Genomic DNA, 109079 nt, shown 5'->3' with positions numbered 1-109079 from the left:
CTCTACTTTCAAGGGCCGGGCCATCACCCATTGTGCCCCAACACTGAGCCCATCCTGCATCTTCCTTCAGGGCCATGCCATTCCCTGCTGTGCCCCACTGCTTCCTTAATTGCAGTCCTTGATTCGTCTGGACAATGATGATGATGATGGATTCTGGAGATTGTCCTTTGCTGGCTGTCCTTGGGGGTCAAGCGTTACAGCTGTTGTAACTGTGCCCTGAAAAATCAAAAAGCTAAGTGCTGTAGCCAAGGATAAAAGGTATCAAGTGTAGTTAGGGTATAGAGGTAAAATATAAGAATTAATGTTTTAACACAGGGCCTACAGGGCTCAGGCTTGTAAAATATTTACCATAGCCAAATTAGCATTTCCGATAAATTAGCTTTATTGCAAAGATAAATTAACATAAGTAAGTTAATAATTAAACCTGCTGAGCTGGTGTCTATGTCCGTGATATGCTGATGTTTTGAAAATATCAGCTAAGTTTGGATAATAATGTCTATTAGAGATCAGTAGACACCACAACATGACTAGCTGGGGTGAACTGTCAGAGACTCTCTTATCTGTTACTGTGGTGATAAGGTGACATAATCGTTAATGAGTAGAAGAGAAATAGCAAGTTAGCCTATGAAAAATGGGGCACCCAAAAAGGAGTGAGGTGTGGAGGTTCAAATAAGGAAAAGAAATTAAAACTTCATAAATATGGATGAGCCCCAGCTAGTGTCAGTGTAACACATTATAAAAGCTGTATCATGGCCTGCATGCCTTGGTGGGGGAGACACCATGATGATGACCACTGGCGGTGCTGACCATGGTGAGGATAATGATGAACACATCAGGTTTTTCCACAAGGCATGCAGTAAATAATGCAAACACAGGGGAACTCGGTTTATCTCATGCAACTGGGACCAGGGCCAGATTGGATAATCAAAAATTCAGATAATCAGCAGAATGGGCAGAGAGGTTATTTTAAGTTGTGGAGTTGCTTTGAAACTAGCTGACCCTCCCAGGCAGCAGGGCTCGGGCTGCAGCTTGTAACTTCGCTTCACGGCTCCCTGTGGCTTGGGGTCCTGGGCAATTGCAACAAAAAGGATGAGAAACACTGTTCCTGTTTGTGCACTGGTGGTTCGGTTACTACAGAGAGCCGAATAACGGAGGCTCGGATAAGCGGGGTTCTACTGTACTAAAATAAAAGGGATAACTGGTGCAAACACACAGGTGGGGCTACAATTACACATCACAGATGAAATCATAATTACACTTTCACCTCAAATTTCAAGTAAGGGCATGGAAAAGGGGTCTTTTCCCTTCTCCTCTCCAAATATACATTATGGGCTAAATTTTGTCTTGGCCTCCATCAATAAAGAGAAGAAAGTTGCTCCAGAATTAGCACATCTCCAGAAACATGGGCCAGTGGAGACTCGTTTCTATTTACAATAGTATAGGACACAGCTGAAGCCCATCTGCACCTGTTCTTCACCAGTGCTGAGCAGCAGAGAGAGAAAGGGAAAGCCCTGGCAAAAATATATATATTACCCCTACCAGGCTCCTTCAGCACAAACCCTGCACAACTTAATCCATCTAGAAGGTCGAATATGTCAGTCCAGAAAACCAAAGCTGCTTCTTTTCCTCTCCATCCTCCCTGCCAACTTGTAAGATCCTGGCTAATTTGGAGCAGTTTATTGGACTAAGCATCCCATCGTACCGATAGGGGCTGATCCAGCTCTTCTTGAAGTCAATGGAAAGACCTGGATCTTACCTTCAAATTGTGTTACAAGAATGTGAAGCACTTCCAGGAATTAACATTATACCTTAAAACTTAATGGTATTTCTGCTGTATTTGTATGAGAGAGGATTTTCAAATGTTCACTGGTCTGTCACCGCAGTACTATTTTTCTTAAAATGTACCAGAACAGATACTGCACGTTAAGTACTAGTCACATGCCAAATTCCATGTTTCAAGATTCAGTTGTTTTGAGAAAAGGAGGACTTGTGGCACCTTAGAGACTAACCCATTTATCTGAGCATGAGCTTTCGTGAGCTACAGCTCACTTCATCGGATGCATTCAGTTGTTTGGAGTGATTCCAAACATATACAAGTCACAATAATGAACAGGAAATGTATTTTCTCCTTTTCATAACTAAAAGGTCAAAATGTCTTTTTGCTCAAACTTTCCAAAATATTCACCTCTGTACAAAGATCAAATATCGAAAATGGATGCCCCAAAGGTAAATATTTTAGTAAGTTATGGCCTTTGAAAATGCTGTGTTAGCAAGGAAATGATTTGCAACCTTAACTATGACATTTACTTGCTTTTGTTTTTAAAAAAGTAATATGCACCCCAGTTCTTAGGAACACTCATACCTGTATCTGTTTAGGGATGGGCCTGGGCCACAAAGTTTAGATCTGGATCTGAACTTGTTTGGGTTGTTCCAATTCAGGATTTTGGGTCAGTATCCATCTCTAATTTCAGTATGTGAATGAGTCTGTTCTCTTTCAGGAAGTGATGCCATTTTGATGATACTGCAAAGAAAGGATTCTATGTAACTGAAAGTAAAGTAGGATTGAGATACCACAGCGCCATTAGAAAGTAATTTAAATCAATTCTAAATCATTTGTTTAAGTTAGCATTTGATTTAATCATTATCAAATCATCCATTTTCCCTTCCATTATAGATCTTCACTTATAACTCTGAAGCTTCCTAATGTCCAGTGTCTTCACAGTTTTCTTTACATTTGTATATTTATACTGTTTGCAAGGTAGCATGACAAGCATCAGACAGGACATAACATTTTCAAAAGTTGAAGCCAATTCTTTCAATTCAACTGTGTAGGAAACAGACACCTTCCAAACTGATTGGTAATGATTCATTTTTATTTTATTTGGACACCTTTAAAAGCATTTTTCATGATTTACTCTTCTCTGTAGTTAGACACAGAAATTAGGAACCTGTTTCTGCTGCTATTGCCTTCAATGGGAGCAGGATGTGGATCCTAGAATATTTTTGATATTACACTAGAGATTTCATTTATTCTGAAATTGTTAGTTATCATGGAGGTAACTTCCTTTCTTTCTGCTTTACTATTACTAGTTAGGTATTTTAACATTCTTACAAAAGGACTCATCCCTTGCAAACTGGTGGAAACAGTAAGACTCAGGTAACCTGAGAAAGCTCTTAATGGGAAATCTGAGAAGGTGCATAGCCACAGTTCATCAGGAAGTTGCCACCACACTGAGTGGTCCATCTCACCTTTATGATCCTAAAAACAAATCAAAGCAACATGCAATTACAAGGAATGCTTACCAAATACAATGCAGTCTCTAGTGGACAGCTAATTCCTGTCCATGCCAAACAGTAAAATAAATAAATCAGATTCAGGTAAGAACATTTTTTTTTGTTTGTTTCACTGGCAGGCAAATTGAGACGAGACTTTAATGCAAGGGGACAGTCTATTTCTCCTCTTCTATTTCTAATATGAGAAATCAGAATCAGGTATTTCTTAATTTTAACCACCTAGATTTTGGGTTAGTTAGCCACAAGATCTGGGGCTTAGCCTGCTGGTCAGAAGGAATGATGATCTAGCATTCTGATCAGCCACACCCTTACTAGTCGGCCTCACTTTATCCAGTCCAACTCTCAGAATAACAATAACAATAATAATAATTCCAGATCTGAAATATTTTGATTCTACTGAGCTCTCCAAGATGGAAGCACAGCCCTGAACACACTGAAGCCACTTTTGGGACACATGAAGAAAGTGACCAACTACCCCTAATTTTTTTAAGTGCTTCCTATGGTTTGCAGACATAAGACTAGATTGTCCTCTACACTGGAAAAGTACAGGAGACAGGAAAACTCAGAGAATGAAATCTTATGACATTTGCACAGCTTTGCCCTGTATGGGAAGAAATTTGGCTCCACACACCTACAAATCCCCTGCACAACAATGCTTTCTGGTATCACAGCCTTATGAATGACACAGTGCCCGAAGAACAAGTTTTTCCCTTAGAAATATGCTAGACTTCACTGTGTTACTTATATTTTATAAAGCTTCCTCAGAGTTGTCATTCAAGATATCCATAGATAGGCCTCATTCCCTGTTTCTTCCACAAATTTCTGTCTAAAGACTAATAAGAATAAGTTCTTTTGTGGGCATAGAGTGTTTTTTCATTACCTATCAACTTAATTTTTAAAATAATCTCATAAGAGCTCTCTGTGACGTTGTACTTCATATGATTTATGAAAATATGCTAATAAGTGTGAATATAATGTAACTGGAATATGCTTCATGCAAAAGGCCTCTTGTAAGGTATCATTACAAAGCTTATAATCTACTGAGTGTGTTCATCCTATTTGTATGAATGTATCATTCTTGTATCTGAAACTAGAAATATGAAATATAACTCTGAGGTCCTATTGTAATTATGCAAAGTGTGGGCTATTAATGGTGGTTTGGAATCTTGATGGCTCCGATTAACCAGGACAATTAACTGTAGATGGCTCTGTTTACTTGCAAGCCTTCTTGTGCGTCAGGCCAGGAAGAATGGAGGCTTGGGATCTCACAAGACATGTCACCTGGTACTGAAATCCATTTTAAACCTGGTGCTTTTCCATTTAGAAGGAGGGGTGGGGACCCAGAGAGACAAAGGATTCCTGCCTTGTGCCAAAGCTATAAAAGGGGGTGGAACAGAACAAAGGGGCTGCAGCCATAAGACTATCCTAGTTACCACCTGAGTTGGAACAAGGACTTTAACAGGGGAAAGGACTGGGCCCAGACTAGAAAGGAGTCTAGTCTGTGAAAGAAGTTTAGTGGAACATCTCTGAGGGTGAGATTTTATCTGTATTCAGTTTCTTAATGTATTAGGCTTACACTTATGTGTTTTTGTTTTATTTTGCTTGGTAACTTACTTTGTTCTGTCTGTTATTACTTGGAACCACTTAAATCCTACTTTTTATATTTAATAAAATCACTTTTGCTTATTATTGAACCCAGAGTTAGTGACTAATACCTGGGGGAGCAAACAGCTGTGCATCTCTCTCTACCAGTGTTATAGAGGGCGAACAATTTATGAGTTCGCCCTGTATAAGCTTTATACAAAGTAAAACAGATTTATATGGGATTTGGATCCCACTGGGAACTGGGTATTTGGGTGCTGGAGACAGGAATACCTGCTAAGTGGTTTTCAGTTAAAGCATTAAGTTTTGGGGGAAGTGGTTCAGACCTGAATCTGTGTTGGCAGCAGGCTAGCGTGTCTGGCTCAACAAGGCAGGGTTCTGGAGTCCCAAGCTGGCAGGGAAAACAGGCTCAGAGGTAGTCTCAGCATATCAGGTGACAGTCCCAAGGGGGTTTCTGTGACCCAACCCATCACACTCCCCAGGTCTCTCTCTTCATAGAAATTTTTCATAAAAATATAGATATGAAAGTATCGTTTTGCTATTCATATGGCAGATACATCAATAGAAAATTTTTTCAAATTAGAAAATAGAGATTCAAATGACCAGATTGAAGTACTACAAACTTTACTAAAAAAGTAAATAAAAACATAGAGCAATTATTGCCTTGATGAATTTGATTAAATATTTTGCGCTGACAAGATCCTTTATTTATAAAGACTGGATCTGTGGTCAGTATAAAAAGAGATTTCAAATTTCTGCAACACCAGCATATTTAATATGCAGCTAAGTAGCTGATGCAGTCACTTACCCAATTTACTGTTTCCTCAAAACCTTGTGTTGTTGGAGTCAAACTCTGAGTGAGAGAGAGATTATTCTGGAATGCCAGAGCTACATAAAAGTCTGTTTGTTTGGTAGTAGAGAGAAATATATGAGGAAAAAAATGAAGCAACATTTCCATTTGGCCAAACTATTAATAATCAGAATTACAGAAATTAGAGACGACGAAGAGCTGTTAATGTGTTTAGTTTACCTCTGGCCAGGGCAGGATTCTTCCCAATTGCCTTTAACGTAAAACAAACACACACAAGCAGCAGTAGCATACAGAAAAATGTATTTGGGGGTTCTAGGTATCAGTATCTTGTGATAGTGCCAGATTTGCAAAAGCTGGTCTCCCTTTTTATGATGGCAAATATGGGGGCACTGTGTTGCAGACCTAATTTGTACCATAATTGTGTGTGTGCGCGTGCGTGTAATTATTTGGGCACAATCATTGTCCCATGGATGGCTGGCTACCTGACCTGCAGGAGCAATTAGATATTTACACCTGCATTTACGTTAGCTGGATGTCTAAATAACTATGCCGACAATTTTACAGGTAAAAAAAAAAAAAGAGAGGCTGGTAAAAGCCAGGAAGAAAATGCTGGTGCTTACTCTTTAAAACTAATTTAAATGCAGCACTAGAAAATAATAGCCCCATATTAGTAGGAGGATAGATTACATGGCTTTAACAGGTCTTTTCCATCTCTAATATATCAGACACTCCAGCTGCACAGCATCATTGTGGCAAATACTCATTCAAATTGTATTCTGTCTTGGTCAGGGGTGCAATTATTAGTTGAATTATATTCCTTTTTTTCTGTCACTACAGCTGCTAACAGACCAACTGAATTATACTTACTGTACATTTAAAAAAAAATAATCAAACATTTGTCAGTCCAAAGGCCACACACGAGAAAGCCTTTAAAACTCTGAAATGTCAGACACCATCCTAAATACATTGTCAGTTCTTTTGGAAAATGAAAAATGCCAAATTTCTAATGCCACTGCTGGAACAGACACACATTTATCTTTGTACATGGAAGACAATATCGTCAGATAGAGATTCAGATGGACCATAATTTCAAGTACTCATTACAGGAGAATATTAAGAGTGCAAGTGTCCACTATATTTCCATTATAGACACAACTTATGTAAGCAGTTATGTAATCAACCAACATATAAATAGCAGTGTGTCCTAGCTCCTAGGGAGCACCTTAATTCAAGGCACTGATGCTCAATCGTGAGTTGCAAGACAGAGCTGTATTGATCACATCTACACTAATTGAGCATGCACATGACACTGAATACATTCCCAAACTCTTGTCCCATCATTCACTGGGCTCAATGTAACTCCTGGAATAGATTTTTCTGAGGGCAGACTCTTCTTTGGCTGGTCAGGAACTGGAAGGAGCTACCCCCAAGGCATTATGAGTAGACAAAACAGATTTGATTTATTCAGATGTTCTCATCTGGCTGAAAATCAAACTAAAATACTTCACTAAAACCAGTCCTTATAATCATCTGCACCAATTATTGCTGTTTGGTAAATAATGCTCACAGCAGAAAGAACAGTCACCAAAACATGCCATTTTCTCTGCTACTTTGGATGAGCACAGGAAACTCTTACTTTCAATTTTTCAATCAGAATCTGTGGAACCAGAAATATCCCCAGCATATTTCTGTTAAGTTTGCATGTAACTTACCCTTGTATAGTTTTATGGATCTCTTGACTGACCTATTTACATTTCACTGGCCTTCAATTGAGGTCCACAGAAAAACATTTTAATATTTATTCTAATGGTTTTTTTAAAGAAACATTTTAAAAGATGTTTATTAAAGCCACTGTCTTGGAATAGGTCTCTGAAGAGTGACCACTTATTTTTAAAGAAAGGTGACCTGTTTCTCCACAGCAAGACATTGATTTCTACCTTGAATTTCAAAAATTGTTTTGTTCATTTAGGATTGATCTTGTTAGATCTTACATGGTAGAGTCAGGGCTATCAATATTTATTGGAGGCCTCCAAGGAAAGCCAAAGTTGTTGCAGGACATGGTAATGGCAATTTAGAAAGTGTCATTCCCCTTCTAAATCAGGACTGTCCCAATGTCCAAGCACACTATAAAGAAGCATTGTGATGCTAGAAGTGATGTCTTGCAAATGAGATGCAAACCCACAGTCCTGACTATTTCTGGTCTTTAAAGAGTTTAGCATTTTCATGAGAGGGCCTACAATGAGAATCAAGGGCTCCCAGCACCTCTCTAAAGTTGTTTGGTACCTTCCAGAATCAGTCCTCACACTAGATTTTATCAGAGAAAATACCCATATTACATAAGACAAACGAAAACTGAGGAAGTAATGGGCTTAGAAATAACATTTGATTTTATTTTTAAGTTTGTTTTTATCTTTCTGTTCTTCCCTACTGTTGTCTGAATTTATATTATCTTCAGATTCTCTAATCTGTATTGTTATAGTTTATTGATACTTCAGGCTACTGTTTCTTTTTAACTCTCAGGTCAGCATCTGTTGATTATCACTCAATTTTAGTTCCCAGGACAGAGAAAGCACATGGAAAATGCAAAAAAGATAGGTAGGTAAATGGGAAGGAAGCTCAAGTGATTAATAGGAACATACTGAGTAAGTGAAAATAAAAATACACAAAAAAGTGTACATGATTCCTATTGCATATCCTAATAAAAACGCTATGGACTATTAATATGCTTAACACATGTGCGCACAGATTTTTACATACAAGCATTAGTGGTTTTCACAAAAGCTACTGATGTGGCTTGATAATTAGGTGGCTTCTGCTGAGCTTTTGCAGATGTGGTAGGTTTGGGGTGAGGATGTGCTTTCATCTGTCTGGAATTGATACAGCCGACAGAAAGAAGGAAGTTTTGATAATATTATGGAAGTTAGAGGTATAAATTAACTATTAGATCATCAAATCCACCATCTTACAGCTGATGCTACAGCTACAGGGCAAAATTCTCTAGTGGAACTCCCTGCGATAGATATGGCAATTTCCTGCAATATCCTTGAAAAACCTTATTGAATTAAGTTTAAGTATCTTTGGAGTCTATTGTATTAAATGCAAAGGTTATGTGTTAGTGTGGTACTGGATCAAAGGACTATACTGTACAATGTGGTATAAAAGATCTTTTGGGACAATACATGTAAAGTGGATTTCCCGGGAAAAATCTAGGAGGTGGTGAATGCAAATTCTCCACCCCAGGTTATGCAAAAACCCAGCCTTTTAAAGCTATGCTCTGAGGAGTGGGCCTTTGTCTGCTGATGACCTGTCACATGAGGTCAAGATCAAAGGCTCAAACTGCATAAAGAAAAGACTGATCTATTAATGTGTGTGTGTGCTTGTTCTCAGCTAAGACTGTATGAATGGGTAACCACAGAAAAAACCCCTATATGAGGTTTGAAGGACTGACTCCCACCAGAGCCTTTGTGATCTCTGGTAAGTTGTAGGTTCTTTATTGTTTCAACGTTTTTGCTGTAATGCTTTCACCTTAAGAATAAATGTGCTTGCTTTTAACAAGCCGTGTGGTAACTCAACCATTGGCAACTACATTGTTTGTAGCCTTCTGAAGAGAAAGCAAAGTGAAGACCTGGCCTGTTTAGGCAGTCTGACTTGCTGAGAATATCACAGTACAGGCAGGGATCTGTGCAGAAGGGAAAGAGACATGGGTCTCTGCCCAAGAGAGATGACAGCTGAGGAGCTGGGAACCTTGGGGGGAAAACAGTTGCAGTTGTCCTGAACTGTGACACTCCCTACCACCAGAAATGAGGATGAGCCCATGCCTCAATTCCCTTAGACCAGGGGTTCTGATACTTCATTGCACCGTGATCCCCTTCTGACAAAAATTACTACACAACCCCAGGAGTGAGGACCAAAGCCCGAGTCTGCCCGAGCCCTGCTGCCCTAGGTGCGGGGACCAAAACCCAAGCCGAAGAGCTTCGGCCCCGGGTGGGGGGCCTGTAACCTGAGCCCCATCAGTCACAGCTGAAGCCCTTGGGCTTTGGCCCTGGATAGTTGGACTTAGGTTCTGGATTTGGCTTCAGCCCCAGGCCTCAGCAAGTATAATGCCAGCCCTGGCCACCCCATTAAAACAGGGTTGCAACCCACTTTGCGACCCACAGTTTGAGAACCATTATGTTGGACCTTAATTAAGCAAGGTACTTAAACACATGCCTAATTTTAAGGAAACAAGTAGTCCTACTGAATTGAACCACACTGACTAAAGACCTTATATCACAATGCAAAGCGCACCTCTTTACACAGACCATCCCCCATTAAAATAGCCTCAACGTGGCCAGAGAACTTTCTTCACCCAAAGATCCCTTCCCCTAAAGCATTCAAAAAGATGCAAACTAATGGAAGGAGCGGAGACAAATAATCAGCTATGCTTTCTCTCCCCAACTAGGTTCTCAGTTGTACCCATCCTCATAGTGTCTGAGTGCCTGACTAGAGAGTAACTGTCTCTAGTCTTTGCTCACATACTTCAGCAGGTTAAAAATATCTAGGTGATAGGCACAGTAGAAATACATAGCTAGACAGCTACTAAAAATAGGATGTGGGGAAATGGCAAACAAATATGAGACCTTTGGATCCCAAACTTGTCAACTTACTCGTCTTTCACCTTAACTAAATGAGAGAGTTATTAATACATTGTACATTTTAGGATTAGGATTTGCTAGGAAAGGAAGAAGCCAAATTTAAAGATCAGCCGCAAGAAATATATGTTAAGAATAGCACCACATGAAACCATATACTACAGCCAAAAACAACATCGAGGAACTAGGAGAAATACAGTGAAATGTTAGGTCTCAGAAAATCTGTAAGTTCCTTACAGAAAGGAACACTGCTGTAGTTCTTTATGAAACTGCTATTACTGAATCACTCTATGATGAGCTAAATAAGGCAAGATTGCAACTGATTGCATTTCTTGAGCATTCATCCTGTAATGACCCTGCAACATTTCTACTAGGGATATATTCAGAGTAAACACAGAGGTCTATTGAGAAATGGGCTGGGTGAGCAATTTTAGCATATCGCTAGCATATTTGCATTGTTAATGTGGGATGGATTTCTGGCACCATACCAGGTTATGTACTTATCTAAAGTGAAAGTCTAATTTGTGCGCTCATCATTAGGCTATGCACTCTGTGTCCGAAAGCAAACTTTATGCAGGTATCTACTGATAGGAACATGTCTATCATAATCAGCTTTCTTGCAGACCAAAAGCCAAGCAAGCAGAACAACAGGAAAGAAGTTTAACATGTAAATCCGGACATTATTATCTTAGTGAAGTCTTTCACTGAGTTATTGAGAAAACAAGAATTGATAGAAGGCTCGTGACTGGAGGAATGCTAATGTGCCAATATTTAAAAAGGGAAAATGAGCTGACCTGGGTTATAGGCCTGTCATTCTGACATCAATCTGGGCAAGATAATAGAACAGCTGATACAGGACTCGATAATTGATTAATGCCAATCAACATGGGTTGATGGAAACCAGATCCTGTCAAACTAACGATATCTTTTTTTTGATGGGAGTACAAGTTTGTGCGATAAAGGGAATTTTGTTGATGTAATATATTTAGACTTCTGTAAAGCATTTGACTTGGTACTGCATTACACTTTGATTAAAAAAAACTAGAAAGATATAAAATTAACATTGCACATTAACTGGATTAAAAGCTGGCTAACTGATAGGCCACAAACTGTAATTGTAAACAAGGACTCCTCATCTATCAGATTTGTTTCCAATGGGGTCCTGCAAGGATCAGTTCTTGACCCTAACATTTTTATTAATGATCTGGAAGAAACCATAAAAAAAATTATGGCTAAAGGTTGCAGATGACTCAATAACTGGGGAAGTGATAAATCATGAAAGGGACAGGTCACCTATAAAAGTGATCTGGAATGCTTGGTACGCTGAGTGCAAACAAACAAACAATATGCATTTTAATAGGGCTAAATGTAAACGTATACATCTAGGAAGAAAGAACATAGGCCATACTTACAGGATGGGGGACTCTATTCTGGGAAGCAAGATCTCTGAAAAAGATTTGGAGGTGTGGTAGATAATCAGCTGAGCATGAGCTCCCAGTACGATTCTGTGGCCAAAAGGGCTAATGTGACCTTTGGATGCATTAGCAGGCGAACCTTGAATAGGAGAGAGGTTATTTTACCTCTGTACTTGGCACTGGTGCAACAACCGCTGGAATACTATGTCTAGTTCTGGTGTCCACAATTCAAGAAGGATATTGATAAATTGGAAAGGATTCAGAGAACACCACCACAAAGACTAAATGATTAGAAAACATGCCTTATAGTGACAAACTCAGGGAGCTCAATCTATTTAGCTTAATAAAGAGAAGGTTAGGGAGTTAACTTCATTACAGTTTATAAGTACCTACACGGGGAACAAACGTTTAATAACGGGCTATTCAATCTAGCAGAGAAACATGTAACAGTCAAATGGCTGGCCATTGAAGCTAGACAAATTCAGATTGGAAATAAGGTGTACATTTTTAAAAGAGAGAGTAATTAACTATTAGAACAATTTACCAGGGGTAGTGATGGATTCTCCATCACTGACCATTTTTAGATAAAGATCGGATATTTTTTTGAAAAGATCTGCTTTAGGAATTATCGTGGGTAAGTTCTATCGCCTATATTGTACAGGCGATCAGACTAGATGATCACAATAGTCCCTCTTCTGGCCTTGCGATATATGAACCTAAGAAAGAGCAGGAAGCAGCTGGAAGAAGTTGGGGGAGAGGAGCACTGTCTTGCTGACCAGAAGGGGGGGTATTAATACCCCATCCAGCCCCAAAAAACCCTCTCTTACCTTGACTGGGCTTGCACCTGTCAAATATAAAGGGAAGGGTAACAACCTTCCTGTACACAGTACTATAAAATCCCTCCTGGCCAGAGGCACAATATCCTTTTACCTGTAAAGGGTTAAGAAGCTCAGGTAACCTGGCTGGCACCTGACCAAAAGGACCAATAAGGGGACAAGATACTTTCAAATCTAGTGGGGGGGCGGAGAAAGGGTTTTGTCTGTCTGTTCTGTGTTCTTGCCGGAGAGAGATCAAGAAAGCAAGCAATCCAACTCCATTAGAATTATTAAGTACTAGCAAGGAAATGCATTAGTTTACTTTTGTTTCGGCTTGTGATTTTCTCTGTGCTGAGAGGAAGGTGTATTCCAGGTTTTCTTTTTGTAACTTTAAAGTTTTTGCCCAGAGGGAAATCCTCTGTGTTTTAAATCTGATTGCCCTGTGAGATTAGCTTCCCTTTCTTTTACCATTTTTCTTTCTAAAAAAGTTCTGTTTCTTTTAAGAGCCTGACTGATTTCTCTATTGTCCTAAGACCCAGGGGTTTGGGACTGTGATTGCTTTGTAACCAATTGGTTAGGATATTATTCTCAAGCCTCCCCAGGAAAGGGGGTGTAAGGGCTTGGGGGGATATTTTGGGGGAATAGGAACTCCAAGCAGTCCTTTCCCTAATTCTTTGTTAAATCACTTGGTGATGGCAGCGTACCCTCCAAGGGCAAAGAGTTTGTGCCTTGGGGAAGTTTTACCCTAGGCTGGCAGAAATAAGTTTAGGGGGTCTTTCATGCAGGTCCCCACATCTGTACCCTAGAGTTCAGAATGGGGAGGGAACTCTGTCAGCACTCATGAAATTTTCAAAAGGACCAGTTTTCCTCATGACCCACTGTGGGCATTACCCTAGTCACCCTTTTTTCCTGAGGGTCCAGTAAGGATATTTTCCCCTTACAGTCAGATTGGTGGAGGCCAGTGTGGATAGGAAGGTTCACTTTCCCCACAGAACATCTGGGACTCAGGAGTTAGGTTCTAACATTGTAACTTAGTATTTAAAACCCATGGCAGATGTCCAGTACAGGTACTCCTTACGGAAGGGATTCAGTTATCAGAGAAAATGGATCAAAAGAAGATTTGAATGAAAGCATCTTTTACGGGAGCTGAGGGCCCTACATCTGGTACAGTGGAAAGCTGACTGCCTCCTTTTAGAGCCCCCTTTTAGCTCAGACAAAGGAAGGGCAGCGGAGCACCAGCATTGGGATGGCTGGGACCAGGTTGCAGATTATGTAGAAATGATTAAGGAATGATGATGCCCTGCACTGTTAAATTCATTGCCAGGTTCTTCCAGATATTTTAAGAGAATAAACTTGCAGCCTAATTAAACCACATCCATCGCCTACTCTCTTTCTTCCAGAGTGGTCAGACAAGGCTCTAGTTTTTCTTCTTTGTTCATTTGTGCTCGTCTCAGTGATGCACAGGGATAAAATCCTTGTGCTGAGTGATCTCGCTGAAATAGAGATAAGAATAATAATTTTGTTATGTGAAATCTACAAACCAAAAAGCATAAACAAATCATAGCTCATTCATGATAGGGCCTTTAGCAAGATAATATGGTATATACCAATGCAGGTGTCTCCAAGAAGATGGACGAGGTGCGGAAGGGGGGAGAATGAATGCATAGATGACACACAAGGTAGTAAATAAGTTATCCATATTTTTAATTGCCTCCAAAATTTTCTTCTAAGGTAAAACTCCCCACATCTAGTGTGGGGCCATGGAAAGCCCTGTGTGAGTGATCCCAAAAGAAAAAATAAGCAGTTGGGTTCTACATATGGTCATGGATATATCAAAACTGCTCAAAATATCCAGAATCTGCAAGCCCCCTGCATACCATGGAGCCAAGCTCCGTGGTGGCTCACCCTATAGACATGTAGAGGGTAAATTATTGTAGGGCAATTGGGTAAGTGGTAGGGGTCAGTGGATCCATTAACTCTGCAGACCCACTGACCACAAATCCTGCACAGTGCGTGTGTAGAAAGCTATGTCTGCTACTAGACCACAGGATATAGTAATGGACACAGGCTGGCTAGGCAAGTGCTTCAAGTCCAGCCTCTGGGTGGGAGAAAGGAGGATTCCATCTTTCTCAGTCCCAATATTTGTCCTCCCTGTGCAAAGCCTGTTTACCTGGGCTTTGGGGAGAGTCGTGGTGGGTACCAGAATTTCAGCCCTATTGACTATTATCCATCTAACACATCACTTTTCTCACAAGGAAGAGGAGAAGATGACAAAGAAAAAGGAAATGGCAGGGGAGCTCATTAAATCCCCATAATAGCAGCCCATTTCTCCTTTTATTAAAGTCACACTTTTCATCTCTGTTTTAATTAAAATATACAAAATTCGAAATAGATTTGATCCCTTAGAATAGTTACATAGGCTATTTCAGAAGAAAGTTCAGATTCTGGAGTCTAGCTAAACTTCGCCTCCCATTCCACTATCAAAAGTTACATGCTATACATGCATCAAACTGATAGTACATATTTTCATGATATTTAAAATATTTATTTACTTGGCATATCGTAGATCTATCTTCCCTGTAGAATCTGCAGTACATTTAGTCTGAGAGATACAGTCATTTTCTTTATTGGTTATTGATTCATACCTGAAGCTGAATATTTTGAGATATCTAGACCATCTTCTTGCCCACATCAGCTGAGATTGGTCTTTGTACACAGTGTGATCTAGATCAGGCAAACAAAAATTGTTGGAATAGTATATTTCTTTATTTCCACTTACCCGTACTCAGAGGCTAATAATATGTGTTTTAATACTATGGACTGACAAATGTAGTGCACAGGTTTGTCGTTGCAGCACCCGGTAAATGGAAGACAAACATGTAACCGAAATCATACCAATGTTTTATTAAACTTTTTAGACATTTATTTAAATATATAATGTACTATATATTTGGAGACAATAGACATTCGATGAGCTGCAGAGCCATATCAAAGAACATTGAACCATGGTGATAGCCCTGTGATAACTGTTATGAACCAATTAAAAAGTTTGCAAAGCCTATTACATATATACAAGGAAGATTCTAAAACATTCTTTCAGTTAGCTTCTCTGGGTTTAGAAATTTTGTAGTGGCTTTTAAAAAGAACTGTACACAGATTCCTCCCACTAAAGTATTATTAGAGAATATCTGAATTCTGTCATGTGTGGAATCATCCCTTTCATTATCAGACATTTACATTGCAAATTATTAGTCAGATAACTTCCAACAACACCACTTTCCTTTGGGTAATTTGGCAAATGAAGGCAGACAGCTTGATTCCGATGTTCACACCTCCTGTGTGTGCACGTAAACTCAGATAACAGCCTTATTTCAAGAGGAGACTATTATTTCTCATTACATTACTGTAGAGCAAATTAACACATATACATGGAATTATACTACAAGTGTTTATTGAATCTTTATTCCTTCAATGTTAGTATAAATTATTACTGCTTGTCCCTGTTAATGAACTGGGGAAAAATACAGAGAGCCACACTATATAAATAGATTTGTTTTAAAGCATCAATATTCATTTAGAAGTCAATTAGGAAATTGAAACACACACATTAAAATGCAGATTTTAATAAAGCATTTGATATACTCTCTCATGAGAGGTTATACACAAAGTTCATTCAAATTTGGGATTAGAGAACAGTTACATGGAATGAAAAGAGACTGAAGGAACAAAAACAAAGGGTAAAGATAAACACCAAACTATTGAATGGAGGAATGCATCAAGTGGGATACAGCAGGGATGCAGTACTTTGTCCTGTCATATTTAAAATGTTCTCTGATGATCCAGAAAGGGGAGTAAACTGACATTAGTAAAATTCGTAGGTAAGATTACATTTGGAGACATTGGCAACATCAGTTAGGACAGAGGAATAATACCTAGTTCTCATGAAGGTTTAAAATGTGCCAAAAAATAATAATAAATAAATACAAAAAGATTCAACTTAGAAGGATTCGTATCATTTTACCCAGTATATTAATTTGTAACATATGTTGAATGGGAGAGAGCAATATCAAAGAAAGTAATGCGCAGTAATATAGGATTTAGAATTTTTTTGTTTTAAGTCTTGTGACAAGATGGCCTATGCACGTATGGTGGGTGCTGAGCTTTTCTTGGGGGGGGGGGGAGAAGGGGAGAGGGAGGTAAGACATCACCCCTTACCCCTGCTCTTGAGTGCCAAGAGCCCCGCTAGTGGCCCGGGAAGGTGGTGGAGGGAAATGGGGAGGGGGTCTAGGTTTGCTCCTTGCTCTGAATCCCAGTCCCTCTCAACCCTTGCGGGTTTCTTACCCTCGGTCCTTAAACGCTGGGGGAGGGAGTCTCCATGCCCTGCCGGGGCAGGATCTCTGTTACTTCGGTTCTCTGGTCTTTCAAATCTCACAACACACCTCCAAGCTCCAGTCCTCTCTCCCTCCTCCTACCCTGACTGCCTGAAGCAGGGGGATTTATTAGGTTCCTGACAGGGCTTTAATTGACTACAGATGCTCCAATTAACCTGTAGCAACCCTCCCTAGTCTACAGGGAACCACGCCTTAATTATGCTAGGGCTTATATATTTCCCCTCTATCGCTGCTCCCTTACCCTCCTGTATCACAGTCTGCAATATGACATGGCAGCACAAAAAGATCAAGGCAATTTTGAGCTGCCTACACAGAGGCAGAGTATGAAAACAGAACCAACTCTCTCTCAGTATTATTCTGGCAAGACCACACCTGGAGCACACACTTGGTATCACGATACCAGAAAGATATAGAATTCAAAGACTGCATGGTAGGAAATTCAGAAAAGATTAACCAGAATTAATAGGGGCCAGGAGGTGCTGATTTATAAGTAAGGCTGGATTTTAAACGTCACTATCAACCAAACAATCCTTTATAAGGTACTAGACATATTTTCATTGCACACTTGAAGAGACAAAGAACTTCTACTCACAATATTAGCTTGTAGGAACTTTACTTTGAACTATTTCAAAAGGCTATGTATAATTTGTGAATAACTTGCTCTTATTAAAATTGGTTGTATTTTGGAACCAGTTAAATGTTCTGGAATGGCTTCTTCAGGGAAGTTTTTGTTCACTTGGAAGTTCATTCAGTTCTAGCAATCTTCATAGACACAAATTGCCTGGTTTTACATTCCTGCAGTTATCATTTAGCAATACAGAACAACATGAGAAGAATATTCTTGCACTATGGACTACCTATGCATAGACACACTTATATGCAATACATTTCCAATCTGGACAATATTGAGCAAGAACCTGAGAAAATAATGTTTCTCTTTTCACTGAGTCCAGCTGAGCCATTTCTTGAATTTCTTGCATATAGATTCTAAGGTATGCTTTCCACTGGACACTGTCCTGAAAGGTTGACATACTAGAAAAGATCTGATCCTCCAACTCTAAGTATATGCAGCCTGGGCAGGGTTAAAATCTCACTGCTTCAAATAACTTTGCAGTTGGCAGATAAAAACAACCATTCTGCTCCTGACCAAAGCTTCTGGGCACAAATTACAAGGGTATTTTCTGGCTCTCTACTTAGAATCCTTCCCTGCGATGGTTAGTAAAGCAGCAAAACTCAGTATCCTGTCATTCACAAGCTGAGCTTTACCTTGGTTTTCCTCATACTTCAGATGTACACTGTGCTAACTTATTAATGATGTTTGATGTTTTATGAAAGGAACAATGTCACGTTGTTAGATGCAGGTCTCTTGGCAAGAGATGTAGTCAACATTGGGGGTACGGAGAAACGTTCGGAGGGGTGCAGTGGGGCCCAAGCCAGCCCCCACTGGGGCAGGAAGCACCGGCCAGCCTGACTCTTCCCCCAGCCACAGTGCCGGCCCCAGATCCCAGCCCCAGCTGTGCTCCCTCTTCCCGCTGCAGCTCTGCTCTCAGCCCAGGCTTCGGCCCCGGCTCCTGACCACGTCTCCGCTCCCAGCTGCCGACCCTGGCTCCTAGGGGGGCATGAACAGATTCCATTAAGGGAAAGGAGAGACCAGACTGCAGCTGGAAGCTGAGCCATGGCTGGGAGCAGAGCCGGGCCCGGAAGCAGAGCCGGGGCAGAGCTGGGAGCATAGCAGGACTGGGTGATGCTCCTTCTCTGCCACCTGTGGGGGCTGCCCTGGGCCCTGTCACGCCCTCCCCCCACCCCCCGGATGTTCCTCTGCACTCCCTGTGGGGGGCGCACCCCCAGTTTGGGTTCCACTCATCTACAATAAAGGACAACCCAGAGAAAACAGAATGTGGCCTTGGCTGTGAGTCAGAATAGCAGCAGGAGAAAGTCCAGATGAATCTCCATGCTGGAGCTCTTTCACAGGCTGCGATTCAGAACAAATGTACATAATGAAAAGGCTTTGGTCACTGAGGCAGTGGGAGTCGGTGGCACATACTGACCACTGAGGGAGAGAAGACTTGCCATTTGGCTACCACTACTACTGCTATAGAACTTTAATAAAAATAATGAACAGCTAAGGACCGGAAAGCAGGAGACTAGAACAAAAATCCTGAGTCTAACTAGGCCTTCGTTGAAAGGGCCTTTGTTCCCCAATGAAGTAGTAAATACTGAAGTTTGGCTGAGGCTATGTATGACAAATGCACAAAACCAAAATGTATCCAAAAGCTTGGGTGACATCCATAATAGAAAGTTTCTTACCTATGAAAGAATCAGAAACAAGCTTCACATTTGTGATGTGTTCCATGCAAATTTTATTCTGATTCTTAGCAATTCCAATCCATAAGGCAATTCATTCAGTAAAAATCTGTGGAGAACACACATTTTAAAGTTAATACAAAAACCTCAATCTCCCGTCCTCTCCCACCCCCCCTTAGCTATCTCATCCAAATACTTACATGGAAATTTTCATCCAGGCACCTAAGAGGACACCTGTCCATTTTTAAATGTCATTCCTTTAATTTGTGATCTTAGTCTATAAAGTATTATAATATACTGCATTTTAAGGGGAAAGATCTATCCTAAAATTGAACCAATATAACCTAAAAGGATCAAGTGTGTGTAGATTATTGATCGAGAGTTATAACATGTTGAATAATTCTTTTAATGTGACATGAATATGCTGCACATGGAAAAAAACAATGTAAAAATAGATTTTCCAATAATTAAAGAGAATAGCTATATATATCTGCATCAAAAACCCTGCAGTTTTTATTTGTATTGCATTGATTCAGTAGACTGGCAAGTCAGCCTCCTCTAGCTGATAGTGGTAGGCATGAAAAATGGACATAATCAAAGGCAAAAAATGTTTAAGTATAGAGACTACAAAAACCAAAGAACCAACTAGGAATAAGAAGTGATGAGGTCAGTGGAAATAAACCCTAAATTGTCACAAGGCAATCCCCAAATATGTCGTATAATTGTTAACTCAATGCTGAAAGAAACACTAAAGGCCTGGTTCAAAGCCTGAGACCCCCATTGACTTCAGTGGGCTTTAGATCAGGCCCTAAAATTGAAACAAACAAACAAACAAACAAAGTAACAGAGAAACCAGGCCACCATTTGCTAATGCGAAGCAGTTATTGTGTTTTTTGTGCAGCACTCCTTTGCACCTTTCTCAAGAGTGGCTTTGAAAGTGCCATTTAGGATCATTCTTTTATAAGAACGGATCATAAAAACGGCCATATTGGGTCAGACCAATGGTCTAACTAGCCCAGTATCTTGTCTTTAGACAGTGCAAACTGCCAGATGCTTCAAAGGGATTGCGCAAAACAGGGCAATTTTCAAGTGATCCATCCTCTCTCTCTGTCCAGCCCCAGCATCTGGCAATCAGAGGCTCAGGGGCACCCAGATCATGGGGTTACCTCCCTGACCATCTTAGGTAACAGCCTTTGATGGACCTATCCTCCATGAACTTAACTTGGATTCAAAAGGATTAGAGACAGTTTTAGCAGCCTTCACAACATCCCCTGGTAACGAGTTCAACTCGTTGTCTGTGCATTTTGTGAAGTATACTTCCTGCTGTTTGTTTTAAGTTTATTAAATTCATTGGGTGATGCCTGGTTCTTGTGCTATGAGAAGGAGTAAATAACACTTCCTTATTCACTTTTTCCACACCAGTCATGATTTTGTAGACCTCTGTCATATCCTCCCTTAGTTGTCTCTTTTCCAAGCTGAATTGTACCAGTCTTTTTAATCTCTCCTCATATGGAAGCTGTTCCATACCCCCTTCTCTGTACCTTTTACATTTCTTATATATATATATATATATATATAATTTTGAGATGGGGTAACCAACATGGCAGACAGTAATCAAGGTGTGGGCGTACCATAGCTTTATATTGTGACATTAGATATCTTCTGTCTTATTATCTCTTTCCTAATGGTTCATAACATTTTGTTAGCTTTTTTGACTGACACTGCACACAGAGAGCACATTTTCAGAGAACTATCCACAATGACTCCAAAATCTTTCTTGAGTGGTAATAGCTAATTTAGACCCCCTCATTTTGTATGTATAGTTGAGATGATGTTTTTCAATGTGCATTACTTTGCATTTATCAACACTGAATTTCATCTGCCATTTTGTTGCCCAGTCATCTAGTTTTTTGAGATCTGTTTGCAACTCTTCACAGTCTGCTTTGGATTTAACTACCTTCAGTAATTCTATTTCATTTGCAAACTTATGATTCAGAAGTGATGCAGCATGTACTCCTTTAAGGCACTACAGAGGTGAGTATTCAGATCCACATGAAACTTGACATTTTCAAACACAATAAAGCACATAATGGATTTTCTTCAAAATTTTATTTCAATTTAAATTATGGGGCCAGCCAGATTTTCTGGTAAGAAATGCATTTTTTCCTCAGGAGAAATGAAATACTTTCATGGAAGTAGAATTACAACTGTATACATCAATATTTAAAAAAAACAACAACCTCACATTAAATAACTTTTAGTAATATCTTTAAGCCTTCACGCAGATGAGAAGAAATTACTTCCAGTACAGTAGAATTTAATATGAATAGCATGTCAAAATGATCTTAAATTTAAATACAACTTTTTCTTGAACGCCAACATTCAAATGCTTTCATATGTTAAAAAACTTATCATATCCACTGTTCCCCAGTCAGAGAGAGAAAAACCAATACCCCAATCCAAATTTCTTCACTTCTTTACATATATAAATTTTAGCATTTCTATATTTTTCTAAAGTGGAAGCCTTGTGTGTTATGGAGAATAATTTGGCAAATAATGTTTTCTTCCACTCAACTACGATAAACCAAAATATAAGACTGTTAGTGCTGAACTATACCACCATCTAATGGCCAATTTTGCCTGCCTACAGAAATGATTTTAAAAATAGAGATCTCTCATTTTCAGTAAGATTAATTTGCTATTTTCCAAGAGACAATATGAATCAGTTTTCTATGGACAGATTAAGAACCTTAAATAGATCAATGACAATGTTAAGAGCTATTTTATATTACGAGAGTGAAAACACCCAATTTTCTGGAGCTATTATCTGATTTCCCTCACAATGGCTTCAAAATTAGCTAAAATGTCAATCAGGGTTTTCATCTTGCTAATTGAAAATAATTGTAATTAGTAAGAGGAAAGGAAGCAATGAGAAGTTTTATGGCATTCTCAATCAGGTTCAGCCATGCAGAATTTGAACATTCAAACTCCAACTCATACGTTGGTTGTGATTTTAGCATAATTATAAGATGAATAGATATAATTTTAATAACATTGTTTAGATATATTTAGTAGATGTTTTTTGTTATGGTCACAGTAACGAAAGACAACATGGTGCAAAATCAGTTTGTTTGTTTTTTTATAAATACTGACAGTTTGCAGCATTAAAGAACAGGATTTGACAAAATTAAATCATTTTGTTACAAGTAGGCCACCTATGAAATTATTTTTCTTGAAGTCAAGGGGAAATTATTCACTTTCACAACTACTGTACTGAGATATCTACTCCAAGAAAGGAAAGGTGGTCTCTATAGACTCCCCAGAAGAAAAAGGAATCAATATTAGTTTATCATAATCTTGACCATTTGCAGAACACAGCGCTAATTTAAGTGAATAAGGCCAATATTAACCAGTAAGAATACAGATTAAAGGATTCCAGTTCTATATTTTAGCCTAACCTAATTGATGGCACCCCATTAGATAAGTGAATACAAATAAATTGTTTTTTTCCTTTTGATGCTGCAGTATTTAAGAAATGTTAAATCAGCATTCTCAGATGATCTGAAGTATTCAGCTACATATGAGCATTCATTTTGCAGAACTCAATATTAAGTAATAGTTACAGACTAATACAATAACATTCCTCTGCTGTACAAATTAAATCATATTTTTAAAGAAATGAGCAGCCTAGGAGTTATATACAAAAGAAACCAGCAAGCATTGTTGAAATGAAATGCGAAGTGTCACTGCTAGCTCTACTGTTTGAAATATCTTCAAAGTAAAATTAACAAAACCCTTAGAACATATTTCCAAGTTTACAACTCAATTCTCAGAAAATCATGTCAAAAAAAAAATCTATAAAGCAGTGAAAGGCATATTATATACATTTTCCTTATGAACCTTAAGATTTCACTCTTTTAAAAGTTGCTAAGTTGAGTTTATTTGCAAGACAACTGTTTATCCCAATAAGCTCACATCTTAGATACATTTCCCCTTTGATTACAAGTAAAGCACTGCACTTTTTTTTTTTTTTTTAATCAAGGCATACAATTTTATACTATGGTGCCATGTATGCACAGGTCACATTGTGCTCATATCTCAAACAAGGTAAGTGCAAACATACGATTTAATCAGATTTGCAAGCATGCAACCTGTTGCTTAACTACATTAATACCTTCTTTCCTAAACCAAACTATCATCTATGTTTGCTTTCATGAATCTAGTATCTCTTTCTCTAGGACTCCTAAACCAAGCAGTGTCTTTGAATTCTGAAATGACACAAATATCAAGGAAGTCCACATTGTGCAAGAAAGCAGCAGCTATGTTTTTCAACTTGGACTAAAAAAGGAGAGAAAAAACAAAAACCGTTCACTGAACAGCAGATTAGCAGTAATGTTCCTCATGAATTGATAAGAGTGCCTGATGCTGAATATCTAACCGCAAATGCTGAATTTGGGTTTAATATTTTAGGGGTTTGTTGGAGATTAAGCTTCTTGCTGTGCTGGTCTCTTCAAATCCCTGATCTGTTTAACTAAATAGGTCTTCTCATCATTAAATTGTTCATCCTCGGTCCTGTCATTCTGAAACTTGCTGAGGAACTCAATAAGTTTGGTCTGGTTCTTTAAGAGGATATCTAATATAGGCTGTGTCTTGTTAGGATTGGCTACAAACACCTGCAACAAAAGAAGAGGGATTTTAGCATAGGTACAGGAAACAGAAGGCTCAGTTAAAATTACACTTAGCTAATAAAAAGTGAGATGATAATGGTTTAAAATAGGGCTGTCAAACGACTAAAAAACTAATTGCAATTAGTCACGAGATTAAAAAATAGTCACAATCACAGTTTTAATCTCACTGTTAAACAATAATAGAATACCAATTTAAATTTATTATAAATATTTTTGAATATTTTTCTACATTTTCAAATATATTGATTTCAATTACAACACAAAATACAAAGTGTACAGCACTCACTTTATATTATTTTTATTACAAATATTTGTACTGTAAAAAGATAGTTATTTTTGAATTTACCTCAGACAAGTACTGTAGTACAATCTTTATTGTGAAGGTGCAACTTACAAATGTAAAATTATTATTGTTTACATAATAATACATAATATAATTATATAATAATTAATATAATAATAATATAATATTATTGTTTACATAACTGCACTCAAAAACAAAACTATGTAAAACTTTAGACCCTACAAGTCAAAGCATGAAGGAGCGTGTGAATGTTTAGCATATCTGGAACATAAATGCCTTGCAATGCCAGCTACAACAATGCCATGCAAACGGCTGTTTTCACTTTCAGGTGACATTGTAAATAAGTAGGCAGCAGTATCTCCCATAAACAAACAAACTTGTTTGTCTTAGCGATTGGCTGAACAAGAAGTAGGACTGAGTGGACTTGTAGGCTGTAAAGCTTTATATAGTTTTATTTTTTAATGCAATTATGTAAAAAAAAGTCTACATTTTTAAGTTGCACCTTCATGATAAAACAATTGTACTACAGTACTTATACGAGTTGAACTGAAAAATACTAGACTTTGTTCACCTTTTTTACAGTGCAAATGTAATAAAAACAAAGGGAGCACAGTTCACTTTGTATTTGTGTTGTAATTGAAATCAATATGTTTAAAATGTAGAACATCCAAAAATATTTATAATAAATTTAAATTGTTATTCTATTATTGTTTAACAGTGCGATTAAAACTGATTGTGACTTTTTAAAATCTAGTTAATTTGTTTTGCACTAATCACTTGAGTTAACTGCGATTAATTGACAGCCCAAGTTTAAAATTATGAATGTTTTCTCTCCTAAATATCTGCACATGAAAAAACAAATGGAATATTTGAGAAGATTAATCTGAAATGAAAACCAGTTTTATATGTTACTGAGGTAGACTCTGAGGGCCCAATTCTGATGTCAATGGGAGCTGCCTGGACATCCTGCTGCAGGCACTCAGTACCTCATAGGATTGAGTTCTGTAGCAAGTGCATGATTTTATATATCTAGCATCATAGTTAGAGAGACTAGAGATGGTTTAAAACCTTTCTGCAGGGTTACTCCTGAATGGAGCTAACTCCTCAACCCATTACTAATCATTAGTTTATGTCTACTATTAATCAAAAAGGCAACTTGTTTTAACAGACAACCCGTGATTTAGATTTTTCAAAACTGATTAGTTGATTAGAAATACTACATGTACCCTCCATAGTATCATGTAGCAGGACACAGACCTGTTTAAAATCCTCAGAATGATTCTGAGTTATGCTCACAAATCATAGCATGCATTCATCCCCTTCATCATGCTCAATTCATACAGAATTTAAGAGGAAGGTTATGCTAACAATAACCATACAAAACCATTTAGCATTTCCTGAATAAGTACTTTTCAGCAAAAGAAACAATCGAGTAATTTTTCAGAGCAGACAGATCTGAGGTTTGCCATCATTATTGACTAACCTTACTACCTGTGTAAATGAGGCATACTACAGAAGCTATTCAATGAGTTTTATGATTTTTGATACCATACCTTAAAGACATGAAAGGCCTCAAACTGAATGTTGCGACTCTTGTCTCGTAGAAGATTCATCATTAGTTTCAGATTTTCAGGTTTACTGATGTATTTTGTCATAATTGTAAAGTTGTGTCTGTCCAATAGCAATTCACCAAGCAACTAAGGGTGGAAAAATGTGACAGAACAATGAAGTATTACTGAAATCTTATGAGTTCAAATACAATTTTTTCATAGGAGTTGTGAAGAACATTGAGTAATTGACGTCTGTCAAAAAAAGAGGTGTAACCAACTCTTGGGTCTCCTGATTCCCAGTCCAGTGTATTTTGATGTGGTGTTTTTTCCATTCTCTCTCTCTCAGCATGGCTGAAAAACTGCCTACTTTTCTGTCTCCCCTTAGCCTGTGACTACACTACCACTTTTGTCGGTAAAACCTTTGTAGGTCAGAGGAATGAAAAAACACACCCTCTGGCCGGCATAAATTTCACTGACAATTGCTGATGTGGACATTGCTATGTCAGCAGAAGGGGCTCTCAGTACCCCTGTAACGAATGTCATTGCTAGGTGATAACTAGCTACTGTACCATATCTATGCTCAGCAGTCTGGTATCTGAAATGGATAATTCGATGTCATAAGTCAGCTATCCACAGTCAAGGTGGCATCCTTCCTCCCAATTTTATAGATGAGGTAAAAGAGGATCTGAGAGGTTGCACAAGATCATTTCTACCAGAGCTGGTAATAAAAGCTCGGTCTCTACTATAACTATAGTTATAGTAACGATCTCTACTATAACAGCTATAAAGAAGAGTCATCCATGTAGCCATGCTGCTTTGCATAAAGATCAGGCCAAATCTGTGTTCCTGGCTCTGGCATCTGTAAAACAGGATTATCCTTACATGGCCATCTCTACAAAGCACTGACACAGACATAACAGTCTTTAATTATAAAATCTGATACAGTACAACACGGTTTTGTGGTTAAGGTACTGAGACTGGTATATAGGAGGAACCAGGCTCTATCCATGGCTCTACCATTCCTGCATGATGTTGGGTAGGTACTTTTCAGGTGGTGGTCACTAATGATTACAGTCTTTGCTTATTTTTGCATCATCTTAATTTAAAAAGTTACATTTTCTTTTTAAAAAAGCAAACTTTAACCTAAAATAAAAAGAAAATTAAACAATATAAACAGTAATTAGCACTATGACAATTATATTAGTTTGTGGTTAAATGGACCAACTCCGCTTTTTAGTCCTTTGTTGCACTTTTGAGGTTCCCAATGAATACTTAATCTTCGGAAATTGATCTTTTCTACTACATCTGTTTTTTTTACCACTCTGAAAAATGTTAAAAATTGTCTAGTAAATGATTACAAAATGAAAACACTGATTTGACCTTCTACACATGTTCCAAGTCTGAAATTACCACCCAACCATGCAAACATACATAACATTATTGTGGGGGAAAAGGAACCTGTCTCTTATAATCTACTAACACCATACACAGTTAAAAAATAACAAAAGAAAAGAAAATTCCAAAAGAGAAAAAATAAACAGTTATGGTTGCTTAACAGGAAACCACCCTAATCACAGTGGTACTGGAACACATAATAGTTGGGGTGCTGAAAGAAGTTTTTACTTTTTACCTCATGCCCCCACTTATCCCTGTCCATGACGCCCCACCCTCCAGAATTGAGGCTGGGAGCAGGGACGTGTCTCCAGGAACAGGGGACCTGGGCAGGACTAAAGGGCCAAGGCTGGGGCCACCAGGGAGCAGCCGGGACCCTGCGTCCGGGACCAGAAGCGGAGCCCTGGGCACGGGCTGGCAGCTGGGGCCCCAAGACCAGAGCCCAAACCACAGGGCCGGGAGCAGGAGCCTGGGAGTGGAGCCACCAGATGGGGCCCCAGGAACAGAGACAGGGATTCCAGCCCCGGGTGCAGGACCCCAGGAGGGTGGCCAGGGAGTAAAGTCCCGGGTGCAGGGCCAGCAGCTGGGGCCCCACATAAAACTTGCAGCACACCCGGCACTCCTAGTTCCTGCGCCTATGCTGACTCAAACACTTAGAAGCAAGCACGTGTGTCCAGTTAATGTGTCTTTCTTTAACATATCAATGCCCACACACTGCACTCGCCCATCTATAAATAAGTCCCATACACCTTCAACATGCACTGTAACTGATTCCTGACAACTGTGCAATACCTTCACTCCAACCTCATACTTCCCTATGGAAGATTAACATATCACACAGCTGACCAGCACGGATGTTCAATAGATATCTATGCTGATGTTGCTGTGGTTAGTGATTATATCTATTTAAGTGTATTTTTGCAGAAATAAGTCTAAAACTAATCAGTGCTTATGCTGGTAAATCTATTCTCTCACAGAAAAGGGGATAAACTGTACCAGTATAAGGAACGTTCACATCAGTGTAATGGCATCACATTGCTTTACTTGTACTACTTTATCTATATCTTATAAAATCACATCCCTGATGATATATATTATACCAGAGTAAAAACTGTGTACAGACCAGTCTAAATCATTCCTTGGACAGTTCCACCCAAAAGCCTGACTGTAAGCTCTTTGGTGAATGTGCTGTCTTCATGTGTGTTTGTACAGTGTTTTATCACAATGGGCCCTCATCTCATTTAGGCCTGTGGGAGTTTCTACAATATAAGAAGATTGAATAATAGCCAGGCTTCATAAAAAACAATGAAAGATCTCTCTTGCATCCTCAAACTGGAGAACTGTGGTTGAAGACACCTGGCTGACAGTCAACATCAAGTAGTCTCTAGCTACAAAATTTTCAGTCAAGAAATATCACTCACACAGATACATTCATCCCTATTTGTGGGGTAAGTACTGGGGGAGCCCTGCTGCTATCAAATCTGTGCCTCTGGGATAGGTAAGGGAGCCCCAACTGACACATCTGTGGGGAAATGGGGGCCCCTACCGCTGCTCCAGAGTCTTTGGTTCTGCCTGCTGTCCATGCTTCCCTTGGGCTCCACCCCTGCAGCCCTAACCCTGCCGCCATCACTCCAAGTGGAAGATAGGGCTATGCTGCAAGGATGTGGCCACAGGGGCCCCTGTGTTGTTGTGCACCTCAGATTGCTTTGATTCAACCATGCTAACAAGTGATGAAAATAAACTCTTTGGCAAGTCCACAAATAAAATCTTATTAAAACAGCTATTTAAATCAACTATTTTTACTCTTTTAAATTGGGATTCAAACCAGTTATTTAAGCCATTGTGATTTAAATCGATTCACCATGAAACTGAAGTAATTGTCCTGGGGAAAAAAAAGGGCACTCAAAGTAAAACTACCTTACCTTAAGTGACTGCCTTTTTGTCACATAATTTTCTGAATGAAGTAACTTCTCATACTCACTGAAGAACTAAATGGAGAGAAAAATCAGGAACTTTACAAGTGGCACAAGCTCTGCTTCTGAATGAATTTATTAAACTGGGGGGATCCCTAATAGGTATGTAAATAAAAACTTAGAATTCTACTGAAACCAGGTTTGCAATATTACATTACAGGTGTTTAAAATTCTAACAAGCTTTTTTGAAGCTTAATTTCTTTGCTATTTTGGGAACTTTAAACATTTGGACTACCATATAATGAAGGTATAATAAATTGCTTCTTTAAGCAATACAATTTTGTAGACTATGAAACGATTTAAGCTTTTATTAATATCAGAATTGGCCAGCAGATGGAGCAAAACTATCACATACCTTTGTGAAAAAAGCTTTCATACAGACAACAGAGAAAATGGGAAAGGGCTCCCTCTAGTGGAAAACACAGTTTCACAAAGCGAGATCTACTCAAAATCTGAGTTTAAGTTTTTGATGTTGAAATGCTGAGAATTTTAAAACAAATTTCTATTTTAAAAACACTATGGCACAAAAAAATGCAAACCGAATTTGATGAATGCAATATGTAAAAACTGTCATTGGTAATTCTTAACTAAGAACCCAAGCAATACGACACAAAAAATGAAAAAAAGTATCAACTTTTTCAGTCAAATTAAAATTATTCTGTATCAAACATCAAAAAGTTATGAGGAATTAAATATATGTACTCACCCTATCATAATGCTGTTCCAAAAATTCTGCACTCAGCAACTTGTGTCTCGTAAGTAAATCCTGAAAAAGTATGTTATGTTTAAGCAATATTTTTGGATTTTAAAAGAAATATTTATTCAAATAATAAATATTCATTCTGGATGCCTCTGAAGAGTTTGTCTAATTAATCCAATGAAGGATTTTGATATACTATGGAAATAAAGAAAAAAAGTTGGAATATAGGTGTAGATCCTTGGTTGGGTTGTGAAAACTCATAGCACAACTTAGAAAGGGGTCGGCTATATGCTGTTCTGGTTCTCATAGAGAAATCAGAGCAACTTGAAGGCTCTTAACTTGTGCTGGCTTCCAACAGCTCCAAGGGCTGATACAGCTGCTTGGATCACTGGGGCACAGGGAAACCCAGGCCTACTCCTGCAACAGGGATGACACATAAGCCACTATACTACCAGAGGAGCTCTACAACACCAAAGGGTCCACTTATGCTATTCATTATTTGTATAGTGTTAGCACCTAGAGGTCCCAAATCATGCAAGGACCCTATACAATAAGACAGTCCCTCTCCGCCCTGAAGAGTTTACAATCTAAGTAAAATTATTAAATTTTAATTCTGGAATAAATGTTACCCTGAACATTGCACATGTATCTGAAGCAATATCTTATCGCCATGTGCTTAGAAGGAAGAAATGTTCAATTGATCCAGCCCCTTTACAGAGAATGTCACAAACTTTGTTCTCTCTCTCCATATGTGACTTATACCTGACATTTGGGATTATATATTTGAGATGCTGGAGAAATGTATGCTATTGTAACTATTTAGATATGGTATGCAAGTTACCTTGAACGTGGCGAACGCATCTGAAGCAATGTCAAACGTTGACATTTCCACATATCTGAAGAAATCATAGAATTGTTCTGACCACAAGATTATTTTAGCAAGTGGTTCATGTCTAATGCATTCTCTTAACATTATTCCACAATTTAGAGCAATTTCTGGAGATTCGTACCTGCAAAATGAGAAGTCTATATAAATACCTTTAAAATGTGGTATTGTAGTACTGCAACTTTATATATAATTAACAATATGCTATATGATGTTATCAAGTCAACTTAAACATTTCAATATTAAATTCCACTTTCAGATGTTCTACAAAACACTACCAAAATCAGATGATCAATCCATTGCTCGTATGAATCACTTGTATAAAATGGGACAGCATAACAAACATAACTTTATGTTCAGACTCAAAATCAACACCCTCGTCTCATAACTGCAGGTGGAACTTGACTCATAGCAGGCTTTTCTAAATGTGCAGTAGGTGCTCTGTAGGTTGGGACAGCAGAAGTTTGCCCTCTAGTGGTATGGACAATTCACAACTCCCAGTATACTGCCAAACTTCATTTTATATGGAATACCAAGTATGACTTTTTAAGAGGTGAACTTCATAAGTGAACAAACAGACCGTTCCACGTGGTCAAAAGAATAAGCATTTGCACTGCAAGTACAATCTGTCAAAATTTGAAAGTAAAGTCACCTGAAATCTATGGGTCTCTTGTACCTCCACATATTTAAATCAACAGGATTCTGGCAGATCATATACCTTTCACACTTTTCAAAGCCTAGTTCCTTCTGCTAATGGTTGGTTCACATTCATCATAATATCTTAAAATTATGTAAATGTGGCTATACCAGATGCATCATATGTAAGACTTACAAGAGATCAGTAAGTACCTCTATAAATCATAAACACCTGTTTCAAACATTTTTACTCATGCACACATAAAAATGTTTCATGGTTGCGGTTCTAGGTTATGCTGTCCTAAAAATCAGCAGTGTGGTCCACTGAACACGATTCTGGACTTGAAGTTAGGAGAAGATTCTGCAACTGAACAGTCTGACAGTTTGGGCAAGTCATTTCACCTCTCTGTGCCTCAGTTTCTATGCCTTCCTTTGTAAAGCACTTTGAGAAAGCATGTATAAGAATTTAATATAATTAATTTGTTCTTACTATTATACTACAGTTAATAATACTAATCTTGCCCTTTGATTCTTTAAGATATCTTGGGTTCTGTCAAAAGGAGACTGAAGCATAGGAAAAGTTAAAAGTTCACTGTGGAACACTGGATTTCTTTACAATTGCAAAGATACAAAAGCACACATTTTGTTGCTCCTCTAAACTGTTAGGGGGTTCTTAGTGTTCATAAGGAAGACAGGGATTAAAATGTGCAAAGTTCCTGCTCTCGTTGTAAAACAATGATTTTGTATGTATTTTGTACTCTGCTGGCTCAGACAAGTAGCACAGATAAAGAGAATGAAGAGACAATGTGACATAAACATGACATCACACATTTCGTAGGTTTCAGACTTGGCAGCATCTCTAATTACTATGTAATGCAAAAACTTTAAGGAAAAACTAAAGAGCAGATTTTTTGTTTAAACATCCAGAAAACAAAACCTGTTATTTTAACATCTCATTGCTGTCAACATGATGTGGCAAACTACTATTCCAAGGGATTAACTATTTAATCTAATTCTTTATCTTTTCTATAGATTCTTATACCATGCCAATCACTGTAGTATTTGAGTACAGCTACAGTATACCCCCATTTACCCAAACCTCCATGTTATCCAAATCCCTTTCTTGTCCCCCGAGCATGCTGGGGGACAAGGAAGGGATCCAGATAACGTGGAGGTTTGTAAAATAGAGCAGTACTGTGAAGAGCAAGACAAGCCCCCAGTTGTGGAGGAGCTCCCAGTTGTAGGGGAGGGCACCCCACTGCTCAATGGCTGAATGGGTCCTGCTCTCCTGATTATCCGAACTCACAATTATCCAAATAAAATCAGTGTCCCTCAGTCTATCTGGATAATCAGGAGTATACTGTACATCATGATGTACGAGAGCTTACTTGAACAATATCCATCAGTATACATGCTACAGCTACCAATACAAAATTAGTGTTTGAAATGTTAACATTTTAAAAATGGTTTTATTTAAGTCATTAGTGAACTTTCCTACCCCAAAATGATAAAATGGGATTGCAACCTCTAATATTTTCTGTTATTCATGCCACAGAATAACAGAAATGTAAATAGTCCATTTTGAGGTGGGGGGGGGGGGATGTTTGTTCCCTAATTTAAGAAACAAGGCTTTTACTTAAATTTCTGTTTTCAAGAGCACCTCTATTTTGGTATGCAGCTGCAGACTTGCTAGAGCATAGCTGATGTGGCACGATTCTATGATGTAACAATGCAGGTAATACAAGAATAGAGGTGGAAACAGCAATCTGGCATATAGTAATCTAGACAAGTTGGAGCTGGTTGATATCTCTGTAGTTGTATTACCCAATAGCTATGAAGCAGGAGCCACACAGTAACTCAGAGGATGGGACAGCAAGTTCATTTAGCCAGAGGTTAGAACAATCATTCAAACAATTGGTAAATAACTAAGATCAGGAATAACAGCTTAAACTTTGGACAATGAAGTAATTTCAGTGAAGAGGAACAGATTTTATTGTTACATTACCCCAACAAGAATGTTTTTAGCGCAGTTTTAGTTCTCAATTCTCACCCTGCCACCCTTCACATTAAAGGATTCATATTTTGATATTCTATTGCTTAAATTAGCCATTTAACTTAAGTTACTTCAAGGGAAGTTACAGGCCCTGTGGCAAAATTATTTAAATAAATTGCAAAGGAAGAAGGGACATTTCACCACTCACTATCCTACTTTTACCTGAAAAAAACACTCCAATACTTCGTATAAAACTATTTACACCAAATACTGTACATACCCTTTTAATAACATGAACAATATATTTTGCTGAGTGCAGATGTATTCCACTGTGGGAGTTCTTGTACCAATTTGCCTTCTGAGAATGTTGTTGAAAATTTGAGCAACATCTTTTTTTCCCTGTCAAAAAAGTAACCAATTAAGCATATAACATTTAGTACAAGAATGTATCGCAAGAGTTAATACATACATTAATATACATAAACATAAACATGACCATTTAACAAAAAAGTTCCCCAAATTCTTCGTTTTTCTACACCTATTTCAAATGTGTCACAGCATTCAGTACATCATTGTATCAACTTACATTCGGATAGCTTGAATAACCTACTGATAATATTTAAAACAATAAAAACCCTTTTATATTTCATCTGATATTCCTTGAGTTTTTCTGGATTCATTTTGTACCAAAATTTTGTGAATACTATGGCCATTTTTAACAATGCCATAGCCCTGAGTAAGATGGAATTCTTCCATGTTCCACTCTGTCACCTCTGATTTTCAATGTGTATGTGTGCAGGTCCTTCTACTAGGGAAGACTGAGACACATCTTGGGCTGCAATACCAACAACATGCAGACTGCACTACAATGTACAATTTTTTATTGTGTGTTTTCATTTTATGATGGAAAACAATAACAATTATAATTAAAGTCAAAGGTAAGCATAACATAAAGGCATATTCCTCATATCGTACGATCTAGGATATCACAGGGTTCCCCCACCCCCCACAGTTTTCTCAATACTTGATAAACGTTTGGATATGGGTAAGAGCAAAATGCTCAAATTCAACCTAGATTAGATTAAATGAAGCTGGTTGGTAGCAGCAAGCACTGGAAAGAATGACAGGAGCTCTGCATGCAACCTATATTGGATCCACATATCAACCATTTGCCAGTATTGTTTGTATCTTTGGAATCATATTCAGTTCATCGTTACTTTGGGCCAGTTAGCAGGAGTGCCTAACAGTGTGTGTAAACACTACTTCGAATTACCCTTGAAGAGGACTTGGAGTTATTTGTTTCTATATGCCGCTCAAGGAGCTGGTTACCATCTTGGGCAGAACAGGATCTAGCTACAGGTCCTGACCGGGCAGTAAAGATCTGTTAAGTAACTCTTAATCATGGTTACTTGAATTTTATAATCTGAGACCAGAAGCAAACCATTATTGATGATCTTTGTTTGCAGAATGAACTTATCCTGGCAACATCTGAATCAGTGTGTAGCAAGCTTTAAGCTAAAGAAACACACCTTACACTTTATGGAGGCTTCCAACAGATATGACAGAACTATAGCTTATTATTTTAGATTTGTTTTAATTATAGTATTGGACTCCTGATGCTGTGGCCATGGATGCTCCATGAGTAGAAAATAAATCCATTTTTTAGAAAAACCCAGGAAGATCACAGTCTTTAAAAAATGACATTTTTGTTTGTTAATTAGCATGGAGAGTTTGCTGCAGTATTGTTGTCAGGATATAAGTGTTAGTTTGTTTTGTAAATGCTTGTTTTCGGATTTATAATTCTATTGAAAGCCTGCCCAAAGCAGCATCAGAACCCTTTGTTCTGGTAATGAGTAGAGCAGTGTTTTGAGAAATATAGCCATCAAGTCTCATCCACTAACACTGACAATTTTGCCCAGAATCTCATTATTCCCCCTATTTACCACCAGCAACAGCTCCCCCTCTTTATTCATATAATTGAGCTGGTGACGGTACACAGTAAATCTAAATTGAGTTATTGTTAGAAGCATCTATTACGTCCAAGTGATGTAAGGGTCTATTTAACAAGGACACATACGAATTCTCATGCCAACAGTCATGATTCCCAGAGGTGAAGAGTAAAAGTGTGCCAGGACTGTTGGATTCTATCTCCCTGATGCCAACAGGTTTTGTTTTGTTTTTCTGTCTTTTTAAAAAAACTTTTCAAAGGATGCAATTACTCCCACCGACAGATACTTTAATACAAGTCAGCAGGAAACTGACTGACATATTATTGCTCTTTGAACAGTTTTGTTGATTGCCTTACGTGAAAAAACATTTCTACATATAGACATAATTCCAAACAAATGTTAATATTAGCATAAGGATTGGATGTTTCAGGGGAATTTCTTAATGAGGACCTAAAATAATTTTATTTACGTTATGGGTCCCACCACCGTGGTATTTAGAGTCAAATACAATGTAGACAGAGCGCAACAGTCAAAAAAAAATCCCTCTCTATCATCCCAATTTATAAAGGTAACTCCCCCAGGAACAAGCCACAGTCAAACAAATACTTAGTCAAAAATGTGCACTAATGCATGCACAAACGACTTCAGGTTCTGTCATACCACCAGAAGGAGCAAAGAAACATCAGCAAAAAATTTCTCATCTGTTTTCAGCTCTGGATATAGTTGTCTCAAAAAATAGTAAGGTCCAAGCCGCGCACAGCTTAAGAGACTAAAACCAAGATCTTGAATTGTGCTCAGTAATTGATGGAAAGTTAGTGCAGGTGGTGAAGCACAGGTGTGCTGACATCAGCCCACAACATTAGGTAAGCATATTGCCACATTCTGCATTAAAGAGCATTGCTATAGTCCAGGGATTCTCAAACTGGGGGTCAGGACCTCTCAGGGGGTCTCAAGGTTATTACATGGGGGGTTGTGAGCTGTCAGCCTCCACCCCAAACTCCACTTTGCCTCCTGCATTTATAATGGTGTTAAATATATTTTAAAGTGTTTTAATTGAAAGGGAGGTCACACTCAGGGGTTTGCTATGTGGAAGGGGTCACCAATACAAAAGTTTGAGAACCACAGCTGTAGTCCAACATGAGTGGCTCTTAACATGACCTGAAAAAGAGCTCTGGAAAGCTTGTGTCTCTCTCACCAACAAAAGTTGGTCCAATAAAAAAATATCACTTCACCCACCTTGTCTCTCTAATATTTATCTCAGCAAGGAAAAGCTACATCCTTCTCAAGTAACAGAACAGTTGGGAGTCCAAAAATAGGAGGCTATTACCAACAATCAGCAGCCCCCGCAGACTGAAACATATAGCTACCTCTAATACAGAACAATCCTACGCAATCCCATGCCATTACAGATCTAATAAAAACAATTTGTACACAACCATTGTCCATCACCAGAAGACTGCTTTCCGAATTACCAGAACGACCAAAAACTGGACTGGTAAAGATCTTAAAAGTCAGCAGAATCTAGATGGGATTTCTCAAGATCTTTCCCTCAATAACCAGGGACCACCTCAATTGCTTTCACTCTGAATTTCCTTGGGTTTTTGTTATCTAGAGACATGTATGGATGAATCTACTCTGGAATGTACTTTATAGGAAATTCAGCGTATGTCAGATTTAAAGGACCAAACGGTAACAGAATCAAACAATATTCTGGGGTTTGGGGAAGAAAGTAAACTTAATTCTGGAATGTAACACTACAACATCGCTTTAGACTGTTGTGTTTGCTTCCTGGCCAACTTTTTTTCTGAACAGTACAATTTTATAGCAATTTTAATGAGCAGGATAGCCTAGTCAAGACACTAGAGTTCTGGGCTCTGTTGCTAGCTCTGCCATAGACGTCTTAATCAACTTGTAGGAAAGTTACTATGAGCTTGTCTACATAGCAGAGGGGTGTCGGTGTGTCGCCAGAATGGTCTACACGGAGCAGTCAGAGCACAACAAATTAGTGCACTCTACAATTCAGATCCCATAGTCCACACTGCGCTACCACATAGACAAGCCCTAAATTGGACTGTGCCTCAGTTCCCCAGCCATAAAATGAGGATGATGATACTACTTCCACACCTCAGAGTGGTGTTGTGAAGGGACATTAATTATTGTGTATGAAGTGCTCAAATATATAGTGCTGAGCAACAAATAAAAACTTACAGAAAGATAAAATTAATGTTTATATTTTGGAGTGATCAATAAAATCTGACTTTCCTGTCTCAACAGAAAAATGATTAGGGAGAATGTAAAAAAATATGCTTTGGTTTCCTATAGGGAGAGGAGTATTAAAGATTTTAAAAATGGCTAATTAGTGACAGCATTAATGGAAACTTTTTAATGAAAGGATAAAGAAGAATAGTCATGTGACTCGGTATTATACTGTAATAACTCAAAAGAGATTTAAATAAGACTATGGGCATTATGGCATTAATACTATCTAGGATTTTAATCTCTCTCTCACACAGCAATTAAATTACATTAAAGATTAAGAAACACCTCTATTAGAGTTTTGAGATAAAGATTTGAGCTATTCATCTACTTTTCATTTTTATGTGATCTATCCTTCCAAACTCATAGAAAGTTAATCTCATGCATCTGGTTAATTTACCAGATTAACATAGCAATGTTTCCTAATTAAATCTTAAAATACAATTGCGATCATTAACAGCATTGAAAAAATAAAATTGCGTAGATAGGAAGTGAACCTCTTACTCAAATTAAATAGGAATTCCGATGGTCAGAATGCAACTTACCATGTGTGTGGCTCATGAAGTTTTGTAACTATTTTCTTACCTCAAAATCAATGAGTTGTAAGTCAGCTACTAGGGTGCTAAGAAGACCACTGTTGTACAGTTCTTGAGCAAGCTGTGCCACAGCTTCTGTTTGTGGCTCTTTTTCATTTGTGCCATATAATATTTCCTTCATGGCAACCAGATTTTTCGAAACCTCTTCAGTGGCCTGAAGAAACAAAATAAAGAGTAGATACAGTGACTTTCAAAGCTAAAAGAATTCTGCTTGTCTTTGTAAACCTCACAGTGTTTTGTTCTGATCAACTGCAAACTTTCATTTAAAAGAAAAAAATCACAACATCACCTGTAAAAAATCCTGAGACTCTGGGGATTAAAACTATTATTTGGTACACATATAACTAATCTGACCTAGAGGCAAGATGCAAGAGACTCAGTTGACAATACAGTAAATTATGAAAACATCTTCCCTTTTCTCATCCTCTCAATCTTGCACTTACAGAAACCATTTCAGTAATAATAAAGAGAAGATAAAGAGCCGGCAAATTGTTCCCAATCTGTAAAATGGATTCGTGCATGTGATCAACCCAGAAAACATTACCTGGAAACACTCTCATCACTAACAAATTGCTCAGGTAAATATATTTCTACAAACTGTGTGCCTATCGAGTCTCTTTTATGCTGTTAGGCTTCCATATCAGTCAATATGAAAAGAACTTTTCCATTTCAGTTGATACAAGTCTGAAGAAGCAGAGTGTGCTTTCCTTCCAGTAGATTTCTTGCACTAGCAAATCTCATCACTAATATTCAGGTAACAGAGATGTCTTCAATTGCCGGGACATATGTCAGCTTGTGTCTTTGTAGTGCAACATGCCAGATTACATCTCCAAGGTCTACAGGGATGGTTTTGAATGGTTTACAAACCAAGCAAAAGTAGGATAGGCAGGTTACTGTCTGTTCTACAGTGGGTTATACAGTCACTCAAGTGGTGGACGGACCTGACCAAAATGCATCAGGTATTGTTCAAGAAGGGTTCTCGACCCCAATCCCTAGAAGTTGCTTTTCTCATCTCCTGGATGAAGGGTCTTTTGTATGTGTATCCACTGACACCATTACTGTTAAAGGTTCTCAACAAGATCAAACAAGAGTTGGACAGAGTACTATTGATTGCACCAACATGGCCAAGACGAGTTTGGTATCCCTATCTAATCAGATTCTCTTCTTGCCCTCTGTGGTGTCTTCTGATCAGTCCTCTTTTACTGATTCAAGATGCCAGTCGAACAGGTCACCCCAACCTACATACTCTAAGGCTCCAAGCGTGGTTCCTCAACAGTTGTCAGGACTATAGATATCTTGTTTGTCAGAGGTACAACACATTTTATGAAATAATAGAAAAGAATCTACAAGAAATATCTCCAGAAATGGAAACAATATTATCTTTGGTGTAGCAGTCATCAGATTTCGCTGACTCACTCTCCTCTTCCTATGGTATTGGATTACTTGTTGGAATTGAAAACATTGGGTCTTTCTACGAATTTCATTAGGGTTCACTTAGTGGCCATAACAGCTCTTCACACACCCATACGAGGTTTTTCCACTCTTCCCTCACACAACTATGGCAAGATTCCGAAGAGGTTTGTCAAATCGCTTCCCACAGATCAGAGATCCTACTCCTAGCTGGGACATGAACCTAGTCCTTAATTGCCTTATGATACTTCCTTTTGAGCCACTAGCTACATGGCCTTTAATAGATTTATCAGTGCAGACAGCCTTCTGGATAGGTATCACTTCTACCCAAAGGGTTTGAGAATTGGAGGCTAGAAGTGGAGAACTGGGGACTTTAATGTCAGACCCCTGCATTTGTAGTATTCACCACAGAGTAAGTGTGGCTGTGGGCCTATCCAAGATTTTTAGCTAAGGTGTCCTGAGAATTTCATGTAAATCAAACCATTCATCTCTTCTTTGCCACCCTCTCCAAAAAACCACAATGTACTAGTCAAGAAGCCATATTCCATTTCCTAGGTGTCAAGAGGGCATTAGCCTTTTGCCTAGATCGGAACAACCAATTTAGAAGCTCTCCTACACTATTTGTATCCATTGCAGACAGAAACAAGGGTTCAGTAATTTTGAAACAAAAATTAGAGGACATCGCCAGTTGTATTTAGATCTGTTACAACGGAACTCAGGGTTTGAGAGTAACAGCATTCTACAATAGCACTGTCTGCATCTATAACCTTACTTAAGGGTATATCAATAGCACACATCTGTAGAGTGCCAATTTGGTTCTCTGTTCATGCTTTTGCTAGTTATGTATTGGTAGCTGTGGCAAGATCAGATGCTGCTGCAAGTAATGCAGTTCTCTCTTCCATATTGAACGCTGCTCCGAATCTTCCGCCTCCTGAGGTGGGTACTTTTCAGGAGTCACCTAATGTGAAGCACCCACAGTGACACTACTCAAAGGAGTGGTTACTCACCTCTGCAGTAACTTGACTTCTTTGATATTCATGTCTTTGTAGGTGCTCCACTGCCTGCCCTCCTGCTGTGCTTCAATGTGTCCCTTATGGGACTTTGCAGTGGAGAAGGAGCTGAGGCCAGTTCACCTGCGCAGCCCTATATAGCCTTGGTGCAGTGCATAAAGATGTGTGGAGCACATGTGTGGGCCGAACAGACGCTGCTACCAAAAATCTCTGATCAAAGGTGCAGGCGCATCTGAAGTGGAGCATGCACAGGGGGACACATCTTGAACTCCAGTTACTGCACAAGGTAAGTTACCTCTTCATCAATGTACTACAGTCAACTGCAGTTCTCAGTGTTCGAAGGAGAGCCTTCTCTAGGTTACAGCATATTTAATGATGATCTTGAGTCAAACAGTCAGACCAACAAATTCCAGACCTTGCTGCTCACCAGTCAGAGGGAAAACACGATTGCATTTGCTTGCAGACTGGAGCTGTTTTAGGGAGTGAGGGAAAATTCGGGACAGTCTTACACACAGCTCTTGTATCACCAGAATTATATCTATAGAGAAATAGACATATTTAAAGCAGTACAACTCTCTAGTAAACTGATCTTTTCAGACACAGGAAATGCAGTAGATATAATCTACCTGGATTTCAATAAGGCATCTGATACAGATCCACATGGGAAATTATTAGTTAAATTGGAGAAGATGGGGATTAATATAAGAACTGAAAGGTGCATAAAAAAGTGGTTAGAAGGGTGTCATAAATATAAAGGGAAGGGTAAACCCCTTTAAAATCCCTCCTGGCCAGAGGAAAAATCCTCTCACCTGTAAAGGGTTAAGAAGCTAAAGGTAACCTCACTGGCACCTGACCAAAATGACCAATGAGGAGACAAGATACTTTCAAAAGCTGGGAGGAGGGAGAGAAACAAAGGGTCTGTGTCTGTCGGTATGCTGCTTTTGCTGGGGATAGACCAGGAATGGAGTCTTAGAACTTTTAGTAAGTAATCTAGCTAGGTATGCGTTAGATTATGATTTCTTTAAATGGCTGAGAAAGGAACTGTGCTGAATAGAATGACTATTCCTGTCTGTGTGTCTTTTTTGTAACTTAAGGTTCTGCCTAGAGGGATTCTCTACATTTTTAATCTAATTACCCTGTAAGGTATCTACCATCCTGATTTTACAGAGGGGATTTCTTTACTTCTATTTAAAAAGTCTTCTTGTAAGAAAACTGAATGCTTTTTCATTGTTCTCAGATCCAAGGGTTTGGGTCTGTGGTCACCTATGCAAATTGGTGAGGATTTTTACCAAACCTTTCGCAGGAAGTGAGGTGCAAGGGTTGGGAGGATTTTGGGGGGAAAGACGTGTCCAAACAACATTTCCCAGTAAACCCAGTTAGAGTTTGGTGGTGGCAGTGGAGATCCAGGGACAAAGGATAAAATTAATTTGTACCTTGGGGAAGTTTTAACGTAAGCTGGTGAAAGTAAGCTTAGGAGGTTTTCATGCACGTCCCCACATCTGTACCCTAAAGTTCAGAGTGGGGGAGGAACCTTGACAAGGGGAGACTACAACAGGTCATACTGAGAGGTGAACTGTAGGCTGCAGGGCGGTTACTAGTGGAGTTACTCAGGGATCAGTCTTGAGACCAATCTTATTTAACGTTTTTATTACTGAACTTGGCACAAAATTTGGGAGCATGCTAATAAAATTTGTGGATGACACAAAGTTGGGAAGTATTCCCAATATGGAGGAGGACTAGAATATCATACAAGATGATCTGCAAGACCTTCTAAACTGGAGTAATAGAAATGGGATGAAATTTAATAGTCTCTACCCTGCATGACCTTTCTATTTTCACTAATAAGAATTTCTGCTATAAGCTTGGGACTCGTCCGCTGGAAGTGACAGTGCACGTGAAAGACCTGGGTATATTGGTGTTCATCACAGGATGACTGAATTGCCATGTGATGTGGCTATGAAAAAGGCTAATGCAGTCCGAGGATGCATTAGGGGAGGTATTTCCAGTAGAGACAGAAAAGTGTTAGTACCATTATACAAGGCACTGGTGAGACCCCATCTAGAATACAGTGAGCAGTTCTGGTCTCCCACGTTTAAGAAAGATGAACTCAAACTGGAACAGGTGCAGAGAAGGGCTACTAGGAAAAACCTACCTTATGGGAGACGACTTCGAGCTTGTCTTGTTCTAACTAACTAAAGTTCTAACTAAAAGAAGGCTGAGGGAGATATGATTGCTCTCTATAAATACATCAGAGGGATAAATACCAGGGAGGGAGAGGAGTTATTTAAGTTAAGTGCCAATTTGGACACAAGAACAAATGATGGCCAGTTTATATCCAACAAGTTTTGGCTTGAAATTAGGTGAAGGTTTCTAACCATCAAATGAGTGAAGTTCTGGAACAGCTTTCCAAAGGGAACAGTGAGGGCAAAAAACCTAACTGGCTTCAAGACTGAGCTTGATAAATTTATGAAGGGGATGGTATGATGAGACTGCCTACAATGGCATGTAGTCAATCTGTGACTGCTAGCAGTGTGTATCTCGAATGGCTGGTGATGGGACACTAGATGGGGAAGTCTCTAAGTTACTACAGAGAATTTTTGCATAGGTGTGTGGCTGGTGGGACTTGACCACATGCTCAGGGTCACTCTAACTGATCTCTATATTTGCGGTCAAGAAGGAATTTCCCCCGGATCAGATTGGCAGAGATCCTGGGTGTTTTTCACCTTCCTTTGCTGCATGGGGCACAAGTCACTTGTAGGTTTAAACTAGTGTAAATGGTGGATTCTCTGTAACTTGAAGCATTTAAACCGTGATTTGAGGACTTCAGTAACTCAGCCAGAGGTTAGGGGTCTATTACAGGAGTGGATAGGTGAAGTTCTGTGGCCTGCAATTTGCAGGTGGTCCGACTAGATCAGTGGTTCCCAAACTGTGGGTCAGGACCCCAGAGTGGGTCACGACTCTGTTGTAATAAGGTCGCCAGGGCTGGCATTAGACTTGCTGGGACCCGGGGCTAAAGCTGAAGCCCAAGCCCCACCACCTGGGGCTGAAGCCTAAGGACTTCAGCTCTGGGTTGTGTAGCTCAGGTTACAGGACCAGCCCACCCACCTGCTGCCTGGGGCTGAAGCCCTTGGGCTTCAGCTTTGGCCTCCTCGCCTAGGGCAGCAGGGCTTGGGCAAGCTCAGGCTTCGGTCCCCCCTCCTGGGGTTGTGTAATAATTTTTATTGTCAGAAGAGGGTCACACAGTGCAATGATGTTTGAGAGCCCCTAGACTAGATGATCATGATGGTCCCTTCTGACCTTAAAGTCTATTTAGACTAATGTGGATGCAGTTATGCTGGTATAAAGGTGATTATATTGATATACCTTATTTTGCTAAGGGTAATTAACGTTTCTAAACTAGAGCTGCTAGTATGGTTGTACCAAAACTGTGCAGTGTAGACAAGCCCTTAAAAGTTGATGTCTTTACTCTGTCTATGGGATGTCTAAAAGTTGTAGTGGAGTCAAATAGACTTTTCAAGATTGATATGAAGGCCCAAGTTGTGAAACAGACCACACACCACCATTACTGACATCAACACTTCCTGATACGATCTACCCCAATCAACCAATTATACAGATATGGGAAACTGATTATATCCAAAAGACCTAGGAGGGCAGCAACTACCGCCAGAATCGATGAGAATACCCTCGGGCAGAATGATAGTGTTCATCGTTCATTAGAAAACTAAGAAACCTCTTGAGTGAAGGGTGAATAGTGACATAAAAATATGCATCTTGTAGCTTGAGGGTCACACACCAACCTCCTAATTCTAAAGAGGAAATTATCGCTGCATGGGTCACCATCCTGAATTTCCTCTATTTTACATATCTGTTTAGTGACTTGAGGTCCAAAATTGTCCTCCACCCTCTATTCTTTCTGAGGGAGAATGGGCAGAAGGGACAGATTTGAAATAGACAGCATAACCAGATGTTATGCCTTCCCAAACCTATTTGTCCAATGTTATGTTCTTCCATGCAGCCTAAAAATAAGAGAGGTGGCATCCAAAAGGTGGAAGGGAGGTAAGGTAAGGTGTTGCAGCTGTAAAATCTTATTGACTGGATGATTGAGACTCTTTACCAAGCCATCAAAACTGTGGCTTGGAGGACACAGATGGCTGAGAAGATGTAGATGTAGCTGAAGGGTTTTTTTGTTTTGAGTATTTTGTGCCATTTGTGTTAGGGCTCCTATGTTAATCTATCTGCCTGCTGCAGACACAAACCTTTAGCATAGTCTATCATAAGGCCAAGACATAGCAACTCAAGTTTGATACAGCTTGCTCAGGATCATATCAGTATGCACTATTGGTGTTTGTGACAAATTAGCAAAACAGAAACTGAAGACTGGGACTGACTAAAGTCTGGATAAAGGATACTAAAGGATCCCTGAATAGAAGCTGTCACGCTGTCTGGAGTGGCTCACTACTATGAGTGCCTATCTCAGGGCTGACTGTCAGAAAAAAAAAGAATAGACACCATAAACTGATGGTATGTTCTGTAATTAAATTTCACCAAGCCAGTAACCAATGTGAACTCCTAAATCACTATACCACTCAAAGTCACAGACAGTCCTCCAGTCCCTTTTGCCACCCAGACAAACTGAACTTTGTGATAAAAGGTTATTAAAACAAAAAAAGCACACCACATCAGATTTCTCCCAGTCCCAAGGGATTAGTCATTTATCCCAGATCTTACACCAAAGACAATGCTGGCAACCAAATCTATAATAGACTAATTTAAAATTTATTAGCAAAGAAAAGAGAGTTAACGAGAGGTTAAAGCAGCTAAAATATAACAGATAAATCACAGTTTGTAACTCCATATGATGGCGCAGATGTAAAACTGCCACCCAGAATAATTCTGGGAATCTCCATCTTCTCGTTCCGTTATTCGGCCCTGTTAGAATCCAAACAGTCCAGATACAAAGGATCTTTCTTTGAATCCATATTTACAGTATCTTCACACAGAAAGCAAACTGACAGTGTCTCTACCCACATGGGCTTTTCTTTGATGAGTGTGGAATGCACTTTGAGTCTTTGACCTCAGGTCCCCACCACAATGCCCACTTATTCTGAAATTTGCACCTTTTCTGATAAAGTCCTTCATTAGCGTTCCCCAATGCTTCTTTGATGTCTATTGATGACTTATTTAGTTACAGGGGTATTTACAATATAAATGTTTGCTATTACATTATGACAAGAACAGATAAGTGAAAACAATGCAAAGAATGTTCCAATAGTTTTCATTAAGTTTAAACACCCAAACTTTTTGCACTGGCGACCCACTTCACACAGCAAGCCTCTGAGTTCAATCACCCTCCCAACCCTCAGTTTGAAAACCCCTGCCCAATACACTCTTATAATCTAACCATTACTTTGATCTACACAAGTGAATTGACCTGAATATACTTTAGCATGACCTGGTCAGCCAGCGTCACAGAAGCTACAACCAACAACACTGTGTCAATCAGAATCATTAGATAGCTCCTTTGCTGACTGTGAACAGAAAATAATTAGCTGGAATGTTCTAGTACCCGAGGCTGGCACATGCTTAATAAGACAGTCTTTGAATCAAGGTACAAATGCCACAAAAATCACTACACTCAGAGACACAATGGACACTCCTGCTTTCCAGGCGACCTCTGAAGATGGCAGTTGCAGAGTGGATTTGTTTTCATTCATCATTATCTTTTCAGGATATGCTTGCTCTCCAGAGTATTATGCTGGTAATAGCTCATCTTAAGTGATCACTCTCCTTACAATGTATATTTTTTCATGGTCTGTGTGTATATATAAAATCTCCTCACTGTACTTTCCACTTCATGCATCCGATGAAGTGAGCTGTAGCTCACAAAAGCGTATGCTCAAATAAATTGGTTAGTCTCTAAGGTGCCACAAGTCCTCCTTTTCTTTTTGCGAATACAGACTAACATGGCTGCTACTCTGAAACTTGACTACTAAGAGACTCTTACCTCTCCATAAGTTCCTCTTGATCTAACTCTATAGACAATAGAACCAGAAGGCAAGCTCATTCTAGAATCCAGCTCTGTCCCCCTACATATCATATGCTAGAGGAATTGATCATTCACGATTATCAGTGCCACTTTTAGATGGATTATGGTCAGAGTGAAACCTAGGCAAAACACTATCTGGAGAAAAAAAAAAAAAGACATAAGCAACTTTCAGCCTAAAGCGACTACGTTCCCACACATAGTAAGTACAATTTTGCTTCACCTTTACTAGAAAGCAGTAAGATCGTCTTAACCTTAACTATACTCGCGCTACTATCTAACTAATTTTTGCAGGTAATTTGTGTGGTCATTGAAGATCAGTTTCATTGTATTTAAAGCCAATACTAAGTAAGACTGATTCAACTACAGGGATCAAGGAAGAGCTCTATTATAGTATTGTCGAATTTCTCTTAATAGACATTAAGACAGGTTTATAGTGTAAGCTAAATATCTACACTAGGGTGCTAAGTGAAAATAAAATTAACTAAGATATTAGTACAAAGAAAAGGAATTGCCACCTACAGAAGTACTGACAAGATTTTCCTATGTAACAGAAAGGGCTATACAAATGTTCAACATTCATGGCTCCATCCTTTGGGTAAGGAGTCCCTAGTGTAAATTGAAAGATACAAAGCAACTGATCTGAAAATTGAAGAAAGTCAAGTGAGAGGTAAGGTTAACATTCAGCCATCAGAAAATTTGTCATTTTTCTCAGAATAAGCCAGGTAAACTTTTCTAACTAAATGCTGGCAAAGAGTGAGCACAGAGCATTGTTTGACAAAAAAAAAGTTGGGAAAAACTGACCAAATTTGGGAATCAGTGGAGTAAATGTCCGAAACTAAAATATAAATAAAGGAAAAGAGGTTTAAGAAACAAATAACATGTTCACTTCAGTAAACTAGGGCATCAATTAAAATACAAGGTATGAAATCATTTATTATACCAGAACAGGTTGTATGTCTTTCAATATCCACAAACATCCCTATGGTTTACTCTCAAAATAGCAGTGGAGACACATGAGCCTATTTTACATAGACACATGCAGCCCTTCAGGTTTCCCCCACAGTTAAGCCATGCAAATCCCAAATATTTTGTTTAGAGGGTTCATATAGCTACAGTTCTTGAACTGCAAAATCTTTCATGAAGAAAGAGGGCTTAGAAGCACCATCTTAATAGAAATGATAGAAAAAAGTTAAGGGTGAAAATTCATATGTTAAATATCTAAGCTAAGGACAGAATACATTGTCTTTGCACTTTTATGCTATAAAATCATCACAAATGCTAACGAGCTATAGCTCTGCATCTGCATTTACTATATGTTATCTCAAAAGAGAGAATTCTACAGAGCAGCAACTGGTGGAAAATACTGAGGTTACTGAATATTTTATTTTAGGTTCTTATTATAGTATTATAAACGTGTGTTTTGGAAATACCACTAAAATGTATGCATTTCTGCACAATCTCTCATTACGACCACCAATTTGGATCAGCATTATTAATCTATACTTTAAGGTAAAAATTACACCAATTTTTCAGTAGAGACCCATTTGTAAAGGCAACATTAAAGAACCGGATTCCTTAGTGTAGGTGCATACTCTCTAACTTATTACTTCTGACAACTTGTATAACTGACTTCTCCCTCTGATCAACAGCTCCATGAAACATACAAGGCAGAGAACCAGTTAAGATGTTAATCTTTAACTTTTCCTTCAGCTGTGAACAGACTTTATATATCTGCATTTCACAGTGACTCAGTGTAAAGTAAGACGTTAGCTCACTGAATGAAACTAGGATAAAAGCTTTATTTATGACTTGTAGTCAATATGACATTATATTTCACTTTGAAAATTAGGATCCGATACAACAGCATCCTGTATTGTACATATATACAGTACTGGCCATTTTAAGGAGTCATTACCTAAAGAAGAAGGGAAGGTTTTGATTTCAAGGTCTTAGATAGGAAGTTACAGAAGAGGGAGGGGGAATGCGATATGGACTACATATGCAGTGTTGTAGCGGTGTTGGTTCCAGGATATTGGAGACAGAAGGTGGGTGAGGTAATACCTTTTATTGGACCAACTTCGGTTGGTGGGGGAAACAAGCTTTCGAACTCTGAATCAGAAGAGCTCTGTGTAAGACGGAAAGCTTGTCTCTCTCACCAACAGAAGTTGGTAAAATAAAATATATTACCTCACCTATCTTGATCAACAATCTAGACAAACAGTTCCCAAATGACGAGTCAAGGTAAGGGGGCGGACCAAGACTGGAGCCATAGAGTAGATTGATACAAAGTCAGAAAGTAGGGAAGAGCAAGTCTAACAAGTTTATTACATGCATAAATATTTACCTTCACAACAGCAATCACGTGCGTCACAAACCAAATAAATTGGCAGTATAAAAATAAATGCTGAGGCAAACCAAAGAGGGGGAAAAGATGAAAATAAAATACATATTAATGTTCTAGTTCAGAGCTAAGTCCAATTTATATTAAAGGAAATGTTTGAACACGGAACCAAACATATGGAAAAAGTTCTCTCCTCATCCAAACGGTAACAAAAGTAAAATCCTCTGTCACTGTTCTGAACATACATGGTCAAGGGGAAACTATTAATAGCACATTGAGATGTACAAGGATTAGTCTAAAGTTTATAGTCATGAGTTAACAATTTTCTATCTTCTGAAGAGACTCTTCCTCCCTGCTCTTCTCACCCCCTCCAATAACTATCTACGTCAGCAGGCTGCTCCCTCTGACTGAAAGAAGTGAATGGATTGCATTTCAGCAAAGTGGCACAAGCATATGTAATCAGAGTAGATGAAAACCAAAGAAAGTGTCAAGAGAGGTAGTGTCAGCTTCCTTTTCAAAAGATTTAGTGTCTAATTAGCCAATTTTGAGTCTTCTAGTATGTACTGCAAATCTATAAAACATTCAGAAATAAATTGTGGAGAATAAATTGTTACCCTAAAAAAAAAAATCCGTGAACTCTGAGCTATAATGAAACACATTGTGTTCAGATACTAGGAAGACTACTCTTGTATTGAAAAAGATGTGACACTATCTCTAATGTCTCATGTATTTGTATCTCTCACAATTTCTTCCATGCTGATCATGTAGCACATGCTTTGTGTGAACGTGTGCATACACTGTCCAGCATCTTATAATCGGCCTCTTTCTATCTTCTGAGAATGAAAGAAAGGCAAAATGTGTAATAAAGATAAATCATCCTCCTAATGGAATGTCAGGGTTATCATTTAAAGTTGAAAAAACTTCTATTCAAATTTTCTCTTTACAATCCTACATTCCAAGAGCATCAATTTATAAAATGGTGTATCAGAATAGTAACAGGACTATATGATGTCATAGTAACAGTAATATTTCCTGCTACTGCTCCATGGGAAATATTATAAGCTACATATTAAATACAAAAACTATGCTAATGCAGTGCAATAGCAGAAATATTCAAACTTTGTGTTTGGAGTCTCAGCCATAAGAGCTGAAGAGAATAAGTACATTTACAGTGGAATTCTTTTGTACTGCAAAAACTTTTCTTGCACAGAATTTCCCTATAAACATAGGTTCGTTTTAACCAGAAGTGAAATTTTCATATTGCAATCCATTAAAAAGGCAGGGCTTCCCTTTGTCTTCACTATAAACCAGTTCTATTGTACTGCATTGTGTAATCTTTAGATCACATATTTTAAATTTCACATGGCCAAGTGTAGGGAAAATATGAAATTGCATGTATTTGTTTACCTGTCTTAAAATTAAGTGAAGAAAAAGTAAGTATTAAAAAAAAACAAAAATTCACTTATCCTAGAGGGATAAGGATATCCTTTACACCACAGGTAATCAACACTAATACAATGGACATACACCTGTGTTCATTATGGCTATTTGGCAGGTCCCTGAAAGGAGCAAGAAGAGTGAAAAGTGGAGCAGAAGAAGAGATAAAGACAGAGAAAGAGGGTAAAAGTAGTACTAGCTTGGAAATCTGGGAGAGAGATGTGATTTTGCTACCCCTTTGGTAGCACAGAATTATGAGCTATGATATGGTGAACTACCTTCCAGAAATAACTAAGGGGGGAAAAATAAGCCTTTTTTTCCTCTTGATAGGCCAATCTTCCATGATACATGTTGAGATAACCAGCTTCCATTCATCTTGAGGTAAGGGTGTTGATCTTTTAAAAGAGTAACTGGAAGATTATATTGCAGAGAGGATGAAAACTGCAGTCTAGGCCTTAAAAATGAAGATGAATAAGTATTAAGATGTAGATGTGCACAAACATTTTTTTCAATATGGGCTGACTTAGGCCAACACAAAAAATAAGCATATTGTCCATATGTAGGGCTGGGTCAAAAGTTTTCCATCAAAACTGGTGGTCTACGGAAAACAGGGGTTTTCCACCAAACGATTTTTTTTCTACAAAAAGTAACTGCTTTCTCAAAAAAAATTCAATTTTTCATTGAAAACCAAAATATTTCCATTTGGAAATGCTGCTGTGGTGCCTCATGTCCCCAGTTCTCAATAAGCACGATTCCCTAGCCAGATTACATCTCTTATGATGCATCATTGGAGTCCTTGGCCATGGTACACTCCAGGAGGACAGAGGAAACAGCTCTACAACTGTTTCCTATTTGGGGATACAATTATTTGGGTAGTATAATCTAACAAAACACAAATCCACAGGGATCTGACTCTTCAGATTTTCAAATGTCCTGTTTTCAAACCAAGCATGATTAGTCTCAGATTCAGAGGCAAGAGAGTGGGCTTTCAAGATCATCAGCCTGTATGTTTGTCCCAGGTGGGCCCACAGGATAAAGCTAGCCTATTCTGAGAAGTCTCTTGGTGAATGCTCTTGTCCCAGACATTTCAGATAGTAAATGCACATTCATCAACTTTTTCCCACTGGGCAGCAGGCATAATGCTTGATTACATAGGCATCTACAAGAAATCAACCGAACAGTGATGTTTGGGTTGTGCAACAAAATACCGATATGTTTATATGACAGGAAAAAAAATCTGATAATTTGGAACTATCAGCTTGTGCAACAACTCACCTATGTAACTTTAAAATATGCCCTCTGCAGTTTCCTCCTATGTTTGTTACCTGCCTTGTCTTACCTCATTTCAAATTAGATAGGAAGGTCTTTGAGTTTCAGTTGTGATCCACAATGTTTCAGATCCATAAGCTAAACCATGATGATACTCAGGTAAACTACACAGTTACACTAAGCAGATTGCCAATAAAATATTTTTGTTAAAAATAGTAAAACTAAATCATTAAAAAATTAAGCTAAAACTACCAACAGGGAAAAGGAATAGTAATGAGAGAATAAGGAAAGGAATTAAGTGTGCTTGTGGCCTTGAGCCCTTTTATATCCTCACTTTGAGTATTTAGATGTGAGTGACCTCAAGAACTATAGCAATATGTTGCAGGAGATAAGTGTCTCTTGGTGTCACTGAGTCCAGAGAAGGAGTTTTGCAGAGGAAGGACAATTATCATTTTAGTATAGCGTGGATTTGAAAGTCAGTATTTTATATCCTGAAACACATACCAAGTTTAAAATAATCTGAGTGATGAATACCCCTTTGGTTTGTATCCGCAGATAACATGTACAGCTTATTTTTCAAACAATTTTTTCCCCTACAAATTCAGTGCACTACACATTCTATGTTCAGGATACAGTATGTACGCATCAAGGCTTCGATTCTGTGAGCATTTAATGCAGCATATACATAATTTCAAACATAAATATCTTTACATAGTCTCATTGAAGAGGCCTCAAATTTAGTTTCACATCCAAACAATTTGTTGTTTCTACCTGAAAACGTTTACACTCTGGCTACAGAAAATTTAAATAAGCCCAGAGTACTAATCACTGAAGTAAATTGTAATCACTTTCTTTTCTTTAGGTTACCGTTGATCTATTTTCAGAAATTACCCTACATCCATTATACAAGTTTAAAGGCTCTCTATGAATCATTCTAATGAAAGATCAGTCACCATTTATCTCTACTATGTGCTTGAGGGACTTCCCCTACCCGGAATACTATTTGTACAGAGAACAAATTTACTTTTTTTTTATTATTATTATTTATTAAAAGATCTGGAGTTTGAAAGTATATTCTGAGATCTCCTAATCAAAAAAGAATATCCAATCACTACATCCTCTGTGTAAAAATTTCCAGATTTACTTCACACTTCCCATCAATAATGGGCAACAATATCCCATATTAGCCAAGATAACAGATGTTTATTTTGATGTACAGAGCAATAAAAATTGCATGCTGATTTACAACTTTGCTTGCAAGCTGGCTTGCAGAACATTTTAAATTTCATCTTTAGTTATGGCTTTGGGATTTGTGAGTTTTATTGTTTTTAAATACTGGTTCCCTTTGTAGAATATTACCCACTCACTTACTGCCTCTTTCAAGTTAAGGTCTTTCCAGATGAACTTCTTGCACCAGCATTGTACAGGGAAGGCCAAATGGTTCTTGTACCTTACTTGAGAGTACTTCCTTAAGCAGTTATTTAGGTGGCTGATGGCTTGTTCGTATTTTCCTAGATAGCCTTGTCCTTTGGCAGTTGTTTTGGAAAAAAGAAAATTATCTAACAATGCAGGTTGAACACTAATTAGGAAAACACACTAATCCTTCTCTTACACGATAATGAAATTTTTAATTAACACTTAATTCCATCCACTATTGATCTGTATGTGCCTCCCATGCTATTCATCTCACCAGGAGACCTTCAGATACTTTTTACCGTTGTTTATTAACAACTTATTGGCACTGAAGTAGCACCCCAAAGGCTCCAAAAATAAGGGTTAGAAACCCACTGTGTTTGGTGTTGTACAAACACATGGTTCCTGTACCAAAATGTTCACAATATAATCTGAAACAAGATGTAATAGGTAATAAGAGAAACAGGGAAAGAGGACAAGAGTAATGATTAAGATCAGGTTGCTACATGGGTCAGAGTTAGTCCGTAACTTCATCAGTCATGACAGTTCCAAATCATAACAAACTTTATTTGAAACAAATAAAATACATTACTTCAGACACTGATACACAACATAACCATTACTTATTAGCTGATTTCTTGTAGGAGACAGGGGTCTTAGGGAGGACCTTCCACAGGTGTCATTTAATAAAGAAGATGCAGTGTGACTTGTCTTATGTCATCAGCTCAAACAACTGACAACAACTGGTTGCTTAACAAAGGCGATCTTCTTATACAATTGTAGAATTGTATTGCATATGTTGGGGGCTATTTTGGAACAGTTTCTTAACACAGAAGGTTGCCTAACAAAGATTCTCATGTAGAGGTATTGGTGTACTTTTAGACTAAACATTCACAACTTCAACTGAAGTTTTCTTTAATATCCAGGCCATTATTATTTGTATTCTGGTACCATATGTGTATTCCTCGCGTGGCTTCAGGGTAATGGTCGTTGCTCAATGTCAGCGGGCGTGAGGTCACTAATATGGAATTTTCCCCTTATGTGCAAGGGTTGCTATTGATAGTCAACAACTGTATATCTTTTTTCCATTAAAATTAGATCCATAGAGAATTAACTCCTTCTAAGTTGGTTGCTTAGAGAGAAGTTAATTCTAAACGTATCAGTGGCCAAAGACAGAAGGATCCAAGGTCAACAAAGATCGAAGTACCAGTTTAACAAAATACACAACTTTTCTTCATCTTTAGTGTGTGAAGGGAAATCAAAATATTTCTATTTAGTTCACATATGTTAATTTATAAATCTTGTAAATTCTGTTTTCCCTCCCCCAATTAAAGTTTAATATTTCACTAGCAAAAGATTAAACCCCATAAAAAGTACCAGAAATATACCTTTTCTGCCTTTTTGTCAGAGATATCTTGCTTTTCTAGAACTGCCATACTCTCCTTCAGATTCTTCACTATGTCTGCAGGAGACTTGTGGGACTTGCCAAAGGGGAATGGCATTATTGCAAACTGTACAGGTCTTCCTTCTGCAGCTCCTACTTCACCTGGAAACAGAAAACAAAAGGACTATCAAAGGTGGAAACAGTGGGTCAACAGTGATAGCATATATGAAGAGCCAGAAAGCATTATAAAGGCGTCAGTATAGTCTGCAGTGTAATTCGGTTAAACTAGAACACAAAACCATCACTAAATTGTACACTATTTGAGTTTCTAATTTTTTAGAAAATGGAACAAAGAATCCAAGAGATCAAACCAAAATTACTATCCAGTGTTTCAGACAGATATTAAGAATTATATTCAGGACCACGGGACTGTACAAATAGCACAGTTCAAAGTCACATGCTAGCAAGATAAAAATATACAGGTTATTCCAAATTATGCTGGCAAGAAAAATCAAATCACTAACAACAGGATTTGTCCTAGCTTATTATTGCTAGGTACTGAAACTTATTTTCAAGTGAATGCATAGGTGGCTGCTGGCAACAGAATTTTATTACCAGTACCAAGGATTAAACAAAGCATTTAGGGTCATACTCTGTCATACTGAAGATCACATTAACATAGACAGTTCTTTCAAAGATGAGGAATGCCCTCTGCCCTAAGTTACCAGACTTTTCCAAGGGATAGTTAGCACTTGCATTAAATATATTCATACCTTTGTATAAATTAAATAGGAAGCAGAAAGATTTTCTAGTGCAAAAGTAAACAACTTTTCAGAGAATAAATGCTCCAATACCAGAGCTTTAGTTCCTAAACTTGTTTATCTTCATTCACACCACAATAGCTTCCCCTGAAATGATTTCACAAATTGTACTTCCAGAACTCTAGACCAGCTACAAGTGAACAGAAAATCCCACACTGAAAAATGCTGATGGGTTACTTCTATAGAAGACAAAAGACATTTGAAGCTGACAAAGCAGAGGTTACAATGTCATTACAAAAAAAGGATGTCACCCTGAACATCAGTTATTTTCTATCTCCACCTGCCAATGAGAACGATAACCAGCCAGCATGGATCAGTATAAAAAAACAACTAGCATCTAATTTACAACAAAGCTTCTCATCTAATATAATACAAACACTTGTTACATGTCACTTAAATAAAAGTTCCTCCCATAGGCCATAGAGCTAGAATACTGAAATTTGGTACATTCACTCATTACGGACTCCATATGTTTTAGTTTAATCTTTCCATCACAGGTCACTAAAAGCTTTTCAGTTGTAAGATTTTAACCATTCAAGTACCTTTACTTGTAAATTAGAAGTATAAATTTGCAAAAGTTTAGTTTTTTACATGAGCCAGTTATGTCAGGTATGAGGCCAACCATTTGAAGAACTGAATGTCATAGGATACCAGATCTATTTAAGATTTTAGCCAAGAAAATTCCCATAAATATGTAAACTAGGTATGTGATTATAAAACTTACTATAACAGTTGCATGCTGCTGGGTAAGAAATACAGCTGCTCATGAGGAGATGCATTCCTGCAGTAAGTAGTATTTAAATCAGTCTACTCTTGAAGAGAAAGTAGCAAAACATCAGTATAATGGAAGTGATCAGATCTCACACACTTCCAAATACAGTATTTTCACTTTTTTAACTTATGCAAGCAATATGGCCAATATTTAGATGTGGTGAAATTACTCTTTCCACCATATCTCAAAACATCTTAATCAGCACCGATAAAAGGCTGAAAAATTGAGTATCTATGAATAGAGAATTGATAACTTAAGAGATAATAGCATCCCCGTTATTGATGAAAAATTACTTTAAGACAATAAAATTAAATAATGTCTCAATATTTTGCCAAATGTGAGTGCAATACAGTACCATCTTCAGTGAAAACATGACTATCAACTATTATTTAATAAAAATGATGCTATTTTCAAACATTAGGGATTTACAGGTATTCCAGGATTTTTATTTGGCAAGAGAGGGGGCAGGATGACACTCCTTTTATAAACTGCATGCAGCATTTAAAGTATGCCCTTAAAGTATGATTTCACTCTGAAAACTGCTTATGTACAAGTGGCATCATAGCTTTCCATATCTGTCTCAATCACTTCCAGACAGATTCTGCTCAGTTTACCAGTTTAAAAGATTCCTCCCCCAAACACTAGCTCTGTCAACACAAACTGGGATCTAAAAGTCAAGCTGAATTTTTTATGGGTTGTGTATCACTATTGGTAATAAATACAAAAAAAGCCAAATTATCCACCAGTTACACCTGTATAACCCCTTTATCTTCAATTAAGGTTGGACAGGTGTAAATGAAGGTAGAATTTGATCCAAACTGTTTTGCTGAAGATGTGAGAGAAAGAGTTGAAATCAAGCTCCAGAACCAAGACAGCTATGGGAAATAAGTGTTACTAAACGTAGAATTTAAAAAAAAAATTATCATAAATAAGCAGTTATGACAGAACACAATGTAGGAAGAAGCTCTATTGAATCAAAAGATAATATTGTTATATACTTATTTTTCTGCCCACAATTACACTGCTTTCAGAATAAAAACTCTCACAAAGAATTACACTAACTCATTTAACTATAGGCAAACAGTCAGATAAATCCAATTTCTAGGTTTACAGAATGAGTGGGTTTTATAAACTTCCCTCTAGAGGATAGTGCCTTCACCTTTTTATTTAAAATGGTCTAGCCCCTACATTTGCAGGAAGGCCTGCAATTTGACTTACCTGTCATTGTTTTACGAGCTCCATATCAGTAATACGGTACATGGACATATACATGATTTTGGGGTATATTTGCAAGAATTTCAATTTGAAAATTTGAGGATAAAAAATTAGGACAATTCAATAAATTCCCCAAATGTAGCTTATTTGTATTTGAATATACTCTATCCATAAATAGAGAAGTTTCATTATGAGTTTTTGATAAGCAATTTATAAAAATAAGCCAACTGGCAATAGCAAGCAAATCCAAGCCCTCCGTCACAGCAGGTGCCGGGAGAGATCATTGCTGCAAGGTGTTTTATGTATTATATAAAACTAAGCAAATGAGTTATTTGTGCTATTTCTGTTGCAGGAATAGAGTGACACTAGTGGGAACCTCACTTGTGTCTCCTGAGAGTGGAAAAAGCCAGTGCTGCATCTTGCTAAAGAAGCCGGGGTATCCCTCTATATTCTAGAAACATAACAGATACAGTTGTGAAGTTGTGAAAAACATATGAACTGTGACAGACTGACAATATCCTAAAATACCCTGAACAAACCTTATGGAATTAAGATAAACTTCACTGAATAAGCTTAGTACCTTTGTGATAAACTGTATTAAAAATGAAATTGTGTATGTGTTGCTGTGGAATTATATGTACCTCCTCTAGCAGGGAGGGGATGCTCATGTATTCCTCTGTTATCAGCCTTTGAAGCCACACCTTTGGGGAGATATGCATATACTAGTTCAAACTTCATTCTCCAGAGACCAACAGACAAAGAAAAGACTTTTGGATAAAAGCTTGGGGTTTAAACTGACTCAGGGCCTTTTTCCTGATCCAGCAAATGGACAGGACCTCTGGTTCACGGAGGGTCCCAATCCTTAGAGAATTGGAAGTATTTGGCCTACTAAGGCTTCATAAGACTGTGTACCTGTTCTGAGCTGAAGCTCTCATGAACTTGTAACCACAAAGAACCCTTACGGTGGGCTGATGCCTAGTAAGCTTATTAGCATGCATGCAGGTTCTTTTATTGTTTTTAATGTTTTCTCTGTAATGTTTTTTACCTTAAAAATAAAATAAGCTTGCTTAGAAAGAACAGTGTGGTAGCTTCCAATTATAGTAATCACTGTGTTATCAGTCTCTGAAGATTCAAATATTAAGGCCAGAAGGGACCATTACAATCATCTAGTCTGACCTTCTGAAAATTGCAGGCCACAAAACCTCACCTCAAGCTGGTATGTTTAAGCACTGTCTTCACTGGGAAATGCACAGTGAAGGCAAGAAACTGTTCAGCCTAGACGTACCCTGGTCAGAAGGAAGTGAGATGTGGGTCTCCACCCAAGAGAGGCAACAGCCAGGAAGCTGGAAGCCTGAAAGTGGGTGTCCTTGCTGGACCACGGAGGAGAAATACAAGTCCAGGTGCCTTCAACTGTAACATGAAGCACTTAGGATCTCTCTCTCTTGCTAACCTGGCGAAAGTTCTCTAAAAGGCAAGCTACAATATTCGACAACAGTGTGCGTGTGAGGCTGGGAAAAATTGCAACATACCACATCTGCCTAATAAAAAAAGGAAAAGTCCAAAGGAACTGCCATGTGATATTCATCCACAATCAGCCACTTGAACCATATCAAATTATAACAATTTTCCCAGTATCAGCATCTGGGTTGTGGTTTTTTTGTTTGTTTTTGCAGACTACTTAAACAGATTTGTTTGCCACTTTAAAAACTACCTTCAGACCTTTTCCAAAAAGTTAGTCTCCTAATAAGCACCTGGACAGCTTTATCTTTTGAATTAGCATGTTGCTTTGCTTCATCTCCCATTCTCAGTAATCCGGACATATTTATTCATTTGTGAATTGAGGCCACGAGTAACCTTCCACTGAGCACTTACCACAATATCATAAGCACACTTTACTGTCTGCACTCACCTAACAGGATCTGGTAGAAAGAGAAAAGTTTGACCCAGCCAAATGAAAAACAAGATGTTTAAAAGTATCGATATTGGGTTCAAATTTAGAAAATACAGAATGTAACCTTTTTTTGTGTAGTACAAGCAGATATCAAAAACAGGGCACAGTCAATTCTCCAAAAGCTAAACATCGCACTAAGAATGTGATATAGTATCTTTTCCCTCTAAGTCAGTGTTTCCCAAACTTGGGATGCCGCTTGTTCAGGGAAAGCCGCTGGCGGGCCGGGCCGGTTTGTTTACCTGCCGCGTCTGCAGGTTCGGCCAATTGCAGCTCCCACTGGCCACGGTTCGCCGCTCCAGGCCAATGGGGGCTGCGGGAAGCGGCAGCCAGTACATCCCTCGGCCCACACCGCTTTCCGCAGCCCCCATTGGCCTGGAGCGGCAAACTGCGGCCAGTGGGAGGCACAATTGGCCGAACCTGCGAACGCAGTAGGTAAACAAACCAGCCCGGCCCACCAGGGGCTTTCCCTGAACAAGTGGCGTCCCAAGTTTGGGAAACACTGCTCTAAGTCATTGGTTTGAAATTAACACACAAATAATGTCTATAAACGGTTGCCACAGAATGGCTACATATGAAATGCATTGGTGTTTTTGGCCCAGTTCCTACTGGACATGATAAAGCTGGATCCCCACCACCACCCGGGCTCGAATTCCCCCTCCCCTCCACTGGGAGACAACCCAGGCTCCCTTCCCCTTTCCTTCTCCTCCTACCCCTGCAGTCCCTCACCTGGAGGTTGCAGAGCTTTGGCGGTCAGTCCCCAGGATGGCAGCAGCAGTGCAAAAGTAAAGGCTGCAATGGGGCACTAAGTCTGCTTTGAAAAGTGATATTGATGAACATCAGTTTTCACATTGCCACCCTTACTTCTGTGCTGCTGCTCTACACTCCGTCTTTAGAGCTGAGTAGCAGGGTGCATAAACAACTAGAGACACAAAGAGGGGGGGCCTGATCAAATAAGTTTGAGAACCACTGCTTTAAATCATAAATAGTTTGTAACAGCTTTAGGGAATACACGTTAAATAGTAGCCAATTTTAAACTACTATGGTTAACATAAATTATATTCTGAAAGGTTTAAGATTGCCTTGCTGCTTTAAAAAAAAAATAGATGCTTGAAAAAGTCCATCTACAGGGACACTTGTCTCTCTTTCTGAAGAAAAACTAGAACAAATGCAAGAACACTGACATGCAGTTCTTTTCCTTGTTCTTTGGTATATTAAATTGATCACAAGACTTCTACTTTGGACTATATTCCCTAATTTTAAACATTTTTTCTTCTCATTTGAAATATCAGAAAATGCACTTTCCTACAGGCTAATTCAAATACGGGTTAGAAAGAGCTACACTGAAACAGTGTAATCACCCAATAAGGGAAGTTATTTAAGCAAGGAGTGACTAAATTAAAAATAAGTTGATTACATGACGATTACTAAGAAAAACATTCTGAGAACAAAGTACAAATAGTAGTACAGTACATCTTCACTTACTGGCATCTCTATTAAATTACTCCTTAGAAAGCTGGATTACAGACACTCAAACTTTACTAGTGTGGACCTCAACAACTCTCTTGACACTAGGATGAAGTTCAAGGAACATTGGAGAACAGAGGAAGGCAGAAAAAAATCGTCTTGCTGTGACAGACTGTACCCTTATGTTCACCATTGTTACAAAACTATGAAAAAATCTGTACAAAGTATCCATTTGTGAGGTATTTCAAAACTCATAATTCAGTGACCATTATTGTCCTTACAATGTTGCCATGCATACTTTACATGTAAAGTTACGAGATTCTACCGTACGATGTTACTAAAGCATATTCTAAATCTGGGGAAGTAGCCCAAACCAGTTGCTCAGAGACAAAAGGCTAGTCAGCACCTCAGCCAGGTTTCAGCATAATCAAATAGTCTATCACCTGATTAAGGGGACATTTTTGACAGGAAGAAAGGTATAAATGAGAAATGTACATGTTGGCAAATTGTACAAAATATTGGCATTTTGGGTTCCCACTCAAAACAGACTTGTTGCGACCTGAACTCAAGCTGGAGGGGATTCTCAAAGAAGAGAAATGGTATAAGATCCCTCATTTTTATTCACTGCATCAACAATGTTTGAAAGATAAACTGAGTGAATGGTCCTGATTGAAGGAGTTCAGCCAGTAAAAGCATGTGATGAGAAAAACCTTTGCTTTGAATTCAATTAGCTTGTTCAGTTAGGTATTAGTTTACATTTTACCTTTTATTTCTTTGTAGCCAATTCTGACTTTTATACCTCATTACTGGTAATCACTTAAAATCTATCTTTCTGTGGTCAATAAATTTGTTTTATTATTTTATCTAAACCAATGCATGTTTGGATTGAAGTATCTCTAGCCTCCATTTGAGATAACAGGGTTTGTGCATATCATTTTCTATTTATGAAATGACAGAGCTTGTACTTCACAGAAGGAAAGAATTGGGCAGTACAAGATGCACATTTCTGGAGACAAGACTGGAACTGGGAATTTGCTGGAAATTATATCTGCAATCCAATTTAGAAGTGGCTGGCTAGAAACACTCATATCATTTAGCTGTGAGTGATTTTGCATGTGATAGGCTGTGTGTGACTAGGCCATGTGTGAACAGGACAGGAGCGGCTGCTCTCACTGCTGAGCAGTGTGAAAGCTGGAGAATTGAAGGGACATAGCTGTTCAACTGTCCAGATTGTACTCTGGGGAATGTCACACTTGCATTTTTGGTTATGTGTCAGATCAGAAATCCCGGACTGCCATGCTCTAGGGGAAAAAAAGCTCTCTCAAACTTGTCAAGTTTCCCCATGACTTCTACAAGTCAATTACATTAAGTAAGATATAGTTGTACAAAATTCCTACTTTCACAAATTTGGAAAGTAATCAGCTACAGTAGTCTAAAATTCTAATGCCACCTACAACTTTATTCTTTCAATCGTAGGGCTTCTAATTTAACAATGTCTTTTGTCTGTCACTTTTTAAAAATGTACCATAGACCAAAACAGTGTCAAATACTCAAATAGATTTATGTTGATTCATTTAGAGGTGAAGAGGTTGAAGTGAAATGGTAATATTCCATTTAATATGTAATTACTGAGGGAAGCAGGCCAAGAAAAATAAGTTCTCTCTTGGTAGCCATAATGAAAAAGCACCTTTTGATAACAATTGCACAGATACGTTAAGACCTAACGCCCAATGAGTAAGCACAGAAAACGTTCTGCTATTGTGTGAGCGGATAAGAGGTAGCAACTTGTTAAAAATTAAACAAAATCAGCATAATTTAAATAAGGCAGAACTACAAATATCAAGTCAATTATTTAGAAACAATGTTAAAAATATATAGATTACTTAAACACAAGAAAAGATGACAATGATGAGTCTAAAAGGATAAAATACACGTGCACAACAATTTTTGGACTTTTCAATAAGACGCTGTATCTGCTGCCAGTGATAGGCTGATAAATTCTCATACTAAAATCTGTACTATGGGATATTAAGAGAAGGGATATTAATTTATTACCAACATGGGATTGTAATGTAAATTAGTTTCTATCCTCTATAAAACTGATTTACCTAAAGTACCTATTACTTTATATATGTATATATTAATTTTGATTTATGGTTAAGCCAATATTAAAAACAGAAAAAAGATTTACAATCTTGCATCAGGCGCCAGTGTCAAGTATCACTTTTTTATCTATGTATCCACAGCCAACAAGAAGGTCAGAAATATTGGTCAGAACAGAACAGCATATGCACTATGAAATACAGTCAGCATGTTACAGCTACTACTACCCATACACATTTTTGCAGAAATACAGAAGGTTGGGGGGGCCTTTTCTTTTATCCCCAGAATCAATCTTTTATACAACAGGTTTTTTAATTTTTTTTCACAAAATAAGAATTCGTGTCCACAGCCTACTCCTGGGAGAATTCTGCACCAAAAAATTAAAAATTCTGTGTATTTTATTTGCCAAAATAACACTATCTAATCACACCAGTTTCAATTATTTTGGGAATTTATTTCAAAATACCTGTCAGCAAGTATGTCTGTAGCAATACAGACACACACAAAAACTTCCCTGGAAGAAGAGAGTTGAAGAAATCCCTACAATAAACCAGTTCCTATTTCTCTACCCCCTCTCCCCCAAAGCTCAGCTGCAGGGGCACCCCCCCAGTCCAGACACTCACTCCCCCAAGAGCCCAGTTATGGTCCCCTGCCAGCCCAGACACTCTCATCCTCTCCCCCACAGAGCCAAGGAATCCAGAGGGAGAAACAGCCTGATGTTTGTGAGGAGTTTCCTGCACACCATCTTCTTTCTTCAAGGCATGCTGGGAAATGGAACCCATCCATCTCCCTCCCCCCAGCAGTGTCTTCTGTTTGCAATCTGGGCTCTGCTGGGTCCAGCATCCCCTAGTGGCAACCAGCAGCCCATTTCTGGACGGGAAAAAGGAAATTCTGCATACAACACTAATTTCTGAACAAATTCTGCATTGTGCAGTGGCACAGAATTCCCCCAGGAGTAACAGATCTTATGGCCAGAAGGGACCATTAGATCATCTAGTCTGACCTGTGTAAGACGAGATGTGCATTTCACCCAATTACTCCTGTATGGAGCCCAATAACTTATGTTTGACTAAACCATATCTACCAGAAAGGCATCCAGCCTTGATATGAAGATATCAAGAGATGGAGGATCAACCACATCGTTTGGTACGTGATCTCAATAGTTAACCACCTACACTATTAAAAATTTGTGCTGGATGTTTAATTTGACTTTGGCTTTAACTTGTAGCCAGTGGTTCTTGATACATCTTTCTCCACTAGAGTAAAGAGCCCTTTGGTACGCAGTATTTTCTCCCCTGGAACATCTTATAAACAATATTCAAGTCACCTCTCAATCTTTAGACACGTCAAATTCATTTAACTCTTTTAAAGCTCTCACTGTAATACAACACGAGGATTTTGTCAGTATAGTTATATTTGTAAACTCCTATAGTGTGGAGTATAAGTACAGTTATATTGGTATAACTGCATCCACATTAGGGTTTTTATCAGCATTGCTATGTCAGTAACAAGAAAGTCACACACACACCCCAAATAGATATTATCTACACCAGTGTAACTTGTGTGTTTAGACCAGGGGTGGGCAAACTTTTTGGCCTGAGGGCCACATTGGGTTTCCAAAATTGTATGGAGGGCCGGTGAGGGGAGGCTGTGTCTCCCCATACAGCCAGGCGTGGCCCAGTCCCTGCCTCCTATCCACCCCCCCGCTTCTTGCCCCGACGGCTCCCCCGGGACTCCTACCCCATCCACCACCCCCTGCTCCCTGTCCCCTGAACTCCCCCGAACCCCCCACCCCTAACTGCTCCATGCCGCCCCATTCAAACCCCCTTGACACCCTCTATCCAACTCCTCTGCCCTCTATCCAACCACCCTGCTCCCTGCCCCCTTACCGCACTGCCTAGAGCACTGGTGGCTGGCGGTGCTACAGCCGCGTTGCCCAGAGCACTGAGTCAGGCTGCAGCTCTGCAAATGCACTGCCAGGCTGCCCACAGTGTTGTGCTAGCAGTGTGCTGAGACTGCGAGGGAGGGGGGACAGAGCGGGAGGGGCCAGGGGTGAGCCTCCCGGGCCAGGAGCTCAGGGGCTGGGCAGGAGGGGCCTGCGGGCCATATAGTTTACCCACCTCTAGTCTAGACCATGCCAAGGGCATTTTTTCTAAACCTCAAATAATTTTTGTGGCTTTTCTCTGTACCCTCTCCAGTCTTTCAAGTCTTTAAATATTGTCACCAGACTATACACAGTATTTCAGAATGTGTCTTGCCAATGTCTTATGGAGATAAAATCACCTCCTTTCCCAGCCTTTATTGTCCCCGTCTATACTTCCAAATACTGTATTGACCCTTTTTGCCACAGCATCACACTGGGCGTTCATGTTAAGTTACTATGACCCCATAAATCTTTTTCAGAATTACTGACCTGAAGCGCTCTGTGTAAGCTCAACAGCTTGTCTCTCACAAACAGAAGTTAACCAATAATACTACCTCACTCACCTTTTCTCTCTGCTATCCAGGATATAGTCTCCAATTCTGTAATTAAGGACTACGTTCTTTTTTCCCAGATGTACAACCTTGCATTTAGCTACATTAAAATGCATTTTTGAACAAGCCCAGTTAAGAAGCAATCCAGATCACTGTGTATGAAAGTGCCATATCCTTATCATTTGTATTATGCCAATCTTTGGCATCCAAAAATTTTATCAGCAGTGATTTTATATTTACTTCCAGATCACAGATAAAAATATTGAACAGCATCAGACATAGAGCCAATCCATGCAGAATAACACCAGAAACACTAGCATGTAAAAGTAAACAACATTAAAATCAGAAAATACTCAACTATAATGCTCGGCATGAATTAACTGCATACAGCTTATAAATGATACTTCTTATAAGTCACTAAAAATCTTTTAATCTATATCAGTCAAGAAAGGCATGTACAGTGGCTGTTAGGGCTGGAAGTGCCTACTTTCCTCATCAAGATTATTGTACTCCATCCAATGCATAATATTAGCATCCTGCTTGTAAAGTAGAAACACTAATATCAATTATTTATTGTGCAGTAGAACCCAAACGCCTCAATCAGGACTTTTTTTTTAAAACTGTTCCAAATACTATTGTTTACCACTTTGCTTCATGCAGCAATGAATTATTTGCAGTGTTACCAATTGAAAGGTGGTAAATTTTAAAAAAAATCCTCTTTTAATCAAAGAACAGAATTTTAAATGAAAAATGGTAAGTGACAGCTATTAAGGGTTTTTCTACACAACAAAATTAGGTTGACTTAATTTAGGTCGACCTACAGACACTACAGTAATTCCATCGGCTGTTGGTGTCCACACTATCCTCCTTCTGACAGTGCAGTGTGTCCTCACCAGGAGCGCTTGCAACAACTGAAGTGGGGCATTGACAGCTCAGTGTGGGGCACTGATAGCCACGCAGGGCTCACAACTGGAGCCCCCCATCCGCCCCAGGGTGGCAGCCCCAGCTGTGAGCCCCACGAAGGCTCAATTTCACAGCACAGAGCCTACCAGCAGAGAAATTGACATTCTTTTCATTTTCACACTGCTATTGTCTCTGTTCAGGGGAGGTCAGTGGGAAGCTGGGGCTCTCAATGCCAGCAGCCAGGCTTGGAGAGGGGAGCCCAGGCAGCAGCCTGCTGGGAGCTGGGAGCCTGTGGGGCAGCAGGGTTCCCAGGAAGGAGAGGGCAGCCCAGGCAGCAGCCTTCTGGGAGCAGGTAGCCAAGAGCCTGAGGGCAGCTGGGCTCTTGCAGGAGCCTCCCACTCACCCCAGGGGCAACAGCGCTAGCTCTGAGCCAGACACAGGGTTCACAGTAGGAAACCTACCAGCCTTTCTTGTCAATTTCATGGCTCCACCAGGGAGTCGTGAAATTGACAAGAATTTTAGCCAATAGCCAATGTAAGTAAGGCAATGTCTATAGGGATACTGCATCACCCTAACTACACCAACATAAGCCCTATGCCCCTCATGGAGATGGAGTTATGATGTCAGTGTAGTACGGCACTTACATCAGCAGGAGCAAGATTATAGTGTAGACAGCTGCCCTACTTTGACCTAACTCTGTAGTGTAGACCAAGCCTAAGAAAGCCATTGTACTGGTCAGAACTTGAAGTGGAGCTGAAGAGATGGGTTCAAAGCGATCGTAATGTTTTAATAACTAAGTAGAGTGTCCAGGGTAACAGAAGACTTACAGGGAGGTAGGGGATACAAAGGCAAGTGATGGCTTTCAGGAATCTGCTACTATTAGATTGCAAACATAAACCCTGTTTGCGAACAGAATGTCAAATTAGTAACTGAGTTTTGATTTGACTGCTCAGACTTGTTTTATTATTTGCTGTTAACATATTATGACCTAAGTTTTGTTTGTAACAATGTTCACATCCAGCCAGTTTCTGGTCCACAGCAGAAATTTAATTAAGAGCCGGTGAAAGCTGATGTAGTTTATAAAGGTTAGCTCATCAACAAGGAAGCAGAAAGACCATTATGTAACTCAGGTGATAGTCAGTGTTAGTTCCACATATTGACTATTGCAATACTGAACAACCAACCAAATAATCCATACGAATAATCTGTTAACCTTCCATAGCTCAAATATGTTCTGAAAAATTATTGATTCCAACACAATCTTTCATGATTTTCTTCAATTAGAAAGCATACTTTTTAGTTAAAAAAACAATGAAAGTTTTAGATTTTTAAATGAAACAATATATACAATATAATTCAGTTAATAAGTATATTAATTCCTCAAACACAAATGTGCATTGTCAAAATAATTAGCTTGCTGCGCTATATGTAAATCCCAAATACTTCAGTCACTCCAGTCTACTAATTACTTAGACCTATCATTTTTCATATTCTCTCAAATACCAATACACTTATCAACATTTATACTTTTATTTATTTATTTATAAACACCTACGCTAGAAAGATGTTTCAAACAAAACAATAAGAATGGGCTAAAACACTGATTCTGAGCTGGATGGACCAGAGTTCAGGTCTTTTAAAAATTAATTAAATTCTCAATTCAATTTTGCACCTTCCATGATTATTACTTGCACAATATTCTAGCAGTGAACCATTTTCTTAAAGTGCTCATCTTGTGCTACATTTAAGATAATGTAATTTTGTCAAATTTCAGTCTTTGCTTTTCAGCTGATTGAACAACAATCACAACTTATTTTTGCCAGTTTTGGGATAACAGGGATTGCTCCTGCATGAAATTCATGTTGAAGAGTATAATCACAAGTACATTTTGGTGCTAATCACAGGAAACGTCTCACAGGATCAAATTCACCCATGTTCTTCTATTCTACTTTTACAGTAAAAGTTTTGTTCAGTGGCATATTTGATCTCTCAGAACCAAATTAAATGTTTTCTGCACTTATTGAGATGGACACAAATCCTTTTTCTCATACTAACTTGCTTGATAAGTTTTACATTTCATTTTAGAACAATCTGTTTTCATTACTTTAATCTAGTCTATAGTTTCCTACCTCTGCCATCTGTTTTAGGCATGTTGAGCGAGATGAATTCATACTCAGATGTTTGACAACCACTAATCACGTACTTGCATTATTTACAAACATATTTCACATTTACTACAGTGAGTCTGAAAAAAAAAAAACTTAGTAAATTCAACACAAGACTAAAAAATCAGATTAGCAATGCAGCTCACAACCATACCTACACTTCCCACTAGCCACACTCCTCTCTCCAGTCACCAAAGACTAAGATTCTACTTGTTTGACAGATGAGGAACAAGATCACCTATACCATGACGCAGAAAATTCACAGATTTTTATTAGGCTTCATTAGCTCAGTGTCAGAGGTTCCCCTACCTAACAAATATAACCCACATTTTGCCCATGGCAACTGAATACACACACGAGCACATTTTCATAGACACTTAGATCAGTAAAAAGATAGATCACAACTTTTGAGGGATTTTATGGATGAATTTCATACTCGAATGCCACTATTATTCTTAATATTTAAAACCCAAATCCCAAATCTTTGTAAATATTCAAGGAAAATATCACAGATTTATGACTTAGCTTCTCTTCCTGATATTCAGTTTAAAGTCACTCCACCCATTCATTTGCCCAAAAACCTTTATGCTGTACTACATATGGTACACAGACAGGCACATAAAGTCCTCACCCATTCCCTTGTAAATATGAAAAGCAAACAGGCTATTCAAAAATCTTAACATGAAAGATGACCAACACCTACAATACATCGTGCAATTTGAAAAGTTTACTTCAAACCTTTAATACTGTAATGCAAGTCACAGTAAAAGAAACTGGAAATTAGCCTTTGCAGGCAATTTATAACTTTGAAGATCGTTTATTTAGAAAATGTATCTGATTGTATCAGGAGAAAGCTTTGAAAATCAAAGGTCCCAATCTAAGAAAAAGTATTAAGGCTAAAACCTTCCTCAAATGTGTTCTGTTTTTTATGATGTTTGGGAGCTTATAAACCAGGTAAGAGCAGCTTCTTTTGGCTACAGTAACCAAAGGCTAGTCCTAGAAGCCTTCACAATTCCCTTAAGATGGGAGTCACAAAATCAGTGACATTAGAAATGGAAAAAATGTATTAGACCACTTAGCCCATTCCATTGCCGCATACAGGTATCTACCTACAGTTAGGGGTTCCATTTTTTGCTATTCTTTTTCTGGAATTGTGTGTTTATTTTATGCACATTTTCAAGATGCGTATTATTGGTTAATTTTCTTTTTGAGAATTCCACAGCATTTCAATCAACATTTTCCTTTCAGATATAATTTTAATTTCAAAGACTGCTCTTTCACCAATACAGGAAAAGCTACACGCAACAGAACATTTTCAGTTCCTGTCTTTAAGTGTATTTAATTTTACAACAAATATGGAGACATAATACCATAGCCAAAGTTGAAAAAAGGAAATTTCAAAATAGCTAAAATACTTATTTTAAAAAAATGTAACTGTGAAAACTGACTTTGTGGTTGTTTATTGATTAAATCCTAAACCCAGAAACTCTATACATAGTATTTTCTAGTGCTTTGTCCATTCTAGTTGTCCACCACTTCCTTCAGTGCAGGGGTTCTCAACGCACAGCCATATCAGCACACAGCTGCAGCCCATGTGACATCCTCATGGCCATACAGGTAGTATATATTGTGGGGATGCAACCCACAAAACAAACAGAGCTGCATATGCGGCCAACAATGGTAAATAGGTTGAGAACCAGTGCTTCAGGGAGACTATTTGACAGCCTGTAGCTCTCACAGTAAAGGAATTTTTCCCAATATTCAACCTAAATTTCCTTAAGTTCATTGCAATATAGTTCTCCGCACAGCTCATCTGAAAAATGACAGGATCATTACTAGTATTTGAGAGAAAGTAGGGTCATTTCAAGGGACAAACCAGATTAAGGCATGAGGCTGCATGAAGCCTGAAAACCAACACTCTGGAGTGCTTAGTCTTTGCAAGTTCGCAACTATAAAAACAGTCTAAAAGAAAAAATATTGCATAATAAGGGTGTCAAGGTTCCTTCCCCCCTCTGAACTCTAGGATACAGATGTGGGGACCTGCATGAAAACCTCCTAAGCTTACTTTTACCAGCTTAGGTTAAAACTTCCCCAAGGTACAAACTATTTTACCTTTTGCCCTTGGACTTTATCGCTGCCACCACCAAACGTCTAACAAGTATATAATTGGGAAAGAGCCTGTTTGGAAACGTCTTTCCACCCAAAATCCTCCCAACCCTTACATCCCCTTTCCTGGGGAAGGTTTGATAAAAATCCTCACCAGTTTGCGTAGGTGAACACAGACCCCAAACCCTTGGATCTTAAGAACAATGGAAAAGCATTCAGATTCTTAAAAGAAGAGTTTTAATAGAAGAAAAAGTAAAAAGAATCACCTCTGTAAAATCAGGATGGTAAATACCTTACAGGGTAATCAGATTCAAAACATAGAGAATCCCTCTAGGCAAAACCTTAAGTTACAAAAAGACACAAAAACAGGAATCTACATTCCATTCAGCACAGCTTATTTTCTCAGCCATTTAAAGAAATCAGAATCTAACGCATATCTAGCTAGATTACCTACTAAGTTCTAAGACTCCATTCCTGTTCTGTCCCCAGCAAAAGCATCACACAGACAGAGAGAGAGGCTTTGTTTCTCCCTCCCCCCAGCTTTTGAAAGTATCTTGTCTCCTCATTGGTCATTTTGGTCAGGTGCCAGCGAGGTTATCCTAGCTTCTTAACCCTTTACAGGTGAAAGGGTTTTTCCTCTGGCCAGGAGGGATTTTAAAGGTGTTTACCCTTCCCTATCCTTCCCTTTATATTTATGACAGGGCTTTTCTACACTTACAACAGTGCAACTATGTCGCTGTAGCACTTAGTGAAGACGCTACCTACGCCAACAGGAGACCTTCTCCTGTCGGCTTAGGTACTCCACCTCCCTGAGAGGTAGTAGCTATGTCGATAGGAGAAGCCCTCCCATCAACACAGTGCTGTCTACACTGATGCTCAGAGGTGTGGGTTTTCCACACCCCTGAGCGACACAGTTATACCAACATAAGTTTGTAGTATAGACCAGGGCTTAGTGTCAACAATGTAAGTGAGACAACTCTGTGGCAAACCAGTCATGAAAAAACTTAACACTAGAGAGCTGAAGATGCTGCTACTACATGACTAACACTGAACTAAGACCAGCTGAGACAGCAGATATGTTACAGCTGATATGTTAAAGCATAGTTTAATGCCTCCTGTTCTGACTACTTTTCTGCTTTTGCAAGAAAACCTCGTCCCAAGGTATTGTCTATGCTACAGTGGCATAGACAGACATGTGAAAACAATGTAAAAATTAAAATAGCCATTCTGAAATTAACTTGTTCTCATCAACCCAAGATGTAGTTGACACTTGTAAAATGAAACTCACAAACTGATTGAACTAGGTACATAATTTAAGGATGACATATTTCCACATATTTCCTCTGAAAGAAACGTCTCATTGGAAGTTATATACTGATTAATGTAGGAAGCAAGAGACAGCAGTTAACGTACAAGTTTCTATTTTCAGACTTGGAGTCATGGCCCTGTTAATATCATGAAATCCTTCTATCTACTTTGTCGTGGCCCTTGCTCAGTGAAGAGAACAGAAATGGCAAATTGGTCAATTAAATTTTGGGTTTTTTTAAGCAGAGTTCCTTATCCAAAATTAGGAGCAGCTGTACAAGCATTACTTGTTGAATCTACCGTTGGCAACATATCTCAGGTAGCAGCTTTGCTTTTCTGCAAATCTTGTATTTTTGCCTCACGCCCTAGATCCAAAAACATAGTATCCCGCATATTCCATAAACTAGTTACTAGCGGATCCATTTTTATATTAAAAAATGGAGTTATCCATCTCGCTTGCCCTCCTCAAATAGAAATACCAATTCCTCAGCCAATCCTAGAGAAAGGATGCAAGAACGATGAAGGAGGCGGGAGGAAAATTTCCAACAGGTGAGAAGACATAAGATCAACTTTCTGCTCAGATCAGCAGAGCTCAGACACTGGTAAGGGGTAACTGTTCCTCTGCCCTGAGACTTCTTACAGATAAGGTCCTAAAAGATACAACTTTATGTCTCCCTATTCATCAGCATCTACACAAGCCCACTCAATGAGAGAGTATGTACTCACAAGAGCCACTGCCAACAATATGCCTATGACACTTGGTTTTGTATCTCATTTTCCAAAGATGTAACTAATGCCATTAAAGAGTTAATATACTTACAAGAAATCAGCTCCTGGATGAAAAGCAGCTGCTTCAAGTTGAATCCAAACAAGACTGAAGTGATACTGGTCAGATGGAAGAACACACACCAAACAACCAGCCAGGAGGCTACCCCACTTCTTCCATTAAAGCTCTGTGCCTGGCTTGCCTCATCACTGAGCCTAGACCCCAAGACAATTAGCAGGGTAAGAATTCAATTTTTTTTTTCTAATTCAGATTATTTTAATCTATTTTTATTTTTAAGATTTTATTTTTTTAACAATTTTGATGGGTAGGGTTTGGGTTAGGATGGATGCAGTGTTGACTGCGGGAGGCTCCCTGTACAGCTGAGGGACCCAAGACAACACGGAGGATGAACCCCTGATTGGGGGCATGAGGGGGGGCATCCCACTGCTGAACAGTTCCTGCCCAGGGATGGCTCCCACACTTCTGGCTAATGATTGTGAGAGAGAGAGAGAGAGAGAGAGAGAGAGAGGGGCCATGACAGCAAAGCTCCAGAGGGCTACTTACATAGCTGCAGGGCCAATGATGCCCAATCCCTGCAGGTGAAACGTGTGAGAAGGTTGCAGACATCATGGGACAAAGCAGAGATCTCTGGCACCCCTCACTGGTGAGTGACAGAGTGGGGTCTGCGACAGTGGGGCTGGAAAGGGCTCTCTACAGATCCAGTGACACCTCATCCCTGCAGGAAGGACAACTATTACCAAATGATTTTTTTTCCTGGAGATTTCAGTGTGTCAGCTGAAATCTATGTTTACAGGCAGTTACTGATTAAACTCAAATCCTGCCAAGCCTACTTATCAGCTAGAGTGCCAATGACCAAAAACAATGCCTTCTTTCACCTCCATTTTGCTAAGAAACTTTGCTCTTTTTTCCCCTATTCGGACCTGGACCCCGTGATCCATATATTTGTCACCTGCAGACTAGATTACTGCAATTCTCTGTATCTAAAGGTGATATGAAAACAAAACAATGCAAAAACACCAACTTGTACAGAATGTACTCTATATTCTAGTCCCTCAGCTGGCCCCCAGTCTGCTTCCACCGTCAAATCCTTCTCTTGAAAGTCATTGCAACATGTTCCAATTGCCTCGGTCCGGGTATCCTGCCTCGGTTTCCTCTCTTCAATTCAAAAACTCACAAAAGGCTTTCAAGAGTTCAAAATAATTCAAGCAGCTGCTCCTAGGCCTCTCCTAGCTGGAATACTTCCATGGGCATCTGCCCATCTTGTCCAACTCTCTCTCTGACTGAGAGGTCAGTAAGAAAATCTCCTCTGCTGTTCCCCTGCTTTCTCAGGGTCCCTTGCAGGAGCTTTATACTAGTTTCCAACTGGTCTCAACACCCTTTTTCCCAACAAGGTCTTGTCTTTGCTCCAGCTCTCTGCCTGTCTCTCACTGGCCTTTTAAAGAAATCACCTAGCTTATCAGGATGGGGGGGAGGAGGTCAAAAGCTAATTCATCAAATGTGTGGCTGAATCCAATTACCCTTAAAAGGCCAGCCAAACTCTGACCGTCATAAATGGATTAAGTACCAGGTACATAAGAAACTACATTGCCAGCTCTAAACTGCCAAGACAATTGTGCTCCTCTGGGGCAATACAGGTCATATAGGCCAGATGAGACATGTTGGGGCAAGGGGATCCAGCTGTGGAACAAGCTTTCAGAAGATAATAGACTAATCTAGAATTAGACCACCTTTAAGGTCATTCTGCAAGATCTACCTTTTGTAGTAAATGTTCTGGTCATGGTAAAAAAAAAAAAAAAAAAAGCTTAATCAATCATCATCTGCCCCCCCCAAATATCCTTCTCAAAGCAGAGCTTCCTGTAACCGGGGACAGGAAAAAAACTGAAGACTTCACAAAGCAAAGTCCACTATGGACCTTGTCACGCCAATCAATCTGGAAGTCACTCAGATTATTCACTGATGGGACCACTACAAAGACTTGAAATGGACTGATAGCTAACTTTTAGTGTAAATTTTCTGGAATGCCAGATATTCTACTAAAACCACAAAAGAAAAATTTCCTTTTCTTCTGACAAAATCTGCAGGAGACTGAATCTCTTCCTCAAAGAGTCTTTTACTGGAGAAAGCTCCCTCTCATATTCCTCTGAGCACTATAGCTCCAGTCCAGTTGAGAAATGGTTGTATTACAATTTAGTAGGCAGAGTTTGTTAAATTGCCATATTGAATGAAGTGTGGATCCACACCAACCACCTAGTCACCAACATGTCACTGCTCAGGAAAGATTACAGTTCCTCCACTGGGATTCAGAAGAGAGAGTTTCACAAGTTACATTATCTTACCTTCTAGAATAGTGAATAGCATCAAAGTCAGAACTGAAATGAATCTCACAAGTCTATGGTGGAAGGGGAGAGAAAATATTATTTGATTCTATTGTAAATTCTCAGGGTAAGTGAAATGGAAGCAGGAAGGGCATAGCAGAGGTAGAGAACACTATGGTGGGCTGTATACGCATCAGTAATTTTAACTCTGTTCTACCCTTACACCACTCTTTTCTCTTCTGAGACCAACAGACTTTCTTGCTATGAACCACCATCACTGTAACAGATGCTGCTTTGTCTCTGATGAAGACAGAAACAATCAGGAAAGACCAAAAGAGTGGATCTTAGAAGAAGTGTCACAAACCAAAAGTTGAGAACTCCAACTTCATGTCAGATCACCCGAGAGTTCCCAAAAAGTTCACCGTACCCAAGTATTTACTGCAAAATAACTGCACACCTTGTATCTTAAAGAACATTCCATTCTATGTAGAATGGTAGTTTGAAGGAAAGACTGACATCAACAGATAATGTAAAAAAATTGCCTTTCAACTGATTACTTATATATACACACACATCAGGCATCATAAAGGATTTCAGCAACTCTGTCTTGCCAATCCCTTAGTTTTCTTAGGGCCACATTTCTTTCTTCAAATCCTTTAAGCAGAATTACCTGAGACACCAGCTTTTAAAACAATAATAATAATAATAAATTGTAAAGTTGTGGCATTTTAAAGTATTTACTTTTTTATATGCTGTACTACACTATTCTACAGCAATGCAATAGTAACATTTTCTACAACACCAGGAGGCAGATTGACTGGTACTAAAAATCAGATTTATACACATACTGTACTCTCAAAAAACCTGCCTTTGGTAAACTTTAAAATTGCTTATGAAGTCCAATTTATTTTTCTGTTGAACTGTATGTTGTTTCCAATGCTGAAAAAAGTACTTCTATATATGGAGGCAAGTCAGCAAAAAATCATAACTCTCTGCCAAGCATTTATTTAATTTTAGTTTGTATTTCCAACAATAATTATATGGCAGAAATTTTAAATTTAGAAGGACTTATAATAATTATATTTGGAGACAGTGGTAGAAGCCTACAGCCAAGGTCATAAAGTCGAAGTGTGCTTTTGGACATAATTAGTGTAAAAGAAACTATAAGATGTTCTATGTTTTCAACACTTCTGATATTGCCAAAATAGGTAGAGATGGTGATGGTTGTTTTTGCAAATTGAATACCTTTCTGCTAGATACCGAACTGAAACAATCCATTTCACACAATCCAGCTAGCTATTACATGTCAAAAACTTTTGTTAATGAATTACTACAGGATTAATTAAATTAATTAAAGGTGAAAGTCACTGTATTTTTATCAGCTCTCTCTTCACCCATCTATAACTTCCTAGCTAACCCCTGAATGTAACTTAATCCTTTTATTTTCAGGCTTCATATTAAGTAAAAAGTTCCTTCAAAGTTGTCTTCAGCTGAATTACATAGTATCTATTTCTACAGTTTGGATAAAAAGGCAGAATTTCTCAGCTTTATTAGGTCCTGTCTATATGGGAACATCGATGAAAATTAAAGTGAATTAAGTAAAGGTGTGAATTTGAAATAAGTTAGTTAAGCTGCATTAAACTCCTATGTGAACACCATCACTCAGAATTCAAGTATCCTTAATTCGACTTAGCGTAATTCAGTTCCAAAGTGAAACTACCAGAGTAAACAGACATGTCAAATAGTAGAAGCATTTTTTGTACATACTAATATTATTTAATCCTTGTAAATATTCTTGAAAGTAACAAATAACCCATATGACAATTAAAGATGCAACATTTCTCACCAAAAATCTTTCCCCATGTTCATTAAAGAGCTGGAGAATGAACTAATTCTGAAATGTAGACTTATATCTGAACTTGCAATCTTCTCCCAACCTCTTGCTCCATAAAAATAGACTACATCAGGGGTGGCCAAACTCACTGGCCCTCCGAGCCACATACAATGATCTTCAGAAGTTTGAGAGCCGAGCTGAAGCCCCTAGACCTCCCTCCTCACTGGGAAGAAGCCCCTACCCCACCACCCTACTGCAAGGCAGAGGTCCTGAGTTCCCCCCTCCAGTCTGGTGAAATGGGGGCAGCATAGGAGACTTGTGAGATGCACTTTAATGGTAAAAGAGCCACATGTGGCTCATGAGCCACAGTTTGGCCACCCCTGGGCTAGATGATCCTTCCAATACCAAGCTACAGAGTTGGACTAGAATCATTCTAGAGAGGCTATGCCAACCAATTGACTGCAATAGCCTCCATTGTTTATTCAACTCACATCCCTTCCCCAACAGCAAGAGAAGACCAAACACACAAGACTCAGAAAAAATAATCCTCCCTTTGTTGGTTGACATACTATAAAATCCATGCTCGGAAGCCCACTATTAGATATTTTTATATCTTCCCAAATAAAGACTGAAATCTCACTAAACAGACAATTCATTTTTCTAACGGACATGATAAACACGTCTCTTATACAAGCAAGAGGTAAGTATTACTGAAGAATATATAATTACAACCAGAGAATTTGACATGTGCTGCCAAAATACTGATTTAGAAACAGAAACTTTAAGGCCAAATCCTGCCATCCAATACAAGTGTACATGTATGTTGACTTAACTGAAAAGAGAGGGGGGGCTGAACATGTATATCAAAAGGTAGAATTTAGCTTTTGAAAAGTAATTTTCTCAGTTATTATTCTTTAATTATCACCTTTTTAATGACAATGTATGCCTCAAAATATGATAAATGTAATAACTGCAGAATTGAATACAGAAATACAAATACAATATGAATGATGCTTGGTCACAGGTGGGAAGGAAGTGCCTATGTTTGTCTAACAATGAAGTCAAATTAATTTTTTTTAAAAGGAACTGTATTCCTAACTAGGTGTAATACACACATCTGAGCTCCCATCTTGCACATTATATCAATAAGGGAAGCACACAAAGGATGATCACAAAAGCAAGAGACACTGAATGAATTACATCCTACTTTAGGAATTAGAAATTATTCAGAATCCTGCCTACTAAATGTCCGTCCCCCCCAAACATTTAAATTGAGTTTGCACCCACAGGCTTCTCTGGGTAGGTATACTAAACATAATGGGGTGGAGGGGGGGAATCTTTTACCTTTGTGTTGAAGCTCTTAGGAAAATAGAATTTTTTCAATGTTACAACATTAAAAGAGAGTTAGCAGTTTTTACAAATAGCACTTGTAAAAGCACTACTAGAAGTAAAAGATTTAGAGAAAGCTTCCATTTTTTCAGTTTGTTACTTATGCATTTGATCAGTGTAGTGGGGTCATTTGGTTGGTCAGTAGGCCTACAGGTCTGGGCCTTCAACTTCAGTCTTTCTATCAGGTCAGGGTGTCCCAGTCTTCTAGATGAGGTCCTGCTGGAATGTTCTCTTTGCCGATAACCCCTAGATCTACTCTCCTGGGCGTCAGGAGTCATAGTTCTGGGCCAGGTAAGGGGACCCTGATGATCTCTCTTTACCAGGTTCCAGCCCAGGGCCCTGAAAATGCAGCAGCTTGCTTGCTCTCCTTCCCCAGGCCACTTCCTACCAGACACTGCATCTCAGTTTGGGATGTGGTTGTAGCTGACAAAGTATTTACTTCAAAACTCCAAGTCTAGGGCAAATGCCTGCAGCCCTCTTGTGCCCCTTGCCTGTGGTTCTCCCTGCCTCTTGGAGAGCATCTTGGGATATGGGGAGGGGAATGGGACTCATAGCTGGATCCCCTTGGTAGAAGCTTCTTCACCTGTTGCTGCAGAATGGTGCTCCTCCAGGGAATGCCCTCTCTCCTTCTTCCATTGTCTGGAGCTGTTGAAGCACGCTTTACACGGATCTTCTCCACCGGTGCATAGTTGGCATTATCCAACAGGCAGTCTTTCCAAGCCCAGTACTGCTCCAGCCCTTCCCCTGCCTCAGCCTCAGCATGGGGGTTTGTAAATCCCATCAGTCAGTACTGTGTATTAAGAAAGTTTTCCCCATTTTGTATGGAGCTTTTACTCAGCTACACAGAAGAGAAAAATATTAAAGCAGGAAAATGATGTGAAACAACAAAAGTTGGGGGACTGGGACAGGTATAGAAAAACTATTAACTCATTTTTTAAAGCCTAATGGTCTCCCTCTAACGAGATGATTTATTTAACATCAACATTCAAAAAGGAAAAGAAGTAGAGAGTATTACATATGTGCAATGTAATTAACTTTTTTTGCATTAGCATTGGCTTTGTTTGGGGGAGTAAGGAGATTATATTGCTTTTACTGACACGAGAACTATCACCAGTGCCTTTTTAGAAAGCTTGTCAGTCCCCTGGAGCAAGGAGCTTTCTTGGAGCCACAGCCATGGATGCTTCAACAATACCACAATCTACAGTATGGTAAGAGGTGTTCAGCTTCCCTCTCTATGGCCAAGTCAGTACTATGCCACTAGTGGAGCGCTCTGCTGGTATAGCTACACCAGTAACTGCACTTTACCAGTATAATGGCAACTACTAAGAGCTTTTGCCGGCACAGCTATCTCAGTAACAAATCACATCTATCATGTGCCTGACTGACATAGGCATGCTGGCAAGTTCGCAGTGTAGATATGACCTGCATCAGAGACAAGAAGTTAGCAGTGGCAGATTAACAGACAGGGACCGCGGCCAATTTGGGGGCCCTTGCAGGAGTGCTGGAACTCTGTCCCCGAGGCCTGCCACCCTGGCTGCTCCTCTTCCCCCAGGGTCCTCCCACCCTGCTCCTGCGCTGCATGGGGCAGGGCTGGCCCAAGCCCCACCACTTGCCCTTCCAAGCCCCTTTTTGGCAAAACTGGCCTTTAGTCCTGTTAGCTCTTGCCAACTGATGATCCATTGGCAAGAGCAAATGGTATAAATTCCCTGTTTGCCAAAAAAGTTGGGACATCCAGGGAAGGGCTTAAAAACGGGACATATGGTCATCCTAGGCTGTTACAAGAGCTGCCCAGCGAGCCCAGGCCGCTGTCCAGAGCCCTGGACCCTCCAACTGCCCTGGGCAGGGGGCGTGGTGCTGGACAGCAGCCCTCAGTCCATGTTCCTGCCACTCCCAGGGCACCCTGCACTGGGCAGGTGGAGGCTCCAGGACTCCTCATAGCAGCCCGGGCTCCCTGGGCAGCTCTTACCACAACTCCACAATAGTGGATATTGATGTTTCAATGTAGTGCTTTTCTAAGAGATTATAAATCTGAATAATTTTTAGAGCAACAGCTGTTTACAAAGTTCTATCATATTTTTAAGAAGGTACTTCAAGTTTTAGGTCAGTAGGAGCGATAGATCAGTCCTGTGTTTGAAAGGTACAAATTTAGGATCTTGAGTCCAACAATCGCTATCATTCTTCACTCGCCACCATCTCTGTCCCTGAAGGCTTACCTCAGTTCTCTCAAGTCACTAAAAGAGCTTTCATCTGACAATTTGCACAGTATGCCTCAAAATACATTCTAGAAATCTCTTCTCAAAACCCATTTTTAAAGAATTTCACAAGCCTTATTCTATTCTTCTTACAGATTTCATGATGGAATTGTATCTATGCAAATACTTACGTAGTATGCAATTAATAGTTTATTCTTCCTACAGTTATAAAAAATTCCATATCTGACTGACAGTTTCCACTGTAATTTGAGGAAAAGGTAACTCATGAAAAGGAAGATAGTTAAATACAATGGTAGCCATTAGTTTTATTAAACATATCTTGTTTAGAATGGAACCTGCAGATAATTGTGTGATAGGTCAAGTTATTTAAATAGTTAGGACTAAATGTAAGACAGACACGTATTGCCTATACATTTAGAAAGGTGTCTACGCATTTAAAAATCATCAGGAAACAGAAGCATGGAGCTTTAATTTCAGTTTGGTCCATCAATTTCTTGTTTGACTGTAAATTTCATTCTGTTTCTGCCTCTAAAAATAAGCTTGGGTAAGAGCAGAGACAATATTGCACTAATGAGGATTTTGCATGACGCTCTTGCTAAGGCGAGGCAGCACGTGTGGAATGCCACATGAAAGTGCAAGTTTAGAGGAATCTTACACCTTATTTGAACGCTCGCAAAACTGAGGAGAATTGACAGAACCAGAAAGTTACATCCACTACCTAATCTATAAACCTTCAATCTAAAATATTAATCTCAGCCTTCATTTCCAGCAACCACCCTACCACAGAAAGATATTTTGATCAGCTCCAACGTTCCAGACAGATCAACATGAAAAACTAGCAGCATTTTTGTTAGCTGCATCTCCAAACGTCTTCTGTTCTATCACGTCATTTGAAATCTGCTATTGCAATTATTGGATCGGCAATTTTCAACACTGGAAACCAAGTTTTATTACATTATAGTGAAGGTTAGCTGTAAGACTTTGTTTTCACTAGAGACTGTTTCAGGCTGAATAAGCACATGGGGGTTTGAATTAAGACTGTACAGGCAACACCACTTCTGCCATTTGCTAACTTCTGAGTGCTTGCCTTGGCATCCCTAATATTCTTTTAATGCATCTATGTGTGTCAAGAACGAAATGTGTTAGTCTTGATCATATCCCCTATGGATATTACCTATAGTTCCCCATAAACAATTCTGAATTATTGCCAAGCTTTGCTCAAGAAAAGTTTAGGACTGGAATGGCAGGTGTTGCAGGTTCAGAGTGCAATTCATTCGTATGGTGTGTTGAAAAGCCTCTCAGTGCCAGTTTGTGTTGTACTCAGTTTAAGACAATGTTAATTCCTTACTTAAAAGCAGAGGCGATGCCTGTGGTGTGGGGGGAAATGCAGGGTCACGTGCTCCACCCCGCCCCAGATTCGCTGCTTGGCTTGTACTGAGCATGCTCAGTAACACTGCTGAAGCTGGCTGCCCTCACGCTGCCCTGCCCCACCCCCCACACACACTATCAAAAGACATGGGTCATCTCTGCTTGAGAGAGAAAGAAAATCATCCACATTTTAGAAACAAAACTGAATTATACTCTGTAAGTGAAGCATATTTTATTAAAGATGATATTCCATACGGCACAGATATTAAATACAGGTATATTTTATAAGCTATAACAGGTTATAAGCTTTTCCTTACTGTAGGCTTTGACACCTTCCTTTAAAAGGAAAGAACTAGTATGTGGAGGGGTGCATGTTGTTTTCATCGGATTATGTCATTGCATTTTAGTTCCTATATACAATTGCAGCATCAACTACATAGAAACTGCTTAGTCACATCTACAGTCAGAGATTCCATCGTAGCAGGATGTATTGAAGTATTGTCAGCACTCATATCTGCATACTAATCACTGTATGAAATCTTACTAATAGTTCCATTTCAGGGGGTTTTGGCGGGGGGATGGTGAGTGGGAGGGAGGGGATTTTTGTGTCTCCTCTGCACTTCCAAACACGAATACTAGAAAGAACCTATTAGCCGGAGGACCAAGGCTTGAAAAATCCATTCACCAATAGAAAGTAGCAAGCATTCTCAGGTGAGCTATTGGATCAAATTAGTAAAGAAAAAAGCTATACTGAAGATGACTGAAGACTCAGGAAAACAGAAAAGTATCCTTTTATATTTGAAAGGTTCTCCATAGTTATAAAGACTAAAATACTTTTTTCTTTTGAAAAGTGTAAACAAGTTCTGCAGAAATGTATTTTGTTAGATTTAAATTGATTGTGTAGGCCCCACTACTAGCCAGAGAAAGATTTCTACTCACCAACGGCAATTGGAGATTTCATGCTCTACATTTCCAGGAATATTTATCTTCATAATTATCACTTTTGATAATTTGCCTTAATATAGGTATCAATAGAGAATTACATTTCTGCTCATTAAACGAATCATAGAATATCAGGGTTGGAAGGGACCCCAGAAGGTCATCTAGTCCAACCCCCTGCTCAAAGCAGGACCAATTCCCAGTTAAATCATCCCAGCCAGGGCTTTGTCAAGCCTGACCTTAAAAACCTCTAAGGAAGGAGATTCTACCACCTCCCTAGGTAACGCATTCCAGTGTTTCACCACCCTCTTAGTGAAAAAGTTTTTCCTAATATCCAATCTAAACCTCCCCCACTGCAACTTGAGACCATTACTCCTCGTTCTGTCATCTGCTACCACTGAGAACAGTCTAGAGCCATCCTCTTTGGAACCCCCTTTCAGGTAGTTGAAAGCAGCTATCAAATCCCCCCTCATTCTTCTCTTCTGCAGGCTAAACAATCCCAGCTCCCTCAGCCTCTCCTCATAACTCATGTGTTCCAGTCCCCTAATCATTTTTGTTGCCCTTCGCTGGTCTCTCTCCAATTTATCCACATCCTTCTTGAAGTGTGGGGCCCAAAACTGGACACAGTACTCCAGATGAGGCCTCACCAATGTCGAATCTGTGAAGACGTGAAACTGGATGAACTTGTATGGAAATAAATGTATTATTCCCCCACAAATATTCATCCTCTCAACACACCGGAAAAGTAGACATTTTAAGCCCTTTACTGAGTCTCCGTTCTACTCTTTCCTAACTGCGCTCCTTTATTACGAGTTTGAAATCTGCTTTTCCATTAGTTAACTAACAAACTGCTAGTCACACTTCCTTTAATAACAAAATGAACTACTGTAGTATTTGTTAGCAATGCTGATAAAAAGTGATATACAACAGGGCGGTAACCAAAAGCACTAAAGTTACACTTTATTTCACATATGGAGTAATTTGTGTACAGAACACGTAAAAAAAATATGCACTCAAACACATTTTAAGATTTTAAGAATTCAAGAATTCAATCTAGCCAAAAAAGGTAGGTTTTTTACACTTAGAAAAATATCTTACTACTGTGTTCCCAGAGTTCCACTGCTCTCAACTGATATGTTTAAATATCTTTGCATCAATTAAAACTTTTCAGTTTTCCGAAACAGCTAAAAATGCTAAATTAAACTTTTCAGCAGAGACTTTTATGGGGGGAAAAACAGCATAACACAATGTGCTTTTAAAAATAACTCACCATCAAAGCTGACATTTTATTGGAAGCATTATAACGTTACCATTACATGAACAGGTGAGCTAGTGTTAGCTATTTCCCCCAAAAAATTGTCATTCCCCTTTTTACAGGTTTTCAAGAGGGCACTAAGTTTGAATTATATCCAAAAAACACAGACTTTTTTACATGTTTAAAATCTATAGCTCAGGACACTTTTATAATGCTCTGTGAACACATAGGGTACTAGCTAAAACACTCAAAACTATGGAGTCTGAATGAAGGTTAAAGTAGTTATTTAAAATAAGAAACTTACTTCCTGAATTGATGTTTCTTTAAAAAAAAAAAGTCACAATCATTTCTGAGGAATGAACATGGTTATTCCTGTACACACTGAATGTGAATCTGCTTCCTGTTTGGTTCATTCCTAAATTCATCTTTTTATAGAAGGTATTTGAATAAGTGATAAGTTAATACATTATTTCATTATGAGGTAATATAACGAGTGCAAATTTGTTTAGATACAAAGGGACCCAACTCAAATGACTCCAATTTAAGTTACTGGATTCTCAGTAACTTTTTAAATTTAGGCCATTTATTTAGGTATCTATATATAGATTTAGCAAGCTAACTTTACGCACCCATTTTTTAAACAATTGGCCAAGGTTGTTAAGGCAAGCCAATACTGCATCACCTTACTCACCTTTATTTTTGGTGTGTTTCTTATTATGCTCTCCTCCTTCCTATTAGAGTAGAACCTAGTTTCATTAACATACAGACAACTCTTACTATGCAATAGGTACAACGTAAGTGTTACTATGAGGTTTGAAGAGAGAGTGGGGGCAATTAAAACATGTAAAGAAAAAGTCATAATATTGTGCACAGAGAGTTAGGTGCCTAACCAAATAGGTAATTTGCAAAAATAATTCTCTTACTCAAATAGTGCATGCTCTGGAGCATCTAAGAAAAATATCAAGCTTTGCATGCATATATATGTTTTAGCCACAGCAATGTATGGTGGAAGATAATACAGCAGGGGAAAATTAGGGTTTTTTATGGATTCAAGTTAGATACAAAGGACACCCACACTAAAATCAAACCAAGCTTTCACTCCTGGATAGCAAATCCCGTAGTCAGGATTGCTATTATATCTGGTATTAAAATGTAAATTACTGAGAAGTGTGATTAAACATGACATCACATGGTCCATATTCATTTTGCAATTTCCTTATAGACATTTGCAAGATTTTTTTTAACTACTTTATATTTGAAAGTCAAGATGTGATTCTCCTTTGTACATATACCATGCAAAATAAAAGTTTTGGAATCTGAGCACAGCTGACAATGTTATTGGCTTCTCTACAACTATTACTATAAATGCTGTAGTGCAGACAATGATAAAACCTTATTTTTGTTTGTAGAAACAGCAGAGAAGTCTTGGAAAAGACCCTCAGAATAAATATGTTCAATCACATAATCACTCTTTTAACCTTAATCACATTAAAATGTCATTACCAGAATTCTACTTATGGCAGAAAATTCTCTAAATTTACCTACAATTTATGAAACCCAGAAGTGTACTACAGTGATTACTAAGTTTTAAAGAGAGGATCCTAAATAAAAGTTTTGCTCTCAATATGTTTAAAACATAAGTTATTCAGCTCTGCATCTAATTCTATTATACATAAATAGTCATCTCTTTCTCCTCCCCCACCCCCAAAAACTCTCATGATCCAGAATGAACTGTGGGGAGGGGTTACAGCCTAGTAATTCTAGCCTTCAAAAAGAACTTGAAGAACCAAACAGACAGCGCACAATACACAGCACCATAAAACTAAGGTCTAGTTTGACTAGCACCAGTTACCTAATGAGAAGCTACAGAATAACTTTGATGACAATGTGAAAGATCAGTGTCATTCCCCTCCTGAATAAACATTTTACAATAGCAATCACGGAATTCCAAGAGGTGGAGTTTTCTTGACATATTTACACCCCATTGGGAATACACCGTTGTCTGTGCCTAGTTTATAATGTTACCAGAAATTTAAGATAAAATACAATCTCATCTTATGCTGGGGTACTTATCTTCTATGAGAGAAATCCTAAACTATCATAATGCAACCAACAAGATTACAGTATAATTCACAAAAAAATCTTAAAACAACTATGTGCTGGCTGACAGGCTCAATTACTTCTCATGTCACAAGACTATTGCTGAACTAAATGTAACAAACAATTCTCTTACAATAGCAAGTCAATGACAGACAATCTTACAAGCTCAAGTAGGGCTGTGGACATCTTTTTGTGATTTTTATTTTTAAAGATCAGATAAGTTTTGTACCATTACACAGGAAGACTGAATAAACTGTCAAATGGTACTTCTGATACAAATAACTATTTTGCTTATTCTAATTTACACAATATTATTTTGTTTAACCCCTTTAACTAGAAAAGCCATGCATAAATACGCATCACTATGTATTATAATGAAAATATACATTGTTTTGAACCCATCTGTTAAATGAGAAACTCTCTGTATTTAAAAGTGAACTCAAGAATATTTTTGGCTGTGAATAGCTCAGAATATTGCATTTCCTCTGTAACAGTTTAGGACCTCATAAACACCTAAACACTATACAGAGATGCATTTCCTGATGATACCCTAAACTGCTGTAAGGGAAACATAGGACCCTGCACTGGAGTTGACGACAAGTAAAAATAATAATAATTTTCACATATTTTGTTGTAAATGGAATAGTTCCTTTTTAGATCCACATTTTACGTAATTATTTTTTAAAAGATATGTCTCTTGCCTTAAAGAAATTGAAAAGTGGCCAAGTCACAGTTTAATCTTTTCCCTTACACTGGCTGTGCTAATTAATTCATGTCATTTTCTTAAGGTAAAATACAGGTTTTAAATAAATTTTCAAGTAGGTTACCATTTTTTCATAGAAATAAAAATTAGTTAAAAAAGGCAAAAACGTACCCTTAGACAAAACTAGAGAAAAAAATTCCCTTTCACAAAAATGTTAGGTCACATTAGATTTTAGGGGAGCCCTTTGCAAAGTAAAGGCTCAGTCCTGCCAAGTTACTCTCATACCCAGAGTTATTCCTGCATAGAATCCTACTACGACTATGTAGGATCAGGACCTAGTGCTGGAAACTGTGTCACATCGGAATATTTTTATACATATACACACATACACACACACACACAAAAGTCAGTCTCCTGTAATATAAAGATATAAATAAAGTATGTAACTGAAGTAGAGATGAATACTGTGGTGTCCTAACCAAATTCTAACTTAGGTAATTAGTTTGCCTACCTAAAATTCTCCCTGGGGTTTCATTTGGAAACAGTATTCTTCTTCAGTTCCATCCTAAAATGTTGTGCAGTGTTGCTGTGCGTTGTTAAACAGTAGCCGTTTTACATCCCAGAAGTGGCTCCATTTCAGTGATGGATGAAGTGGTCCCTGTTACAGTTTGTATATCAATTTGTTAAGTTTGTAAAGCATTTGGGGAACCTTCAGGATGAAAGGCACTATACAAATTAAATATAAACAACATTAGTGCCCATTCATCCTCTTCAGAATAGGCCTAAAACCAATCCACACATACAAAGCAATTCAAGATTTACACAGAGCTATATCACCAGTAAAAGCTAAAAACCTCTCATTAATGACTGCTAAAAACTAAAACAAATTTGTAATGAAATGTCCTAGATTCAAATCCGTTAATTTGAAAGGGACTGAGCATTCTAAGCAAAGGTGATTATCAGGCTCAATCATGGATTCCACTTGAGGATGAACTCTTAAAAAAAAAAACCACCACACATTTCCCTAAATTTTACTGAATAATATCAGCTTTGCAAGCTAACCAAAACAGCAATTCTGCAGCATATAACAGTGATATACAACTACAAAGTGATAAAACAAGCAAGTAAGAATTAAATGTATTGACTGAAACTGTTAATGGAAATTTGCTGTCATTTCATGGCAGTTAATTTTTCATTTATTTTCTCAGTGTCCAAGAAGTCAACTAAGAGTTTCACAAGCAGGAAGGAGCAAACAGTTCTATCAGATCAGGGAAAAAATTTTACCAAATGTGTCAAGATGCAAGGGGGCTTTGCCCCTTCCTATCACCTGCCCTTGCAGCATTCCCAAGCTCAGCCTCACTATTTACTATTTCAGTACAAAGCAACTAAAAAAAAAAAAAAAAAAAAGGCACTGAGCTTGTTAGCTGTACATATTAGAACAGCCCAACTACTGAAAGGCCTCATTTATCTTTTGTATATTGGCATACTCTGGGCCTCCGTGTGGTGCACTTTTGCAAAGGTGAAAGTCACTTATACTATTCTTTTTCCTCATCATTACTGCGCTGGGAGATCAACTCACTAACAAGACCACTAATTTCTCTTCATTTCGACAAGAATTCATACTCCTAATTAATTCATACTCCGCAGCTAAAAACGTGAAGCATATCCTGGTCTCATTAAGACAGATCATTTTCTCACAAGACACTGACAAGCAGATTTTTGTCTCCACTGGTTTTGTAACAGGAAGTTTGTTCAAACCCCAGATCTGAAGAGGAAACAATGCGTGTCAACATCAAGCCAAGACAGCAGCAGCTAGTGAGGCATGGAGACCCTCCCCCCAGTTTTTGTCCTCAAACTGAAGACACGGAACTGGCTCACTGGGCCTGTCCCTATAGAGGAGAGGACCCACGCGGAGTTGGGGGAAGCGAGAGGAGAGCCCGTGCCCAAACCACCTGGCTCTGCCCACAGGGGAAGTTCCTCACTCAGATATTCAGGAAGGAAAAGACCACAGAGACCTTCACACCAGCCTCCCCCTCGCCCCACCACGGGGCCTAGGGCGGGGAGGAGCAGAGCTCGACAGGAGCCTCCCCCTTTCCCCAAACCCCCACGGGGCCTAAGCCGGGGAGGGCTCCACACCAGCCTCCCCGCTCCGTGGGGCCTAAGGGGTGGGGGAGAGGCGCCAGACAGTCCTGCCCTCAGGGCCTCCAACAGCCCCAATCCGCCGCCTCTCCCGGGCCGGGCCCGCGCTCGGCGGCAGAGCCCAGCCGGGGCGGAGGAGCTAGAGGCGGTGGCGGCGTGTCGGTACCTTCGCTCGGCTGCGCGGACGGGGCCTGGCGGCAGCTGCCTCCCTCCTCTCGGGGTCGGGTCCGCGGCCGGGCGGCGGGTCTGTAGCGTCTCCGGCTCTGCCCGCTCCCACCCTGGCGGCTCTGGAGGAGGCGGACGACGCGAGGCGCTGCCTGACGGTCTCTCGCTCGCCCCGCGGTGCTGCGCTGCGCAGCGGCCCTTCCCCGCCCTGCAGCTGCGGCGGCGGCGGCCTGCGCCCAGCTCCCGGCCTCGGCCGCTCTGCTGCCCCCGGCGGCGCGGCGGGATGAGCGTCGCCACCGCCCGCTGGGCTCCTGCGGCCGCTCCCAGCTTCCCCGCCCCGCGGCTGCTCGCCCCGGCCCGCGGCTACCGGAACGGGCCCTGCCCGCCCAGCTGGGAGCGGCCCGGCCCGGCCCTGCCCGTCTCGCCCAGAGCGACCCTTGGACCCGCGAATTTCCCTAGGCACAGGAGACTAACTACCCCCCCAGCTCCGCCCCCACCACACACTAACCCCCCCCCCCACCGGCCCCACCACACCACGCCCCCCAGCCCCGCCCCCACCACACACTAACCCCCCCACACCACGCCCCCCAGCACCGCCCCCCCGGCCCCACCACACACTAACCCCCCACAGCCCCGCCCCCACACACCCTCGCCCCCCCCCACACTAACCGCCCCCCCAGCACCGCCCCCACACCCCCCGGCCCCACCGCACACTAACCCCCCCTGCAGCACCGCCCCCACGCCCCACCACCCACTAATCCCCCCTCCAGCACCGCCCCCACGCCCCCCTGCCCCAACACACACTCACCCCCCCAGCACCGCCCCCACATTACCTCGCCCCAACACACACTCACCCCCCCAGCACCGCCCCCAGATACCCTCGCCCCAACGCACACTAACCCCCCCTGCACCGCCCCCACGCCCCCCCAGGCCCAACACACACTAACCGCCCCCATACCCCCCAGGCCCAACGCACACTAACCCCCCCACAGCACCGCCCCCATGCCCGTCCAGGCCCAACACACACTAACCCCCCCCACAGCACCACCCCCAGCCCCAACACACACTAACCCCCCCAGAGCACCGCCCCCACGCCCCTCCAGGCCGAACACACACTAACACCCCACAGCACCGCCCCCACGCCCGAACACACACTAGCCTCCCCACTGCACCCCCCCACGCCCCTCCAGGCCCAACACACACTAACCCCCCCCCCACAGCACCGCCCCATACCCCCCAGCCACAACACACGCTAACTCCCACAGCACCACCCCCATGCCCTCCAGCCCCAACACACACTAACCCCCCACCCCCACAGCACTGCCCCCATGCCTCCCCGGCCCCACCACATACTAACCCCCCCCCAGCACCTCCCCCGGCCCCACCACACACTAACTCCCCCTCCAGCACCGCCCCCCAGCCCCAACACACACTAAACCCCCTCCAGCACCGCCCCCACACACCCCAGCCCCAACACACACTAAACCCCCTCCAGCACTGCCCCCACACACCCCAGCACCGCCCCCACGCCCCCCCAGGCCCAACACACACTAACCCCCAGCACCACCCCCAACACACACTAACCCCCCCCAGCACCGCCCCCCCGGCCCCAACACACACTAATGCCGCCCAGCACTGCCCCCATGCCCCCTGGCGCCAACCCCATACCCCCCAGCCACAACACACACTAACCCCCAAGCACCACCCCCAGCCACAGCACACACTAATCCCCCACAGCACCGCCCCATACCCCCCAGCCACAACTCACACTAACCCCCCCAGCAGCAACCCCATACCCGTCAGCCACAACACACACTAACCCCACCAGCACCACTCCCATGCCCCGCAGCCACAACGCACGCTAACCCAACTCTGTACCCATTTCCCCCATAGCCACAGCACCACCCCCATGCTCTCCCAAGCCACAGCACACAGCACCACCCCCATGCCACAGCCACAGCACTTCCTCTTACCCCCCACAGCCACAGCACCACCCCCATGTCTCCCAGAACACATTGCCCCCTCACACCCATGCCCCAGTACTCATTCCCCCCATGACCCCCTGCCCCCCACAGCACCACCCCCATGCCCCCATTTCCCTCCTCACTGCCACAGCACCATGCCCTCCACAGCATCACCCCCCTACCCCTGCCAGCCACAGCACACACCATCTCCCCCCCGCCCCACCCCCCAGTCTCCAATCCAAACAGCTACAGGTGCAACAGAGATAGCAAGGCTTCACAGAGGTTTGGGGGCGCTTAATGCAAAATCTGAAACAGAAGCCACCCACCCTTTTTTTAAAAAAAAGTGCAAAAACACAGAGGGGAGGGAGGCCCGGGGTGGGGTGGAGGGGAAGCAGCAGGAACAGGGGTTGGAGAGCCCAGGGCAAACTATCCCTTTTGCCCGCCTCCATCTTTTGGGGTGGTCCTGGTTAGTAGCAACATCAGCAAACTATTTTGTAGCATCCTCAGTATGTCCATAATATACTATCTGATCAGCAGTAATGTAACCCATTAAAGTAAAATTTGATTCCTGTCTTAGAAATGAACTGTGAACCACACCATTACCTTATAGTTTCTTGGTAACAAGCATATAAAAAACAAAACACAGGGCAAGATAGCATCCTGCTTTATGGATTTTTTTAAAAAGATCCCACAAACCTTTTGAATTTATTTGGCAGCCAGGACTTACCTTTAGATTGCTACAAAATGGAATTGGGGAGAAAACATTTGATTTATTTGAACCCATGTACTAATCCATGAATGCACAGTAAAAATAAACAACATACAAACCAAAATCTTCAGGCAAGAAAGGGGAGTAAAACAAAGATCTAACCTCAGTTGACTCTTATCATACATCAATAACCTGCTGTATCAACCCTTTTGGAGTACTCTCCAACCCCAGGATTCTCACTAAACTACTTTGAGATAAAGTGCATACTGCATATTGATAAGCTGGTCATATCACTTACATACAATAATTTTGATAGGAACTTACACCTGTTAGAGTACATGGGCCTCAGGTGAAGCCTGAAAACCCCCAAACCATGATATTTTTAAAAAAACGCCCTTGAACACTAAAATCTTATTGCAGAGATATAGAAATGGAATATGACCTAAATTATACATACCTGAGCCTCAAGATAAATGCATCAGGAAGATTCAGATTGAAGAAAAAGCTCTGTGAACCTTCTGTGCCATAAATAAACCATAGATTCCAAGGCCAGAAGATACCATTGTGATCATCTAGTCTGACCTGTATAACATAGGCCATAGAACTTCCGCAAAATAATTGCTAGAGCACATCTTTTACCAAAACATCCAATCTTGATTTGAAAATTGTCAGTGATAGAGATACCACTAGATAGATACAATCCTCCAATTAAACTACTGCTAAAGTTATTCAAGTTATCCCATTCCGCTACGTGGGAGGGAAGTCTGGTCCAAACATAAAAGCCAGTTTTAACATTTGGAATAAAATCTCACATCTGGAGTTCTGCAAACAAACACTCCATGTACCCAAAACTCCAGCAATAATGGAGGGGCAGAACTGTGGCATTTCCTCCTATTCAACCCATAGAAACTCCACTATCATCCCACTAAACTCCTGGGGCCATCTCACCCAATGCAGCTAACACACCCTCCACTGTAATGCATTAAGGGATCAAAAATTAAATCCAACTGAAAGCCTGATTCACTCCTATTTATCAGCACTCCTTGAATTCAGCAACACTAACCTTCTGACCCATGCAGCAAGTAATTTTCCTAAAGGGGTTCAGCTTTCAGAGGTTTTGAAAATGCTGCTCTAAGCTAATACCTAAAACACCCAATGTATGAATCGCTGGGATGAACAATTGAAAAACAACAACCTGGACGGCTACAGAACCCCATACAGAAGTATCACACTAACAGATTACTTCACTACCATGAAACGGTACAAAGCTAAGGCAGACTTTCACCCAATGTAGCATCAACAATGACCACAAACTAGAGGTGGAGACTAAAGACAGACCAAGTGGAGTTCAAGCCTTGAAAGAAGAATCTGGAAAAAAAAGAAAGAGACTTTCTATTTTAATGTCCAAACCACACAAGAAAACGTAACAAAGATATTTCCTTAGATTATCAGGAATGATAATGATAAGAGACTTTTCATCAAAAAGCAATGAATGCCTAACCCACACAAAATTCTATCTGTGAACTAAAGTTGATATCTGATTATATCCCAACTACCCCACTCGTATTTTTAGATTGTAAGCTCTTTGGGCTAGATAGAGACTGCCTTAGTTTACATTTGAACAGGATCAAGCATAAGGGGATCCTGACCATGATTGGAGCCACTTGGCATTTCTGTAATAAAAAGTAATAATCATAACGAGGAAAGGAGAGATGCCAGTGATGGCATCACACTACTTCGCAATCTGCTGTCTGATCAGGAAGGGATGTTGATGACAGTTGAACATGGCATAAGACCTAGGTCACAGGGTGAAGAATTGTCTTGTCCTTTTGATTACACTAGTACAGGTTGCCATATCAGTAAGTATAGAACCTAACTGATACACATCCCACAAACTGCATCACACATGCATGCCATATACACAAAGTGCTTGGGTGTTCGGCTCGGGAGCTGGTTCAGGTTCATCTCTGCTTCTTAAATATGAGCTGTGTCTAAACTAGCTTTTTTTTTTCACTGAAATTTCCCACCTTGGGTACAAGTGCAGTTCCGCTGGCCATCAGCATTTTAATCACTGAAGTCACCTTATGCTGTTCAATGCAAGTCAGGATAACATAGTGGTTAAAATGTCACAACCCCAAGGGCCTTACCTACATTGGGATTATTACCACAGTTGGACCTGCACTGAGGGTGACAATACACTTTTCAGCCAACATATGCAAAGCTCTTATCAATCAATCAACATTTCCCCCTGGTTTTTGAATTCTTTGGTGAAAACATGCTCTTTCATAAACCACATTTCTCTGTAATATAAAGTATGCATTAAACATAGCCAGAACCCTTTCATAGTCACCTTTGTGACTGTCTTCAGTAAAGTCAAAGAATTTAAAGATATGTTCTGCTTGCTTTCCCCATACCATAAATTAAAGGAGGTCTCTGTATAATGTCAGTTTTCTTGGGGAGCTTAGAAGCAATGTGAAATCTTACAAAATATTATTCCAGTCTATCCACTGTGAAGCTTTGTCAAATCTGAAGTTCGCTGGGGCATTGAAGAGTGACATGTTGATGAGATCCTGCAGCCTTTGTTGCTTTGTTTCTTCTGTTTGCAACCTTTGTTGCTGTTTCCCTTCTATTTCTATTCTTTGTTTTCTCATGACACCATGTGCTTTTCCTGTACCAAATAGGGACTGGCTACAGAGCTTGCTTATACACAGCAGATCCTTTAATGCTCTGCCAGGTATGTCTGAGGTTTGTTCCAATAAAGTATTTTTCACACAGTGTCACCTAGTGGCTGAACACTATAATACAGTTTAACAGTCCACTACAGAGTCAAGCTGAGCTCTTGGGGAACCAAATGGAAAAGTTCTCAGGGAAACCCCAACAAAAGTTCATGAAAATTACATGTTAGCATGCTGACATAATCTCCACATCTGCTGTATTTGCATAGCCCCCTTGAGAATCAAGACACCATAGTCAGATCTCTGGTAGCTCTCCCCTCTTCTCTCCACCACATAAATCTTGGTGAAGGAAAGAATCTGGCCCTCAAAATCAGGGTCCACTTAAGATAATACCCCACAAACATTGGCAAGAATGGAAATGCAGAATTATAGCAATCTGAACAACCATAATTCTGCCCGTAGCACTGCTTGGTAAATAATCAAAAGTTCTGAGACAAATCTATCCATTCATTGAATGGGTTCAGTGGAGTTTTGCTGTCTGACACCAGCTGAGGGTCTGATGAGCCATTGTATTCTACTACATTCTACTCATGTTATATTTTCAGTTCTGTTTGCTATCACTTGTGTTCTAACTGTACCTCTATCTGTCTACCAACTCTATTATTTCACAGTCAGAGTTGTATCTTTTGAACCCTTAAATAGTTATTTATGCTCTGATCCCTTTATGTATTATTTGGATACAATCTTTTCTTTTGACCACCTACCTCTCTTCATTCCTCAAACCCTCATTCTCTTCATTGATTCCCAATGTTAAATTTCCCTGGGTTTTATTGGTATATGTTGAGAGAAATAAAAAAAGTATTCTTAACAATGGAAATTGACACCGAGGAAAACATTAATGTGGGTCAAGAAGTGGGAAAATAAAGATAAGTAACTATTTCAACCTCCCTTCGGCTTTCTCAACAGCAGCAATGGTGTTTCCTATTAACTGAGCTAATTAAGACAAGAGATTTCTGACACTGGTTTTGATGTTGAAAGATCTCATACAATATGTGTGAGGTGCTTGGCAAAGCAGTCTTTTCCACGTGTTTCATCCTACTTGAGGATCAACCTGATTGAAGAGTCATGCATTCTGCCTCTGATTCAGGAAAACAGTTCAGATCATCCCTATTTAGGACAGCACTTTAGCACGTGCTTAATGTTTTAATCCCATTTACTTTAAAGTTAAGCACATGTCCTGGCTAGAGATGCTTTCCTGCACCATAGCCTGAGCTCCATTTCAAATGGAAGGGTCAGATCCTGTCAGGTGCTGGGTGCCACCTGTGAGGTTGTTCCCTCTCACTTCAGTAGGTGCTGAGTATACTGGGCACCTCTCAGGACTGGATCATCAGTGGTGAGTTTAGTATGAATGTCATAGTGGAAATAAAGCTGAAGCAAAGAGCAGACAAGCACGTAATTCACTTTGTTTTTTCCGCTTCCATACACAAGAGAATCCAACAAATGGGGTGATGAGAAGCAGAACAGTGACATTGTGGCCAGCACGGCTTCACTTTAGAGACAGTCTGCAAAGCTTTTCCAGCCCCATATGTCACAGAACTAAAGCTGTGGCTCCATGCTAGCAGTTTGTATGCCCTACTTGTGAGATGGAAGTAATTGCTTTCAAATCATAAGTGGAAAGGGCGTGTATGTTTGATTTAAACTTGCTAGCTTATAATTATGCTAAAACATTCAAGTTTAAACAGATAATATACATAGTACTAAGAAATAAGTATTAGAGACAGGCACAAGGCAGCACCACGGCCTTCATTTTACCCAGGTAATATTTATCTTTTGTTTCATTCTGCTCTTGCGAATTGTTTTATTTAGTTATAACATAGGGTATAAATGAGGACTAAGGAGCCAAAATTCTTTGATTCATCTCAGAATCATTCTGTGATTAAACACAGTGTTTTGATTCCATCCCGAACAGCTACAAACTATGGGCCTGATTCAGATGTCCTTACTGAAGCAGAACTCCTGTTGAAATGATTATGGATGGATGGATTTCTCTCCCTGTCCTACACCCACATAAAGCCTAATTACTTTGGTTTTATGCAGGTGATATGAATATCACCACTTGGAACCTCTCAGCTTGGTGCCATCTCCCCTTACCACAATGCAAAATCAAATCCTAAATGAATTTGATCATCTGGCTCATTGGTTTATCTTGTTGTTCTATAGTCAGCCATGTGGTTTTGGAGAAACAAGGTGGGTGAGGTAATATCTTTTTTGGGGCCAACTTCTGTTGGTGAGAGAGACAATCTATCCAGCCACACAAAGCTCTTCTTCAGGTCTGGGAAAGGTACTCCCAGCATCACAGCAAAATACAAGGTGGAACAGATTGTTTAGCACAAGCAGTTAGCACATATCGTAAGGGACCATTGAAGGTAGGGTGGCCGGTTTAATGTATTTATTTCTGCCTGTGTGGCCCTATTCCTGTATTATTTTCATGCCTTGGTGTCAGGACTGGGACGAGGGTGGTCAGAGGACGAGTCAGGTACCAGAAGGTCAGAGGGCAAACCAAGAGTTAGGCATCAGGCAGGGTCAGACGCCAGATTCTGTGATTGCATACATACAAGGGCTGAAGCAGAGGCAGACAGTCTACACTGTTGCTCAGACAGCTCCCCATCATGGCTTCCTGGCTTAAATACTGGAGCCAGCCAATCAGTGGGCTTCAAGGAGCTGCCACTCAGCTCCTTGTGAGAAGTATTTCCTGCCAAGCCCAGCCTCACAATGTCCTTCCACAGAAACCCAACACAAGCCTCCTAGGGTGATGTAGAGATCAGCAGGTCCCCTGGTCCCAGGTTCTAGCACTGCAGGTTCCTACATTTGGGGCTCAGCTTTGTAAACTTTATTCATGTGAATAATCCCCATGACATTAATGAAACTATCTGCATGAGTAAATGTTCACCACCATGAGTGCAGTTTGTGTAATCAAGCTCCTTAGTAGGAATCTGTTGTACCAACCAGGCAAGGTACTAACAAGCTTCAAAAGGACTTTATTTTCAAAGTGGAAACCTCTTTACCAAGCTGCTGCTGCACCCTCTGTAGCTCTCTCCCAGCCTCTCAACTCCTCCCCCTCCTTCCTGTTTCCTGTCCTTTCAGACTCCCAGCAGCCAGTGTAATTCTAATAATTACAAGCAACATCTAAACACCACATTCCCTCCTCTCTTAAGAAACTCTCCCAATTAAAATAAACATTATTGTTCTAACCACAGGAACAAATATGAAACAAGACACTATACTGTTGGCAGAAATATTTCACTGAAAACACTGGAGATACTACATAACATAGTCTCTAGTCCAGACAGGTGGTCGTCTGGGTCTGACAGGCCGTCTCTCAAGCCCCGGTTCCAGAGCAATGTCTTGTTGTGTTGGTACTACGGTGAAGTCATCCAATGCAGACTGGGTGTTGGCATAATCTCCTTTTGGTGCATAGGCAGGTGCAAGATAAGAAGCATTCCATACCTGCTTATCAGAAAGTTGATAGGTGTAAGGTCCCTTCTCTATGATTTTAAGAGGAGCTGTGAATTTATGGTCCCCTTTGCGTAAAATTCCAGGTTTTTGTATTCTAACGAAGGAACCACACTCAAACTTTGGTTCCTTAGCACCCCATCGCTTGTCTGTGAAAGCCTTAGACTTTGCTTGGTTCTGTTCAACTCTTTTTCTCACATCATCCTAATCTGGGGCATCAGGTAGTGCCTTTAACAATCCAGCAATGTTCAGTTTAGTATTCATCTGTTTCCCATGCAGTAACTCTGCAGGTGATCTTTGCGTTGTGGCATGTCATGTAGCCCGGTATGCTTGCAAGAAATCAGTAGTGAAGGATATCCACAATCACCCTTCCAGTTTAGCCATTTGCAAACTCTTTCAAACTTCTGTTAAACTGTTCGATTTCCCCATTGGCTTGACGGTAATATAGGGATGACCTTCCGTGTAAAATGTTCCTCTGTGCTAGAAAAGTTTCAAACTCTAAGGAAGTAAATTGACTACCATTATCTGAAACCAGTTCTTTGGGGTTACCTTCCCTGCTAAAAACTGAAGAGAGGAACTTAATTACTGTACCAGAAGAGATTTGCAATGTAAACGCTACCTCAGGCCATTTACTGAAATAGTCTATTAAAGTGATGGCATAACGACAGTCAATTGGAGCAGTATCAAGGGGTCCTACAATGTCAATTGCCACTTTTCCCCATGCAGATTCAGGAAGAGAAACAGGCTGTAATGGAGGGGTACATGTCACTGCTGTCTTATCATGCATTTGGCAAGTGACACAGAATTTTATGAGTGCTTCAGTTTGAGAATCCATCCCTGGCCACCAATACAGATCCCGTAGTTGTTGTTTGGTTTGGACAATTCCTTGATGAGTATTGTGTGCCAGGTGTATGAGTTTTGACTGTAATTCTTCTGGTACAGGGTGCCGGTGTGTACCTCATAGCACACAGCCATCAAACAAAGAAAGTTAATCCCGAAGTCTAAAATAAGGCAGCAAAACTGGGTCAAGGTTTTTAGGGTGACTGGGCCATCTCTTGGTCAGAAAATCCCATAGTTTTTGTTGAATTGGACACACTGAACAAGCAGCTTGAAATTGTTCTCTTGTAACTGCAGTAAGAGTGCTTGTAATAAGTGCAACCATTACATCCTCATCCTCTGGTGGACCATCCGGTGAAGGCAAAGGCAGGCAGGAAAGGCAATCAGTGACCACATCTTGGTTTCCAAGCTTATATTCCAGTTCATAATTGAAAGAGTAGTCTTGCAGGCCATCGAGCAATACGGTATCCTGCTCTTCCCAGTCCTTTCATGGTGAGCAACGTCAAAGGGCTGTGGTTTGTGCGCAACTTGAACATGCGGCCGCACAGGTAAGTTCTCCATTTTTTCAGTAGCCCAGACACAAGCAAGTGCTGCTTTTTCGACTGTAGAATATTTTCTCTCAACATTACTTAGTGTCCTTGAAGCAAATGCAACAGTCCTCTCTGTGTTGTCCTCATGCAGTTTTGTGAGAACAGCCCCAAGTCCATAATCGGAAGCATCAGTAGTTACAATTGTGGGCAATGCAGGACTGAATAGTGCAAGTACTGGACTATGTACAATCAAGTCTTTCACCATTTCAAAACTAGCTTGTATATCTGTTGTCCACACTAAGGTTGAAATTCCCCATAGTAATTCCCGTAACGGTTCAATGACAGAAGCATAATTGGGAATGAATTTTGCATACTAGGAGGTAAGACCCACGAAGGAACGTAAGGTTTGCAAATCTGTTGGAGGAGGAGCATTTTAAATTGCCAGGATATGATCTGGATCAGGTTTTAGTCCAGCCTGTGAAATTGTATGCCCCAGAAAGGAGAGTTAAGTTTGCCTAAATTTGTATTTGGACCTATTGAGCTGGAGGCCTGCTGTGCTGATGCAGTTTAGTACAGACTGCAGGTTATTGTCATGGTCCTCAGAAGTATTTCCAAACACAATAATATCATCCAGATAGCACTGAACTCCATGTTGATTCTTCAGAATCAATGACATCATTTTTTGGAAGGCACTTGGGACTGATGCGAGACCTGTATGGAACATGTTTAAAATGAAATAGTCCCTCATATGTAATAAATGCTGTGAGGTCTCTGCTATCTTCATGCAACATAACCTGGTGGTATGCGCTCTGCAAATCAAGAGTAGAAAACATCTTTGCTCCACAGAGTTCTGCAAATGCTTCTTCTATGTGAGGTAGAGGATGGCTGTCAATCACAATAGCTTTATTTGGCTCCCTTAAGTCCACACAAAGGCGAATGCATCCACCCTTCTTCTGCGTCACTACTATAGGTGAAACCCATTCCGAGGGGTCAATCTCTTCAATAATGTCCTTTTGAACAAGTTTTCTAAGTTCCTCTGAAACAGCTTCCCTGACTGAAAATGGTAAGCGCTGTAACTTCTGTAATAAGCACAGCCGAGTTTCTCCTCAACCTGGTTTTGGGTCCCAGCTGAAACTGGTGTGTGTACTGCAAGAGTGCTTTGCTGAGGAAGAGCAATTTGTCCATTAACTACCCTGATATTTAAAGTAGCCAATAAATCTCTGCCAAGGATAGGAGTGCCTTTGTGGACAATAAAAAGAAAAGGAGGACTTGTGGCACCTTAGAGACTAACAATGTAGAACTCTGCAGTTACACAGCAATCACCAAAAGTAACTATTACTGGCAGGCAGCCATGTAGTGGAATATGGTTTTTCAAATAGCACAGCAAGTGAAGCTTGGGTTCAGTAAGAGGCACATCTTTAAAGTACTGCAGATAGATGGAATCAGGTAGTATAGATACTGCTGAGCCAGTGTCCAACATCAGCTGAATAGAGTGTGGTTTGCCTGCGGGTATGTTGGAAACATTTACCGTGCACTTTATCTGTTCTGGAATATGTGCAGTTGTGATTTTGTCCATGCTCAGCATAGTAACATCTGTTAATTGAACTGGCTACTGCGACATACTTTAGCAAAATGTCCAATCTTTTTGCAATGATTGCACTGAGCTACTTTTGTCGGACATCCTGTGTAGCTTGCAAGGTGTTGTGGGGATCCACAGCGAAAGCATGTTTTTACTGTATTTTGAATTTGCTGATTTGGTGGTTTTTCATTAGTTTTCCTCTTGCGATTGTGTGTCTGCAGAGGTAGCGAACTTTTCTGCAAAGGAGTCACAGCCTGGACTGTGTCTCCTGTATCCACGCTCATTATTTTGGCTTCAGCTGTAGCTGACTCAATCTGAGTAGCAATGGTTATTGCTTTTTCTAGTGTAAATTGTGGTTCTAGAAGTAAGTGTTCTCTTACATGAAGCATTTGTGCTGGAAATGGCCCACCTTGATTATCATACACATTTTAAAGAGAGTGGTCACTTTGGATGGGCTATTACCAGCAGGAGAGTGAGTTTGTGGGGGGGAGGGGGGCGAGGGTGAGAAAACCTGGATTTGTGCTGGAAATGGCCCAACTTGATGATCACTTTAGATAAGCTATTACCAGCAGGAGAGTGGGATGGGAGGAGGTATTGTTTCATGGTCTCTGTGTATATAATGTCTTCTGCAGTTTCCACAGTATGCATCCGATGAAGTGAGCTGTAGCTCACGAAAGCTCATGCTCAAATAAATTGGTTAGTCTCTAAGGTGCCACAAGTAGAATATCATAAGATTCAATATTATAGTTTAATTCAAAAACGCATGAGCCCCAGCAAGCTTCAGTTACTGAAATCAATTTGGGTCAGTGACTGTCTTTTTATTCTGGGTTTGTTCAGTACCTAGCACTATGGTCCATAACTAAGAATCCTACATGCTACAGTAATACAAATAAATAAATAAATATCACACAGAGACCAAAATTCACCCTGGTATTTCCTGATGGCTATACTAGGGGAAAACAATTTGGTGAAAAATTTTTGGACTATGAAATTCTTCACTGGTGCTGAAGATCCTCTGCTATCTGACCAGGAATAAAAAGAAGCTTGGAGTCTTTCTATTGTCTTCATTGGGCTTTGGATCAGGCCCTGACTGAAACAACTAAACAGAATTGCCAGGGCTCTGCAAGTGGTCATGAATCTGATTGATTCTTCCCTTTCGTACTCCAGGCTGCTGCTGAGGTTATTCTTATTTCTTTTCAATGTCAGCACCAGCCAGGGAATTTTTTCTTAAAGACACCTCTATTGTCACACTTCATGCTATCTTTCCATTCATTGGAAAGGGGAAAACAACTATTTACAGTATAACAACATAAATAAACATCATTGTTGCCAGTAAGAGGAAAACCTTGCTCCCTGGAATACTATAACTTATTCCATTCTACTTTAGATTTCAAATCAGAATTAAATAAAATTGAAATACTGTTGGAAGTACACGCAGCACATAAAACTGGCCAACAAAAGAAAAGTAACTGGTAACAGAATTATAGCTGAAATTCTGTTATAAATTAATTCACTGCAAAGCAACAAGAACAGTTTTTCATCCTAGTGGCACTTGCCATTTTAATGAACCTTATAATATTGTAGAAAATGGCTTTTAAAAAAAATTAGTGTAGAACCCATTTCCGTGAGAATCTATTATACTGAAAATTAGAAGAGTTCTCTATCAAATCCTTAGGCATGAAATAATGGAACTCTCTTTGAAAAATAACACTCTTTAAACCCTCTTATCAGAATACAGTTTCTGGGCAACAGAAGGCAAAATAATTAAGTGTTGCACCATTAATTCAATCAAATGGTCAAAGCATACATATCTCCAGATCCCAAAAGTGCAAAATATGCAGGGACGTAATGGAACCATTAATACTGATGAAAGAGTTAGAAAATATGTTCATTACATTGGAATCTGGCTTTTATTTTCATTGCTGTTTAAACATCTGCATAATATTTTGGCATTGTGTAGAAAGTTTTGTTTTGATCAAATCCCTCAGTATGAATATATACCCATTTATATCAATCAAGAGATGTCACAATGATCCTTTTCAGTTCTCCTGTGTACACATAGCCGATAAGATGAAGTAAAGTCAACATTACTGGCCATGAACCATATGACTGGATTTCCTGTGTGTAAGCAGAGCACATATTTGAGAAGCAGTTAGTTTCTGCTGATCATGCAACATGTCTGAGTGCTTGCAATCTCGGTAGGTCCATCATGGAATTCAAAGGTACATTTAAAAATGAACTGTACAAGAACTGAAATGTCAAATATGAACACAAGTTAATACACCAAAAGAAGAAACATTTTTTAATTACTTACAAGTTGGAACATGCAAGCGGAAAAGGAACTAAGTCTGATCAGAAAACTCATCACAAAATTCACCCAAGCACAGAGGGCCAAGCAAAAGGTCTATGCTAGAGCTGAATGAATAAGGAGTTTTTCACTTTGGAGACCAAACTGAAAAATGCCCCAAAAATCCAGTTTACTTTGAACCAAAATCAATTTTTTCCATTTTTTTTTTTTTTGGTCAAATGGAAAAACTTGGGGTGAAAATCATTAACTGGCCAAATTTGAATTTGAAACACTTTTTCAGAATCAAAAAGTCAAAGTAAGATGTTTTAAATGAAACATTTTTACTTTTAAAAATCAATTTTTCTCATCATCAAATGCAACCTGAATTCACAAATAGTTTTGAAGCACCAAAAAAAAAAATAATAATTTTTCAACAAAAAAAATCTACTTGTCAAAAATTTTGCCCCTCTCTAGTCTGGGGCAAACTCTCAAAATAGGTCTTAAGTGGTGAACAGGCTTTGTGCTGGTCATGCTGAAGTTCTTTTACCATACTTTAGGAGAGAACACCTCATTTTTAATTTTTATTTTCAGTTACTTGTAATTTTTCCCCTTTATTCTCTCTCTTTATCATTTCTTCTTAACAATAAAAACTAAGAAGGGTTTTTCTTGCATAAGATATCAGTGAAACTTTAAATTTGAAAATCCAGGCAATGCAGAGTTAAGGCTGATTGGTCATGTTCTTGAAAGCTGACTGAAATGTATATTGCAAATGTGGCTTCGTCATACTGAAAAGATTGTAGAAAAGCTCATTAAAAAGCAGAAATGAGATGATGAGCCAATGTACCTTTTCAGCTCTGAAAATGCACGTCAGTAGATCTTACATTGCCATTGGCCATGGTAGGAGCGAAAGCATGATGAAAGAACATGTGAAGAAATATGCAAACGCCATGAGAGAGTCTGTGGAACTTCCATATCTTTGTAAAGACAGTGGAATGTCAGTGTGAACAAAACCTCACAACACCCGCAATTACTGGCTGATAGATGTTCCCTGCTGTTTGACAGAATGCAATTAAGTCTAATTTATTTATTCCTTTGGTTGATTTGTTAAGGGAACAAAATTTAGGCATGAGATTAAATGCCTTGTCTTTTGACCAAAGGCATAAAAGCTGAGCCCTGGCACCTTTAGGCTTCGCAGTTCATAGCCTCGGCAACACTGGATTTGCCACATCCGTTATGAAAGTAAAAAAATCGCTTGCGCCTCGGCACCTCTTTCATTACAAATTAAGCACTGCCTGAAAGGTTTGCTGATTTGGTCAAATGCTCAAAAGAAATGGCTATTTGATCAAATGACTGAGGTCTTGATTCAACAAAGCATATATGCACATAGCTAACTTGATTTCAGGGGGAGCTAGGTGCCTAGGCACTTTTGAAAATCCTTCTAGAGGCCTGTCTGCATTTTCGGGCACCTAAACACTGTTTTCAAAATCTGCCCCTTCAGTTCTTTTGAAATTTTTGCCCTGGCCTCTACCCTACATAGAGTTTACAATCTAAATATCATATAGCACAATACGCATGATAGCAACCAAAAATGGGGTGGGAATGGGGCTCAAAGGAGGACAAGGGTACAAAGGGAATGTAATGTAGTTCCTTTGGTTTTATGTGCACATCTTGGTGGCATTAGCTAGACTGTTTGAATTCTGCTGTCAGTTACACTGGTGTAAAGGCCTTGTTTTGAGAAGCAGCCTCACGCTTTGCATTCACACATATTTTACAGGTGCAAATGAAGTTTATCAATGATTTCTGTTTGCACAAAAGTGCACCTACATTTATCTGAACCTGCAGAACTGAGGCTGCAAAATGGTTGAGGTTGAGGTTCCTGTCAAAAGTAGGCCCTAAATCAAGAGTGAGTCCATTTACTTCAGTGTCATTACACCAATATAATTGGACTAAATGAAAGAAGAATTAAACCCAGTATACGTAGTAGACAAGAGTTAATACAACTATAAGAACTCTAGTCTTTTTTATTTCCTGTCATCTGAGCTCTACGTTTACACTATAATGCAGATGTGGCATTAACTTTTTTTGTTCATTAAAAAATAAATAAGGAAAATAGGAACTGCTTGAGCTTTATAATTTTCCTATTTAAATCGTTCTAATTAAGCTTTGAAATCCACACCCATTTGATAACAATACTCTGTCTGCATGGCTGAGTTAAAAGGCCAGCAGCCCGCTAGTTGTAACTTTGGGACGACTGGGTCTTTGGAAGGGGGAAGAGGGGGAACCCAAAAGCTTTTCTTTGAAACATTTTCAAAATATTGGGGAATGCAGCAAAAAAATTGTAGGGATGACCTATTTTAAGGCCTCTTCACAATTTTTTTGCACCCCTGATTTTCTCTTGTTGCTATTGTTAAAGAAAACTACCAAGGAAAAAGAACAAATTGCACTTGGGCTCTTTTCTTTTTTTAAATGTATAAAGATCACCCCCTAACTTCAAATTTAGGCACATAAATAAACGGCCTGTTTTTGAAAAGTGTTGAACCTTCAGCTGCTCCCAGTGAATTCAGTTCAGTATGGTGTAACAACATATGTGTTACAACTGTAAACCATCACTTTAAATTTCAGGAGTTTTTTTCTCCCCTCAGTCCACTTGCAGGGTAGGGGGCTCCCTGGTAGACTGGCCATTCATCTGGTTTTAAGCCATTCATCCGGTTTTAATATTTTTCTATGGTTTTGTCCCTTGTCTGGTACTGAGTCAAAACTGGACGTAGTATGAACAGGGAATGCCATTTTGAAGGGCGCACTGCTCCATCTCCACCAGTGTGACCTCGCATACACCATGCATGTGAGATCACAGCGGCAGAGGCAGGCCGACCCATTCCCAGAAGTACAGGAATGTGCGATATTCTGGGGATATGGCAGTGGCCACTCTATAAGGAAACATGCAAGCTGGGCCTAGCAAAAGTCAGGCTGCAGCCATGCAGCCTATAGTAAAGGGGAGTGAATTGTGCCTCTCTATATTAGGAAAGAGCAGCTTTATCTCTCTGTTTACTGTGTGTTATTGTTCAGGATTCTAAGAAATAAAGTAGCGTTACATTGCAACCTTCCAGCAAAAGTGTTTTTATTATTTTTGTCTAGCTTTTCTATGTGTACACCATCAACGTAACCCGCAGCACTTCTGGAAATCAGGCCACCTAATTACGAGACAATCTGATTTGAGAAGTCTAAATTTAGAAAATTTTGGACATGTACACATGTGAAAGCGTATGGGTTTGTGCATGTGCTTGGCCTTAGAAATGCAAAGAATGCCAATCTGATCTTGGCTAGTTTTGCTGGCAGTCTCTTTGGAGGGTTCAAACATGTGTTGGGAGCTCTCTCAGCTCTTAATGGAAGAGGCATCTTCCAATTATCCATAGAATCCGGCCAGACAGGATCAGAATTTCGAATTTTAAAAATAAGCTGGGGGAAAATCCTTTACATTAAGGGTTTTTAATAACTTTTTTATAATGAAGCTTTTATAAAAATAAATAAATAAACTCTCTAAATCTTTTTCCTTTTCAGACAGTCTTTGAAAAGGTTGTGCAAATTGTCCATTAGCCTGAGACCATCTCATCATCACTTTATGCCATCCTAAGAAGTTATGTGTAATTCCCTCAAGTCAGCATCATGATGCCCTGAAGGGTTGGGACTTCATTAAACTCTGCTCTGTAAGTATCAGCAGAGAATTTAGCAATTTTAATTCCCCCTCGCCCCCCTCCTCCATGCAACGTGATGACAAGTCTTGCAGCTAAATTTGGGAGAAGTGAGCAAATTTTAAAAATAAATAAACTGGAAGCATATTGGGAGGCACGAAGAGAGAGAAATAACTAAAAGCCAGACAGTATTTGTATAACACAACAAAAGCAGATGGGTATGAAGTTCCAGTATGTCAAACTTTGTGCTTTTACCTTTCTTCCATCCATAAAATATGGACATAAAACTACTATGAAGAGCAGAATGTGAACCTATTGTTGAGATCTTTTATGTACAATCCAATCTGTATCTGGATTTCAAAGGTCACCTTGTTTCTTTCCAGGAAAGACACTGGGCTAAATTAATTCCTGGTGTAATTCCACTGAAGTTAATTGTGAGAAAATGAGCTAAGGACTTCTATTTCTTTAGTTTTTCTGGGGCTCCACCATTCTAAGCTCTATAGAAGAGGAAAAACAAGGTTCTAATTTGCACTGCTTTTTAAACATATTGCACTGCTGGCCCCCTTCTATGCACAGCTGATGAATCCTCTGTAGAGAGGCTGAGGACAGGGCCTTCATCTGTATGCAGTTAGAGGCACTCCCCCACAAAACACAGAATTCATGATGACCAATGCATCGCGTATTTCATGCAGACAACGTATTCTGTTTCTGGGATCAGGCAGTGCACCAACACACACACACACATACATTTAAAAAAGGAAAACAGTACTGGCATGTGCCCAAGCCAGGATACATTTGTCTCACATAATGTATAATCTGTACAGTGTCTTACTCACACACTTTAAAAGGCATCACTCATCCTCCGAAACTATTTTCCCAAGACCTTGAGAAACCAAGAATGAATTGGAAATTTAGCATGTGCCCAAGGCCTTGGGAATGTTGATTACATTCTCCTGGCTGCACTGATGAAGGTAGAGTCATAGGACAGGTGCATAGGACTCACTGGAAAAGTGAAGCTAAATGTATAAAACCATTAGTATTAGTTGCAGGATGTGTGAGGTACATTACTAGATGGCACCTGGCAATAGTGCACACATGGGATGCGTGAGAAGGTTTAGAGCTGCCAAGTTAGGATAAGTAAATGCTGTGTTACCATATGAAGAAACATCCAAGAAGTGCTTTAAATACTCCCCCTAAACCTCCAATATACAATATTCTCTTACTCTGTGTGCTTAGCACACAAGGGTCTCTTCAGTTCACTCAACCACTTCACATGGCCTTTCCCCCTACCTCCTGACTGGGAAAACACACCATGACTCCACTTACAAAGTGTTTACTTTAACTCAGTCACTAGACCCCCATGTTGCAACCACCATCTTTCTGGGTGAGGAGGATGGGATAGGACTTCCTCCAGGGCCTGTGAGCTCTGCCATACAACTGGCTAGACAGGTCACTGTTGAGCAATGTCAGCAAAGACAGATGTTCCTCAATCCGAAGGGCTGAGGGTGGTAGGCGTGTGATTCTCTCTCTCTCTCTCTCGCTCTCTCTCTCTCTCACACACACACACACACACACACACCCAAGTACTTCAGGATTTTTAAAAGCTGAAAATTATACTACAAATGCATAGGTATTACAATTATTTTTAACCGGAGTCCATTCCTGAAATTGGTGTAACCAACTGATGCTAAGTGGCTTTGGATCCTGAGAACTGAAGAAATTGAAGGATCTGGTAAAACAGCAGCTACTTTCCATCAAACAGTGCAATATAGGTGTGCTGAGCTATTAGTCTGTCTAGCCTCATCTTCAGGGAATTGCATTTCCAGGAGTACCATAGTAGAAGACTTTCTGATGCTTCTCCTTCTTAATGTTGAAAGTACTGCTCCTTTGAATGGTGTGAGGTTCCCTTTCTTTAGTAGCCAGAGCCCCCAGTTATGAATTATGAGACTCTTACTCGATTTAGTTGCACCTTTTCCCACAAATGCCTCACTAATTTCAAGGGGACTATGCATGGAGTACAGTACTGTTCAGTGCAAATGAAGCTATCACAGTCTGGCCCCAGGTTAGGTTATACATTCTAAAATTGCACTTTGTTCTACCGGAGTATGAACAGCTGTCCCAAAACATACACTGGGCCACATCCTCAGATGCCATAAATCAGCACAGCTACAATTATACTGATTTACACTAGCTGAAAATCTGGCCCATGGTCGCTATACAGAATTCCTCTGCTTTTGGACACACACTGCCAAGCGCCTCTGTGTGGAGGGATCTTTAGAGCTTATTGAACATTATTGGTTATCGCTTGTG

The 109079-nt window shown here is 39.7% G+C and overlaps 1 protein-coding gene and 1 long non-coding RNA gene across 5 annotated transcripts; both read right to left on the bottom strand.

The window, feature by feature from the left end:
• Positions 1-13952: 13952 nt before the first annotated feature.
• LOC311525837 lies at positions 13953-17000 on the bottom strand. Its single transcript, XR_014712872.1, has 3 exons — positions 16910-17000; positions 15214-15292; positions 13953-14061 (listed from the first exon to the last, which is right to left on the bottom strand). It is a non-coding gene; the product is annotated as an uncharacterized lncRNA (long non-coding RNA).
• Positions 17001-21397: 4397 nt separating this feature from the next.
• Positions 21398-89410, bottom strand: CAB39 (calcium binding protein 39). Of its 4 annotated transcripts, none has more exons than XM_084640079.1 (10): positions 88988-89410; positions 87194-87340; positions 54504-54661; positions 38176-38340; positions 33666-33784; positions 30712-30880; positions 29877-29936; positions 29120-29185; positions 25809-25952; positions 21398-23936 (listed from the first exon to the last, which is right to left on the bottom strand). In XM_084640079.1, the coding sequence occupies exons 3-10, from the start codon at positions 54615-54617 to the stop codon at positions 23748-23750; spliced, it is 1026 nt and encodes a 341-aa protein (XP_084496205.1). In that variant the 5' UTR covers positions 54618-54661; positions 87194-87340; positions 88988-89410; the 3' UTR covers positions 21398-23747. The 4 variants fall into 4 exon arrangements, with proteins under 4 accessions (XP_084496205.1, XP_084496203.1, XP_084496204.1 ...); XM_084640077.1 differs by lacking the exons at positions 87194-87340; positions 88988-89410 and adding exons at positions 72600-72760; positions 73110-73254; XM_084640078.1 differs by lacking the exon at positions 87194-87340 and having other exon boundaries at positions 88988-89409.
• Between the last annotated feature and the right edge of the window lie 19669 nt (positions 89411-109079).

This window comes from Lepidochelys olivacea (assembly GCF_965140295.1).
Source record: "Lepidochelys olivacea isolate rLepOli2 genome assembly, chromosome: 9".
Taxonomy (NCBI): domain Eukaryota; kingdom Metazoa; phylum Chordata; order Testudines; family Cheloniidae; genus Lepidochelys; species Lepidochelys olivacea.
The sequence above is the reverse complement of the archived record's forward strand: the minus strand, read 5'-3'. Positions and strand labels throughout refer to the sequence as shown.

Excerpts from the sequence above, each read along its gene's own strand:
- CAB39 (XM_084640077.1), bottom strand. Across the intron at positions 33,785-38,175 it reads TACAACTCATTGATTTTGAG|GGAAAAAAAGATGTTGCTCA; the intron begins GTAAGAAAATAG and ends CTTTTTTGACAG. Across the intron at positions 23,937-25,808 it reads AGGCCTTTCATGTCTTTAAG|GTGTTTGTAGCCAATCCTAA; the intron begins GTATGGTATCAA and ends CTTTTGTTGCAG.